The following is a 142,351-nucleotide window of genomic DNA, read 5'->3' as shown; positions in this document are numbered from 1 at the left end:
TCCAGACAGAGGAACAAACACAAGGATCAGGCACTGATGGGGGAGAGAGAGTTCAGTGGCACAGCAGCAAGGGACAGCCATGCCCATGAGACAGCCATCTCCACACTGGTGAAAACAGAGCTTGGGTGAGACAGAGCAGGGCTGTAGTCTGCCACCACCAGAATAAGCACAGCAGGATGCCTGTAACTCCTGGGGAAAACAGAGCTGAGCTGTTCTCCTTACTCACCACAGAGTGCCTCTCACCCACCGTTATTGATCCCAGGCAGTGAGGATGTCCATAGGCTGCTGCTGTTGTCATTAAAGGTATAGCAGTTCCCGTACAATGGATGGTGGAAGTGGGTATAGTTCCTGAGAAGCAAACAGAAACATTTACACGGGGTGAGAAGCGCTGCAAGACCAAGGGGTAGGGCTTTCCCAAAGGAACAACTCTGTTTAACACCTGCAGGAAGAGGGGCTTACAGCAGATGGGCAGTATTTGTTATGTAAACTAGCCCCAACAGGGAAAAGCAAATAAAATGTGCTGTAAAAAATGTCCTGGAGCCGGAGAGGTTTTTATACCAGGTTTTTCATACTGCTAACTCTAGAAGTACCAAACGGGTTTTAGCAGTACTAGCAATTACTGTATTATCTTCCTAATATTGACAAAACTCTTAGCTCTTCCTAACCCCTTTTCCTCCCTTGTTGATGGGTTTAATTCCACTACCTCTTTGTGGCTTTTTGACCAATAATGGTAGGAGAGAAATACGGTATTTTTTTACTGCACTTTTGTAATAACTCTTCTCCTCCTCCTGTGTGGGCTGAAACTTACCACTTTACCACTGTAGAGAGTAGAATAAAGAGACTTTTACACTGTACATCTGTACCCACTCTGGGCTTTGTACCAGTATAACTATTTAATTTGTGTGACACCCAGGGAAAGGAAAAACCATCCTCTGAAGTCCATAGTTTCAGGTCACAGAAACTGTGACCTGAGTGAGCACAACCCATAGGAAAGACTCAAGAAACATAATTTGAGACAATGGGAACTGAACAAGGAACGATCCCACCTTGGAAAAGAGGTTCTCTAATGTGGGTTTCTTGATTCCCCTTGGACCCAGGCACAAAACAGGGGTGTTTTCAGGAAGACTTGGTGGGGTTTCCACCACTTACGCCTTGTCACATGTTGCTTCATTGAAGCGGCAAGCATAGATGAAATTCTCAAAGTCAGACTCATCCAGGGCTTTTGCATCAGGCATCTGCGCCAGGATATTGATATAGTGAAAGCTGTACCATTCCCGCACGGCATCCACCCCTGAGGAGTATGCCTGATGGAAACAGTCCTTGTTGTTTTCACTGCACTGTTAAGAGAAGGAGAAAACCAGCCACGTCAGGAAGTCTCGTCCAGGAGGTGAGGCTATGTCTCTGGATTAGTTGTGCTCATTCAGCACAAGCAAAAGATGCAGCCAAGGGAGTGGAAGAGCTTTGCAGGGCTCCCGCACTCTACCAAAAGGCGATCAGCAGGACGGGAAAAAGCAAACCCAGGGCAGCTCCTTGGTGGAAGGGAAACACCAGGTGAATGCGCAAGACTGAGTAAAATCCAGGAGGCAGCAAGTGGCAGTGAGGCATGCAGGGTGATCTACAGTGCAAAAATTCTACATGGTATAAAACCAGAAGCTTTAAATTCTTGCGTGGGGAGCCCTTCCTTCAAGGTGTGTCCAGAAAAACTTTTGTGATCCTGTGGGAACTTCAGTTAACTGGCAAGGGATTAGCTTCTGTCCTTCAGAGTTCAGTGGCTTTTTAAATGCAAATAGATACCCTCGGGTGAAGAAGCTGCTACCTAGGAGCAAACATGACCATGACCACATTTCGTGTGGCCCACAGCCATCCAATACTTTCCCCTTTGCTATTCTTGGGCAACATGGCGGTTGATGTTAATAAATGGCTCTCCAAAGGCAACCGTGAGGCTGATGTGGCCTTCAGGAAGGACAAGGTTTCCCTGCCCTACCTAGGAAAAGGGCGTTGACGTGGCCAAGTCTCCTGTGGCCTGCATGGACAGGGACAGGACTTGAGGAGCAGGATTGCACTGGGCAAAGGATTCAGCTTTACCTTCATCTGTCATTAGCAAAAGCCAGTGCAGCTTAATCAGATTTATGAGTAGGGAAGGGTGTGGCCAAGGGTCTAACAAGACAGAAGTAGCTAGGCAGAGACCACAGTGGGTAGGACACAGGATATCTAGGGATCTCACCAGAACAAAGCCAATTTTCCAGTCATTCTTGTCCACTGAGGGACTGTTCTCTGGCAAGTTGACTAAGTTATCCCGCTTCTGCCTTCGCAGGGGATGGCGCTGGACATGATGGAGCAGGCTCCTTGAGCTACGCTTTCGCGTGGACAGTGTGGACCAGTCACTTCGTGCCAGAGACATGTTGTAGTCATAAAGGTCCAGCAGTGTCTGATGCGTGATTTGGTCCAGCTCATCCAGCTTCTTCCGAATGGCGCTGTACCTATTGGGGGGGGGGAAGAGAAGCCTGCAGGTTTAGGGCTGGATGCACATAAATACCCTGAACAAGACATGAGGCAAAGTCTGCTGGGCCGATTCAGGACATTCCTGCTACTAGCTGCAAATCCAACCCCTTGCTGGAGGCTACCATCCTTGTAGGAGAGAAGTAAATGCATCTGCTTTTGCCCTGTGGCAGTTTACAGTGCAGCCTGCTAACATGCACCGCCAAGTAGAGTTGCCTAAAGTAATGCCTTACTGCGAATGCCCTGCAGCAGCAAAGGCCTGTGAAAAGTGTCCTTTCCACCGGCACTGCTACTGAAGGGGATGGCCAGGGACCATAAGGAGAACAAGAGTACATGCTTTTATCCTATGCCTGCAAAAGTCAAGGCAGTCGACAGCTCTGGAAGTCTATTTCTTACCTGTATGGATTGAGGGTGCACAGCGTCACAGCTGGGAAAGTCAGCCTGTCAGAGTTAAGGTTGAGGTTGAGGTTGACAGGGTAGCTGAAGTACTCCCTGTAGAGGATACCAAACTGCCAGTACATTAAGCCGAAGGTGAGAAAGAAGAGAACAGACCAGAAGGCTGTCTTCATCTTATTCTTTTTTGAGCACACCAGGCGGATAGCCCCATGGATGGTCGTGTTGCTGCAGAAGAACTGGAAGAGTTCCTGGTAGGAGCCGTAGAATTCGATGAGACCCTCCTGCTTCTCTTCCTTCTGCTGCTGCTCCTCTTGCTTACATTGCCTCGTTTTCTCCCCTTCTGGCATGTTCCCTGACTTCACAGACCCACCCTAGAGCACAAACTCAGAATTAGGGGGTAGCCCTGCAAGACTCTGGCTCCGGGAAGCCATGCCTGGTGCAAAAACTAGCTCTGGACCACTGTCTTCCCAAAACATCGGTGCTTTCACCCCCTGCTCCCTGAGTCCCATCCCAAGCTGCAGCTCCGCAGCCGTCCATGCACACGCTCACCCCCACCCCAGCCCTCCCCTCCCAGAGGTGACAAGGCGGCAGATCCTCCCCCACCCGACAGCCCCGGCCTCCCACCCGCTGTCCTCCCACACCTGCGTCCCCGTCCCGGCCCCCCCCCCCGCCCTCCCGCCCGCCCCGCCAGTGCCGCGAGACTGACCCGAGGCACCGTCCCCATGGCGGGCAGTGGCTGCTCGGGCCGGGGCCGGGACCGGGGCCGGTGTGCTCTTCCCGAGCGCTGCCGGGTCTCCCGCAGCCTCCCCGGCTGGGCTGGGACCGGTTCCTTTCCAGTTCGAGCCAGCACCCCGCCCGACTCCTGCCCTGCCAGCCTCTCCCTGACCGCCCCTCCTTCCTTCTCCTGCCTCTGCCCTTTCCCTTCCCCTTCCCCCGGGCGCCGCTCCCGGGGAAGAAAAGCCTCTTTAAACTCTCAGGTATCCGCGGCCGGGCAGAGGCGGCCGAGGGACCGGAGACGCGCCGTGGCGGTGACCTTGGCGGCGACTTTGGCGGCGGCGGGGGTCGAGGCGCGGCCGTCCCGCTCCCGGCGGGCAGCAGGACCCCTCCCGGACCTCCCCGAGGGGAGCCCTGCCCCGGCCAGGTACGGCTGCGGAACGGCCTGTCCCTCCGCCTCCTCCTCCCCCCCCCGCCCTCCGCGGCGGGGACGCGGCGTCCCAGCGAGCCGAGGTGAATGCAGAAAGAAAGTTGGCAGCGCTTGTCCCGAGGGCAGCGGGCAGCTGGAGGCAGCGCCGGCCGGCCAGGACATCGCCCCCACCCCCCCCCCACCCCACCCCGCCCGCCCACCTTCCGGGGGCAGCAGGACCCTGCCCTTGCCCACGGTTGGGATGCACAGACACCGCCGGTGGGAGCTTGTCTGTGGCTTTGATGGCCAAGCTGTGCTTTTTTCAAAGGCAAAGCCGAGGAAGTTGGAGAGTTTGGGGTGAGTTTTGCAAGAGGGATGGGGCTGGGGCAGGGAAGGCTGGTAGCAACTCGGTGATACGCATGAGGTAGCATCGCCTTTGCCGGTTCATTAACTAAAGAAATCTTTCGTATCCAGAACTACCTGGCCCAGCCATGAGTGGGAACGTGTTTCATTGATCTGTGCCTGGGAAATCAAGGCCTCCTCGCATTACCCAAAGCCTTGCAGCGTTTCCTCAGACCCTGGAGATGAACACACATGGCCAGAGTCCCTGGCACCCCCCTGCCACTATAAGAGTGGAACCTCTTTCCCAATCCTTTCTCCAAATGATTTTCTCTAAAACTAGCTGTCTCTGAGGTTTTAACTTCTTTCTTGCCTTTATCAATATCTCCTTCAGATCAGTCCTTGTTCAGAATCATCTGTCGCCAAATTTCAATCCTTCCTGGAGTTAGCAGTGGTTTGGTTAGTGACTCAAAATACACAGCCACTTTTACCTCTTCATATTGCAAAATACCATGCTTGAAAATGGCAAGCAGTACACTTTTGGGGCTGGCAGTTAAGTGACAGCATGCCAGGAACAGCTTTGTGACATCTGCTTGTTACAAACCTACAGCCGCAACTTAGAGCTTTCCTTCTAGCTCCGTCTGGTGATAAAAGGCAATGCAAAGCAAAAGCGTTTCTTCTGCAGTTCTAAACTTAACTGTGTCTCAAGTAGTTTATTTTGAACTTTCTTCAAAGATGAGTTGCAAAAAGTGGGAGGGATGGGGTAATGAACTGTATTAACTGTATTAAATGCCTATTACAAAGCAGCTTCCTCAGAACATTAGAAATGCCCTTCTGTGTCAGACTGACAGTCTGTGCGGCTCCGTATCCCGTCTGGGGCAGTGCTGGTAGGAGATGCCATTTAGCAGAGGGATGTGAGGGCTTCTGGCTTGTGCCATTTGTGTGTTTTATGTAGTTGGACAGACCTGGAGAATCCCTGAAGATGTACATTAGCCTTTTCAACCAGCCTTGTAGCCTATGCCTTAACCTCTGTGATCATACTAACAATTACGCGGCATTGGCGCTTACAATTACCTGTGTAACCTATGGAGCTATAATCCAGTCACTCGTAGACAGCATGTTTATAACTTGTTTGACTTACATTATTGTAATTTCCTGAAATTACTCAGTTACACTAAGGGACCATCCTCCAAAAACACCTCTCTCTCTTACTGGAATTGTGCCTCTGCCTTACAGGAATTACAAAAACGATTTTGCCCCCGAAAATGCTGGGTTTATACTCATTTAAGTTAACATCACCCACAAAGCACCTACAGCCAAATTTGGTAGCAGCCTTCTCTGATTTCCACAGTGTTTAAAAGCATTTTAAACTGCCTTCAACTGATCCTTGCGAAACAGTCCTTTTTGCTGGGTGTGAGACAGAAGTGACTTACATTTTTTGATTTCTTTTGATTTGAGGCGTGGTTAAAAACTCAAACATCTGGACTGATTTGCTGTATCTGAATGACAGTCTAAAGCAATTTTCTCAGCATTTTGTCATGGCTGACAATTTCCGTCACCATGTTGTTTGGGAGAACTTTTGTCCTTTGCTGGTTTGGAGAAGAATGGCAGATAATTAGAGTGCGGGTGTGTGTATTGTATGTTTTATTTTTACATGTGCATAAATGATGTACATCATAAAGCTGTATATCACTATATGCACATCTAGGTGCATATTTCTTTAATTTTTCAGAAGACTTTTTCCATATGCTGTATTTTTTTTCTAAGGAATTAAAAAATCACTTGCTGTCTCTTTTACCATTTCCAGCTGCTGTGTCAGCCGTAATCTAAGCAATTCTCCTTTCTCTCTTTCTGATGCTGGTGAGTTGCTCAGGCTGCTGTACATTATCTGCTGTTCTGGTACACCTCAGAGCACATATCAGTCCTGAGGTGACTTCCAGTCACTTCAGTCATGTGAATATCATGCTTTGGCCATGGCTTTGTGAAAGTCCTTGTGTTCCCATGGTCATACAGATGTGCTGCAGGTTGATTGCCAACTCACAAAGGAACCAAGAATTTATTTGTAACATTTCTACTACCACAATTACCGCTTGATTCCCCAAATACTTTAGAAACAATGCAAACAAGAAATCTCCTGTTGCCTTCTCAGCTGCCAGTCTCAATCTCCATTTGCGGAACATCAGAAATTGCTGACTTGCCAGTATTTTTGATTTCTTACAGCTTCCCAGCTTTTTTTTTTATTTTTTTATCCGATGTGTAGGTGAACTAGATCACTTGAGTGACCATCTTCTGACGAAGATTGTCAGTCATAAATGGTACCAATTTCCTCAGGCATGTTTCACTCTAACAGAAGGTGGTGACATGGAATTGTTACTGTCATTTGCAAAAGCAACTTCTGTTGATAATTTAGGTGATTAGATACATTCCTGTGTTGAACTTCTCTCACCACAAGAGTCTTTTGAGCATTTTGCCAATCCACAAGTTTCTGGATATTTATTTGATGTATCGAACTACCAAGACGAGTCACACCTGATGGAACTGGTTTTGGCACTGATGGTTATTTCCCTCATCCCCATTCCGGCTCAGAAATTATGGGATAAATGGTCTGAAATGAGGATGAAAGATCTTCCATCAGGTGTCACAAATCCTTTTCAGACTTTTTGATTCATGACATTTAATTCACTGTATTTACTTCACCTCTAATGACATTTTGAATCCAAGGAACTTTATACTGAAAAGATCCTTTTCTTTCTGGTACTTGTCACTAGGCTTTTCTCTTTTGAAATGGGAAGCACCTTGTTGTTCTGGGCAGTGCTTCTGTATGTTATATCTTCACAAGCTGAATGCATGATTGCTTTTTATTGCTACTGAGCAACCTTTGAGTAAACATGAATCATTTTTTATGGCATCAAATTTGAAATATTTCCTTACCAGCTATGTCTATTATCTGCCCAGGTAGGAATGTGATAGTGATCTGTAGTGCATATAACATTTTAAAATAGAACAAACTTTTTTCAACATACTGCTGCTGTGGTGGGGAAAAAAGAAAAGTCCCTCCCCATCTGGTTTGGATTCCAAGTGTAACAAATCATACGTGGTTTTGAACTGCTTGTAAGATGTTCGATGAGTTTAGTTCTTTTTGTATATCCATATATGCAATTGTGTTTTCCTTCTGCTGCAAAGTGGAAGCCAATTATTTCTGGATTATTTCTGGATTAGCTAGAGGTGATCATATTTTTCTGCATTAAAACTAGCAACTTTAACAGTCAGGGAACAGCAGCGTGGATGGTGCTGCAAGTTTAACTGAAGTGTTTGACCAAAAGAAGCACCAGCCTAGTAGCTGATAAAGATGGGTAGATGTGAGGCTACACTTTGCACTGCTGTTGTTCTTCAGCAGGACATTATTTACCCAGGATTCATGGACTCCCTTGAGGCAAAGGTAGTGATCTCTAAAGAGGATTGTTATTAAAAAGCCATCAGGAATTTGCGAACTGATCTCATGGGCTATTGAATGCCTTCTTCCTTGCTACTGATGTAACTTACCAGGAAGCAGCAGTGTCTGTCCCAAATAACCAGTGATACTACAGCAGCAAGAGCATGTCCATGTACACGCTCCCGCTCCTTTGTGCCCCGAGGAGACTGCTTTTTGATGTATTTATTCATTTTTACCTTGTAGGAGCAGAGTAGCTGCAGAGAGCTGTTCTGATGATACAAAAGGGAGCCCTGGCAGAAAACTGAAGCAGTGTGTGTTACCCCTGTCTTTCAGCATGGAAGGTTGGAGACTACAGGGTAGAGCTCATGAAAATAATATTGTAGGACTTCGCAAATCCTGCTGGAAACTGTGTGGAGAGAACCCAGTCTCTCTTCCTAGGAGAACGAAGTTAACCTGAGTAGACCTTAAAAGACCTGGATGGATCCTCTTTCATTGCTGTTTGCATGCTGCAATGCTGTACGAAGCCTGGAGGACAGCCTGGATAGTGGCTACTCGTGCTCTGCCTCAGCTGGCAAATCTGAATTAGGTCCTGAAAAATGTAGCTGACTCCCATCTGTTGTCTGTATTGTGGGACAGGGATATTTCCTGCAAATGTTGAAGCAGCCCCGTGACCTAGACCCTGTGGTACGTTAGCTGTGCTACTTTGTGTACGACCCAGCTGCCACCTTAGCTACTAGTGACCTGTCCTCCATAAGAAAATCACTGAGTGCTGAAAATGGGCCTTAAAGCTCTACAAACATGCCACGTATTCCCTAAACACGTAAGATCACTCAGCCAGATTGACAGCTCCTCAGATACCAATCTCAATCCGGTCCTATTGCAGTAGGATCAACTGTGGAAATGGCCAGATGAAAATTCCTGCCCTCTGGCATAGATAAGCTAAAACTAATGCCTGTCTGGAAGCTGGGTGTGCAGTCCAGGCTGAAACACTAACGAGCTACAGTACTGGATGTCAAACCCAGTGATTTCTCTATCTGCTTTGTCCTCAGGGGAAATTAATAAGTGTGGTATCAAGATGGAGCCTTCTTGAGGTTCCCCCCTGTTCTCCCCAGCTGAAATCTTTAATTTCCTCATTCCAGCTCTAACAATATAACTATTATCACAACCACCTGACTCCCCAGGCCTGTGTTCCCACCCCTTTTGTGATCTCTCCTGCTTGTTCCTGGAAATTTGAGGCAGATGCAGCCACCTCAGACCAGTTTTTCTTCTGACACCTGCTGCACCCTGGCCAACACATATCACAGGGCTGGGCCTGATCACCCTGTGAGCCCAACGCTGCACCCAGCACGGCAGGCATTTACTTGGTAGACACAGATGCTTACTGCTGCCCACCTGGAGCTTTACTAGAGCCGACGTTAGGGCAACCTATGTTTACCTCCATTTTTGGCACAGACTCATGTAATTCTCCAGGTGCCCACCTCAGTCACTCCCACTTCAGTGGTTTCATGTTGATTCTGCTTTTTGGCTCTGCTCTGGTGATGGTGATCTCTCCTCCTCTGCAATATAACATATAACATGAGCCAGCAGTGTGCCCAGGTGGCCAAGAAGGCCAACAGTATACTGGCCTGTATCAGAAATAGTGTGGCCAGCAGGAGCAGGGAAGTGATCGTGCCCCTGTACTCAGCACTGGTGAGGCTGCACCTTGAATACTGTGTGCAGTTTTGGGCCTCTCATTACAAGAAGGACATTGAGGTGCTGGAGCGTGTCCAGAGAAGGGCAACGAAGATGGTGGAGGGTCTAGAGCACAAGTCTGATGAGAAACGGCCGAGGGAACTGGGCTTGTTTGGCCTGGAGAAGAGGAGGCTGAGGGGAGACCTTATTGCTCTCTACAAGCACCTGAAAGCAGGTTGTAATGAGGTGGATGCTGGTCTCTTCTCCCAAGTAAAAAATGATAGGATGAGAGGAAACAGCCTCAAGTTGAGCCAGAGGAGGTTTAGATTGGACATTAGGAAAACTTTCTTTACTGAAAGAGTGGTCAAACATTGGAACAGGCTGCCCAGGGAAGTGGTGGAGTCACCATCCCTGGAGGTCTTCAAAAAATGTGTAGATATGGCACTTCAGGACAAGGTTTAGTGGGTATGATGGTGTTAGGCTGACGGTTGGACTTGATGGTCTTACAGGTCTTTTCCAACCTTAATGATTCTATGATTCTATAAGCCAAAAGTTAAGCCCCCAAAAAGGGAATCCACAGGGAATTTCTGCTTGAACATGAGGAGGAACTTCTTTACTCTGAGGGTGTCAGAGCACCAGAACAGGCTGCCCAAGGAGGTTGTGGAGTCTCCTTCTCTGGAGACATTCAAAACCTGCCTGGACATGTTCCTGTGTGATCTGCTCTAGGCAGTCCTGCTTTGGCAGGGGAGTTGGACCAGATGATCTCCAGAGGTCCCTTCCAACTCCTACCATTCTGTGATTCTGTGTAATTAAGCCCTTAAGAGGAGAAGTTAATCTATAAATCCCATTTCTTTTATGGGTAAGACCAGATTTCATAGCCAAATGGCTTGGGGAAACACTTCCAACCACACCCTTCTCAAAAGGCAGAGCAGAAGGCATTGCCCCACTTTCCCATGTCCTTTTTAGTTGTTCAGATGCATTCGATTCATTCCTTCGATAGCAGTGATGTGAAGTGCTGGAATGGTCCATTAGGCGAAGAACCTACATTTTTTTCAAGATGAATTTGATAAATTCAAGTTAAGGATTAGGTGATAGGATACTCTTTGGCATTGTCTTGGTTTTTATAATGAAGTAATCTGAGGTTTATCCTCTGTAGGGCCTGGAGTGTCTGGATTCATACCTTATTTTTTTTCTTTTTTTCTTTTAAGCAGGAGAGGTTGACCAACAGAACGTGACTTATAGTCAAGCCATGTGACCATTTCTAATGATGCTGAGAAGAGCGATATTTCTTCATTACAGTCACTGTCCCATTCTGTCACTTCTTCTTTTAACTCTGTATCAAGACTGAAACTGTTTCAGATACATCTCACATATCAGGAAGGTTATATTTCTGGGCAAATTTTGGGGTCAGGAAGGGATTTTCTTTAAGTAAGACACATGAGGTCGGGGTGGAGTGGGGTGTGGATTTTGCTGGTTTTTTTTTTTTTTTGAGAGAAAGAATCTTCCCCTGTAAGTTGAAAGATGCTCCACTTCACGGAGTCTAGGGCGTTATGCCTTCCAAATCCCCTGCCAGTAAAGGATCTCAAAAGTATTTGCAGCATACCTCCTGGTATGAGGCTGCACATATTTATCAGCTGAGGCAATTGATCTTTCATGCTAAGGACTTAATAAGATGTTGGTGATATTTCATGGGAGGGCAGGTGGGTGATTATGATTTGGATATATACAGAAGTATAAAAGGAGAGAAAAATAGTAATTCATGAAGATACTAAGCAAACCCATGACTTCAGAAGTGTTTGAAAAAGGGGAGAAGAAAATGGTAAAAAATACTGTTGAAAACAGAGGAAGGAGGAGTTAAATGGAAAGAACAGCAGTGAATGAACTTAGAAGAAGAAGGAACCCATGCCCTCCTTCCCCATGAACTGCACCCAATTCTGGTGGGAAGGCCCACATTGCCTACTGACACTGAAGTACATGCTGGCAAGTTACTTTTCTCCCAGAGGATGACTCATGCCTGACAGTTTGCAGCACAGGGGGCTGAACTTAGTCCATGAACTCTTGAAACAATGACATAGATCCTTTCCTGCCTTTGCAGTCATTTCCCCTTTCTTTACTGCACCTTATCATCATTGGGCTAACCTATCTGGACCTCTCCTCAGCATTGCCCAGTGCTGCCCTGCTTCACTTACAGTCATTGTTTTTACCCATCGCATGTCAATGCTATCATCCCATACAATCCTGTGCCAGTACTCTTCACTGTCACCGCTAACGTCTTCTGCCACCTCTTGTAACACTACCTCACCCCATCAACCGTATGTGTTGGGTCAATGTTGCTGTTCCCTCTTACTTCTCACTCTCCCTCTCAGTCTGACATCCTAAGGCTCAGGGTTATAATCCTGTTTTCCCATCTGATGTCCTCACTGCTGCTAAGATCCTGCCCTCTAGCTCTTCTTGTTTTGCAGCCACTTCTCTTCTTCCTGTTCTGCTTTGCGGCCTTTGTTGTTTTGACCTGTTGCCTGGCATTGATGGCCTGTACCAACATCTACCACAACTGTTTTCTTCTGTCTGTCTAAATGTGCCACCCCTATACATTTTCATCTTCATTGCCTGAATTCCCTCTCTGTCACCCTTTGCCATCCTTATTAACCAGGCATCCTCATGAAAAATGGGATGAAGACCTTTCATGTAGGATACAGAAACCATTGTTCAGTAGGGTAAGAGGAGTCACAAAAAGCATGTATTAGAAGAAGCTGAAGTTGTCTACAATGGGAAAAGTAGAGAAGGATATAAACTTTGGCATATTGCATGTAGAAAGACAGTGAGTCAGGTCAATCAAAGCTTCAAGGAACAGCTAGCAAAGCAAATCAAAACTTACATTGGATCTTTCTTGAAATGTATCAGGAACCTGCCGTATATTCTGAAGGGCAAATTGGTGATCAGACAGTAAGAGGCGTGCACGGGGGAGTTAAGGCCATTGCAGAAATCTCTGCATCTGTGTTAAGTGTTGAGTGACGAGATCATTGTGGCAGAACCAAAACCTTCAGCAGGTTGAGATTCGCCAATGAACGTGTCTGAAATTGAAGTGTCTGTGGAAAAGACTGTTAACACACTGACAAAGAGAACAGTAAGAACTTGCTGGAAGCAATGGCATTTATCCAAGAGTCTTAAAGTAACTCAAGAATAAAATAGCTGAACTGCTCTGAGCAGTGTGTAACCCATGCTTATTGCCACCGTGGTACCTGGGGAGGGGAAAGTGGTGAATGTGATGCCAATTTTTAGAGACTTTGCATGGGTTCAAGGGAAGAGTAAACAGCTTCATGGAAAAGAAATCTACAGAGGGTGACTAAATCACAGAAACCACATCCAGACAGAAAGTGCCTGACCTGAAAGTGTTTGAAGACTGGAAGAGTATTAATGAGAAGTATGATATGTTTGCCATGTTCATCTTGAGCTTTCCTTGAGAAGGAGGGAAGAGGGAGGATAGAGGAAGAGAATCAGGGAGAAATCAAATGCTTATGGTGAGGAACGAGTGAAGAGGGGGAGAGGATAAGGTGAAAACATAAACTAGAAACTTAAGAATGGTCACAGAGCACAGCATCTGCAACAGTACCCACTGCTTCCTGAAGGCATCTGAGGGTGCCAGGTGGTGGATGATGCCCTGTGATCCTCTGCATAGGGTTGTAACAGCACAAGGGAATAGAAATAGGCTGTGCAATCACCAGGAACACCTCTGCAATCAAACATCCTCCCCCTGGAGCTGCAGGTGGCCAGTTTTGCCGGAGGCGGGTGGTGGAAGAGGTTCTAGGGCTTCAGATGAAGATAGCATGAATAAAAAGATGAGAGGTAAGTACAGCTAGAGTCTGAGAGGGTCTGGAGGAATTAGAGCCTGGCACACCACTCCACGATGCCTGTGTCCCCAGTGAGCTGTGAAATCCATACTGTCATCTGCCAGGCTAAGGGAGGTGTGTGCTGTGGTCCACCTCCTGAGGATTTGGATGCGTGCTTTGATGAATGCTGCCTGGTAGCATTGGAGCCAGCTGGGACCTGCAGAGTAGTTGGCTTTCGCTGTAGGACATAATGGGTATTGTGGTCCAGGCACTTTGACCCAGCTGCTGGTGAAGGGGACAGCAGCAGTGACAGTGGGACGTGTTTGTGTCAGCACCAGAAATGAAGTTGCTGGTAGTGGCACTCTGTCGTCTCCTGCTTCAGGGGTTGTAGGAACAGAAGGAGCTCCCAATGCTGCAGCCATTGCATTTACCTGGGGATGTGGGTGGGCGTGATCCTCATTTCTCTGCTGTCTCTCCTCACCAGGAACTGCTGGCAACTAATGCTGGTCCTGGGGGCTGAAATCTGCTGTCTCCACTCCAGATGGGCTTTTTGAGCTTCTCAGTTATTTTTTTCATCCAGAAGGGGCATCTGCCAGTTTTCAGCATCTGCTCATCACTCGTTGAAGGAGATGCATGGAAACCCACCATTCTGTAAACTGGGAGAAGCTGAATTTTCAGCTGACCTGGGAGAAGGAGCATGTTTTGTCAGTGGATAGGAACTGGACTGACTTGGTGTGACCCATCATGCTCTGGAGGGAAGCATGTGTGCTATGCTTTTGTCTGGGACACAAGTTAGGGAGTGGCTGTAATAGAGCTTCAGGCTTTGGGAAAAGAAAAGCCCAATACTTTTCCCTTTTCTCTTTCCCCAATTCTTTTTTTTTTTTTTTTTTTTTTGAGAGGGAGAGAGTGTGGAATGTTACAGGAGCTTCATTACCCATTGTAGCTTATCATCACACATGTCAGTGAAGTCCAGATGAAGGACAGGTCAGAGAAAGTGATCAATGCAGAAGATAGCTGTTACTAAGTGTCTTGGTTTGAAAGACAGGTGTCTGGGGAGGAAGGCAGGAGCCTCCCTTGAAATGGAAAGTGCAACCCCCTTCCCTCCAAATTATTATAATTTTGAAATTAACGGGCCTTCAGGCAAAGATATGGGGAATAGGAATAACAGTTCTTTACTAATATATATATAACACAAGGCAGGGAAAACCAAACAACCCACTGGTTTACACTGACAGAGTCAGAAATACAACCTGACACCCTGTTAGGGTGGCAGTAGCAGTCCGATAAGATGCTGGCTGCAGTCCTCCTGAAGCGATGGATGTAGTTCTGTGGAAGCAGCGATCAGGTAAAAGAGTCTGGTCTTCCTCCGAAGGTCCAGTGGTAGGTAGGTAGCTCTTGTCCTCTGGAACTCCAGTGGGGGGAAAAGCTCCTCTGGGAATCCAGTGGAAGAAGGCTGCTAGGGTGTTCGAGCTCTCAGTTTTTATTTAGCATGGACTGCTTGGCTCCTTCCCCCCGGGCGGAGCGTCTCACAATGGGATGGGGAGTCGTGAGGCAGTTCCTTGATGGGCCATTAACAGGAGATAGTCCAGGAGCGAGTTATCGATGGGTCAGGCGATAAGGCATTGTTGTGCCCATTAACAGAAGATAGTCCAGAGGGGGGAGGCAGGGAGCACCGCCCCACCTGGTCTCAACAGCTCCTGAAGATGGTAATAGAATACTTTTTTTTTTTTTTTTTTTTCCTTTTGACACATTTTACACTGTAACCTAGGACACTAAGAAAAGCAAACGAAAAGCAAACCAGCAGTGCTAGTGAAGACGTGTCTTTGGTCAGCATTTCATGCACTTCACAGAGAGGAGTGCAGGGGCAGTGTTCCTGCAGGCAGTGCCAGGGAGGAGAAGCAGCCACTATACAGCTGATGTGACTTTCTCTATGAAAAGAGGTATCCAGCTATTGAGAACTACCTGGTGACCATGGGCTTCCAAGAAGATGCAGCCATGTGGGAGTCATCTTACTGTGTATATATGTGAACCACCTGCTGCTCCCTGTGCCGATCCAACTGAGGAGTGTGACACCAAGCTCTTGCAATGGACCTTGCTGCTTCAAGCTTCTGATCTGGAAGAAATGTACAATCGGAGAGTATGAATGCTGTCCCTGGTGCTTTGTCCTGGCCCAGCCCTACCAAGTGGTTTGCAGTGATTCCTTGCAGTTCATTGACCAAGATGGGGGAGATGTGGGAAAATTTGGTATTATGTCTACAGTCTATGTGGAAATCTGTTTCTTGTTGCGTGCTAGGCTTGAGTGAGTTACTGTCTGTCATTGCCTGGTGGACTATGGGAAAGAGGTTTTAGCTTTGAATGATTCCTGTGCGTTAGTCACTTCACTATGAGTCTGCAAAAGGCTGAAGGTGACAAGTGGAATTTGAAGCTTCTCAGCCTGAGCATATGGCCAAGGTGGGAACAAGCTTTGTAAAGGACAGCTTTCCCTGCTCTAGGGAGCTATATCATTGTAACCCTTCAGGCACAAAAGAAGGACTCTTCCTAGTCTGGTCTGTGATGAACTCTGCACCTATGTGTAAGGGCGAGTGCAGTTTTCAGGACTTCTGACCTTTTCAGAGATATCATTCTCAAATGTTTCAAGAGTGACATCTCTCTGGTTTAAGAAGCAATCCTTGCTAAGCCTGTCCTTACTGTGGTGCCTTGCAATGTGGCCACTTACATTGAATTCCAATGGCGTGTATGTAGCAGCTGCACAACAGGAGAGGTCCTGCACACTAACCTTCAGGGTTGAGAGTGGCCTCTCATGTACTGCGTCTGTTGTGTTCCAGAAAAGGTCCTTGACTGAACAAGGCATCTGCACTGTGGTACCTGCACTAGAGAAGCAATGTCTGCAGTTGCTTTGGAAGCACTGCAGAACGTGTGATTATTATACAATCTGAGGTTGAAACAAATAGTTTATTTAAATACTTTACTTCTAGTTAATGCGTGTTTTCTGTGAGGCATACATACCAGTTGAGCTTCAGCTATGTTCATAAAGTGCATCTAAACCAATGTAGTTAAACCGCTGGTTCTATTTTGCTATCTTAAATTGAATGAGCAGAGGCATAAATATTCTAGGGGAACCTATGTAGAAAAGATAATCTTGAGCTTGGCTTTATTATTTGCAAAATGACTGCTCTTTCAATACCACATTAGTAGTTTTGGCTTGTCCGTATTCACAGCACAATGCAACCGCAGCCCCTAAGTAATCTTGCATTGACTGAAGTGCAAAGTACTTAATCTTATGTTTTGCAGGTGGACAAAATCCATATAAAATTTCATGTCATATAAAAAAATTCTCCTAAAGAACTAGTTTATAAGACCTACATTTAATATTTATTTGTATTGATATCGTATACCTTATAATGGGTTGGTCTGCCTAGCAGCTAATCAGATGATGACCAGATTCCTCCTTCTCTATTCATGTGGCCAGGTGGTGATGCTGTGTGGCCACAGCACATTCAACTTTGGAAGGCAGCATGGCTGTCTCCCAGAGACACAGAACATAGAATATTATTTATCTATGTCTTTCTAATGTAATCAAGTTTATCTTTGATGAATTTTTAGTCTCTTAGTGGCATTTTGTGTAATAAGTATTTTATATTTAAAATATTTTTTTATAAATAAGTATTAGTTTTTCTGCTTTAGGATATATGCTTTACTTGTTTATGTGGTTAAAATTCAGCTTTAGACCTTCAGGGACACAGTAATTATGGACTCTGTAACAACTCTGGTGGGGAGCATCAGAGAGGAGGTAGTCAAATACAATCAAGTATCTTTCTCCCTATGAGGAATACGTCCATTCCTAATGCATTTCTTCCATCTCTCCATTATTTTTCTTTCCCTGATGTCAGTTTATGGGCCAAAAAGGCAGACAAACCACCATCTGTCACTTCATGTGTAACACAGGCCTTGGAATTTTACCCAGTCTCTCTTTTAACTGTTGCCATTAACTTTTTTAAAAAATTATTATTAAATGACAGCTTGAAAAATGTAACCTGGCCTTTATTTGAAGACCTTCAGAGATAGTCTAGCATTTTTATTGACAGATGGCTAGGACAATCATCCTCACTGTTGAGTATATTCTGTCTTATTTTACTCTGAACATGCCTAAATATAATACGCAGCTGTTGATTCTTACTGTGCCTTTCTCTGCAGGTTAGGGTGCCACCAGCAGTCTGTGTTTTCTGTGAAGCAGTTGAGAGATACTGGTTTAGTAAGACCAGAGTAATGCCTCAAAGTGCTCCCTGTCAGCTGTTTTCTGACCTTCCTAATTCATCCCGTCGTTTTGCTCTGGACCACCTCCAAGCTTTCAACATGATAAAAGCTGTTGACAGGTGTTGCAGCTTCAGGCTTTGCTGGGCTTCCAACTCGACATTGTCAGTCACAGGTGACAGTGGCTTCTCCAGTGGTCAACAATGAGGTTCCCGCTCTTGCCAGCTTGTCCTTCCTCCCTGGCTGCACAGGAGCCAGCTGTCACATACTCACCCATTTTCTGAGGGTTTCTTTGAATCCAGCAGGTGGTACAAAAAGCTTCTGTGAGTCCTGCTCCAGAGTAGCAGTCTGTGGGAGTGAGGAGACCAGTATTGACACCAAGGGTCCCTTGGAGCTGCCCTTCCAGACTCCCAGGTGGTTTCCACCTCTGCGCAGGGCTCAGCCTGCCTGTTCACAGCACATGGCGCCACGCAGTAAGCTTGACTCCACAGAGCAGTGTGGGAGGTGCACAAACAGGAGACATCTATTGGAACTAAAAATACTTATTTATTGGTAATGCATCAAAAATGAAGAGGAACTGCTTCCACTAGCAGTTACATTTTGCCCATGGTCACTCTTACATGTTCCCACTGGTCAGCCAAGACAGGGATTTGTGGATCAGCAGCATTGAGACAGCGTGGTGGTCCTCTACATGAGGAGTCTCCACTGGCATTACTGAGCATCTTATGTTGTTTGAGTATGTTTGGCTGGCCAGGTGACCTGTATTGATCTGAAGGACTCCCTCTGCTTTAGCTACTGATCTTGCCATTTGCAAATTTTATCAATAATATCTTTTACAATTGTATTTCCTGATGCAAATGTTAAACAGCACAGTTCTTGCATAGAGGAACACACTTCCGGCAGTGATTGCTGCATCTTTTTGGACAATCACTTTTTGCCATTTGTCTGTTAGCTAGTAATTAATCCATGTAATGCAAATATACAATTATTTTCTCTTCAGAATTTACAAATTTCGTTGTTTGTTAAATCTGCACCAGTACTTTTATCAATCAAATGTATTCTTTCGTCAAAGGATGAAGTCAGGTTTGTTTCTCACAACTTTTGTTTTTAAACATACTAAATTATTAGTGTTATTTTCATTGTTGAAGCCTTTGTTAGCTAACTTGTATTAACTTCACACTCTTTCACCTATCATTATTACTATGGAACCATTTAATGGTTGTTGGTGTCATCTTGCTTTTTCTTTATGAACACTGGCACAAACACACTTTTCCAAGATCTTGGGATTTCTCTGGTATGCCAGGATTTTTAAATACCTAACTCCATAGAATCATAGAATCATTTTGGTTGGAAAAGACCTTTGAGATCATCAGGTCCAACCATTAACCTAACACTGCCAAGGCAACCGCTAAACCATGTCCCTAAGCACCACATCTATGCCTCTTTTGAACACCTCCAGGGATGGTGACTCCGCCACCATCCTGGGCAGCCTGTTCCAATTCAGCCAGGTGTCTCCTCAGCCAAACCTTTTGTGATTCTGAGATGCAAGTTTTCTTGGCTACTGATCTGAAAATGCCTATACGTAACAGATGCTGTTAAAACCTTCCTTAGTTTGCAAGTAGACTAGGAAGTTGTTTCCCATCCTTGTGCAGTATTAATACACAATTCTGTTTCTTTTGTATACGAACAGCTTTCTTCTCTATATCAAAAAGCCTCCATCAAGTATCTTCACTATCAAGAGTTTTACCTCTATCCATCCAGTAAGAGGACCATTGCTAGAATTTCTTGGTTTTCAACGTATTTTGAAAAAACTCCTTCCAAGTGCTGTTAGTGCTGCCATGACAGAGTAACTGAAATTTATTGTCTAAGGAAATAAGACTATGTGAAATATATTTAAGTTAGGTAACCATAGAAATCTTGTTAGGTAGTCATAGTAATCTTATGTATTAGTTTCTGTGTTTTAGGTTTAACCATAGCAGTATTATGTATTAACTGTTAACTATTGTGTTTTAAGTTTGTTTGGAGAAACCGAGGAAACTTGTTATAGAAACCATTTATGCTGCTTGGAAACCTCCTTACCTGTCCCACCTTGATTTGAATATCAAGGATGCAAATCAGTAGAAATAAGTAGATATAACCAATGATTACCTTAAAATAGGAATATTGATGAGGTTATAACACTAAGAGAACCAGTAATTATAAAGGTTAAATTTAATAGCAATAGTATGTATTTTTATGTAAAACATGCTATGTAACCATGGATGGATGGCTAGGCAACAAAAAAAGCACATAAAAGGTGACCAATGTAATGTGAAAGTGAACACGTTTGGGTGGAGTAATCCCCCATGTTCCCAGTGCTGATTAGAGGAGTGTCTGCTTATCTACATCAAATTAGTGTTGATAAGTTTTGGGTTTGTCCTGTTTGGTGACATTAGCACTTGCAGCAATCCATTTTTTCCAGATTATTTTGAACACTCCTTATCACCTTATATGCTTCATGAATTCTCACTTTTATTGTGTGCCATATACCTCCTTTCCATCCAGACATTCCTTCTGCTTTTTTTCCCTTCTTGGTTATACACAAGATTTCTAAGTGTTGCCTTCAAATTCCCTGTTAGGCAGGAAAAGCATTTAATTGCTTTAATCGTCTGTCTTTTTCACAACTGCAGAACCACAGATCTTCTCTGTCTTGTTAACGTCTAGCAGTGAAATTTCTACTGAAAATTTTATTGTAGTTTCTTCCTGGAGAGTCATGTTTTTCTGATTGCTTGATTCGTGATCAGTTTAACCCATAACTTCCTCTGTTTGAGGATTTACCATATTGAAGTACCAATTTTGGCTACATATTTGTGCAATTTTACAGTTAAAACACATACCTACATAAATATCTTAAACACCTGCCTCATAGGCATTAACCAAATGTACCTACATACATCTGCAGATACATACCTACATAAATGTGTAAATGTTGTGTAGCTACTTACAATATGTACATATACATATATGTATGTCTATACACACATACATATATACAGTCATACAAACACATTCATCTATATACAAATTAATTTTCCCTGAAACTGGAGAAGAGGCATTTTTAAAAATGTGTGCATGTTGCCTGTAATGCAGCACCCCAGCGAAAAGCTGAGGCTATCAATGTTGCCCTCCCAAGATGAAGAGAGGTTTTTCTGTGAGTCCACCTCTGAACAGTCACTCAGCTCCTCCACCAAGAACAGCCCTCCTCCTCCCATACCAGCAAATGGCTCTATTAATATTTGGACAGGGCTGGCTCTCCTGAGCAGGTTGTATCAAGGGATGGGAGACAAAGGTGTGTAGGTGGGTGACACAAGGGTTTCCTCTATTCTGAAGCCCTTAGAAGTTGCTCAGACTTTGGTTTAGCTGTAAAGGAGGGAGGAAAAAAAAGAAAAAAAAAAGAAGTAAAATGCAGGAAGACCAAAGCGGTGCAAAACATCATCTCATGCATCCTTCCACCAGAAATGAGTTGCCAGCTATCTACTCCTCACCTCTCCCTCCAGGATGCTGGGATATCCTGACCTCCATCTCTCGTGAGCAGGGATGGAGGGGAGCAGAAGATGCTCCTTGCTGCATCTCATCCATGAGGGAAGTGGATCAGCATTTTAAACTCCTACCTGCCCTTCTCCTGAGCACAATGAAGAGGACAGTGATGAAAATGACAGTAGCAATGAAACCCCCCACCAGTCCTCCTGATCCTGTTTGCTCTGCAGAGGAAGAGGAAGATCAGTGATGTTAGGCTGGCTGGAGCAGCTGAACAGCCAGCAAGTTGTCACAGTTAAATGAGCTCCCCAAGCAACTGACTGTATGCATGCTCTTATAAGATACACAGATGTGACACAACACACGTGAGCTAAAGCCGCTGTCTTGGTTTGAAAAGACAGGTGTCTGTGGAGGAAGGCAGGAGCCTCCCTTGAAATGGAAAGTGCAACCCCCTTCCCTCCAAATTATTATAATTTTGAAATTAACGGGCCTTCAGGCAAAGATATGGGGAATAGGAATAACAGTTCTTTACTAATATATATATATATAAAACACAAGGCAGGGAAAAACAAACAACCCACTGGTTTACACTGACAGTCAGAAATACAACCTGACACCCTGTTAGGGTGGCAGTAGCAGTCCAATAAGATGCTGGCTGCAGTCCTCCTGAAGCGATGGATGTAGTTCTGTGGAAGCAGCAGTCAGGTAAAAGGGTCTGGTCTTCCTCCGAAGGTCCAGTGGTAGGTAGGTAGCTCTTGTCCTCTGGAACTCCAGTGGGGGGAAAAGCTCCTCTGGGAATCCAGTGGAAGAAAGGCTGCTAGGGTGTTCAAAATCTCCTTGGCTCCTTTCCCCCCCTCCCCGGGCGGAGCATCTCACCATGGGATGGGGAGTCGTGAGGCAGTTCCTTGATGGGCCATTAACAGGAGGTAGCCCAGGAGCGAGTTATCGATGGGTCAGGCGATAAGGCATTGTTGTGCCCAGTAACAGGAGATAGTCCAGAGGGGGGAGGCAGGGAGCACCGCCCCACCTGGTCTCAACAGCTCCTGAAGATGGTAATAGAATATTTTTTTTTTTCCTTTTGGCACATTTTACACTGTAACCCAGGACAGCCGCATAGACCCAGGGCCAGTTATACTGGCTGGACTGATGTGTTGTAACTTGTTAAACTGCAGTATTGCTTTTCACTGCTGGGTCAGGAGACACAAGAGAATCTCACATTAGCAAGTAGAGTGAGCACTCCAACAGCTCCAACGGGGGGAAGGATTTTTTGCTGTAGCTCTCAAGCAGCATCAGTCTCCAGCTGAACATCAAGCCCAGCTGATCGTCTGACTCCTTGGGGCATGGCTGTTTTCTTGTGCCTGTTCAGCAGGGTCCAGCCCACGTTCTACAAACTTTTGCTCTGTTGATCCACTTTCAGTCATAAAATCTCTTTTCCCCTGAAGGAAATGAGATACTTGCTCCCCAAAAGCTTCAGGGAGTGAAATAAAAACTGAGGAAGTGAAAGGGAAAGGGAAGAGGAAGATAGACAGGAGGGGTATGATAGAACACCAGAAGGAAAGCATGGAGAAACAGGCAGATGTAGCATGACTCAAGAGGTATTGATACCTGTGGTGGGTAGATGAGGTGGGAGGATGTGTGAGAAGGATGGAGACCTCATCCCTCTGCCCCTGACACCTACCTGGTGATTTAAGATGGATGCTTACAGAGATGGGCTCTGACAGGGCCACGTGTGAAACGTGGCAGCTGTAGGTGGCTGGTGCCCATGCTGTGGCTGAGATGATGCTTAGGTAGGAGGTGATGCTGTAGGCACCATATTGGCTTTACTGGTGGCTGGAGAAACATGCATTTGATAGAGTGATTTCCACATCATCTTCAGGAATCTTCTGTGTCCAGCACACTGAGACATCCAGGGGGTGATAGCCAGCAATATTGCAGGTCAGAGTAGTCAACACATCTCTCTTGAATGATACTACTGATGGAATGACATGAACACTTGGAGGCTCTGGAGGAGATAAACAGGGAATGAACTTACTGTTATCAGAGTACAGAAGTGCCCATCCCTGTGGACTTTTGGCTGTGCTGCTAGGCTTTTGCTCCCCACCTGGTACCGGAAAAGGCTATGGCCACTGCCTTGGTGTTGTCTCCGCCACTCCAGGGAGGACAGTGAGGAGCTGGGAGCCAAGGCAAAGTGGCAGTCGAGGGTGACTGAGCCACCAAGATGCATATGCAGAGAAGTGCTGAGTGATGATGATTGAAATTCAGCTAGAAACAGAAACAGATGTGGTTTAAGAAGGCACCCTTGGGTGGGAAGGGCTGCCAGTGAACTCCTCACCAGGAGAAGGAGGAGGCACAATCACCCCATTCAATGTCCTGGGGGCCATGTGGACTGAAAAGGTGGAGGAAGCCAGCCCGGTGGGGTTAGTGGGGCAGGGAGGCAGATGGACGCCAAGTGCCTGTCATGGTCTTAAAGGTGCCTGTCATCCTCAGGGGCTGGGGCATGGGAAACCCTGAGAGGAGGCAGCGTGGGGAGCAATCTGCATGACTCCTTTTTCCCTAAGCACCAAGTTCTGGCAGCCCTCAGGTCCTGGTGCGAGGTGGGGCACAGGACTCTTGGGGAGGCAGGCTTTGCTTATGTACCTCAGTGCTGTGGGGACACCCTGGGCCACCTGGTCACTGTCATCAACAGCATCCTCTCCTTGCTTATAGTCATCCTCAGCTTTGGGTGCAGTGTTGCATCATGTTCCTTCTCCTCCTCCCAGCTGCCACAGTGGGGTCCTCTGAGTGCCTGGGTAATACTGATCCTGCTGGAGAGCCTCAGGGTGGCCATGAACCATGAGGTATGGCAGGGCCCCTTGCCAGCCCGCTGGAAGCTGTATGGGGAGATCTAGCAGTTCACCTCCTCCCCATCACAATCCACATGCAGCAGGGACTCTGCGCGTGGGATGGATACTGAATGGGCTGTAGGGAGAGAGGAAAATATTTAACTGTTTGAATCCAAAAGAGGAAAGAAAGTTCAAGATGATGAGACATGTTTTGGAGAAGCATCATGCAACATGGGTGTCAGTCAGAGCCCAGAAATGCCAGTCTAGGCTTAATAGATGAAGGCCTCCAAAGAATACGAGAAGTTACTCATGACTGCCTTATATCCTTCAGTCTGTTGGAATGTATTTTCTCCTTCCAGATTACACAGAGATCATGCTGGGCAAAGGAAGCTGTTTGGAAAGGACAATAAACAGAACAGATTCCTTCAGCTAGCTCAAGAAAGCAAGCCGTGTATGTGAAATGCCCAGTAAAGACCTGCAATGTTCATTCTTTTTAGGCCTGAATCCAGAAACAAAGGGATCACTGAAGCATCCCAGCTAAGGAAAGAAAGGCTGGCAGGAAGGCAGGAGTGGCTGGATGGAAAGACACACTGTATCTGTGCCACTGATCATAGCATGGGCTTAAGCATAGGTGTAAGCATACTTGTGACTAAGTCTTCCCTTGGAGAAACCAAGGTACATGACAACAGTCAAGGGACAAGTAAGCATAGCTCAGGGGCTTGCAGGAGGTTGCTTTTCTTTCCAAAACTCATCTGCGAGTGGCAAAGTCCCCCTCCATTGCATGATGGGGCCGGCGGAGGCCCTTGCTTGGCATCAGCCTGCGAGAAACAGGCTGTGCTTAGAGAGCAGCCCCGCAGCAGAAAGGGCCACCGGGGAGCTGCCAGCCGGCACCAGCAGCCTGAGCGTGGCAGAGTTGGGACCCTCTGCCCTGCCAGGCTCCCTGCCCCGCGTGGCAGGTTTCCTCTCAGCGCCGCCAGCGAGGCCGTGCAGGCATTCCTGGTGGTTCCCCAACCCTCTCCGCTCCCGGAGTGGCACCCCGGGACCCTGCCTCCTGCACAATCTCCCCTCACTTGCCGCACATCCCTGGCACAGCCAGAGGCGGCTGAAAGGCAGCTGTTTTCACCTTTGCCTGGCCTTCCAGCGGCCTCTCTAGGCTACTGGCGCTCAATGTCCTCCACTGGGCAAGAGAGAAGAAGTGGAAGAAGGTGAGCAGCGGTGCCTGTGCTGCTCGGCTGGAGGACCGGTGTTTGGGGACAGAGCCCAGTGCAGGGCAACACTCACGGCATGGTGGCGGCTCAGCTCCTTCTGCAGGAGTCTGATGGGAGGTGGGTCACACGGGCTCTTTTGTCTCCTGCTGGTGTCCTGTGCACTGGGAAGGGACAGGGAGAGAGCTGGCTGAGCCCTGAGCTGCCTCTGCTCTCTTGTCAGGCAGCTCTGCCCAAGAGCTGCCCGCAGGTGCGAGGGCAGCTCTCACCATCTGGGGAGCTGTGCTACCCCGTTGAGCTGCGCCTGGAGCATCCCCCTGGCTTACCCCAGCAGTGTGCCCAGCCACAGCTCCTTCAGTGCCCGGGAGCTGCAGAAAGAGAGGAGAAAGAGCATCAGGCCCCACTGCCCTGCTGCCCGTAGGCAGAGGTGGGCGGCTGCACAGCCCTGCCCCATGGGGAAGGAGGCAGGGGCAGGACAGAGCCCCGTGGGGCAGGACAGAGGCGAGGCACTGCCCAAGGCCTGGCTTGCTCTGTCCTGCCAGAGCAGCTGCTTTGGCCCTTCCCTTGCGGGGACCAAAAGAGGCCCAGGGGCTGCAGGGCGTAGAAATGTCCCCATCCCTCCCTGCTGGCGTGCTGCCTGCTCCCCACCCAGGCCCTGCATGGAGGGCAGAGGCCATTGCCGCGGTGGCATGGGCATAGCTGGGAACATCTCCTGCCCAGTCGTGGGACGCGGCAGTGCAACTCGCCAAAAAGTGGCCATGCAGGAGCCTGTGGGCCAGCTGAAGAGGAGGTCGGTCCCGTCTTCATTGCTGCCTTCCTTGTCGTTTTCTTCCTTCCCCACTGCCTCCTTGCCGCCGCTCAGCTCCCACAGCTGCTCTAGGGCCAGGTGGAGCTGTGGGCACAGGGTGGTGCCCCGCCTGCAGAGAGGAGAGGCAGGCGGTGAACTGGAGTTGGGCTCCGTGGGGTCCCCCTGGGCAGAACCCTGTCCCTCAGCTGCCCTTGGGCCGGCCATTGGTGCGCCCAGCAGCAAGGTCGCTGGTGCCAGGGTGTCCCTGCCCTGGTGCCAGGGCCAGGGATAGGGAAGAGGCAGCTGGGTTCTGAGGGTCTTACTGCAACTTGGCGACCACCAGTTCCTCTGGGAGGAGGAGAAGGCGCCTCTGGCTCCTCTTGCGGCCCCGGCTCAGCTGCACATCCGCGCTCAGCACTGCCTCGGCTTCACTGAGAGCTTCCCTGCAGAGCAGAGAGCGGCGGGCACGAGAAAGGCCGCTGCTGCAGGGCCCAGCGCGTCCCTGAGCCATGAGGGGAGCCCACCTGGAGCCGCAGCAGCAGCTGGCCTGGCCCATCCCGCCGGGGCCAGGAGGGCCCTCGCCGTGCACCAAGGGCGCGGGGCAGCCGGCGATAGTGAGGGCGGAAAGCGGGGTGCCGGTGCCCATGAGAGCTGCTCGGGCAGAGCCTGCGTCCTGGCAGTGCCGCTCCGTGCCAGCCCGGCTCGGTGCTGCTGCCTCTGGTGGCTCTTGGCTCCCACTGACCAACGGACAGAGCCCAACGGAAAGGGGGCGGGGCGCGGGGGGGCCGGGGGCGGGGCTTCTCTCCAGGACAGCCAGGTCTACCTGGCCCTCGGGAGCCCCGAGCAGGACAGGGCAGGGGGCAAGGAGCACCTCCCTCCACCTGCGGGCAGCGCCCCTTGCCTTGGCCTTCCCCGCTGCTTCCTGGCCTCCAGCTGGGCTTGGTGCCACTGCTCAGCACCCGCCAGGCCTGCCCGCTCAGCCGCTTTTCCCTCCCCTGCACCGTGGCGGCTTTGCTTTCTTCCGGTCCGCAGGCACATCTCCCTTTCGGAGTGGTCTCGCAAGGCCATCTGCCAGCTCCCTCAGCGCTTGAGGGTGCAGCCCAGCACGGCCCATCAGGGACTTGTGCATCTCCACTTTGCTTAGGTGTTGCCTAACGTCCCCCTCGGCCACCTGAAGATCTAACCGCATCTTCTTGTGCTAAGGGGACCTCTTCTTTGCCCCAGCCTTTCCCCCAGGGCTCCAGGGCCCAGCCTGTCTGAAGGCTGGGCTTGCTAGGACCGGCATGCCCCAGGAGGACTGGCAGAACCTAGACCAGCCTCAAGTGCTGCCCTGCGTAGTGAAGGTCGGGAGGGTTTGAGGACCTAAGCGCCCCGAGTTGCCGAATAGGACGGTGTGACGAGCTTGGTCATGACCTTTCTTAAGAGGAGCTGCTCTGGGACTTTGTTTTGCACCGCTGCTGAAAACAGCCTGGCTAAGCCAGGGACGCGCTAGCTCTTGCAGAGCAGTACTCGCACAGTGCCGAGGGCTTTTCTGCTCCTCAGCCAACGCCCCTGCCAGCGAGCGGGCTCAGGGTGCACAGGAAGCTGGGAGGGGACACAGCAGGGACGTCTGACCCGCACTGACCAAAGGGACATCCCACATCCTAGCATGCCATGCTGCGCAATAAACCTGGGGGGGTGGGGTTGGCAGGTGCGGCCCTTGCTCGGAGACTGGCTGGGCATCGGTCGCTTGGTGGTTAGCAATTGCTTTCTTTTGCATCCCTTGTTTTTTGGGGGCTTTATTTTCCTCTCTCCTTCTTGTTTGTTGGGTTTTATTCTTACAATTCTTTACAAATTTTTTTTCTTTGCCGTCATGCCTTCTGTCTACACAACTGTCCTTACTGTTCCTTGCTAGCAAGTTTGACTGACTTTGAGCAGTGGGGAAGATGAGGAGCAGAATCTGGTACACACCTGTGCTTCCTGACATTCTACACCTTCCTGCATCTTTTCCAGGAGAGAGCTAGGTGAGTCCCAAGCTTTCTCTTCTTTCTTTTCGGGCAATTTTGCCCGAGAGCTGCCCACAGTGGCAGTGGCAGCTCTTCCCAGCTCTGGAGCTGTGTTTCCCCATTCATCTGTGCAGGAAACCATGATTACCCTCAGACACAGCTCTTCCTGTACAACTTTCTGATACCCAGCCAAGAAGCACCTTGTGCTGGCCAGACACTGGTTCTTGATACAGACTTAGGCCTTTTATCACAACCCCTTCCTCACTCACCACTTCCATCCTTATTGGAAAAGCCTCACAAGGAATACAAGGAATATCAGTTCTTCCTGCTGAAGTTATTCTTACGAGTCCTGAGCTGTCAGATGGGGTCATCCTCTTTGACTAGCTCTCCCAGTGCTTCACCAGGGTAGTACCACACACCTATCAGCACACCCTCTTCAGTCCCTACATCCCCGTTCAATCTGAGATGCACTCATCTCTGCTCCTCTGGCCCTACATGCCATTATCCAGATTATCTGTGCTCTCAGAGGGCACCCACATCTTCCCATCAGGCAACGAAGCAGAGGACAAGTACCCCAGGTAAATGCAGCAGCAGTGTCTGCCAAGGCAAGGCTCCTTTCTCTGAGTTGTTTTTCTGCCTGCTCCAGTGCAGCCAAAACTGCATTTCAGCAGATTTGCCTGTTAGCTTTTTATGCAGAGGAGCTGGGGGATATCTGTAGCCTGGATGTAGCTGTGAAATAAGTTGCGGGTTACCGCCTGCAGGGAGGCTCCAACACAGCAGTTGGTATAGACTTTGTTTTGCAGAGCAGGAAGCCACTGTTGACTGTTCTCTGTAGTCAAATCCCTCCAGCTGTCTGCTAAAGCTGGGACTGTCTTCCATTCTCCAGAGCTGCAGTCCATTGCACCCTGGATCAGCCTGGCTAAAATGAACAGCTCCGGTAAAAAGCTGTGCAACTTACCAAGCCATCTAGTAAATATAACTTCACTGTGTAGGTAAGAGAGCCATTCAGTGATGCTGCAACTGCTGGGAGAGGGTTGTATATCTGTTTTCCTCTGCAGGGAGAAGAAAACCAGTTAAATAACTATGTGATGACAGATAAGGAGGTATCGATGGGCAGAGGCCTAGACAACAAAGGGAAAGAATATACTAATTATGATGATGACAGAAGCGCAGCAGACAATACCAGGAGCCAATGGACTATCTAGTTCAGCTAAGGGAAGCAGGTGAGGCCAGGGAGGCAGATACCTGTGTACTACAGGGAATCTCAAGTGATGGTTAGGAGCAGACCTCCAAAGCTCTCTGATCTAGCCTCTGGTCAGGTCACCCTGATTTTGTCCAGCTAAGTCTGGAAATCCTCCAAGGGTGGAGATACTGCCACCTTTCTGGGTACCTGTTCCAGTGCTGCATTACCCTTCTGTCAAAAAAGCCTTTCCTGAAGTTCAGCCTGAACCTGCCAAGCTTCAATTTGTGCCATTGCCTCTTGTTATATAACCTGCTACTATTGAGAAGTCTTTGACACCATTATCTTTGTATCTACCTTCCAGATATTGGTAGGAAAGAAATATGAGCAACTAATACAGGGTGTAAACTAGCTATCATACAAGTAACAGAAATACGGTAGAATAACAGTCATACCTGGTATTAAAATATTCTGCTGTTCAGGATTGGATTGATAGAAAGGAAGATAAAAATAGTGCACTAGCATCACATGAATGATGTTATAGGTTGTTTAGATGAAACTCAGGAAGTTAAAAGAGGCTTTTCTCTGGTGCAGCTCAGAGTCAGCTATGAACCGCTCAAGCTCATAACTGAGTATGTTGGAAGAGGGCTAGTATTAAAAGAGAGAAATCCCAGTAAGAACTATACTGCCACAGGGAAACTAACTTCAGAGTTACGGAACAGAGAATAACCTCTCATGATCATCACAGGCCTTAGGCCTGTAAATCTGAAGATGACAGATGACAAATTCTTTCACAAAACCATCATTGAACCTACAAAAGATTCGTTAGTTGTAAATAGCAATTAAGTCATAGAGCAGGTGGTCATAAAAAATAATTTTGGAGCATGTGATCATAATTTCCTCACATATAAATTAAATGGGAAGTTAAGTAAGAACAGGTCTGTACTGTACATGCAGACTTTGTTTTAAAAGAAATAAAACCCCAAGGAAATAAGAAGACTCTTTTAACGTGAACTGTAATCAGATGTTAAAGATGCCCAGAATTTCTGAGAGAGAGGTTGTGGAACTCGCACCCCAAACAAAGAAGAAAAAACCCTATGTAGCTACCTGGATGAACAGTCACAAGGTGAAGAGTAAGGAGAGAGATCAGCAAAGAAAACTCTTCTTCAAATGTTTGTAGATTCAATGTAAAAAAATCTGGAAAATGGATTTTTAAAAGAAGAGAAATTTTTTCATATAAGTGAATGACTGAGCCAGGAAGGAGAAAGTGGCTATGCAAAGAGGATGGGGTCAATAATAAAAATATTTGTTAAAATTAAATAAGTATAAAATAAATATAAATTATAAATACAAATAATAGTCTTCAACCAGGAAAATTATAGTGAAGAGTAGAGCAGAGGAAAGGAGCATAATAAATATGAGAGTACAGGAACTACCACATCTGATTTGAAAGTAAAGTAAACATTACTGTGATGAAACTAAGAAAACAAGCCAAGACTTGGATTTTGCTGGATTTTTTTAAACCATAATTTTTATTCTTAAGAAAGCAACAAGCGGTTACAGAATTTTGCAAAATAGCAAACACTGTTCGGATAAACTTCGCCGTATCTGTGCTCACTCAGTTTTGGGAGTTGGAGACCCGGCAAGTAATTTCTTCCTCCAACCCAGTCTTACAGTACCTGTCAGTAGGTGACCTACCATTTCACCCCTCAAGAATTATCATCTGCCCCATGTTACTGTATAACACTGATGGGAAATTTCCAGCCCCTTCCTCAAGGAGAAGCATTTACCCAGAAAGTCTGTTGTTGGCAGCAGATGATGAGCTTACAGGAACATTGACATTTGTGACTCTTGGTGGTTTTACCATGGCCTCTCATTCAACAATCCACTGTCTGAATACTCTAACCCAGAACAGAGACTGTGCCACAGAGTGAGGTCCATTGTCTAAATTACAATTCAAAACAGAGTCTGCATTTCACTGAGTTCACCAGGCTCATCCAAATATCTTATTTTGTTAGTAGAAATCAAATCAAATAAAATAAACTTTCCATTCCCCTTATGTCTCTGAGCTCCTAAACATCACTTCTATCCTCCTAGTGTCTGTTGAATTGACCCATTTCCTCATAAACCATTTGCAGCTGCATCACCTCTTCCACATCCCACTTCCCTTCATTCCTGTACCCTTTTACCTTTCTCCACTTGCCTCTCCTCACGACACCTACAATCAGTCCCCTCTATCCAAACCCATTACCTTTCCTGTTTCCCATCTTTCTGCTCTCATATCCCAAGCCTTTTTGTCCTGCTCTGACCTCTCTGATTTCCATGATGCCATCATTCCAGTTCCCATTCTTCCCACAAGAGGAAACACCATGAAACACGTCAGCCTGTAGCGTGCAGAGTATTGTTCTTGCCCTTCACAAGACTAGTGGGCAGCACAAACGGGATCAAAGCCATGAAGGTCCAGAGTGTGGGATCTGGACTGAGGGCAACCTCAATGCTTTGCCTGACCTGGATTCCCTTTTCCAGTTCAGATACCACCACCACAAAAGACCTGTTTTGAAAAACACCAATGCCTGGTTTCTTCTAATCAAATCACTCAAACTGGAATTTAGGAAGAGTTTTAACTTCCCATCAGTCAAGTTACGAGCTTAAACTAGGAGCCTAAGAACTTGCTGAACCCAAACCAAACCCTCTCACCTTTTAAATAAGCCAGCATTGTTCTCACCGAGATAAACAAGACAGGCAAATTTGGTTCATTGGATCTCTGCAAAGCTAGCTTCTGATGACTCTGCTAATGAGCAGGACCATCAACATTGAGCTACCTTCTCACGCATGCTTAAATTTCATCAGCCCACAGCTCTCCACTAGCATTAAATGCAAGATAAAGTAAGAAGTTGCTGCTGGCTGACATTTGCCAGGTGGGTGTGCACTGGTATAAGGGTGATCTCCACTTCCCTGTATAGCTTTCCCCCTTCCAGGGTCAGGTTAATCAGACTAACCTGAAGATGACTGGATTTTCAGCTTCCACGTATATGCTGAAGGTCACTTAACCAAATTTACAGTTTACAGAAGCAAACCTATATACTCACAGGGGTGAATTTGTCTCTTTCTCTCTCTGTGAATTAACAGCCTGTGTCTCTCCAGTGTAGCCTATAGCAGTACCAGAAGGAAAATGATCCAGTCTCCTAGACATTGTATGCGCACCCCAGTTGATCCCAAAAGGTAGAGGTTGTGACATTTCTATATCCGACCCACACCCTGAACCACCACTTTTGCAAAGGTTGCATCCTCCCTGTAGTCTGACTCTGGCACCTCCTGCACAGGGAAGAAGCAGGATCAGTGCTAATAAGGCTGGAACAGAAGTCATATATCTCTGCAGGGAGATATTAAAAAAAAAAAAATAAATAAATCCTCTGTCATCAACAGGAGGCCAGAAGCAGAATAGCAGCGCTGCCGGTGACGCTGGCACTAAAGGTAAAATGAGTCCAATTCATACCTAACAGAAGCCACAATTTCATGGCAGCTACACTAGTTTACAGCAGCTAAGTGGCTGATCAGGGGAGAGATGGTTCACAGGCTGAACTTTCTCATGATCTCATACCAGCCTTGAACACTGACTTACTCTGAGACCCTATTATTTAAGCATTTTTTTTCCCTCTCCCCAAATTAGCCATAATTTTGAGTGGCTCCCTTTTTAAATGCCCAGTATAGATACTTGCACCAAATTTTTGGACACACGTCTGCAGCTACCGTGGTCTGCAGCTAGAGTTGAGTGCTCAGCATCTTTCAAAATCAGGTACATGATATGTGAATGATGAGGCTCTGACGTAGAGAGCAGTCTAGGAAGCTTGGCTCTATGTTCTCACCTCTGCCAACTTCCCTGTGTAAAACAGTGTGATAATATTGGGCAACTTATGTTATATGGGATTTTTTGGGGACAGGTGAGATTTTGTAAGCAACTTTAAAGGATGGCCAGTTTGTTTTTGTGCAGTGGCTTACGCCACAGGATGAAGGATCAGAGCACATGGCTTTAACTGCTCCTGGCCCAGCTTAGGTTCCCTGTTTTCATTTGCTTCAGTTCCCTCTGCATAAAACTGGGATGCTACTTCTTGTGTTTTCTGCAGGATACCTGCGCAGACAAGTTTATTCACATGTGTAAAGCATTATGAAACTTCCCAGAAAGGATCTCTAGGGACAGAAAACAGAACAGCATTAAAAAAAAAAAAAAAAAAAAGTAACTGCTGCTACTCCTGCTTCTGCTCCTGGGAACAATCCACTCTTGCCACAATGATATGCTCCTGAGGGTGTGTGTCTGGAGAAGAAAAACATCCTCATATGATTAAAAATCTCACAGGGACCACTTAAGCTGCAACTGTAGACAAGGATGCGCTGCACTCGGCATGGTTTCAGTCACGTTGTAATTCATGCCTTCGATTACCAAGCTCTCAGCTCTTGTTTATCAGCAACCTTTATCGGTAGGAGAGGGCTCCTTCTTGCATAGCCTGCCTCATCCCAGAGACAGGGGATGGCAAGTGCGGCATGTGTCCATCCGCCTGGGCCAGTTTTCACCTGGCCAGCCCAGTGAGTAGAGCAGTTGGTCCAGGCCAGCAGACATCCCGGCTCCTGGTGAGGTTCTCCTGCCCGAGACAGTGACATGAAAGCCAGACCTCATGTCCTGAGATCACACTTCTGAGTAAAAGCTTAAAAAAGAAAGAGGTGTGAGTCGGCACTGCTGTGGTTGTGCAGTGGCCATAAGCTGTTGAATTGGTTTACGGCCTTTTCAGAGGAATCCCACCCACTACCACAACTATGGCATTTATAACTAGCACCTCTGGAATGGGTTTAAATAGTGTAATAAGGCAGATGCTGTTGGTAACATGCCCACTTTCTCTCATCTGTTGCCTCAACAAGAACATTCTGTTTCTAAATTAGTGTATTTGTTAAAAATAAACCAAATCCTAATTGCTCTTCTGCTCTGCAAAAAAAATAAAAAGTTCTTATACTCCAGCCCATTTAACTGAAGCAAACATTATCCATCCAGTCACTGAATGGGTTCCTGAATGCCTTTTCTTTTACAGAAAACAATAATATTTCTTTGACATATTGTTTACAGTTGCTTACAATTACAATTGCAACTTACAATTGCAAAGCTGAGTAGGCAAGGCATTCTAAAAATAACTTCAAATATTCTTTGATGGCTTTAATGTATTTTTAAATACAACAGAGAAAGTTATTAACTGAAAAATATACGAAGTCAATTGAGCCCCTAAAACTGTATGCTACTTGGTTATTTCTAACAAAGAGCGAGTTTGTGTGCTTTAGTTTGGTTTGAATGCTCCCATGAGTTCAGCTTTAGGCTTGCGCTCTACTAGGTATGCTTGCCTGAATCAGGGTCCTAAATGATGGTCTGTGGCTGCACAGTGAATTCCTGGGTCCTCACTGGAGTTCTAATCAATTAAGTGGGGGGAGAGGCCTTTTATTTTGCCCACATCTCAGAACAGATTAGCAGTTCTTAGGACTGCCAGGCAGGAAGGTATCTGCCTGTGCTCCTAGAACTTGGCTTTCCAGCCAAAACAAAGGTGTTTCTGATCTAGTTGACCTAGGTACATTAACTGCTCTTGCTTCTCTCAGAGACATGATACAGGAGTGGCAGCCTACCTTCAAGGTTGCAAAGATGCTGTTTTCAAAGAAGATCCTTATTGCTTTCTTCGGGATGCTATATTAAGCAAGGAACATAAACATAAACAGAAAGCACATGATATCAGTGAGCAGCGGATGAAGTTTCAACAATTAAATTAATGCAGGAAAAAAAAAAAAACGATGCAGGATGTTTCAAATGCAGCTGGGGAGAAGCCAGTTTCGTACATCCAAAGGAGAGTTGGAAGCAACAATGTTTACACCCGAATTCTCAAATCTTCTTTCAAAGGGTCCTGAAAGGAACGTGTTTGGAGGGAAAGCAGGCTGTTCAGACTCTGTGCTTGAAAGTAGAAACCAAAGTCTTTCGAGTCTGCTCTCGAGATTCACACATGCCTGTCAGCAGCACAGGGTCCGTCTTGTGCTCCACTTGGTAGAAAGGACAATTCTTCAGGTGCTCTGACATGCATGCGACGTCATTGCGCTGCCATTTGCTAACTCTGGAGAACAGGCTGCTGAACTGCCAGATCTGATACGGGAGAGGGAAGAGAGAAATTGGGGAGAGAAAATGGGAATGCTGGTAAAAATGGTAGAGGATTTTTAAAATCTTATATGCTTACAGCAGGTGTGCATTACCTGCACAGGACAGGCTAGTGAACATCTGGTTGTGCAAGACTGGTATAACAAGTAAAAATGGGGTCTGTATTGTTATGTACCTTGTGCTTGCTGGTTTTGCTGCTTTAGTCATCACCTGCCATTTTTAATGGGAAGGTACCCTTCTACAGCTTTTGGTGTCAGTCCAGTGCAGGCCATGAGGAAATCCAGGACACCTGACCACCGCACCTCCAAAGAAAACTCCATCGTATATACAGTGTGATCCAAGATGCTTATAAAGCAAAGTGACTACAGTATGCTTGCACGATACGCTTCTCAAAGAAACCTGACTTCATAAAGACCTTCCAAAGCATCTATCAGCAACTTGAAAGTAATTAACATTACAACACTGTTGTTATTCACCCCACTCCAGAACAAGCCTGGGAAATCTAAGGTTAAAGTTCTTCCCAAAGCACACAGAAGCTTGTAAAAACCAGAAATGCACAGTTAAATTTTCCAGTTCTGTTTGCTGTGTTACTATGTACTTTTAGTGATATTACTAGCATATAGTGATAAGACTGTGATTAAGTCCCTTTAATATTTGCTGTATACCAATAAATCAAAGGAATTTTTAAAGTCATAGTAGATTTCTTCTCCCTAAAAGTGTTTCTTCCTGTGGAAGAAGGACAGTAGGTGGGTGTGCTACACTTAAGATTACCTGGCCCTGTCCCAGTCCTAAGTAATCATAGCTATTATACACAGTAGTCAGGAAATTCAGACTAATTAGAAACAGAATGTTTTCAGGCAGAGCTTGAACAAGATTTCTGTGTGGTCAATACAGACAGCTAACAAAGGGTTAGACAGTCCTTAAATTCAATACTGCTGGTTTGAAACTGTGCTACAATGACTAAAGTTAATTGTTATATGATTGCTCAGCTGGAACTTCTTCCTTTTACTGAAGGAAGCCACATTCTCCAGTAAATGATTTCAGTGGCTAATTCCTGTTTCATATTGGGCTAATTCAACTTGCAGCCACCAAACTTTATTACACAGATTTTGAATTCACCATGCTTCATGTTTTCTCTTAATAAAGAGTACTAATAAAGAGTCATAAACTTCTAAGCTTCATAAACTGCTAAGCTTCCATTCGATAAGAATCAATAGGTGGAGATCTTCAGGGGCCTGCTTGAAAGCCAGGTGCTTAGATGATTTCTGGGAGTCTTCCCTGGATCTCTAAACTATTTGTTCCTAGATCTCTGTCTTGTCTGCTTGGTCATGCTGGAGTCTCTCATGTTTTTCCTTCAAACAGTTTTATGTTAAAGCAGCTGCAAGATGATCAGCTACTCAAAAACCTTTAATAACTATTGTTCAACTAGGACTTAGACTGATCTGTGTTTACGTATTTCTTTCAGACTACCTAAACAGCCAGTGAGGGTGGTAATTTTACAGCACAAACAGTGGGAGGTCAGCTTTGCAGAAGAAGGTTTTCTATCCCCGGGCTGTTCCCTCAGGTGCTCAGAACCCAAGGAGTCAGACCCTCATGGCAATCCTGTGAACCACTAATCATGAAAGCCCTCAGGGGTTGACGCTAACACCTGAGGTCCTTTCATAGCCAGGTCTCCTTGTTCTTTATCTTTTTGGCGTTCCAAAGCATGTTTTAGATTTGACATATCCTAGATTGGCTTGAAAAGAAAAAAAAAAGTATGAATATCAAGTTCTTAAAAAATCCATGTGTAACCCTTAAATATCAGGAATTTTCAGTTCCCAGTGCCTAAAAATGGTGCACATGCGAATGGGTTACTCAAGACAAGTTTGGGTGGGGACTTTCAGCTAGTCAGAAGATGTCCATTTACACCTTCCTATCTTTGCTAGATGTACCACATTTTACAGCCCTGACCCCCGACAATTGCGGTGTAAATTCACGTCAGGAACCTTCCCCACATCCGCATGCTTATACGGAGCATCACCTGCTATGCTTCTGTTTTATCTGGAGAGAACCCGTGGCTGTCTTTTTCCCAGTGTCACAGTTACTTGCCTTTTTGCGAGCTTTCCATGAAGTACCGCCATGGGAATATCTTTTTTTCTCCCAGACCAGCAGAACCATTCCCCTCTCTTGAAGAAGAGTGGCACAGATGTCCCTCATCAGCACTGACACTTGTGATAGCTGAGATAAACTGAAGCTGTCCAGGAATCCCGCAATGTACTTGAGCACTTCCACTGGGAGGCTGCTCAGCAAGTCCTTATTTCTTCCTGGATTAGTCACTGTGGAATTGCCCTTCCCTGAGTCAGCAAGGAGGGTGTCCACCTCCGGCTTAATAGCAAATGTCTTGAGAGGCTTGCTGTATATAACCTTGGCCTTAAGTCCATCAGGGCGGAAGTGATTTTGAACAAAAGTACATCCCAAGTAGGCCAGTGGGCAGCGATGCTGGAACCATCCATCCAGACATGACTGGATATCAGCGTGCACATTCTTGAAGTGGGATGAGAACTCATCCCTCCTGAAGAAATGACTGCAAGTGAATGTGAAAGCTGAACTGCTTTTGTTGTGTCTTCTGGTTACACATTCAGTGTAGAGCTCCACGTGGAGTTCTGGTGGGCTTTCTTCATCCAGAACATCTGCTAGAACAGCATTGGAGGAAAAGTGCTCCAAAGGAAAGCTGTATGTCTGTGTTGCAAAATCCATAAAGAGTCCATCAATACCCCTCGCTTCGGAGATCTCATGGCCTTTCAGCTCTTTTTCCAGTGCACACAGCAGTGTGGCTTTAACTATATTTGCCTTAGGTAGTTCTTCTAGGTTTATTCCCAATTCTGAGGTATCCACTGACTTGTCTGAAGTTGGCATCTTGTGGCCCAGTGCATCTCCTAGTCGTGCTCTTTTGCCACAGTAACTAACTGGCACTTTGAACGTGTAGACAGTCTTCACTTCCTGAGCTTCCAAGTTTCCATAGACAAAGTCTTTTTCTTTGGGTGTGCAAGCAGCTAGCTGGCCAAAGCGGATGAGCATTCCCCCATGATGTACCAGATACATGTTGTAATCACCTACACCAACTTCCTTCTTCAGCCTCTCCAGGACCCCTTCTTGCCAGGGAGCCAGTCCTGTCATTTCTGTATTCGGTGCTACTTGTTCAGGCTTTTGGTTCTTTGTCTCTTCTGCACCATTAGGTACTTCCTTTGCCTTCTCTGTGGAGCCGGCAGCATGAGGGGTTGACACTGTTTTCTTGGAAGCCTCCTCCATCTTTTGCCCTGTGCTGGCCGGTGAGCCTGTTACCTTGCAAGCCAGGAGCTCTTTGCTGAAAATGTTCTCCCAGGTTTTGTAACTGCCCAGATCCATTCCCTCTTTGTCCTTTGCCAAATCTTCACGCTCACGTTGGCTGAGCTCGGACAACTGGTCATTGCCCTCTTGGGAACTACAGGCTACTCCTCCCACAGCACCTTCTTCCCCACCCATGGCTTCAGCCATTAGCTCTTCCACTTCATCCTTTTTCCTCCATTCTGGAAACAATTCAGCTATTTTCAAAGTCCTGAAAAGTATTTTCTGGTCTCTGAGTGCCAAAGCTGTGTCCAGACACTCTTCATTCAAGGTCTCCTTCATAATGTTCTGGTGGAGGGTTGTGTCTGAATCCACGTTTGGCCAACGATTCCACTCCATCGAGCAGCAGACAACACTGGCTGGACAGACCTGGAGGTGCTTCGCCAGCTTAAAGCGGGCCATGGAAAAAGGGCAGCCATAGGCTGAGTTGAGGCAGGAGACCTGCTCTAAGGGACAAAGCAATTGGTGCTCCTCCTCCTTGCACATGTGGAAGATGGCCCCGCAGTGAAAGCGGCAGCTGATCACCATGCAGGAGATGGAGGGCTCAATTGGTGCACGGCAGTGCTGGTTGAAACATCTCTCACAGTGCCTGTGCTGCCCAGGGGGAGCTTTCTGAGCCCGGTGCTGTGTGTAACAAAGAAAAGAAGACAGGAGTTATTGCCCAAAGGAGCAAGGATGGCCATAGACCCTCCGTACCCGTGTTTGGTTTCTATGCATTAGGTGCTCACATGTACTTCTAGCAGGAATAAGGCTGTGGGCAAATGACTGCCAGCTCCATACAGTCACATATCAGCACTGATCCTCGCAGTACAGCATGCCCTGATAGCAGCACGTATAGAGATAAGGTCCTTACTTGTTAGCCCAGCAGAAGCAGTCAGTGTTTGGGAGCAAGCTGCTTTCTGTCCCAATATTTACACTGGGTCTATCTATACAAAGCTGCTGAAATCAAGACTATTAGAGGCACAGTGAAGCAGCTTTCCACTTCCTAAATGCTGCTTCAGTAGGAAAGATAACGTTTCTTTTTTCTCTCTGGAAAAATTAGCTGGTCATTTGGCCTATGTGTCTTGTCATCCTGCCATAAAGATGTGAATGTTGTGCAAATGAATCTCCCTTTGCTTTACACCAGCAAGGCTGACAGTGAGGATTATCTTCCTGATCCCAGTTCCCAGTGTGGAAAACAGCCTGGGTAAAGGCTAATTTGCCTGGCCTTCTTTGCTTTCCTGATTGACCCTTACACTCCTAGATGATGCTTGCACATCATGGAACAGAGACTGCAGGGGACTTTCCTTCAGGCAGGTTATTTGCTACATCTATGCTCAGGTGTCAAAACCTGCAATAAGGCAATGCCTCAATCTGCGTTTTGGAGAGAGACTCCAGAGAGCAGTGAGGCTTGTTGCAGGGTTATAGTCAACCAGTTAAATCCATTTTCTTTCAATTTTTTTTTACAAACTGCCTTTCACCTTTCTTCCTCTTGCTGTCACCAGTGAACGCGAAGTAGGTAGGAAGGAGGAGAAGAGGGCAGGCATGCTTTATCTCATGCTCTGCTCAGCACCACGGTGTGCAATGAGGGCAGAAAGGGAGTGACAAAGGTCTAACCTCAACAGAGCTTTTCCCTTCCTGTGACGCTGCAGGGGAGGAGTCAGCCTGAGCATACCTTTTACAGGGTATCTCTTTGAGAAAAAGTCAATTTTTCTTCAGGATTTGTTTTAGAGCATGATCCTACAAAACCCGATCACTGCTGCTCTACTTTTTCAGTTCATCCTACACACTTCTCACCAGTCGTTGTCAAACACTACCTGGAATGGAGTAGGTGATCCTAAGCTGATCATATTTTAGATTCAGCTTATGAAGGTGTTACTGACACTACAAGGGGAAAGAGGTCCCAGGCAACAGGCAATAAACAATACCAGTCTCTGTTTCATAAATTCAGCTGCCATCAAGCAGCTCCATGGATTTAACAACTTGCAACTGACAGACTGGATTAAAAGAAGAAGCTGAGGTTGCCAAACCAAATGTTTCAGAAATGTCAACCAACTTTATTTAATAAACAGGTTGAATGTTTTCTTAAGGAAGACTGCATTTCCATTCTCACACTTAGATACTATTGTAGTTTCAAAATATATATAATTTTTTCCTCTCCTTGCCTTAAAAACCTTTGATATAAAAAGGACATTCAATTTTCCTGGCATCCAACAACAAAAAGCAGAAGTAAAAGAACACGATGTATGAAGATCCTTATATAAAAAGTTATTACTATCAGATTACTAGCTTTGTGTTACAATGAACAACTGGCTTTGGTGTCATTATTGTGTTTTTCATTCTTTCCCAATAAGTCAATTAAATGAGTTTAATGTAAAAATAATGCACTCACGAGGCCTGCTTCCAAAAGTTCTCAGTTCTCCTTGCTCATAATACCTTTACTGTTGCAATAATTCCTGGCAACAGCTGTTAAACCTTCCTAAAAATGGGAAAACAGAAGCACAGTGTCCAACAGCAAGTAAATGGAGATGGTGATTAGCATAAGGCATGCCTTCTGTTGTAAAAATCCTAAGAACATAAGAAATGATAGCAGTCTTCTTCCACAAGGTCCATAAGAGGTGCAGTTTACGGGGAACATGTAGGATCTCCCGTGATCCTTTCCCTCATACACGGTTGCTGGATCAGAGAACTAGAGGCTGCTCAGTCACTACTTGGAGCTACTTCCCTGGATACTTTCAACTGGTATCTTGGACCAAAGAAGAGCTGCTGCAAGTGGGATACTCCTGACTTCTGACTTTCTCCTCCTTGCTGGAGGGGGGGGTTCATTCAGCCCATTGGGAATCTCTGTGGAAGGGAAAAAGCTAATGATAAGAAGGAACTGAAGTTCTGTTTCCAAACATGACCCAGGGAGGGTTTTTTTTTGTGTGAAAATGAGAAAAAGATTTATGACAAGTTTCTTTTGAAACCCACCATACTTTCAAAAGCAGTAGGAACTACCATAGGCCCAGCTGACTCTCATTTGGCTCTGGGAAAAAAACAGACATTGTTAGTAAAATAATTTAGACTCTGTTTTTTTCTGAGATTAGAGAAAATACAGTACTGTCATTCACCCGTACACGAGTGCTTTTGCAACCCCCGGCTTCGGTGACCTAGCCCTGAGAAGGGCTGTGCGGCAAAGGAAGTAGGCTCAGGCTCAATGGGAAGAGCTGCTACGTGAAGCTGCTTCCCCCTCTCCTTCTTGAAAGTCCTGTGTTAACTTCTCATCTTTCCCACTTTCACACCCTGGCAATGGAAGTCACGAACAATGCTGGAGAAGGAAGGATGACCGGGAAAGGCAATGCTTGTGTGTTTCTGCAGTCACTGAAGACCACGCACTCATCTTTGAGTTTGACATGCATTAATTGCTTGTTGATTGTTCTTAACTGCATGTTTGTTCCATTCTTTGCAACTTCCAATGCTGACCAGTACCTCTTTACACCTCCTAATGAATCATCCCCATTCCCCTCAGTCCTGCAGAGTAGAGGAACATGTCCTTGGCAGTCCCTTTACCCAGGGACAAACTTACACTCTGAAGTATAAGGCTCAGGTACATTCACCTTTGTTTGCACGGGAAGAGCTTGAGAAAGCAATGCAGAAAACCAGTACTTCGTGACTACCCATTATAACATTCCCTGCCTTGTCTTGGGAAGCACTGGCTTCTGCACAGGGGTGACATCAGTGTGCTGGCCAGGGTGGCTCCAGCCTCATCCAGCCCTTAAATACATGTGGTGTAGGGTGGAATCTGTCCTGCTTTAAGCTGTTTAGTTAAATCTACTTTTATGCGGCTCAGAGAAGCAGGATATACAGATGGACTTATTTCACGTTGGCAGCATCCTTACTGCTTTCATTCTTGCAACGTTTTGCTGCAAATATAATCTCTAAAAATAGTCCCAGCTATGACTTGCATAAGGTCAGAGGAAGGCTGGGTACATTACACCACAATAAAAACATGAATGTGTGAACAATACTTTCCACTGCAAAAGTAACTCTTGGAGAGAAATAATTGATAAATAAACATACATCAGAGGCACAGGCCTTATGGTTCTCCAAAACACAGGAAGAACTGATTGTAAAGGTTCTGGAGAGGACCTTGCTTTTACACTGCTGTATGCTGACATGAATCCCATCCAAATCACGTGTAGAGAAAGAAAATACACGCTTTGTTTATGAAAAGTGACCATATGAGGGCACTCAGATCCAGAATCAGCCTTCATTGTTATTCAGGTATTTTTTAGTTGTGTTTACCTCATCTCTAACCTATACCTAACAGCATATACCTAACTTGTATATGCTGTTCTTTTCAGACAAATGATTTCTATGCCTCTCTTCTCATTGTCAAATCTATGAAGCTAGAGGACAGGAAGAAGGGCTAGAGATTTTTTCTGATATTTATCACGGTTTGAATGCTTCTCCTATACCAGTAATCAGGAGCTCTGTGTTTTAACTGATGATCTAGTTAGCTCTGTGGTTTAGTTGATGGTACTATTGTCAGTACACAAACTACAGCTTTGAACACCCTGAGCAGAAAGTTTATAAATCATTGCCTCAGTAAATGTGATACATAACATCCCGAGGCAGGTGACATACAGGTATATCAGGTGATGAAACATTTCTCTAAACGTGTACAATTCTTGTTTCCCTGTAGCTTGCAAAATTTCCTACGAGCTGGGTGAGAAAAAAAGTCAAAACAGAAATGGTTACTTGAATCACATTCAAGCTACTGTGGAAAGAAAGGATGCAAATTACAGTCCACAGTTTGTCCACTTTGGTAAATCTTTATTTTTAGACCATCATGACAGCAAATCAAGTACGGTTTAAAAATATACAACTGCTATTTTAACTGCAGATATGTCTGTGTCTGGAGCAGATCTGTTCAGTGACAATAACTTACAGTTTATAAACAAATTACAATTTATTTTCAGTAAACACATATTTAATTCAGTTGCAGTCAATGAGCCAAAACCGTACAAGTGTTTTCTTATTTGGTATTTGCTATATGTGACTGATCACATGACACACAAAGGTTATATATCATATCTGAGGTATTCATACGGAATCAAGGGATGCCTCCTGTTTTAAAGAACCATTGAAAAGGGCCACTAGAAACCCCAGATAATTCCCTTAAAGGGTGCCTCTAAGAGGAGATTGCAATTGAACGTAAAACAATCTTTTGAAGATTTACAACATGATAAGGAGCTCTTAAAAAAGTCTCAGGAAAGTTTGCATTCAAATGCTGGAGCCAAGAATGTTAAAGTTATATGTAATGTTACAACAGAAAAATATTTTCCAGAAATGTAAATACTTTCTGTGAAGTGTACAGGAGATACATAGATAGGAGATACTATCTATTTCTCTTAATCCTTGTTACCCAGTGTTCGGTGTTTATCTCAACGTTATCGTAATACTTAAATCTTGAGGTGAATACAGAGTTATTAATTTCCTTGCAGGGTTTTTCAATATATTCACTACCTTAGTATCTGAGGGGGTTCACAACCAATAACGAATTTATCTTTGCAGTACTAGAGATGCACTTCAAGTTAAAAGACACTATTACTTCTATTTGGGAGATGCAGAATTAAAGAATAGAAAGATGAAAATAAACAGAACTACATATAATACTTTATATACATATCTACACTAAGCATGGAGATGCTCAGGTTCTGACGTTTCACTTGCAGTTGTGTGCCTCCTGCACAAAAACCCTGGCAGAACCAGGTGTAGAATCAGATTTTCTAGGAGAGCATCTAAGTCTCCTTAGACTAGAGATTTTCTTCTCTTTCTGTGCAGTGCTCTTCCTCAATCACTATGTACTTAACAACCTCAGCAAGAAATCAGGCTTGGGTCTCCTTTTGCTAAACAGATATATTTATTTCTTGGAGCTGAGGAAGAAAGCACTGTGCCATTGGAAACCACACAGTACTGCACTTGTACATGATTCTCGGTAGCCTAAGTTTTCTAAAACACTGTCCTTTGATACAAAATAAAAAGCAAATCCAAGAATGCCACCACCTGGAATCACCGTGATCCCTAAGTGAGTCAAGCCCAACATCTTGACACTCACAGCAGGGACAGCTACAGCTTGAGTGACCGTCTTGGCATTAGGCACGGGTCACTGTCCTTCATGGCACAGCGGCTCTGCAGTTGCCATTCAGACTGACCTTGCATATACATGTTGCCAGCCAAGCTTTAAATGAGTCAGGCAGTGAATATGGTACAGGTCAGGGTAGGTGGAAAGGGAGAATAAAAGGTATAGATGAAATCTTCATCAGTGACACTAATGACCTTTTAGTGAGCATGTGCAAGCCCTAGTTTCTTTGAGGCTCAGACCTTGAACAAGTTCACATGGATTTTATAGGGGCACTTCGATTCCAGGGCAATCCTTCTGGTGAACTTCAAATCCTCAGTGTAAGACATGGAGAGTGAAAAGATTTTCTGTGAGACAACTGACCTGTTAGATAAACCCAAAGACAGAAGGATGAAGCTGTGACAATTATGGAGCTACTCCCTGTATTTTCTAGCTGGGCATTAGCTGGCTGAGGCTGTGGTGTTTCATGGCAACAACCACTAGTTCAGAGTTACTGAATGGGTTGGAATTGCTTTTGAAATCGAAAAAAATATGCTCTAAAATGACAGAGATGGAGTAGGCCCACAGTATAGTGCATCAGCCTGGAAAAATTTCAATTCAGGTTCCTTGCTTTTCTTCCAGAGCACACCTGATGCTCAGCTTCTTACAGCAGCACATCAGCTTGTCTTCAGCTCCCTAAACCTGGCATGCAGGACCGTGGAGCTCATGAGAAGCTGTTGCATCATCAGGCCTCCCTACCTGCTAAATCTGTGCTGCACACCTGGATCAGCAATATTTCTTGCTCCTCTCTACCTGGCACAATGTAGCCGTAGCTCACCTGAGAAAAACAAACCCCAAAATTCCAGGTGTTGAAGTGGTCCCCTGGGTTGGCGGTATGGTGCAGGGCAGCCCAGCAGCAGGGTCTTGTGCTGGACACATGGGGGAGTTGTGGGGGAGACAGGCAGGACAGAGAGAAGGAGGCTGTGGCATGGAGCTGCTCTGCTGCTCCTCCTGCATGGGAGGGGTCCCTGTGCTGTCCTTGGTAGAGACACAGGCAAACTCTCACTTTGCATTGATAACTGGGAATCAGGTTTGGTTTTGGTTTTAGTTCAGCAACTGCTTTAAAATAACAGGTTCCAGTTTAGTTGCAGTCTTAGGGAAAAAAAAAAAAAAAAAAAAAAAAAAAAGAATGGTCCAAACTGTTTTTTTCTTTGGGCTCAGGTTCTATTTTTTGCCCTGGCAAGAATCTCATTAACATACTTCTCTGAAAACTTCTTGAGATAATGCAGTGAATAGTTTTAAGCCAAACAAAACAAACCCAGCTGAAGGCAGGTGTCCAGTATAATTTCAGAACAATTGTTTAAGGTCTAAGTCATCAAAAACAAAAGTGAAAAGATTCCTGAATAAAAATTGCTAAGCAGCAACAACTGTAGTACCTGTAACCCTTGTATTTCTTACTTCATCATCATTCATTCAGTCTGGATTACCAACATAAAGTTTGCAGTCTGAATCTACAAAACTCAGCAGATTTTAAGTCTTAACATTTTTGCAACAAGATTGCTATTGCCTTTCGTCTGACCCTTACTGTACCTCCTTGTCTTCTCTCAGAGTTTCTTGAAAACTACAGAAATTGAATTTTTTATTTATCATCTGTCTTGCTGTGGAAGCTCCCATCTTAGAATCAGCATCTTAGTTTTTTAAAATGCCAGATATAGTGCTGCAAACTGGCTAATCCACTGAATATATTATGGAGGAGGGCTTTTTTTAGAGTAGCATGTCACAGAAGCATTCAGTTACCAGTTGCCTCTGGTTTAGGGTGTCATTTAAGACACTTTGTGTCTTATTCTACTTCATCTTAATTACTAAGGATGGTTTGAAGATGTCTTGATTTTAACAGCTTGATACAGTAACCATTGCATTGCATAAGGTTTGACCAATAAAGACCCCAAAGCCTATTTACAAAGCCTTACCTTAATCATAGAGTCCCTGTGCACGCACCAAACACTTGCTCTCCTGGTTGTGTTCAGCTGGGTTGAAGCGAGGTGGGTAAGGCAGAACTGCAAGAGAAGAAAGAGGAAAGAATGGGAGGATACAGAGCAAGTCCAGGCAGAAACACCAAGTAGTTTTGGGATGTTAAAAATAAAACCCGTGCATGTGACTGTGTAGCTCAGCTTACAGAGCAGTCTCTTCCACTGTGTTTGTTAACACTGTTGCTTCTGGCGTGGTACTTCACAGAGAAGATATGAGAGGCAGAACCAATGTACTCCACGCCCCTGCACTAGAGGAAAAGATCAAAACCCTTTCTAGAGCCCTGTATCAACTCTCTGCTGCTCTTTGATGGAGGTTTCTCTTTTACACCTCAACTCCTTTGGGTGCCCACACCAGTTTGTGGTTTCTGCTGCCGTGCCCCCGGCTCCCATCATCACCAACTCTAGCAGCTGGTGCAGACAGCAATGGCGGGTTTCTGATCTGTCTGGGCAGGGGTGAGCAGAAAGAGAGTGGGAATGGCCCAGAGCTGAGCAGATCTGCCTGCCTGCCTGCCTGCCTCCCAGGAGACTCACCAGCTCCAGCCCCTCCACTGCACAGTGAAAGGGTTCCACCAGCCACCAGGAGGAAGTCTGAAGGGTGCAGCTCCCAGCGTCACCTTTCCTTGATCAAACCTGAGGAAGCAAAGGAGCGCAGTCACATTTTATCGTCAGGGTGGACCCATGAAAGCATTTCATGGCAAGTTTCACGGTGAGCATTTTATACACATAGTGAGCACAGACATACAGGTACTACTACATGTCAGTGAGGTTCAAGGATGCAGAAGGGGCACGCACTGCTTCTCCCTGGTGGGTGCTCATCCCATCTGGCTGCAAAGACACCTCTTGTGGCCCTGCTGCTGCACACGACCACTTTTCACCACCTCAGAAACACAGAACAATGTCTTTTGGCTGTGGCAGCTCTGAGATCCTAAGTCACAATGAACTTGTGGCTCTGCCTCATCTTTCTCTTTCCTTATCTGTGAGTTCCCAGTGACTCTCATCGTTTGAAACACTGCAGGCAACTGTTTTCATTTTTAGGGCTGAACAAAATGTCAGTAGGTGACAACCAAGGCTTGCTGGTGCCAATCATAATTTAGTAGTGCTAAATATGGTTAGCAGTCTGGCTCCATGGCCTTTTTTAGAAAGGGCTGTATTATCGTGATACCATTTTCTGTCATCCCATTATACTGGGGAAAACAGGGGCCAGTGGTAATACGCCTAAACCTGAACTTCACCCAATCACAACATGATCACTAATCTGTTTAGCTTGCCCATTTCCACCCCTTACCCCCCCAGTTTAGGGTAATTCTTCAGCCTTCAATGTTGTCATTGTCTCTTTAAGCTGTGTTTAAAAACATGCTGCTTGCATGCCCCACTTTTACAGGAAGTAAAATATTCTTCTTAAAATTCTGTATTATTGGTTTAGGATTAAACTCACTCCAGATGAATTAACCCAGATTACCAAAATACTTTGGGCTTCAGAAGTAGCTGTTGTCAGAAATGAAGCTACCTTGTGGCTTAATTTTACTGGCACCTGATGTCAGCCTGGTTTTAAATCTCTGTGTTTCCAGATAGTTTGAACTCTGGTGGCATTTTTACTGCTTCCTTGTGTTGCTTGGTGATCACGCAGATCCAAACAGCCTGCCCTGGGCCTGCCTCACTCTGTTCAGTACTCTGCCTCGCAGCCTCACGTAACACAAGCCCCCAAATTTTGCAAATCCTTGCCTGCAGGTGATGGCTGTGCTACAAAAGGGTATCATCTGTGGTGGCTTTTTAAGGCAGGCTATCACAAGACATGCAGAACAAACATAGTTCACCATGCCTGAAAATGTGTACATGGTGGAGAGAAGGGAGCAGAAGAGCGAATGCGATGGGGAACAGGAATTCATCCTTATACCTGCAGCACACCATTGTATTAGCTCAGCTGCACTGGAAACCAGACTCTCAGCAATGTACTCTGTGCCCCTGCATGAGAGGAAAAGATCAAAACCCTTTCCAGAGCCCTGTATCAACTCCCTGCCGCTCTCTGATGGAGGTTTGCCCTTTACGACTTAACTTCCTTTGGTGCCCACATGAGAACTTCCAAGATCTCTGGTGCTGCCCTTACCTGTGCTAATTTGATTCAACGTATCTCAGGAATGCCAACCAGTACTGTAACCAGACCTCCTGCTACAGTACAGATGTGCTTACTGGTAGGATGTGAGAAACGTGAAATCTCTGAAATTTCTGGTAGGGCATGGCCAGACAAACCATCACAAACCATTTACACGCAACTGGCCCTTTTTGTTCCCATACCCCTCTATTCTCCCACATTTGATCCTCCACAATCACCTCGATCTCTCCCTTTCCTGCCTTTGGTTCCTCCCCGAAACAGCCTCTAATGAGTCCTGTGCAATCCCCAAACGTTCTTCCCCTGCATCCCATCATGTGTCCCACATCCCTGAATGCAGTGATGCCTCCAGCCCTAAAGATGCTCCGTGGCTGAGGCTCCTCTGCGACAGCCCTGGGAGGGGCCTAGACAGGGGGTTCCTTCCTCTGACTCCTTAATTGGGGTTCCCACCTGCCATCATGACCCTGCATTCCTCGAGCTGGATCTTTGGTGGGCTGATGGCTCCTGGGATGGGACTGGGAGGTGTCTGGCAGGTGCTGTTTGGGCTCCCCCTCCTGCCATTGACTCCTCGTGCTCCTTTGTGGGTGTGCAAACGAGATTTTGCCACACAACCTAAGACTTATACCTATCTCAACACAGACCATGGCTGACTAGCAGTTGTTGTGGCTTTCCGTGCTAACTATGGGACCAGCTACCACCGCTGATACCTGTTACTGCCACTCTGCCGCGTTCAGCCTTACTGCCTTACGATCGCCCGTGAAACTGCGAAATGGCTTCGCTTTTCGCCCGCGCCCCTCGGCGTGTGCGGGAGACGGCAGAGCTTCGCTCGCAGTGACGTGGTTTGCGGCGACACCGAGGCCGCCGCTCGGTAACCTGCATCGCAGGAAGCACTAATTAAAGTGGAAACATCAACTCGTTGGTTATCCCGGGCCGTAAAAGTCCCCCGGGGGGGTCCTCTTCCCTTTTACCGCCGCCTGTCGCGAAGCTCCGCGGCGGCAGCGCTGACAGGCGGCAGGTTACGGGCCGCCGGCGGCCTAGCACCGCCCTGCCACTCCCGGCTGCTGCGCCATCGCCACCACGCTCCGCAAGGCAGCGCCCGGCCGCCGTCGCCGACATCGCCTCCGTCTCCGCGCCCGCGACCCGCCCGGCCGCGTCCGCGGCCACCGCCCCTCCGGCGGGGAGGCGGCGCCTCCTCGCCCTCCCCGGGCCCTCCCGGCTGCGGCGGCGCCGTCCGCCGCACTACAGCTCCCGGCATGCCCCGCGGCGCACTGCGGCCGGCTGGGCGGGAGCGGCGCACCCCGCCTGCGGCTGCGCCAGGCGCGCGCGCTGCATGCCGGGAGCCGTAGTCTTCCCCGGGGCCGCTCCCCGCCGGTGTCGCCGGCCTGAGGAGGGCGCCGCTGCCGCGCGAGGGGCGGCTGCCGCCGCCGCCGGCCGGGCTCGCCCTGCCAGGCCCGCGGGGCCGCCGGAAAGGCTCTCTCTCCCAGAGGGCGCTGCGGCGAGGCCGGAAGCCACGCATCTGTCTGAGCGCGTGCGCACTGCCGTCGTCAGCCAGCATTAGGCAGGCAGGTAGGGAGGGAGCGGCGCTCGCGCGCCTCGGGCCCGAGAGGAGACAGCGCGGGGCCGGGCCGGGCCGCGCCGCGCCGGCAGCAGGTACTGGGGGATCGGGGGGCAGCAGCAGGTACCTCCGCCGCCGGGAGGGGGGAGCCCCGGTCTCAGGCCCGCGCCGCGCCGAGCCGGCGGCGGGGAGGGTCACGGCAGCCGGGCGGTGAGCGGGGCCGGGTCGGGTGCGGGAGGAGGGACGGGTCCCCGCGGGGTGTCGGCTGGAGGCGCCTCGACCCGGGCTGCGGGAGGCCCGGGCTGGGGGTGCCGCCGGCTGCGGGAGCCCCCGGCCTACGCGCGTGCAACAGGCGGGGGCCGCGCGGGTGGGGCGGGGCCGGCCGGCGCGGCGGGATCCGCGCGCGTGGGCCGGGGCCGGTCGCCTCCCGCCGGCCGCCCGGGGAGCGGGCGGGCGGCGGGCCAGGCCGGGCCGGTCCTGCTCCGGGAGCCCCCGCGGAGCTGGCGGGGCGGCGGGGCTCGTGTCGGTGGCGGGCCGCGCTCCGCTGGAGCGCCGCGCTCTGGGCTGAGAAACCGGCAGGGTGGCTGCGGGGCGTCGGACAGCGCCAGGGCGGGCTTCCCCGGCGCTGCTGCCTGCTGGCGGGAACGGCCGTGTGGTCGGTCCTCTGGCGGGACGGGGTGCGAGGAGAGGCAGGGCCGCAGCGGGAGAGGAGAAAAACTTTCTCCTGAGTCTTCCAAGCTTGTACTTTTTTCCCTCCTAGTGATCTTAGTTGACCTTAGGAAAACTGTCCCTTCTCCCTGCAAACCTCGCCTTGTAGGCTGGTGTTATCCCAGCCACAACATTATCTCTTTGACCTCCTATATGTGATGAAGGGTTTGCGCTTTCTCTGTGGCTGTGGTGGCCGTTTCCAGTTGTCATGTCTTCGGAGACCTTATAACCAGCAGAAACCCCTCCCATTCATAATCTTTAAATCTGTATTGCTCACGCAAGAATACATGTAATGGTGATTTTAAGCTTTGCCTCTTGAGGGCGTTTCATGAAAACTGAAACTCCAGGCTGAAAAGATATGTCATGAGCTGTGAAAATACTGGGCTGCTGTTTCTGCAGAATTCCCAAATGGTGCTGAATGGTTGTGTTTAATAGTCTCTTTATCCGTTATTCAAGCTGCCATTTCTCTGGATTTTTTTTGTTTGCTGGTGTATTTTCTGCTCTGACTGCTTAATGTTAATGAAAGACTTAACAAAGTTGGGATATGAGCTATCTGGAAACGGAATTTCAACTTTTATCTCTAGAAACTAGTTATTTTAAAGTTATTTTGTATATACCTGTCGTAATTAATAATTAGAACAGAACAGTTAATAGAACACTGTGTAGTTTAATAGTTTGAATCAAGCTAATCTTTGGTGTATCTGTCCTTGTTTTTGTGGTAACTTCATTATGTTGTCTCTACAACATTACCGTGTGCATTGACACATGAACTGGTTCATTCAAAACAAGTTTGTTTCTAGTTGAACTATGGTTGCACCTTTTAATTACCCTTTAGATGTACCCATAGGCACAGAGAAAATGAAGAGCTGCTTGAGGCATGGTAATGTAAGATGACACGCGAGGTGGAGGTTTTTCTCAGAATGAGTTCAGGTGCAGTGATGCTTCCCTTCCAAGAAATAGGGCTTTCTGGGGGTTTGGGATTCCATGCCTGCCCCTGCCCCACCCTGAAACTTCTAAACAGGGGCTTTGTCCTGTCTGTCATTCTAACACTGTACCTGGACATTTACCTTTTGCTGTCAGTGTGCTATCCGTGGATGTTTTTCTGATGTTACGTTCTCTGTGTTGATGTCTTCAGAGCTGGCTTGCTTATGTGGTCCTGTATGTTCAGCTCAGTGCTGGTTCCTGGAGAAGTCACAGTGTATTCCATTTAGAAAGGGAAGGCAGCAACAGCCCATGTCAGCAGCACTGACAAAAGACACTGTGAGGACTAAAAGTGCTACAGTCAGACGTTGTAGCAGCTTCTGAAAGATTCTTTATAGAGACTTTTAAGTGTAAGTGTTTATTTAACCAGATTGTTTGATAGTCTTATTTCACCTTCAGTGTTTCAGTACAGTGCTCTTTTCTTCTTCTTTTTTTTTTTTTTTTTTTTTTTTACCCCTTCGGTCAAGTAAGTGAAAGTGAACAGAATGGTACATTTTATTTTAGAGTGTCCTGTATGTGGCAGACTTGCTTTGATATCTTTCTGTTTGCGTCTCCACAAGATTGTAGAACTTTTCTTCTGAAGTGTTTTACAAGTCCTAGAGGGGGCAAACGGGGACTTAACTCATATCCTTAAGAACACAAAAGGAAACTATGCCTTTAAAGGCAACAGTAAAGGAGTTGCGAGGTTGGAAAACATAACTTTGTGGCAAGAGGTGAGAGGTTAATGGATGTAAAACAGCCCTCCAGAAAAATGGAAATCAAATCTGTGTGAAAAAGTGTAAAATATAGCCGATAAAAAAGAAGAAAAAAGTTATATGAATCAGGGTTAGGGGGTTTAATGTAAATTGGAAACATAAAGGGAAATAGAAGAGCAGCAGTAAATAACTGGATTTAATGGATTCTTTTACATACTTTTGAAGGCTGAAGGGAATAGGGGTCTGAGGGAGCCTAGCAGGCTATGAGCAAGTCGAGAAAAATAAAAGACATTAAAGGAATTATTCACTTGATGAAATGTTGTGAGTGGCAGAAATATCTGAACAGGAGGTTCTGGAATGATGCAATGGACAAACAACAAGTTAGAAAGACCAGACCACCTCTTTTTTTCAGAGAACAAGGATGGAAGCTGAACTGATATAGAAATAGGAAAAACTGATATAGAACCTTCATCCTAAGGGGCTAAAGCCTAACGGAAGTCCTCGTTTAAATAATATAATAATACTAATGAATAAAATACTGATGTAAATTGCAGAGATAAGGGGCAGCAATGTGATAGCAAGTCAGGTTTTTTCTGCTCTGAAGAAAAAAATCCATCCATACTCTGCTACAGTTTTTGAAGTCTGTCAAGCAAGTAATGGATTAAACTGCTCTATGTTATTTCCAAGCGTGAATGTGGGGTTTTCAAGATACAAAATGCCAGCAGTAGGATGCAAGGCCTGTAGAAATATCAGTGCTTCTAAATTATTTTGAAGAAGGTAGAAGAAGTCTGGAAAAACAGCAAAGGTAAGTTTAAATGAAATATTCAGTGAAAACCTCTGCTAAATATAGAATCTGTAGAACAGTAGAATTGGAAATTATATTATGCCACCTCGTGAATATCTTGAACTGCATTAAACATTGTGCAGGCTTAGTAACTCATTTTGTGGATAAAAAGTAGAGGTGGTCTAAGGCAGGTGGCAGTAAATTTCACCAGAATTGGTTTAAAAAGTACATTAGTAGTAGGAGGGTATGAAAAAGTGGTAGGAAGTAGTTGTAGGCTGGACATCACATTGTCACTTCTTTTGATCCGTTCATCTAAGACAGGAGTAAATGGAGTTTAGTTATATAGAAGAAATTATAAATTGGGATAAAATGAATACCTTATTGAAACATAATTAATGCTTAGTGTCATGAGGAGGCAGAAGCTGCAAACATTAGAACTGAAAGAAACACAACTGTGTTCCTGGATGTATAAAGGGAATAATAGACTCTAAGTTTTGAGAGTGTGCCATAAGACTTAGAATTTAGCTAGTCACCAGCTGCTGAAAGAGTAATTATTTTATCATTTTCTATTTTTATTTGGTAGTTCAGACTGCTGCCAGGCTCAGCAGGTGTATACATATGTTCTGTGAGAAAGTAACCAGTTTGACACATGCAGATCTATCTTTTATTTTAGTTTTTTACAGTCTAAGCATAATGTTGAGATTATACATAAGTGATATACTGATTTTAGAAATAAACATCCTGAATGTGTTTATCTCCAAACAAGGCATTGTAAACCTATCAAATCTAGTGCTAAAGTTATACTTGAAAGGAAATTCACCTGTTGTCATATGAAAATGTCGTTTTGGCAAACAAGTCACCTTTTGGTGGCACACAAACCACAACTTGCCTTTAACTAAAGGCAGATAACAGTGTTGTGATTAGTATTAGATTGCTGTGGTGTGTGTTCTGTCTGAAGCAGGATAAGATTGCATCTTAAAAGATGCAGGACTCTTTTGTATAGCTTCCACACGATCACCTCTTCAACTGCCTGTCCTTGTTTTACCTTTTTTTTTTTTTTTTTTTTTTGTATTCAGAAATGATCAGAAAGAAAAAGAGGTGTGTTTGTGAGTGTGCTGTGTGTTGGGATTTGAGAGCTTTTGGTAAGAGGGCTACTAGGTGTGAATGGGATTAGGGAGGCAGAAGGGGCATCATCAAGCTTTAGAATTCCTGTGGGTTTTGGCTTGATGGATCTGACAGATCAGTAGTAAGTGACTCTCTTGGTTGCTGATGTCCAAAGCTAGTATGAAATCAGTAGAACTTTGACTTGCTATTATTTTGTGCTTTTGCACACATATCTTCCATAATGCTGAATCACAGCAACCAGTAAGTTTGTTGAAGCCAAATTTGTCATCAGAGGAAGCATGAGGTAGGTTTGGTTTCAGCACCTTCTGATATTCAGAACTCCAAACAAAAGTTGCTTAAAACTACAAAGTCAACTTTAATAATTTTATTTATTTTTAACCTGATTTGCTTTAACATATCTTGGATTTCTTACTTTCGTGCTATGAAATGCTGAAAGGTGCACTCTTGTTCTCTTATAAAGAATGTTTAGGGTGTCTTAGGATGTTAGAAATATTAGGATGATTTTTTTTTTCTGACAGATGATGACTGTCAAATGATAGAGATAAGTGTTGTTTTTCCAGTGGTCTGTTTTTTAGGTATGACCTTACAGAAGATACATTGTGGGTCAGCTTGTTCTGTAAGTGCCAAGGAGGATGTTCTGTAACCTTAATCAAAATACAAATGAATTTTAAAAGAAAAACAGATTACATTTTAGTTTGGCGCACAGGAATAATCACTTCTGTTATTTTGTGTAGATGAGCATGTTAATGTGAGGTTATTTTTTTTTTTTTTTAATGCTAGTATAATCCTGTGTGGCTGAAAAGTTTAATTCCCCATCACTAGCTGCTTTGTTTTATGACTTGTGGGAACTTTTTGGTTCAGGTTGATTATGGACTGTTATAGAGATCAGGGTGAGATTTTTTTCATTTAAACAGATTTATTGCGCTGCAATGACTTTGAATGCAGTATAGGAATTTTGTGTTTGCAACTCAAATCAGAAAGGCTCAGTTAACAAATTTGAAGATGTTTTCCTTTTAAGTTGACCTGGCTTTGAGAGCCAGGTTTTTTGCCCTCTTGCTCCAGTTAAAAGCTTTCAGAAACTTTGCAAGCTGTATCTGCTGCCTCATTAAGTCAAAATGGACCTTTAAAAAAACTGAACTCAAAATGTCTTGGAAATATCTTCATGATAGTAAATGTCTAGTGAAGTGCTAGATATGCTGTGTATAATCTTTTATTGATTCCCCCACATGCCCCCCACCCCATCTTTCCCCCTGTTGGGAGAACTGTTTTCCAATAAACCTTGTAAATGCATTACTATTTAATCTCTTCAGTGGTGTTTCTTAAAAACAAACCAAAACAAAACAAAAAACCACAAACAAACAAACAAAAAACAACCAAAAAAAAAAAGGCATGATCCATAAACTTTTAAAAATTGACTTAAGTGCCTGCTTGTGTTGCTGTCAGTGCGCTTAACTAGTTATGCAGGCTGGTGTGTCAGATCAGTTTCTGAGACAGCACCAAGTGTCAAGTTATTGATATTTCTGTTAGTGGTTGGTTGTTTTGTTTTGTTTTCCTGCAACTAGAAATATGCTTCTCTGATTTTTTTTTTTGTTTTGTTTTGTTTCTTTCTGTGTGTTTTTTAGTGTAAAAAAGGAAAATCAGGGACCTGGCAAGCTGGTGTTGGCCTGATTTTAGGCGTGTCTCTTAAACCTATTTTTCGTAAGCACAAAGGATCTTTCTAAACGTTGCCTGGGGGTGTATTCAATTGACACTTTAAGATTAGTCATTTTGCAGAAATATCTTTGATGTGGTGGCTGTTTCTTTTTGTTTTAACTGCCTTTTCAGCCCTTTCTTCTTTTGTGGAAGATGGAGGAGGTCATGTTAAAATGTGACATCCCTACAAACTTGACCCCTAAAACTTGACATCAGGTGTCCTCAACATTGTTCAAATCATGCAGTCTGTTTTCTGCTGGTTTTTTTTTGTTGTTGTTGTTGTTTGTTTTTAAGCAACAGTCAATATTGAGGTTTTTAATTTGTCTGTAACGTCATATTCCATATTGTGCAAAATTGTGTATCTTTTCAGGCCTTGCATTAATTGCCTTCAGATTGTTCTCGTTTTTAAGCAAGTACTGGTCCAGCTTGACAAGTAGCTAGAAATAGAACATGCCAAATTTGCTACAGATTAGGTGGATTAGTTCTTGGTTTGCTATTTCACAGGTTTATAAAGGTGCTAGAACAGAAACAGTTGTGAATTAAGGCCTACTACTGGGCATGGAAAAAACCTAATAGGACTAGGAAGCCTGAAAAATAAAGCAGATTTGAAAGGTACAGAGCTGGGCAACGATTCCATGAAGAAGTCCCCTTCTTACTCCATTTTTGACTGAAAGTTCCTAAAAGTCTGAACCCTGTTTCAAGGCTATATATTCTATGCATGTTTAGCTACAACTTGTATGTTATATTTGAAGCTCCTTTAATCTTCTGGCCTTTTGGATAGCAGAAGGTGGTTGTTCTTCTCCATTGTTCTTGTGTGATGGTTGCCTTAGAAGTGTGGGTCCCTTCTGTTCTGTATAAACTGGAGTCTGTCGTTCCCACTAGTGAATAGCACCCATGCCTGCTGCTGCAGCTTTCCCAAGCCGCGGAAAATGAAATTCACATGATCGTTTTGATGCATCCTCATCAAAACTTACTTTGCAGGTCTTAAACACTGTAACTGTTAATTTTATCGTGCTTGAGAGAAGTATTTCCCACTCCCATTTTACAGCTTTAGAAAGTTAAGCAAAGATTTTAGAAATCAGCTGTGTTGTACTTGAACAGTAGCTTTTTGTAGTTGCGATGGTTAAATATCCTTTCCTCTAGATGTCCTGAGCTCCGGAGCTTTACAAGAGTCCCAAGACGTTTGAAATTAGAAAGTAACACCCATGTCCCTCAGATGATACAGGTGTTTCTACTGATGGGTATTCCCTTAGACCCCTCTAATCCTGTATGCTTTGTCAAATAATTTTGCAAAAGAAGCTGATACAGCCTCACCAAAATGTTTATCTGGTTGAGTTGGTTTTTCAAACAACAGGAGGTGGCAGTGAAGGGAGAAGTCAGTCTGCAGATTTTTTTTTTTTTTCCCCCTCCCCTCAGATAACACTTTCAACAGTATAGAGACTTGGTGGATGTGTTTTTGTCTCTCTAGGAAGATGGCAAATGTAGGATGTTGCTCTAGATTTTTTTTTTTTCCAGGGAAACAGCATTAGTCCCAGGTGATTTATTTTATCATTCTACACTCCATATTATTCATGGTTTTATTATGAAGACCTTTCATTGTATATCACCTCCAGGAAAGCTGACAGTTTACTTCCACAAGATTTAAATACTTTTCTCAGCATCCTGACCTGTGGCCTTCGAATTACCAAAAAGCAAATTAGAAGGACTTTCCAAAATCTATACTTCATGGGGAAAAAACCCGAACACATCTGTGGCTAGAAATTTGGATTTGTAGGGAGTGTGTTGATGAGAGTAGTGAATGACCAAATGCTGCTTTCAGGGTTGTTTTTTAGATTGGTTAGGTTTTTGAGTCTCTCACGAAGAGTGTCAGAAGATGATGCATCCTGTAATCAGAGCTCAGTGAATTGCTCAAACATCTGTCCCGGCTGTGCTGTAGGTATTTGGCGTGATGTCAAGAAGCATGATTGTGAGGAAACTTTAGTTCTTTGGGAGGTCTAGAGTCTTATCGCAGAGACGGTAAACAAACATCTCCTTGGAAGTTAAGGGTTTGTAGCGTAGCTGAACCATTTCTTACCTTGAATAATTCCAGCTTCTCTCACTGACTACTTGGAGTTCTGTCTTGACAGTGCTGTTTCTGACATGGATTGTCCTGTCAGGGCTGACAGTGCCTCTTGTATCTTTTCGCTGTCTTTCTGGCAGCAATCTAAAGGAGAGACAACAGTTTGGTAGTACAGAAGAGCTCACAAGTATGCCTCCAGTGAGTCCTTTCCTTCCGACAACTGCCTTTGTTAAGAAACGTGTAAACTGGTAGTATGTCGGATCATGGATCTTCAAGATAACTTATTTTATCACTTACACCATTTCTCTTCAACCTCCTTGTCCACCTTCGTTTGCCGGTCTTCATATTTCCACTGGAAGGCAGAATTTCTTGTACAGGTCTACACTTCTGAAATACATTCTTTTTTTTCTTATTCCCACCCCTAATTCCAAAGGAGGAAAATTTGTCTCTGACACTCATTATTAGCAGTGTATTTGGTAATCTTAGTTTCAGTCATCTGGGTTATATATATCATTACGCAGGTCTAGATTTGTCAGGCCCTCATTTTTGCATGTGGATACCCTTGTGTGGAATATTCAAGAGTATCAGTCACGTGGCATTCCTTCTGGCAAAGCCCTTAAGCCTAGTGACAGTGATATCTGATTTAAGAAGGCAGGGAGTTCATTTTTATTCCTATCTAGATGATTGCTTGGGACAAGGTAGGTCATCGCAGTAAGTGACTCTGTGTTTCCCAGTGCCTCTGAATTTCTTTGACTTGATGAGCAAGGAGAAATGCAGTACTTTTCCTTTCTCCTAGAAATGTGTTCTTAGAGCACATCCACGTTTGGTAGGGTACTTGTCTTTGTCAGTAAAAAATTTGGGGATCATGATTTCCTTAGAGAAATGCAGACATTCAGGAATAGATGGCATTTTTAATTTTACTAAAAATCATTTTTTCATGTCAGCCAAACTGACTGAAGGTCCGTATGGGGTTTTGAGTGGTACTGCACAAAACCTCAAAGAATACACTATGAAAGCTCCTCACTAGGTCGCCAGAGGTTTTTTGTCTGTAGAAGGGAGTATCCAGAAAATGTGGAGAATACTATGTTATCTTTAGGAAATGAAAGATGGGTAGAACATTTCCATGACAACCGCAACAGATTTTCACCAGAAGTAGCATTAATTTTGATTGTGCAGAGAAGACCCAGGGTTTGCTCTTTGCTATGAAGAAATTACCATGGCTGAATTAAAAGTGACCATTACGAGACTTTCAGTTAAGCCACAACAAAGCTGCTGAAGACAAGTGGGCAATTTGAAGTTGTTTTGCCTCTGTGGTTTAGCCTGGGAGAAAGGCTACGTCCTGAAAGATGGAAGAGAAAACTTATAGCAAACAGTTCTTGGATAACTGTAACAACTGACATAGGATTGTTATATTTTCGGTCCTTAAAAAATAGTTTGTGTGCTGACACTGAATAGGTCTAAAGATGCTAGCAGTAGATGCAGGCTAGATGAAATCCTGGATGTGGTCATTGAATTTTTTTTCCCCAGTAATTGGGGAACCAGTAAAAGAATGATGAAGAAAGAATTGATTTTAGGAAATACTGAGGATATTACAAAACCTGCTTTTAGAGAATAACTTTGGATTTAATAGTTACAAGGTTAGATAGACAGGTATATAAGATGGACATGTCTTTATGTGTTGGGATTTTGTTTATTTACTACCAGTGAGGGAGTACTATGAAATAAATTATTGAACTTATTACTAGTTGAATTGATAATGGTGAACAGAGCTTAATTTTCACCTTTGATAGAAGAAACTCTTCCCAGTCATTTGGTCGTAGGAATTTCTAGGAAGGCTTTACTCCCAGGTAAAACACAACACACTATTTTGAACGGATTTTAAGTGTACAGATTACTCAGAAGAAGGTGTTAGTCAGCGAAGTGAGCTGTCTTGAAAGTGAGAAGTGAGCACAGCCAAAAGTTGCAGCTAAAGCTTGTAAAGGATGTAATAAATAGATGATAGTTCTTGTGGAGTCGTTAGGTAGAGGGGTCGAGGTAAAGTCAGAGGATTCAAGTAAATTACTGCATCTGGAATATTGTGTCCAGTTCTGGGCCCCTCAGTTCAAGAAGGACAGGGAGCTGCTTGAAGGAGTCCAGTGCAGAGTGACAAAACGATTAAGAGGATGGAACATCTCCCTTATGATGAAAGTCTGAGGGAGCTGGGTGTCTTTAGCTTGGGGAAGGGGAGACTTGAGGGGTGTGACCTCATCAATGTTATAAATACATAAAGGGCGAGTGTCAGGAGGATGGAGCTGGGCTCTTCTTGGTGATGGCCAATGACAGGACAAGGGTCAATGGGTGCAAACTGGAGCACAGGAGGTTCCACATTAACGTAAGGAAAAACTTTTTCATTGTGAGGGTGACAGAGCACTGGAACAGGCTGCCCAGAGAGGTTGTGGAGTCGCCTTCTCTGGAGACATTCAAAACCCGCCTGGACGTGTTCCTGTGTGACCTACTCTAGGTGGTCCTGCTCTGGCAGGGGGCTAGATGCTCTCTCAAGGTCCCTTCCAACCCCTGACATTCTGTGATTCTGTGATCTTGTGCCTGTGTTTTCAATAAATGAAACTATGATGTAGGGTACAATGGAAGAGGCTAACAGAGTTCTGAGAGGAAAATTAAAATTACTACCTTCAAGTCAGATTCAAAATTATTGGAAGAAATTAATACGTAAGTGGGGAGATGGGGGGAAACTAGGTAAATAAGTACACTAAGGAAGGATACACTAAGGAAACTTGCTGATGATAATGTTGGGCGGTGTCATTGATGTTTAGAAACACTGGAACATTATATGGAGGGGGTACGTAATAGAAATGAGGTGAAATTTATTATTGAGAAATGGTGTTCCCTGTCAAGGATTTCTTTAAGAACTTCTAGGGATTGAAAGTGAAGGTATTAAATGACCACAGGAGCTATCAATCCCAAATGAAGGCAAATATGATTGTGTGAATTTAAGAAGACATGTTTCAGACAAAAATGGAGAATTATTAATAATGTCACTGAGCCTGAGCTCTTATCTGGGCTGTTGTGTATGCCCATGTTTGTTCATGTTTAAGGGCAGATTGCCTAGAGTGGCTGCAAAGCAGTTTTCCTGTTAGGCATGTACTTTTAGCTCATGGTTGTCCATCTGGTGTTTGAGCTCATTTTGCTAATTCTAAAATAACATCAACTATTTCTTTAAAAATGTTTTAGAAACAAAAGAAATTTTGTACTCTGAATATTTGTTAGCTTGAACTTTTTACAGTTAAAATCCGTGGCTTGTTATTGCAGAGTACATTGCAAGAAACATGAACGCTCAGACAGCTAAACGCAGGAAGAAAGGCGTCTCTAAGCTGTTAAGAATGATGTAGGGAACTTCTGGCATTCGGAGATTTAACTTTCTGTAGGACCTTTATTTAAAAAAAGCCATTTCAGGAAGAGCCTTTTCAGCAGAATTAGGCTGCTTGAATTAGTTAGTTACATGCTCAGGTTTTTTTTTTGTTGCATTCAGTGCAATCTGTGACTGGCTGATCTTGAATATAGTAGTTTCATGTCCCTTAGCAGTTTTTAAATCTCAGTTGGCAGAATACAGTAACGCTTGAAGTGATGCCTGAAATGTCTTCTGTGAAAGTCAGTTCTGATGATCAGAATTCTTATAAATGGTTCTCAGGAAGCAGCAACTTAAAAAGAGGCTCTAATAAGAAGCACATTTGGGTATTTTTTTTTTTTTTAATCTCTTAAAACTGTGCTAACTGAAACAAGAGGAGGTTAGAGTAGACTCGATTATATGTTTGATGTATTTTAAATAGGAAACCTAAGCTGCTGAGAGTCTGTATACGCTTGTGTTGCTCCATTTTAAAGTAAAAAGTGAACAGGAGATCATTTATCACCTGGTGATTTTGTGCTTTGTAGACTGAAAAAAAGCCCCTCTGCATAAACAGTGGCAGGATTAGAGTCTGGGGGTGGGGAGGAGGAGAAAGACTTCTTCACAGTCTTTGCAGGACTGACCATTTTCAGTGGTTAAACCATCCTCACCTAAAACTTCTCTCCATTTCATTTTTTTTGTTGGCATTATCTGGCTAGAACCACACGGTTGTATTGAATTAACTTAGAATGTGGATTTTGAGGGGGGGAAAAAAGCCCCTGTTCTGACTTGCAAAGTGAATTAAGCTAAGAAGCAGCTAAGACACCTTCACTTTTGAGTGAAGAGAGGGGAATATAATTAATTTGGCTAATTCCCTGTGTGAAGAAATGTTAACAATTATTAGTGCATTTTCTTTTTAGCCTGCACTGTATACTCTGCTTTGTAGATCTCAGTTCTTTCTTAATAAAATACTTGATTTATTGATGCCTTGCAATCTCGGAGAGTAAAATAGAAGTTTGTTGGTGTGATGTGAAGAACTGGTACACTGAAGTGACAATTCTGTGAAATTTTCCTTTCTAGCTTCTATTGGAAGTTAGGTGATGGAATATAGGGGGGCAGTAGCTGGAAGTACATGGATACAGAGATTGAGATGAAGACAGAAAATAAAATGATGTGTTGTTGAAAAGTAATTATTTGCTGACTTCTCTTTTTAATTGCATTGTACAGGAATCATGACGACCTCAGGAAAAGAGAATTTCCGACTGAAGAGCTACAAGAACAAATCTCTCAACCCTGACGAGATGCGTCGCAGGCGGGAGGAAGAAGGTCTTCAGCTACGGAAGCAAAAGAGAGAGGAACAGGTATTGTACTACAGTTACGATAACTGTAACCAGTCCTTAAACAGTCTTGTCTTGCTCTATGTCTGTCTCTTTGCATCTCCCAAGCCCCTACTTAGCAGTTCCTGCCCTGCCAAATTCATACTTAGTCAGTCTGCAATCAGACTTGCTTGCAGACTTTACTGCCTCTTCTGCAGGCTCTACAAAACTTAGAGTGCTCCTCATTCTCTGAAGTGTAAGATTGACCGGAGCAGCTTAAAGATGATCTGAAAAAAGCTGGCCAACCTTGCACTGAAGGTGTTTGAGGAGCTCCTGTTTTGTTTTTTGGTTGGGGGGGGACACGACAATGGACACAGGCCGGTGGGGGAAGTTGTTTGGGTTTTTTTGGTTGTGTTGTTGGGTTTTTTTGGCTACCTGAGCTGTGGTGGCTCTAATCTCTGTTCAAAGAGTGGCAAGCTGGTGTGAAATGGAAGGAAATATTGCAGCTGGAATAGGAGGAGGTCTGACCAAGTCTTTGTAAGTTGCAGTAATTATTTTCTTGAGGGAAGAAGTAATTTGTTGACCTGATTCTTCTGAGTTTTCTGTCTTTAACTTAATTTATGCATTTACAAAAGTTCATGCTATGTCTATGCCCATAAGTCTGAGTAGTGGATTTAGTATATGTTGTAAGCAAAATGAGAAGAATGCTTGGAAATTTAAGCTTCTCTACCTGTTCATGTCTTGCTACTTCTTACTACTTCATTCACATTGCAAAGTGGCAGGTGTGCTGCAGGTTCAATTGGGAAACAGCAGCAGTGACAAGACATGATGAAAACCACCTTCTGATAAAAACAGGTAGCACTGAACAGTTCTTCCTTTTGTTCTTAGTTGTGTTCATTAGAAGCTTTAAGGGATTGGTTCAATTTCAAACAAAGTTACAACAGAGCCATTTTCATCAATGTTGAGGTTTTTGGAGTTAGAATGAAGATAGTGATATGCTTGTGTTTAGAATGGTAGGTCAAGTCTGTAATCTGTTCTGTTTAATACCTTTTTCACAGTGTCATTACCAGATGCCTTCAAGGAAAGGCAGGGGAGAGTTCTGAGAAGGAATTGCATTATTTTTGTTGATTTTGCTCAGTATCTGCAGGTAGTGTTTCCAGACTCTTGGTAGCACAGAATGTCATCAGTCCTATTTGTAAACCTGTTACTAAATTAGGAAAATGGTGAGAGATTTTCTGTCTTACCTCTGCCTTTGACCTCCCTTGGACCTGATTACCACAGGCTGGCTAAATAAAGTGTGCGGCAGTATTTCCTTCTGTTAAGGAAATTTGTTAGTCCTAGACTAACAGTGGAGCAGAAGTGGAGTTGCAAGCAGAGTGCAGCTCTGCGGTTTCAAACCTTGTGCAGGTACTTCTCTTTTAGGTATTTGGTGCATAGCTCGTTGAAGTTTAAGTTCCTTGGGTTTTGGTGGGTTGTGGGTTTTTGTTTTGTTTGTTTTCTTTTAAGCGGAACAACCCCACAAAAACGACCTCAGGCCTCTGAATTTTAACGTAACTTAGCAATTTAAATTTTGGTTTAAGATTGCATTTGAGCATGTTTCTTGAGCTTGAGTGGGCACATCATACAGTAGCTTAGAAGGCATAGCATTCCATAAGGGTGCCTATCACTGCCCTAGGGTTGCTATAGACTTAGCGGTTTTGCATACTGTTTCCTCCTGATCTTCTCTGGAGAGAAGAGTAACAGCAGGTCTATGTCAGGGCTTGTGGTGGGTTGACCCTGGCCAAAATGCCAGGTGTCCACCAAAGCCACTCTATCACTCCACCTCCTTAACTGGACAGGAGAGAGGAGAGAACAAAAAAATAAGAACAGGCTTGTGGGGTTGAGATAAGGACAGGGAGATCACTCAGCATTTACCGTCACGGGCAAAACAGACTCCATTAAAGGAAAAATGTAATTTATTGCCAATTAACTCAGAGAGGAGTAGTGAGAAATAAAAACAAATCTTAAAACACCTTCCCCCCACCCCTCCCTCCTTTTCCAGGGCTTAACTTTGATCCCGATTTTCCTCCCTCCTCCCCCCTAGTGGCACAGGGGGAAAACAGGGAATGGGGGTTGGGGTCAGTTCATCACACTGTTGTTTTCTGCTGCTTCTTCCTCCTCAGGGGGAGGACTCCTCACACGTTTCCCCTGCTCCAATGTGGGGTCCCCCTCACGGGAGAAAGTCCTCCATGACTTCTCCAGCATGAGTCTTCCCACGGGTTCAGTCCTTCATGAACTGCTCCAGCGTGGGTCTCCTTCATGGGGTGCAGTCCTTCAGGAACCGACTGCTCTGGCGTGAGCCCCCCCTCATGGGGTCACCAGCAGCAAACCTGCTCCAGCGTGGGCTTCTCTCTCTCCACGGGCCACAGGTCCTGCCAGGAGCCTGCTCCGGTGCAGGCTTCCCATGGGTTCACAGCTTCCTTCGGGTATCCACCTACTCCGGCGTGGGGGCCCTCCATGGGGTGTAGGCAGTCATCTGCTCCACCGCCCATGGGCTGCAGGGGGACAGCCTGCCTCACCATGGTCTTCATCACAGGCCGCAGGGGAATCTCCTCCCCCTCCTTCTTCGCTGACCTTGGTGTCTGCAGAAATGTTCCTCTCACATATTCTCACTCCTCTCACTCTCTGCAATTACTGCTGCACAACAACTTTTTCACTCTCTTAAATACGTTATCACAGAGGTGAAAAACGCTGTCGCTGATTGGCTCGGCCTTGGTCATCGGCGGGTCCATCTTAAAGCCGGCTGGCATTGGCTATATCTGACATAGGAGAAACTTCTAGCATCTTCATACAGAAGCCACCCCCGTACCCCTCCCCGCTACCAAAACCTTGCCACGCAGACCCGTTACAGGGCTCTATATTTCCTGTCTGCAGTGGTGCAACTCTGATGTGGCTCAATTCTGGAGTCTTGCTTCCTGAACTCAAGAGGCCAGCAGCACCCCAAAAGCCATCTTGTTATTGCTAATGTTTTTTCCAATGAGACAGCTGGATTAAGGGGAGAAGCTGTAGCCTCTCTACCTTTCCTCATGGCATTTCGAACTGTGTGCCTTCTCCAAGTGGTAGCAACCAAATTCTGTTCATCTCAGTATAATAATTTAAATCCCATGTGATCATCCTCCAAAGCCCTCTCTTTGCCACTGTAACTCAATTATCCCGGCCTCTGCAGGTGTTCTACAAAGATCTGTTACACACAGCATTTTTCAGTTCTTTGAGCCCCAGCACCCTCTGCCAGAAAGCAATTTTCTGCAAGCTAGAGATAGCTCATGAATGAAGGGGGACGGTGAAGAAGAGAAAGTAATATCAGTAAGAATTTTTCAGAAATGTTGGGATCCAATATTCTAACACATTGCTGTTTTCATTTACTCCATGACTAAACCTTTTCCATTTACTGTTGGGAGGAGTCCTGTAGCCAGTATACTAGCTTCTTTCAGTGATGGTGTATGTCATTTTTATTGCAGGCTAACATGACATGCTGTGTATATATTTGCTATATAATATATATTAAATGTTTTATGTCTTTAGTTGTTTAAGCGCCGAAATGTTGCAACAGCTGAGGAAGAAGCGGAGGAGGAAGTGATGTCAGATGGTGGCTTCCATGAGGCTCAGATGAACAACATGGAGATGACTTCTGTAAGTGATGAGAGAGGAATACAGCGTTTGTTGAAACTGGACAGGTCTCTTGTGCAGTGACTTGAGGGGAATGGAATTCCAGAAGAATGTGAAAAATGGCATTCAAAGAGCTTATGGACAGCTCTTAAACACCTGTCTCAGTGAATTGCCCTGAAACTGATTACATGAGAGGAAAATGTTATGGATAGAGTGAGTGGTTGCTCAGTGGATATGCTTTCGAGAAAATTAAATAAAATGTCATTGTTCCAGGCAGGCTGACTACTTCCTGGTTTCGATGCTCACCATTATGAGTGATTTTATCAACTGTTGCCCAGAGTTGTTGAGGTTTTTTTTTAGTCTGAAATTTGTAACACTTGAAACATGAAAATACAAATCAGGCTATGTGCTGTTGCAATCTACAAAGTAAGAAGCGGCTCAGGAAATCTGTCAGCAGACTTTCAAGTAGCATCATTTTTAGCCAAGGTCTTGGAAACACAGCTAGACCTAGCTTGTCTGTCTGCATGCATGTGTCCTTAAACTCCTTTCCGTGCTGGAAATTCATCCTACAGAAAAAACTTTCAGTGGAAATCAGACTTTCCTGCTTTCGCACTATTTCTTTACCACAGTCCTCTCCCTGGAAAGAAAAATGGTAAGAGTTTTGGGCTGTAACAGAGGTTTAAGGAAAGTGCAGTCCTCACTTAAAAGTCTGACCACTGTTCTTCACACATGTGTCTGTATACAGAGTATGAAAATGATGTTTTCAAAGAAATTGGAATGGGCTTGATTTCTATTGGTGGTTATACCAGCCTTGAAAATTGCTGAGAAACAGAGAAATGCCTATAAACAATGTGGTAGATCACTCGTAGGATATATTGTTTTACTCTTCAAGATAGTCTTTAAACGTAAGGCCAGTCCTAAATACCATTTAATCATTTCTGTGGAAGCTTATACGAAATAAATAGGTAGTAAAAAGTAAGTAAAGAAGCCTATCTAATTGAGATCAATACTACCATTGTACAGTTTACTGTTTTAAATATTAATTTCAGGGTCTTAACAGTTGGAGCTGTTTGCTGTTAGAGACAAAGCTTAAGTATTTTCAGCATTGTCATCTGTATCCCTGTCTGCCTGAGGGTTTGGATCAAATCTAAGGATTTAATTCGGAAGTGGAATAAAAATCTGACTTTCCTTATATGGGTTATTTATGTGGGTTTACGTGTGTGATGAACAGAATGCTAGATTTTACCTAGCATAAGAAAGGTTGCTGATTTAATTTAGCAGTATTAAGTGGAAACTATCAGTATTATGGAAAATTTAATACCCTTACTTGTTTATGATGACAAGCCTTAGGTTTGTCAACTCTTCTAAAATTGACAGGTCCTGTACATTTTGGTGTAAGAGAATGAGTCAAAATGTAGATGTTACAGAAATCTAAACAATAGCATAAAGTGGTGTTCTTGCAATTTTTTAGTGTTTACTCTTCCAATTTAAACTACATTTTGTTGAAGCTGACAATTTTTCATTTATATTTTAGAGGAGGAGAGAATACTGGTGAGAGATTCTGAATAGTAATTTTCTTGCCATATCTTAAGTAAAATTTGAATTTTGGCTTCCAGAAAAGAAAGACTACACTTAAGAATGGTGCTGCTTATCTAGATGTACATGTATGATGTCTCATTTATTGTCCATAATGGTCTTATCTAGGTTTTTTACTCAATAAGAGATAAACTTGGTAGCGGTTTAGCAAATGTTGTACCCTTTTTTACCACTAATCCCAGATTTTGTTTTTTTCCTCTTGCTCTCTATACCTCTCATTCTATCTCCCTCACCTGAATACTAGAGTGCAGTCATCACCTCTGATATGATTGAGATGATTTTCTCCAATAGTCCAGAACAGCAGCTTTCAGCCACCCAGAAGTTCCGAAAGCTTCTTTCTAAAGGTGAGGGCTGAAATTACTTGGAGAAAAATGTAGATGTGTACTTGGCATATGTTTTTACTTTGACAGCCATAGAGATAGTTTCATACAGAAATTTCTGGATGAAGTTCTGTTTTGCGAAATGTCAGCTAAAAGTATGTGACAGTCACTTCTTTTCTTGAAATCAGTATAACTACTAAGTGATGCAGATGTGATGTCTACTCTTGAATGTAAGCTTAAATATTGTAGGAAGTGTCTCTATGGCTCAAATATGCTGATGTACTGAAGTTTATCTGCGTGTGTGCATGCCAGAGTGCTTTTGCAGAACTGCTGCTGTGAAGTCTGCCTAAATTACTGTGTACATTAGTGTTCTGAATCATGTTACCTCATTACCTCAAAATTCAGGCTGGAGTCATCTTATGGTGACAGATAAGAATCCGTTGCCTTTTCGTAAAGGTAAAGCAGTATTGTGGTAAAAGAACACTCAGAAAAAAAGGAGTCAGTATGTCATTGGATATTATTTTGATGCAGTAATTTGAGAATTTCCCTACAAAGAAATGAACGTATCTAACTTTTTATTTTAAATAGAACCAAATCCTCCAATAGATGAAGTCATAAGCACGCCAGGAGTGGTGGCCAGGTTTGTGGAGTTCCTCAAACGAAAAGAAAACTGTACATTACAGGTATACAAATATAAATATATCTGTCTTGCTGTACTACGAAGGCATTTGGTGATGAAAAAAAAATCAGTGATTTCATCAGTGATGAAAAAAAAATCAGTGATTCGTTTAATTAGCTGTATTTCCTCTCTTTTTCTTCGCTATGTTAAAAAAGCTATTTTATCTTCAGGGTTTCTATCAAGACCTCGGGGGCGGGAGAGAGACAGAAGTCCGACTTGCATTGTGTGATTACTAGGATGGGGTCTTTACACTTTGTTCTGTAACAAAAACAATGGTATGGAACTTGGACCTCAGCAGATGAAAAGCTACTAAACTTTAGTATTTGTCTTTTCTATACTAATTGAAGACAGTTTTAAATAATTAGAATTATGACTTAAATTTTTGATTAAATTAAAAAAAGTTTAGAATTAGAATTACAATCCATTTACACTGAGCAAGTTTGCAAATGACACAAAGGTGAGTGGGGCAGTTGATATACTTGAGGGAAAGGATGCCATCCAGAGGGACCTTGACAGGCTTGAGAAGTGGACCACTGTGAATCTCATGAAGTTCAACAACGTCAAGTGCAAGGTCCTTCACTTGAATCAGAGCAATCCCCAATGTCAGTACCAACTGACTGGTTGAGAGCAGCCCTGCAGAGCGGGACTTGGGGTTACTGATGGATGGAAAATTGGATAAGTAAGAAATTTTTTACAATGACGATGATGAGACACTGGAGCAGGTTGCCCAGAGAAGTTGGGGATGCCCCGTTATCGGATGTGTTCAAGTTCAGGTTGGACAGGCCTTTAAGCAACCTGATCTAGTGGAAGATGTGCTTGCCCATGGTGGGAGGGGTTGAACTCGATGATCCTCGAAGGTCCCCTTCCAACCCAAACCATTCTATGATTCTATGAACGTAGAAACGTTGAAACTTACTTGCTTTGGTTTGAAAAACTGACTTGTGTCTGCTGCAGTGGTGGTTAATTTGTCTTGGACTTGCTTCTTGGAGCTTTGTCTTATTTCCAGCTGTCCTTTTTTTCTGGTAAGAGTTCGTTCTTCTGGGCCCGTAGACAATTAGAGAAAATCAATCGTCTAGTAAAAAAAAAAACTGAACAGGTAACCATTAAATATAATATATTAGGTCACAATAAGCGTTCTTTCAAAATGCATAAGGCAACAAGTTTGTTAATGCCACATGAAATCCAAATTTTAGTGAGTGGAGATACAGGAAAAAAAATGTAGTTTTTTTTCTTACACATTAGAGAAAAGGTACCACTTACAGGAATTACTTTCCAAATTGATACCCACAGAATTCCACAGGTCTGTTAGCTACATTTGAGGAGTCTGTGGACAGTAACTAAGAGTATATATCAGATTTAAGCCAGTTGGTTTGCAACTCCAGTGGAAAGTTTGTAAGTGATCTGATATAAAAAGAGTGGAATGCCTTTTATTACTTACAGGGCTCTAGCATGGAAGTCTAAGACAGGCAGATAAAGGGAAACAAGCTTGGGGGACATAGTTGAGTAGGAAGGGAAAATAAAGACAGAGGATACTTTGTCAAATGCAGATACATCTCTAGTTTAAAAAACTTCAAAACCAATCATAGGCTGACTCAAATTCTCATGGCCTTACTGGTCTGGTGTGACATGTATTGCATTGATTTTTTACATGGAAAGAGCAAAAGCCAGTCAAAATTGAAACTTCCAAGCTTGTCCTAAAGAGTTCTTTAACAAAGCATTGAAAATATAGACCTGAGCGCATATCTCTTAATATTCCATTCCAACTGGTTAATTTTCCTTCATCTTGCCAATTCTGTCTGCCTGCTTGGCAGTGCAGGGTTTGCAGGTAGAACTTTTTGCTATGACCAGTCAGGAAGTTCCCGTTGACCTCACTTCTTTATATTTGTTTTACTCTGCCAGTATTTCCAAAGGTGTTCCTTGGCACAGGCGTAGATTTTGGGCTTGCCATTCTAGGCATTCCTGACTCTAGCCGATCTCTAAAGGGAAAGGATTTTCAACTCATTCTGTAAATACTGGAATATTTTTTTTTTGCTCGGATATTATAGGTACTTGTATGATGGACTGAATACGGAAACTCTTCCGTGTTGATGGACTTGGAACTTTATGTGACTTCAAGCTCTATTTTTCTTCTGTGTTGTCAATGGAATGAATATCCAGTGAAAACTGGGCTTCTGGTGTCAGTGGTAGGAAGGCCTAGTTTTTCTGGAATTCCTCTGTCCAGTTTTCACTCAAGTGGGTTTTTTTCTCTGTGATAATTTAAACCATATGTGAACAAGTAAATTTGTCTCATGTGCAAAATCTTTTTGTGATGGAGGCAGAAATCTTAAAAAAGAACAATACCATACAGATACCAAGATCATCCCTTGGATGAGGTTTTCTTCCTGTTAATTAACTTTAATTATCAAAAAGCATTTTGTTTTTCTAACCTTTGCCATTTGCATGTGGTTGTTCCTTAGTTTGTGTATCCTGGAGCATCAGGTGTCCATAGTGGAGAGGGAGGAGACAAACTCTCTCTCAGCCTTTCTGTGACTTAGATATCTGAAATGTTAAGTGGTGCTCACACAAGGGTATCATCTAATTCACCCTTGAGTCTAGTTAGATATTGGGAAGAGCTCAGTTTAACAGAACTTTGTTCCACAAAAGATGGGGAAATCTTATGATTAGTTCATAATCAAAATTTGTTTTATAAATATTTTGAAGTACAGACTTGAGCAAGAAGTAACTGCTATTTGGTCTTAAGTTTGATTAAACTGTTTATACCTAGTGTTTCTTTTCTGTTATGGCTATATGACTGGAGAGAGTGTGAGTCTTTTGAGCTGTGAATAGTTCAACCTGGTGGCATCCATTAGGGAGCCAAAGGACAAGCTCTAAAATATGAGTAAGAAACCTCTGTCATTGAAAGATGACTAATAATCCTGTTATACTGTTACACAAAACACTGTGTGCTCGCTTCAGAGAAAGCAAAATTACAGGAAAGCAAGTACACTTTATGTCAGCCTTAAGCTCTGGCCTGCATGTTTTGCTTCTAGTTCATTAATGATGAGTCTTGCAGTTTTGCCATTTGTGTTTCTGCTTTATTGCAGCCCATACTTTGTGTATTATGACAATGTATTTTGGAATCATTTATTCTGATCAGATCTTGCCAGAAGGTAATTTCTGCTTTAGTTGGTCAGGAGGGAAGGATTAATTGTATTTTTAAAACTGAAGTCTTAATTATTAATAACACTTAAAGTTTAAAAGCCTTAGAAGCCTAGGCTTAATTGTTGAGTTCTTATTTCAGGCCCATTTCAGGATTCTATGCGTTTCCTTAGCAGGAGTTGCTTCTATGATTAAATCCTAAATATAGTCCTTGCTGCTCTTGAGACATAGCTAGTCTTGGAAAGTGTATTGGGATTTTCACTGGAATACTGCTGGACCAACATCAGTTTAATAAAATTCATTAGTAATGTCAAAATTTGTCATAGCATACAACTTTCCATTTTTATTTTTCATTGTTTTTTGCCTTTTCATTCAACTTCTGGCAGTCTTCATTCTCTAGATTCTGAACGTATCTGATCGGATTTAAATTTGTTAGTATAGTCTAATAATTTGTGGACTGAAAAGCATGCAGAAATCTAGCAAAATCTAGTTTTCTAGAATCTATATTTTCTGAGGTCTGTATCAGGTAGTGTTAAAATTTGCATTTCAGCTTAAAAAGTTAATGCTTTCACAAGTTAAGATTAAAATCAAAAATAAATTACAAACCCGAGTTAAATCAAAATATGCAAAGTGTTAATTCGGGATCTCAATTTTGCTTCAGGTTTTGAAAAAACATCATGTGCTAATAACTCTTGACAACAATACTGATCACCAAGTTGGAGAGGACTAGTTTGCTCTAGTTGCCGAGTTCTACCAGATGGTGATCACAAAAGTGGTTTTGGTGGGTTTTTTAATCTCCTTTTCATTTTATTCTGGGTTTTGTTTTTTTTTTTTAATGACTTCTATTTGCTTTATACCCATCAAGTTTTGTCAAACAATGTCTCTCTGTGCATCTTCAGGGATATCATCGCTGATTCAGTGGATGCAGGTATCTGATGTCTTGTGGCAGGGCTCATTTTTTGTGTATAGGTTCTTAGCCCCTAAGGAAAGGCAGTAGAACAGACCAAAAGTAGTATCATTGCATAGCAAAAAATAATATTTGAAAAGCCACAGAAAACCTGATCTTGTTCTCATAAGGCATTTCTGCATATTTTTAGCTGAAGTGATATCAATAACTCTCTGATTCTGATGCTTGCTTTGCAAATCATCTGTGTTAATTAGTAATATCTCATGCTTTCCCTGTGCCAATTTCTTCTGTCTTTAAAAGACATGTAGTCTTCATTTTTTGGTGTGGCACAGAAGGCTCCTAGTAAACTCTTTTGTATTTTGTTTTCCAGTTTGAAGCTGCGTGGGTGCTGACAAATATTGCCTCTGGAAATTCCCTTCAGACTCGAATAGTGATCCAAGCAGGAGCTGTCCCCATCTTCATAGAGCTGCTTAGTTCAGAGTTTGAAGATGTACAGGAACAGGTAAAGATTAAGAATGGTGTTAAGGTTTTTGTGAGTGTGGTGGTTTGTGGGGTTGGGTTTTTTCTCATTTGTTTGTCTTTGTTTTTTGTTTGTTTGGCTTGGTTTGGTTTGTTTTTTTCCCTTCCCCAGAAAGGAATAAGCCTATCCTGTAAGGAAGCCTTTAGAGGAAGTGTAGACTTTGGCAGTTTTGCACAATGATTCCTTTCTACCTAGTATGTGTTAAGATATTTAAGCGAGTATTGTATTTTTCTTTTTCTGGAAATTATATATTTAATGACAGCCAATGAGGTAATGCCTTTTGTTCTTTAAGGGGTTAATATTTTTTCTGTGTATCGAGGAATTCAAGAAGCCTTGATTAAAAATTTACCTTAGAGATAGAAAGTTCATGCTTGTTTCTCCTGAAGATAAAGCATGAGTGGAAATCAGTTTGTTCTCTATGTTCCTTACAGAGTAGATTAATATTCTTTAAGGCCCAAAAGGATCAGTGTGAAGCACAGACCAAACATTTGACTTGGTAATTTCCACATGAGGTCCTTAACTTGTGTTTGAACAAGGATGTATTTCAGACATATAATCTTGCTTCGAAGACTTAGGCTTATGAAATATTAATTATGTTAAAAAATAGTTTCAGTTAATCATAATCCTAACTTGAAAGTACGTACCTTTACTGTACAAATTTGACTAGCTTTGGGTCCGGATACTTGCTTTTATTTCATTGTCTACTCAATTAGTAAGCTCTCTTTTTTTTCCTATAGCTACTTACAGACCATAAGCTTTTCTTGAGCAAATGAAATTAAGCTCTGAATTCTCATTATGAGGGTATTTCTGTGGTGGTTGGTTTGTTTTTTTGGTGACCCTTTTCTGAACGTTTCTTTGTTTCAATATCTTTTTGTGGTGGTGAAATTATAAGCACTGGATATTCCAGTAGCACTCTTCCAGCAATGCTGTTTGCAGAGATCGTACCTCATTTTCATTTCTACTTGATACTTTAGTGTGTAAATATCCAAGATGTCTTTGCGGACTCTGCCATAGAAGCTGGCTGTGAGCTCAGGTTAAGCTGATTATCCAATATGATCCATTGTTCTTTTCAGAGTCACTGACTTCCAGGGTTCAGTTCTCCATCCTGTAAGTGTGACCTCTATTCTCTGTTCCTAGATGTCTGACCTTGCATTTGGCTGTATTGAGATGCATGATTGGAGGAGTCCTGACTCATAAGCATTGGATCGCTTTGTGTAACTTGCCTTTCTTTCTTATAGCTGGCTCAGAATGTACCACCTGTACTTAAGGTTGCCTAACATTTTCCACAAGACACAGATTATTTTTTTTATCTCAGTTGCTTATACCTTTCTAGTTCTTCCACTTGCAACTTTCCATTTTCAATGTTATGTCTTAGGCTGAATTATTTTTTAAAAGGTTTTTTATGAGAAATTGGATTCAGGTGCTTGAGAAAATAGTGTTAAAGGAAATAAGGGTTTTTTTGGTCCATTTTTTAGTGTGTTTTTTTTTTTTTCAGGAAGTAAGCCTGTCTGTTGTTGTAGACACTGTAAATGTGATAGGGAGCTGGCCAAAATGGCAGATAAATGCTATGTTCTGTCCCTGTGAGAAACTGTCCAGATTTGGCTATTTAGATGCTTTTTCGCGTTTGTGTTTTTGGGGGGTTGAAATTGGTGGCATTACTTTTCGAACTCAGCCATCACTTGCACAGTGCTGTCCTGCAGAATGATTGGTGCTTTGAGTGTGGTAAGGGCTACTCCATTTTTTTGCTCCTAATGATCTTCTGTACAAGAGCTAACTTGTTTTTTTTATTAGGTTGTTGTTATCATCCCTGCTGATGTTCAGAGAGCAGGTGGGAAGAGCGAACCTGTTTAGAATGAGTTGTGCAGCCTTCAGCCTTAAGATGTGTGAATTAACAGAAGAGCTTAGGGGCCACAGTTAAGTAGTTTATATGTCTCCTTCCGCCTCTGCCTCCTAATAAACTGCTGACATGTTAAAGTTCAGATTGCAGGCAGGCAGAGTGGGTTGTAATTATCAGAAAATATTTTTCTGTGCAATTCAGGTGCTGAATCCATGATCTCTCTGTTACCAGTAAGTCTCTACATACCAGTAAGAAATTGCTCTGTAGTAAGCTGTGCTGAAGAAGAAAAATGTACCACTGCAAAGTGTTACCTACAACTTTTCGTAGTGGGATTCTGAGCTGCAGGTCTAGAGATTGCAGCCCTGCTCACAGCTGACTTTGGGTTTAGTGCAGGCCAACATGAAAGAAATTTTGTTGTTTTTTGACAGCTTTAAAAAACCCAAACACTTCACCATAATATCTACTAAAACAGAAATTAAAAGCATTAAGCACTTAAAAGTTAGCTCTTGTACTTCTGCATTACAGGATAGTGTTAGTACACAATTACAGAGTATTTTTCCAGATGACTCTCAACTCTGTCAGTATATTTACAGACTGTTGCCCTGGTAACAAATAAGTAGTAAAGGAGGCTTTTATTTGTCACATTGCGGCCCTGTTTGTTAAGGTTGGAACATGATATAGTGAATGGAGAGAAGAGACTTTTACAATTAAGGCAGTTGCAGGTTTCCGAGATAAATGTATCTACGGTTTAGTGTCTGATGGTGGACAATTTGCTTGTATCAGTTTTCAGTAAGTAGGTACTAGTTCTATGTTTTTTGAATGCTCAGTCTGAAATATTTCCATTTCATTTTGTAGTTGAGGACAACTCAGCGCTTTTTTTTGCAAGTGACTTTTGTACAGGTTAGGTCTGTGTTTTGAGCAGATCTGGTCCTGGACTTCTCAAGCTGGATTTCTGAAGCTGGAAGATATTTGGCTATAATTTTCTCCCCTGTAAAATGATGATATTTATCTTCTCTCACAGTAGTGCTGTGAAGATTATTATTTGCAAGCAAACCTTGTTGCATTTGCAATGAATTACAAAAATACAGGAAAATACAGAAAACTTAACTACATATTCAGGCCAGATGGGCCAGAAGCTAGTGCTACAACCATATAGTAAAAGATGAAGAGAAAAAGAAATATTAGAGACTGTGTTTAGTAAACCATTCTTTGTGCTAAGGGGGATAGTAATTCTGTAGAAGGAAATGTTATGTGTTACCATAATTGTGAATATATAGCATAAAATTTTTTAAAAAATCATATTTAGTATTTTAATTTGGATATATTCATTAATAATCATTATCCACTGTTTTTGTCTGAAAATAAGTCAGTCTTTCAGACTTACAGCATTGAATTTGTCTTTTATTTCAAACTTCCCTTAGCAGTGGCACAGGAACAGATATGATTCTCCCAACAGTTACTTTTCATATTTATAAGCCAGTTTTAATCTAATGTATTGCACTGTTTCTTTTGCATATGCTAGTTTCTGAGTCTAGTGTGATTCTAAATCAGCAGTTTTATTGACGTCTGTGTGAGGGAATCTGTTTATTAAACAACATGTATTTTAATGAAATTATGTCTTTTTGCAGGATCTGTTTCCCATTAAGCTGTGCAGGTTGACATTTAATTACCCTACCATCCATTAACTCTTTCGTTGTTTGCATTGTGTATCAGCCTTCCTCTGTGATCAGTGGTCAAACCATTTGGCATCCATTTTTCCCATCAAAGAAACTGAGTTTGTTACAGAAGCTACTTCTCCATTACTTATGAAAACCACTTTGGCTACATCTCCCCTCCTCTCCCTGTTTCTGGTGTACTGATTTTTAGGTTTAGTCAGTGACGTATGTCCTAGCCTTCTTCCACTTAACACAATTTTTTTTACAAAAGACATATAGAAATTTAGATACACCAGCCTGAAATTATTTGTATTGAAGCACTCTGTCCTTTAGACGTGCTTAAGGTTGATCTATCTTCAGTGCTGTCTTAGCTGCAGTTCTTCCCTGAGTTCCTTTGCTGAGGTATTTACAACCCAGATGGCAACTTGGTTTTCCTTGATGAACGTTGAATTTCCTTTAAAAACCATGCAAAGCATTACACTCCCTGTCTGAGGTGACTGAGATTGCCTCACAGTGACAGATATGTGTCATTGTGCTCTGACTGACAGCTGGTGGCAGGAGCATCCCCAGCTGCCCCATTCTTCTTTGGGAACGTTTGTGTTTTCAAAAAGCTAAAGCAACCAATTTGTTTTTTCCCTCAGTATTTTTCCATTTCTACTTATGTTGCTGTTCCTTTAGGTAACCGTTGTTTGTTTGGCAGAGGTGACCTGTGAGTCTGGTGTCCAAGTTCTGTTTGGCTTTTACATCAGCAGTCTTACTAACTAGGTCTTAGTAATCAAAATCAGGAAAAACAGTTGAGGCATGAGTATGAGCTACTTTCTCTGTTTGGGTGGATAAGTGAGAAATAAGGAACTATGACCACTCCAGCTGCTGAAAGAAATGCATTTTCTGTGTTGGAGCATAGAAGAAGTAATTTCCTAGGAATCTGGCCTTCTGGTGTCCTTTCTTATGTCCACTTATCCACTCACACTTGATGCAAGCTAATCTTCACAGTCTTCGTCCCAGCATTAGATCCATTTCCCAAGTCAATGGCCAAAAGTAGAGAAAGTGTTGATTCTTACTTCATAATATTTCTTCTTCACCAAGAGGCACTGTTGGTGGTTGGTTTAGCAATTGGTTTAAATATCCAAAGTCCTAATGAAGTAATGGGTGAGAGCCTTCAGAATCCAGGTGAAAGTGGAGGGTTGTCAGAAAGCACATGGATTGATCACAGCAGGCACCGTATGGCTCAACAGTACTCTACAAGACTTGCATTTTGCTGCTATTGACTACTGAAGTTATTGAGCACTGCAGGAAAAAACCACAGGAGTTTAATAATAAGTAAAATAAACTTGGAGACCTCCAGTAATCCCTACTCCACTGTTAGCAATAAATGGAAATTTATACAGATGTATAGAAATAGATGCTGTCAATTGACAAGACAGCATTTGCATTTTCAGTTTACATACAGCTTTGCTACCTAAGATGTTGGTTAAAAAGTCAGATGACAAATCTTAAAATTACAGGTTCTTTTTGTCTTCAAGTATGGATGTAGATATTGGAAAGTACTGAAATGGAATTTTTTTCGAGTCAACTATTTTTTTTATTTAATGAACTCTGAAATTTGGTGGAATTAAATATCCTTTTACCTCTGCAACTATCCAGAAAAGAAGATGATAACATTTGGGATGGGTAGAAAAACCAAAATGTTGTGGCAAATGAGTCATTTGCATCTTGAGGAGTGCACAAAAGCAGCCATGGAAATCATTGAACATTATTCAGACCAACAAACCGTGAAGAGACTTGTCATTGTTCATATGTCATCTGTGGGAACCATGACAGAACTTTGTATTTATAGCAGCGTCTGTTACATGAAGAGCTGAAGTAGTTCCTTAAGGAAAGACATCTTTCTCGTTGAGTGAAACCTTGTGTATTTTTCTAAAGATGTTTCAGTTTCTTTGCATCTTATGTTCTACCAGTCATTAGCGTTACAAGGAATTCATGCAACATCCTTTCTTACTAGGTCCTGTGATATTAGGCTACTTGGTCAGGCTTATCTTGCCATAAAAAAAAATCAAGAGTGGGAAAGCAGTAGAGATGCTATTTGACTTCTCTGTTCAGACTTTTTGATGGATTTGCTGTTGCAAAACCAGTCTGTCATTCAGGGTCAGCATGGATTCTTGGATTAAGTGATTATTGCTGTTGTCAATCCTAAAAATAGATAATGCTATAATGGCAGAAACAAAGTCCACAGACAAAATAAATACGGCTTCCAGGGGTGTTTTAATGTCTGTAAGGGTGTCCAGGCAAGGATATTGCTTCTTCATACAGAGTTACCCACATGTTCCGTAAAAGAAAATTATTGGAGATTCTAGCTTTCTTCACCCCTAAACGCTTTTAGAAGATCCACAAGTTTATTTAGAACCAGCTAAAATCATTGATTTATTCCTTGGGCTTCTTACTGCTGCAGAAATTCCAGCATTGCAATGAGCATGACTTCTTACAGTTCTAATATGAATGACGTTTTGCAGGAGGTGGCGTATGTTCTGTCACTTAAGTTAAATTTTTCCAGTAGCTGCCTTCTCCATCTTGAGTCCATGAGGCTGCCAGACCCAAAGTTACATTTTTATTTCAGACAAACTGTTGTCACAGCAGTTGTAAAATGATAAGAATTGGAATGAAAAGTAAGTTTTCATGGTGAAGATCAGTTTTGAGGGGACACTGCATAGTAATGGTGGTGCTGTTTCACAGCAAAGGTCGGTATAGCCTGGTGCCCTGTCTCTGACTGTGGCTGACAGCAGAAGCCTTGAAAACAAAACAAACTAATCCTTCCCCAGAATAGTCTCCTAGTCTCTTAGCATCTTGCAGTTTAGGGACTTCCAATCAATCTGTCTAGGGTGTTACTGGTAATGCTGGTACAGAGGAGTCACTTTTTATTTTTTTTATCTAGCAAGCTGACACCTATGTCTACATTTTGTACGTACATCTGGTTTTAGTTGTATTAATTTGCAGGATTTGCAAGTGGGTTTGGGCCGCTAGAGTGGTTGAAGTCTGTTTTTTAAAAACATCTTTTTGCCGCCGTTTGAAAAGTTTGCCACCGTTTGTTACAGTAGAAATCTAATGCAAGAGATCAATTGATGTCGTATCAATAATGAATTAACAAGTTTATTTCAGGCTATCAGAGAATTTCCTTTGGGTAACAAATTTGTCTTATTCTGTCAGTGTTTGTTAGAGGAGTAATTTATTTCGAGCAGAGAAACGGAGAGAAAAACATGTTTATTTTGTGTGGAGAACTTAAATACATTCAGCTGGAGAAATAGTACTGCACAGTAACACATCTTGCTGCAAATAAATGTGTAGTCTTCAACTGAAGAGAACTTTGGGGGGGATATTCAGCTGCTGTCCATGATAAACAGCATTGCGGTTGTCCTCTGTGTGCCATATTGGAAGTATTTCCAGTGGTTGTGTAGACGTTGTATGCGTCTTAGATACGCATATCTGCTTATTTGGTAGTTGATATGACACTTGGCCCTCTGCTAACTTGAAATAAATAGCAAATGTGAGTTTCATGCACTTTCTTCTGTGACAAAATATTGTCTCTAAATCACATGGAATTCATAAAATGACTTATACTTCATATAGACAACTTTATTTTTTTTTTTTCAGTTACGGCTGTCATACTAGTGGACAGTGATACCAAAAACACCACTTGACCCCAATGTATAAATCAAAAACAATTAAATCTTTTATACTCATCATATTACAGAAGATAGATTTCATGCTTCTTTAATTATCTTCTGGTGTTCAAGATCTTTTCTTCTCAAAATGAAAGGGTTGCAGTAGTATCAATGTCCAAGGGAGAAAATACCTGTCCTTGCATTTTGCTGTGCATATGTCTTAACAGGCAACACTGATTCTGTCGTGTACAGTTTTTTTTCTTAGAGAATATTATGCCAATGCCCATCTGAACTCTTTGATTCTGAATATTCGTTTATCTTGCATATAGATTCTCATTTTCATCTTCGTTGGTGTCAGCATATTCTTAATATGAGTGTGTAAACAACGCATGCTTTTATGGCTTCTTAGGAAATACTAATATGGGCTGTTCCACACAAATATTTTTGTGTAGATACAAACTTGCTTGACCTGTGCTATGAACATCTGAACTGGAACCAGCTCTGAACCAGGAGGAGTGTAGAATTAGTATGTTACTAAGCCTGAGGAGATAAGCTCATCTCTTATATTGTAGACAGAGCGAGGTTATGTCTGCCTGCAGAGTCTTTGGAGACATACATGTTGGCTGTTTTGGTATTTCTCTTAGATCTGTGTAAATATTCCTGAATCGTATAATAAGCTTTGGTGTACGTATGTAATACTCAAACAGAATGCATTCCCCTTCTGTACATTGTCCAGGATCTAACAGAACAGAGTATTTCCCACTCTAATAAACACACTAAACTGGTTGAATTGTGAGAATAAAAGCAATTACTGTTCTGTTTTTCATTGCAGGCGGTATGGGCTCTTGGCAACATTGCTGGAGACAGCACTATGTGCAGAGACTATGTATTGGACTGTAATATCCTGCCCCCTTTATTGCAGTAAGTTTGTTTCAATAAGTTTTCTAGAATTTTGCTTGAGTGTCTGATAAGACTGAAGTTTGTTTTTTGCCTGTGAGAATAATAATGATTTTTTTTTTTTGTGGACTAACAGACTTTTTATGGGGGCTCCTGAACTACTTTTGGGGTGGAGCTAAAATGGAAACATGTTTTAGGAACAGCTAAGCTGTAACTATTTTATTCTACAGAGTGGGTGGATGCCTGGGCTTATTAAAGACTCATAGAATAGTTTTAAGTTGAAAGGCACCTCTGGAGGTCATCTAATCAAAGCCTTTCAACATAGCAGGTAAGATAAGATTAGATTGCTCAACTACTTAACCAGTCAAATTTTAGATTCTGTAACCACCTGGGGCAACCTGTTGCAGTATTTGACCATTCTGATACCTAATCATAATTTTCTGTGTTTCACCTTGTGACAGCTGTCTCTTGCCTGTCACTACACACCTTTGAGAAGGATCTGGGTTCCTCTTTCTGTAGCCACCTGTTAAACTGTTGTAGACAGCAGTTATGTCTCCCCTTACACAGTCTCCTTCTAAGGCTGAATAAATCCAGATCTCTAACCCTCCTGTTGTGTGTCAGTGTAAGAATGTGAGAACAGAGTATATCCCACTCTAATACATACACTAAACTGGTTGAATTGTGAGAATAAATTGATGGTCCTCTGCTGAAGGGCAATGTTACTGCCGAAACAGTGATACAGTCTTGTGTTGTCGTGTCCAAATTAGGATTACTCAGTTTCTGTCCTTTGCAAACTTTGTTTGCGGCAATGGTTTTCTCCGGTGCTCTCATGAAGACATTGGTACAGTGTGGGATGGCTGTGAGAAAAAGAAACTGAGTTGGTACGGTGTGGAAAAACTAGAACTTGGATTACTGCATTCCTCCTAGGCCAAAGAGCACTATGGCGAGTCATTTCTGTTGGCAGGAAAGTGCCTTGTTTAGAGGCTTCACACCGTGTTTGACTTAATTAACCAGCTCCACAGACATCTTTGTCAGTGCTGGGGTTGATCTCTCATAAGGGGACTCGTAGTATAACAGTGGCTGATGCAGCTTTGCTCACTGTGAGAGGGTGGCTTTGGTACGGAGATCTCATGAAGATGTCAGTATTACAGTTAATCACATTGCTGGTCTTCCTGTGTCTTAACGGAGCAGAAGTTGAACCCTGCAGCTGGTGTGTGGATGCCACCCCTTAACAGCTGTAGGAAGAGACGGGTTTGGGGTGGTCTGTAGAATCATGTTCTAACACAAACCCAGTGAGCAAGGCTCTTGTATGCCGGGACTGGTGCCAGGGTGCACAGAAAGTACGTAAACAGTACTTGCTGTGAGATATGTGACTGTCTTGAATGTCTGGGAAACCCTAAACCTGATTGTATGTGTTTTCTAAGGGTAAATTTGTTCTCCTTTGCTAGCTAACATACAAAAGTGTAAAAGTGGGGCTGATAGTATGAGACTGACGTAAAAATGCAATTCAGTGAAGAGAGTACACCCCAAAACTGCCTGCATGTCCTTGTACTTAGAGTAGTTTTTTCACTGTTCTTGCATGATTTGACTATTAATCTGCCACATCAGTATCTAAGCAATTAAATGAACGCACTTTTAGTGTAATAGTTACTGTTCTTGTCGGGATACCAGGATTCACATGTCTAGCATGTATGTTAGTATCCAGCCATCAAGCATGATTTTCCTCAGGATGTATTTTTATGGAAAAAAAAAATGTAGCGTGTTTTGCCCTGGTGTATGTTAAAATGTAGGCCTGAGTGTGTTTTAATGATGCATGCAATTGACTGTACGGGGTTGCCTGGTTTTGATTTTTAGAAAGGAAAGGTTGGAATCTTTTGTTGGTTTGTTTTAGATTGCTTTCAAAGCAGAACCGTCTCACTATGACCCGAAATGCTGTGTGGGCTCTATCCAACCTTTGCAGAGGGAAAAATCCTCCTCCGGATTTTGCCAAGGTAAGAGATGTTTGAAAGGAAATGTGTTGTGAGGTAGTTGTAGCCAAATAAGGAACAGGGGGTGGTGAAACTTAAACTAAATAGCGGAAAGATTTCAGAATTTCTCTGAAACAATGTATCAGCTTCTTACAGATGAATTTTTTGAATGTATTTAGTCCTATGGGCAGACATTTGCAAATGTTTCTGCCTCCTAGTTTTTTGTTACTGTTCCTGTACTGAAGATGACCATCCCACAGCAGAACAAAACTCTGTGTGTCTTGGCTGCTATGGTGCGAAGTATGGCGCATCTTGGCAGACTAGTATGAGTTTAAGTTGTTAGACATTGTACTGTAGAGGCTGAAGAATTCTCATAGTGCTCTCCTACTGACATGACTTGTGTGGTACAGCCCTGCATGGAAGTGCTACCTAGGTCTGAAATTTTCTGAGTATTGAACCTTGAGATGCCATTGCCTAGTCCTATAATGTCACATACAAAATTAACTGACAAGTTTGATAGATTGTCTGGCCCTTTTAATTGCACAATGTGTATATCTCCTCTTAATGTCTTACAGGTTTCACCTTGTCTTAGTGTGCTTTCCTGGCTGCTGTTTGTCAATGATACAGATGTATTAGCTGATGCCTGCTGGGCATTGTCCTATTTGTCTGATGGCCCCAATGATAAAATCCAGGCTGTGATTGATGCAGGAGTCTGCAGAAGACTTGTGGAATTGCTGATGTAAGAAATTTGTTCTGAGCAAATGCACTATCCATTCTTTTCCCTAAAATCAAGGTTCCAGCAATAGGAAGTTTAATTGAAATATAGTTTCCAGAAAGCAAGATTTGAGTTTTAATTTTACCTGTCTATGTTCAGTCTTTTCTATTTCTCATGAGTAACGGCAACAATGGAACTGTTCTTGTACTGTTTTGCTACTTCTTAAGAGATTTTTTTCCCTGCACCTAACAGCTGCATTTTTGTGAAATCCATAATATATACTGGAATTTTGTCTTTGCCATTGAAGTCCATGTTGTAATGAAATTGCTGAAGGATATCAAAGATAGAAATGTAATAAATAGTAAAATTTACTAGAATTGACAGTACCAGGGACTTGAAAAGTAAATAGTTTCCTAAACCCTTACTGTAGAAGAGTATATGCACACTTTGGTCAGTAAAGTGTAGCTGTGGGAGTTGGGGTCAGGGACACTCACCTTTTTCAGGGCCACTTCTTCAGGTCTAAGGGAAGGTCATGGAGCATTCAGTTACCCAAGAACAAGAAATAATGGTTTCCAGTGACGTATATAGAAAAGACTGTTAAGGCTTTTAAGATTAAAGCAAATCTGATGCTGGATTTAAGAATAGAATGTGTTACCTAAGGTACTCTTTATAAAAGAAGTATTTTCATTTGAGAAAAAAATTCCTTACTTCACCCTTTCTGTTCCAATCCTGATTTAACAATGATGGGGGGTTGCATATGATGGTGGAAGATGATCAAACAGCTGTATGTGTTAAACACACAGCTTCTGTCAGTGTTCCTGTCTTATTCTCTGCCTTTGTGCATGCTACATTAGTGTGTTTCATAGTTAAAGCGGTTACTTTTTCCCTTCTCAAGGATGCCTATGCTCTCAAGTACTTGTATTTTTTAATCTTTTTTTTTGTGCTGTTGAATGATATATAAAGGCCTAAATATTTAGAAACCCTAGAAAGACTTACCGTTAGTTTAAAATCAAAGAGCGTTTTGATTCAGGTAGTGAGAGTTAAGTGAGGTTTAGCAGGGAAGTTTTGCCATGGCTGATGGATGTTCCCTCTTTGAGGATGTGAAGATGGATATGTGTCAGGGTGGCTAACACTTAAATCTTTCCTTGGTAATTTTAGGCACAATGACTACAAAGTTGTATCTCCTGCCTTACGAGCTGTGGGGAACATCGTCACAGGAGATGATATCCAGACCCAGGTATGGATTCACTTTCTCTTGTGTTGTACTGCAGTTTGTCTTTCTGTTAGTTGTGGTAACCTATTCACAAGCACCTCCTCTTGTTCCTTTTGAAGCTTGAAAGTGAAGGATTGATGACACTAGTTGCCTGAAAACATAGGCTTTCCTGTTCAGTCCTGAACTGGTGATGATTCTTATATAACTGTGTCTGGGATTTGTAAATAGCTGTGCAGTAGCCTTCAAGGTTTGGTTTGCTTAAAGCAAGTCTGCCTTTTGGGCTGAATTTTACGCTGAATGATGTGCCGTGGTAGGGCTATCAAAGGCCTGTCACATTTGATGCTGTTGACAGTCTGTGATGAATATACCAAAACCAAATGTCTGATCAGATTTTGGATGGTATGTAGCTGTGTCTGGACACGTGTTTGCAGAAGCATCAGTAGGAGACAGTGACTCTGGCCACAGTATTGGAATTAAATTGGGAGCCAGAAAACCTGATGCTTCAGAGGCACTAGGTTGTCATCCTGCTGCTTGGTAAGTTTTGCTAGAGACAGCAGCTCCCACCAGTTTTTAAAATCTGTGGGAGCAGAGAGTCCGTGCCTCGTGTATGTGTTACCTATGATCCACTGGCTTGTGGCAATCTCTTTTTACATGTAGAGCAGAAGCTCCAGTTATGGGCTTCTGCTGTTGTACCTTATGTTAAAGATTTTTCCCACTTCTTTGTGCATTCTGACACCCTTTTGTGAGGTTTAATTGGTAATATGAGGAAGAAGAGTAAAGAGTACGGTACTGCTTTTGAAACTTTACTGACTCTCGGCCTCCATCTCTAGTTCTAAACTAAACTAAAAAGCATGCCTGTGTGGTGCAGAGCTGACTGACAAATGCACAACCAAAGTGAACTGAAGTGAGAGGCTCAGAGAAACTTACTGTAGTGGGCTGTTGACTCTACTAAAACTGATGGCAGAAATGGGATCAAGAAGTTGTAATAGCTGCGAATGGGGAGGTGCGTGCACTGGAAGCAGTGAAATGGACATCTGGGAGGCAATGGTAGCAGTCAGAGGTGTGAGATGACATGAAGAGTATGGAGGAAGATGCTTTCAGTGAGGTGCAGATGCATAGTTTATGATTCCCCATTCAGAGTGTTAAATTACTGCATGTATATTATGCCAAAGTTAAAATCCAGTTTCCTAATCTTGAGGCTTCTTTCAATCCTTATTTTTTGGTTTGTGTAAAAATATCCTTTGGAATTCTGTAGTTCTGTGACAGTGAGATCAGAGATAAAGATGAGTTAGTAGCAGCAGGACACTGTTGGAATATCTTGTCACTAAGAGGAGGTTAACACAATTTTTTGATTGTTACAGTATTTTTTGTATAGGCATTCTTCTATTTTTTTCAATGGCATTTGTTTTGCAGATCAGTTGTAAGAGTGGTTGAGGTGTGTTTTGAGAGTTCATAGTTTCATTAAAAATAAAATGACAAGGGATCACTAACCACATGTAATGCAGGTTATTAAATACTGCATAAATCCTAGTTTTTAATTCAATAAGATGTTTAAATTTTTTTTTGTTGCACACAGTTTTTCAGAGGAGCATACCATAAGCTTTCCTAAAATACTGGAGAACTGTTTAAGTAGGATAGCTTGATAGTCCGGCCTGCAGATTGGGCTGTATGCTAAAGAAGGGTAGGGAATGCCTATATAAAAGTCCTTGTTCAGAAGGAAGAGACCAGCTTTGACAGTGGATATATTTTTTTAGTATGAACGCAACATAGAAGACAGTTGCTTGAGAACTTCTCTATACAACCTCAGAGCACAAACCTGTTTTTACTTTATATCCAATTTCCAATTATTGACAAATGGCAGTGCTTGGAGATGGACAAAAGCATAGATAGTGTGCGTGAAGAAAAAATAAATTTCTCCTAGCAGACAGTTGATGCAATCCTGAACTGTAATCTTTGTCTTTTTTTAATCTTAATGTGGAGTAGAAAGGTTTTAGGAATAAGGGGGGGGGGGGCGGAGAAGAATATGAGCAAAGGAATTCAGTCCACAGGTTCCATGGTCAGAAATCATCACCATGATTCAGGTCTCATGCTTTTGACCTCCACAAACAGACTGAAGAAGTTCTCATAAAATTCTGTACCATACTGTTCTTTCTAAGCTGCATGCTTTTGCCATACAAAGCAAAACTACCATGCTTCTTGGTAGGTTCTTCCAATTTTTTACTTACTTGTAAGAAGTTGGAATTTAATTAAAAAAAAAAAATTCATTTTTCAGTCATTGACTCTTGTTATTCCCTTTCAGAGGGTCAAAAAGCCCTTCACTGTCACACATGACATAATCAAGTGTGCTGTCTTGTAACATCCCTGTTCTGTGGCATTTTCTTTTGTACTTTGGGCACTTAAAATTTTGATTTTGAAAATTCAGATTTTTCCTGTAACTTTTCTGCTCTGTAAAATTGGAATTTTCTACTTTTTTTTTTTTAAATTTTTTGGTAAGAATTGCCCATTCACAGTATCACCGGACACAACACTGGCAACAGTCTGCCCTGCTGTGCCAGCTGACGTGATAAATGGAAGTAGTTGGAGCTTCCAAGTGTACAAAAATAGAGAAAACAAGACAACAGGAAAATGCTATCATCGTACTTTTTTGTCATAATGGTCTGCAGTATTTTCTTGTGTTCAGGTCACAGTGAAATCATAATGAAGGCCTGATCTCTTACCTGAATTACTCGGTTGTTTTGCTTATTGGCTTCCCTGGAAACATTTATTTCTTAATGCTTGCTGGGATTTTGTTTTATTTATGTTCAGGTTGGTGGGGGTTTTTTCAACTTTTTGGGATAATCTGATGGGATATGCTTTTTAGATTTTGGAGATGCTGTGTTCCTTGTTTGTGATCCTTTATCCTAAATTTCCTCTAAGGTGTCGTTTGTTTTGTGGTGTGATTTTGTGTTTTTTATTCAGGTAATTCTGAATTGTTCAGCCCTGCAGAGCTTACTGCACTTGCTGAGCAGCCCAAAAGAATCTATCAAAAAGGAAGCATGCTGGACAATATCCAATATAACAGCTGGAAACAGAGCCCAGATCCAGGTAACTTTTTCAGCTATGATCAGTAGTCTTTGTCTTGCAGGCTAGAAGAAATGCACATCAGGCGGCACACTTTTTTGTGTATGAAGTGCATATTTGTATGTATACAGAGTCACAGATATATAATTACATATACACAGAAGTATTGTATAGATTCTGTGTGTAATTAGAATATTTCAATGGCCCAGACCACTCAAATTTAAATTACTTAATTTTATAAAAATCTACAGATTATTGGGGGGAGGGGGAAGACGGTCATGCTAAAGAATGGCAAAATGAGGCTAAGCTCAAGAAAACCTTGGCTTAAATAACTTGCTTCATACCTTTGACAGTCACTAAGATACAGACATTCTCAGGTACGAAAAGAGTAAGCTACAAACTTTAAGAATCAAATAACTTTACATGTTTCTTGGTTTTTTTAAATTTTTTTAAATTTTTTTTTTTAACCACCAGATGTGGACACATACACTGTAAAATGCTTTCTTTATTCCTGTTCGTATTTTCTTACAATTCCTGATACAGGCAGTTGTGCTTATCTAAAAATCTAAAATTGCTGTTTAATAAACTGAACAATAACTGAGGATATCCAACATGTTGCATTGGGATTCACTCTTTCTGATTATACCAGGTTTTGTGACCCCCTCCATGTTAAGTGATAGCACTCAGAAGCAAATGAAAGTCTCACTCCCTTAGGTCAGTCTCTACAATTAGGCCTCTAAAAGACCACATCTTTGTTCTGAGTCTGGACGTAGTGTCAGCCATCAGGAAGAATTCTCAGGACTTGCTTTCAGATGGTATGAGACATTGACAGTCTTTTCCCCAGATAAAAGTTTTTTTTCATTGACTAGATAAAGAAGAAGCTGCGAAATATATTTTGTTTTCCCTGTATATGGAGTTTTTTCAGAACAGCTGTACTAGGGGAATTTTTTTGCTTGGCTCTCAAGGATGATGCCTCATTCCTCCTCATGTAAATCAAATCTAATTCTTCTGAAGTTACATTTCTCAGTGCTCTTCTCCTTCACTGGCTGCAGAGAGTACCTGCAGAGATTGCAGAGGTTGCGTGGAAGTCCAGTGGGAGATACCTGTTCTTTGAAAAATAGAAATAAATAGCAGGAATATTAGACATTGGAAATCTTTGTCTTACTCATTAGTAACCAGGCAGAAACAATGCCTGTTTGCACAGAAAGTAAACCAGGTCCCATAATACAATGGCAAAAGTGGCCAAGGAGTACTTCTTTCCTCCATATCCTTTTCCTTGGAAGTCAGCCTCATACTTGCTAGTCTTACATCTGATGGCTCTGGATTATTCGTTCTGTATGCTCAGAATTAGCATGAAGCAGTGAACCCTCTTCACCCAGGTGATGGAATTACTTCTCTTTTTGCAGAAAACTTGCAGGAGATTGTAAAAAGGCTGCGTGTTTTGCCTGAGGAAAAAGTGTATTATATCTTTTGCAGGTGGCACTTGCAATCTTTTTGTTATATGTTCTCTCTTACAAAGAACATTCAGCTGGTGAAGGGGCAGTGTAAAGCCTTAATACCTTGAATGAGGTCTTCATCTTAATCTCAGAAATCATAGGAAATAAAATTAATACTTTTGTGGAAGATGACTCAGTCTCTGCTAAGCTTCCTGGAATTAAGAGCAAATGCTCATCTAACTTCAGAGATGCTTATGTTAGGTAATGGGCAGGCAAGAAAACAAAACTTACAAAGGTGGAGAGCTGTGTGGGTCCTTCTCGTCTGATGTAAAGATGAGACTAAAACGGAAGTGGTACTGCAGTCAAAGAAACCTCCTACAGTTGTATTGGCTCTGTTTTTTTCAGTCAAGATTGTACTTTTACCACCAATGATCATGGTTTTTGTCAGATATAGACAACTATATGGTTACTTAATCTAACTTTGGTAGAGCTCCAAGAATTTAGATTCTGCCTTTATTGTAGCTTGTGCGTTAATCTGTGGATTAGCTGAATTTAGAACAAAAAGTGCTGTGTGAAATCAGCAACTGTACCACTTTTTTTTCTGCATCAGCGATTGTAATTGCTGTGCAATTAGCAGTGCAGAGAAGGTGGTTACTACTACTTGTACCAAGGTAAAAATGTTTGCCTTTGCTTTTCTTGCAGTGAAAAATCTTTTGGCTGCTTTGTCCATGCTGCTTACCACCTTAGAAACAGGCAAGAGCAGTGTTTTCTCTCTAGAAGGCCATTTCTGCTTTTCCTAGGAAGTCTAAGTGTTTTTTAGGGAACAATCCATCCCAATACATTTTCTTAACTTTGTGGTTTTTTCCCCAAGTCTATCAAATAGTTGCTTCAGGATGCACAATCATATAGGAATGTTGCAGACTTGAGAAAAAGAAGAGCTTGAGAAAATTAGGTAGTGTACAAGTCATTTCATAAAGAAAAAAGTATTGCAAGTGGCAATGGAATGTAACGTTGGTTATTAGAGCGTTTTTTTCAAAACTTCAAGATCTCTCTCTTCATATTCTTGATGTACTGAAGATACATTTGTGAAGAGTCCTAGAGGTAACTTAAATTTTAGTGCACCAGAAGCTGTTTCAATAGTGTATTCACTTCTATGATTTCTATGTAAGTATTCACTGTACCATGTCGTTCTGTTCAAGTGAAGGAGTAAGTGCCTGTCCTTGTTTGCACAATGTTCTTACACCTGGTATCCACTGCTCAGACAGTGGAGAGTCTTAACTATACCCCTTGGTAATTCTCTGTCTTCTAAACTGTTGTCGCATCTTTATTTGAAAACAAGTAAGGATAAAATACTCTTCTTTGTTAAAACAGAATTTGCCTAATCTAGCTAAAGAAAATAGTTAGGTACATCTAACTATAACTAGATGCGTGTTTAGTAGTTTTTAAAGCTTTTGGGGTGTCTTATCACCAGTTTAGATCAGCCCGTTTTCTATTGAGAACAGATTAGAATTGCTTTATAACTTGGAAAGGTGAGGTGGGAGGCAGAGAGAGGGATATTAATGCTGCGAGCCATTAATATTGCACCTTCGTTTCTAGCAGGTGATTAGAAGTTCAGAAAAATGCTTAACTCTGCATAGATAAATAATTATTGTGGTTAGGTAGAATCTCTCTTTCTCAGGATTCCTGCATCAGGAAGAAAACACAGTGTCAACTAAATCACCAAAATACATGTAGATTTAAAAGAATCCACCTTAAAGCAGCTGCCTCAGTCAGCTCATGTCACAGTCAAGGCTGGAAGCCTGTTGCTGCATTGCTCACGTCCAGGAAAAGAATGTGAGAAGCAGCTTCTTGAAGGTGAAAGCTATAGTTCATTTCAGAATCCCTTGGGTCCCATTCAGAGTAGTTGAACTGCCTTCGAACTCTGAGCATATGCTATATAGTGAAACACTGACTGCCCTAAGTGCATACCCAATTTAATCTATACTGGCAGTTACAAAAATGAGATTAAAAAAAGTGTTTCTGATTCTGAGCAGGAGATAACTTTCCTGGTAATTATGACATGTTGCAAATCATGTCCATCATGAGACTTAGATTTTTGGAACTGCCGAAGGTGGCCCATTAGAGGAAAGTTGTGAAGTAAAGGACATTGGAGAATGTTTACATCATGCTTGATCTGAGATTTCGAGGCCACTGTTGCTTGGAAGTTTCTTGGCAATTGCAGGTGTAATTGCAATAATTATCTTGTGTTGAAAGGGAAGTCTCATCACAGATGTGTAACAAATTGCAGAAAGGCTCTAATTCTTTAGTTTCTAGTCTCAACGTAAAGAATGTCATGTGAGATACAAGGTGTGATGAAACCTCCTTTCAGCTCCAGAGCTCATGCATCTGCTATTCTCAGAAAACTTCTTGCCTGAGGTATTACTTCAGACAACTCCTACTCAATGTCAAAATCATTGTAAACATTTGTGCTGAAAAACACTTCAAAATAATTTCTGAAGTTGGAAAATGCTGTGTGATCAAGTGTTTCTTGAAGATGGTCATATGCTAAAACAGAGAATAAAAGCCTAATCTGGTTTTAGTAGCTGTGAGGACAAAGGATAATTCCCATCTGGGAAGAAGATTTGATTTAACTAAGTTTATGGGTGAACCTATTTCATCTTTGAGTTAAGGTATTTTTTCTTTCACTAAATTAATTTCATATTGTGATGAATTAAAACATTACTTCTTGAGAATTGGCCATCCTTACAGAAGGTGTGCTAAAATATTAGATGCAGCTCTAAACTAAATAATTTCTCTTCCTTTCTGCCCAGTCCCTCCAAATAGCTTGATAGTTCCTACTAGAAGTCATAGACTGTAGCCAGATCTGTTCCAGTCTCTGTGATACTAAGTGGATTTTGAACATGCTCAAACTTTAGCCAGAAATCAGACAAGAATAATTTCAGTATTTTTTTTACTGAAAGTTAAATGTGTGCCTAGCATAGTAAACTGCATTATTGCAAGTTACCAGCTGGTCTAACTAGTGGGTTGTTGCTCCAGAGCAGCTGGGATGTTAGACGACTATGGAAACTGAGTAGTGCTCAAGCCATAATCTAGCAATCTTTTCTGCACACCAAGAAGAAAATGAAGTATTTTGGTAAATGTAGTAGGTATTTTACGTAACCAATATTAACAGACAGAGCTATATTTAGTGTTGCTTAAGATTGCATTGGGTTACACTCCCTCCATCCACCCACTCTAAAGTATAGAAATGTAAAGTTAGAGGGAAGGACTTCTATATTCATTTCCACTTTCATACTGCCTACAATGCTGTTTGGTAGCACACTCCAAAGGCTTTCACTGCCATTTCTGAAAGGTAAGGCAGCAGCCTGTCCCCATTAGATTTGCACTCAAAACACAATCAAGTAAACCTCTTGTAGCGTTAAGGCAGTATAAGTTAACATGCATGAAATGTGTGAAAGTAAGTGCTGAACTTTCTTTTGTAGCTGATATTAAAGCACGGGCGGCTTGGGGGTTTTTTCCCCCACTAAAGGTGGAAGCAAAAGCCTTTCAGAGTGTGTTATCAACAGTGTCTAGGCAACAGAAAAGTGTGGTGGAATACAGCAGTCTTTCCCCTCTTTATTTCTGTGCTTTTAAGGTGTGGGTTGGATGTGTATATCCTGATGCAGTCATGATTGTCACTAAGTATAGTTTTTGTTTGTTAATTTCCTAGTTTGTATACAGCTTTGCTGTACTTCAGTGGATAGCTTCCCCAGTCAGGGAGAAGGGGAACTACATCTTCCTGGGAGTCAGAAGGAGAGCTGCACAACTGAAGCTAAATCCTGACTGTGGACCCTTCTGAAGGGTATGAAAGGCTATCACATACCTCAGAAAATGTTCTAACTTCGCAACCTGTTGAAAAGCTATGAAAGGCAGTACATCAGACACAATCTTCCATATCTGACAGTGAAGACATCATAGGAGTTCTCTCCTGTTGACAGGTTAAGAAACTTATCACTTCTTTTCTAATATACCTTAAATTCTCACAAGAACATCTGGAAACCTGAGTATGGCTCGGCATGGTAGCAACAGGATCTGTGCCATATTTTCCCTCCTTTATGGTTTCCTGTCCTTGCTGAAATGCAACATGGGCAAGTGTAGCAAATGATACATTGCCTGTCAGTTTTAAAAACTCTGGAATGAAATACATTTTTACACACTGGGGTAAAGATACAGCTAAGAATTTTGAGAGGCTGTTCTCCAAAAAGACCATGGTAACGCTGGGGGCATGGAAAGGGGATGACGTGATTCACACTGGGTTGTGGTTTACACAGGCAAACTGTGTAGCAAATTACTTAAACATAAAGTGTGTTTGGTTTATGCTGTAGTTTACATGAGTGGTCTAAAATCTTGACGTGTTGTTTGTGGTGGCAGGAGTTCAAAAAGTGTCTCAATTAGGAGCAAAATATGGCATTGCTGACAAGGTCATATTTGTTTGAGGACCAGCGAAAGTCAAAGATGAATCTCTTTCAGGTTTAAGTTTGTGTTTAAGTACAAAATCTATTTTCAGGCTTCTACATGTAGTGAATCCCATGCGTGACACCACATTGAGGGCAGCAGAGCTAGAATACCTTTAATTCCTTTATTCTGCCTGAAAACCTCAGCAGTCAACCGTGCATATTGCTGTGTTTTTTTGTAGGACAGAGTCTAAGAGCTGGAAACAGCTCAACAAGGTGCCGTTCATTATAGTCCAGGTTCTTCCTGACCACAGTAACAGCCTTGTGTAAACTGGCTAGACTTTTGCTTTATACACAGTTTGGAGTGTCAAGGCTTGAGTGTCTGTGTCAACAACATAAAAGTCTATTAGAACTGAGATCTGAAGTGCTTTGTTCCTGGCTGTCAGATGGCAGTGGTTTTGTACTCATGCCATCATGTTAAGTAGCTTTGGTTTACAAATATTTGCTATGTAATTTGATGTAAATTAAACCAATAAACAAAGTAACTGGAACACAAGTAACTGAGAAGCCTCTATGAACTGCAATTTCCAGCCAGGAAGAGGAGATCATAGCAGTAGGGCTATATTCGTGGTTGCTAGTAGGACAGTGACTGTAATCTTGATTTGTTAAAGGTAATGAGAGAGCTTGCAGGAGCAGGAAGACAGTCATGCTGTAAGACATGGTTGCTTTCACATTAACATGATGAATCATACGTAGACACATGATGCCAACACTTGCATACTAAGTGTATACAGGTGTATTTTTGCATACTGTAAGTGATTTGTGGGAACCAAGTGCCAGGTACCCACCAAAAGGAGAAACAAACTCACTTGGTGTTGACCAGCCTGAAATACTAATTTAATACAGTGGTGCTGAAGACCTGCTCCCTAACAGTGACTACAGTGTATTTAAATTCAACTTCCATGCAGATGTAATAAAACTCTGAAAATCCACTTTTATCTAGCTTCACTCTTTAAAAATAAAATACTCTTAAGTGAAGAGGCTTGATTAAAATCATTAAGAAGGACAGAATGTTTCCAAGAGACAGAGAAACCCTCTTGGAGGGCCACAGTGCACGGATACCATCTATTTAAACAAACAAACAAAAACCCCACACAAGTTGACACTTCAAAAGTGAGAGCCGGATTTGCTGAAGAACTGAGTGTTACAATTCAGTTTGATTTCAAATTAAACTTGAAAATTCAGATTTCAATTAAAATTCAGTTTCCGTTTTCTGAAAGACTCGTAGCTACAAGTCAAGATGGAGTTTAGTTCCAAGAAATACAAATGGATGCAGTTGGGCAAAAATGTCAGTGTTAATTTAATGTATTGAAGGATGGGCTCTGGATTACCTGTTATGCAGAAGAGAGATTTCTAATATATTTTAAAGATACCACCTTAGTGCCTAGTAGTAGCAGCCTAAAACCAATGCGAATATTGGAAATTGTCAGGAAAGGGGTAAAAAAACCCAAAAGGGGAATTCTTATTCTTGTTCTAGTATAAATTTTAACTGTACGTAGATTCATCTTCAGAGGATATGGTAGGAGTGGGTGGTAAGATGGGACTATGAAGTGTCAACTGGATTCCATATGAAGAACAACTTTGTAGACTGTGAGACAAGCAAAGGGAGATGTGGCAGAATGCTGTAGAAACATGAGTGGCATCTGAGTAGGTGAATGAGGAATGATTTGGTTTGGGTTGATTTTTTTTTTTTTGAGCAACACCCTTGAAGGAGGAGGTGTCAGAGAAATTACTGTGTGTAGGACAAATGAGCACATGGCTTCTCATACGGGTGTAGTCTAACTGGAACTCATTGCTGCAACTGTGAATACTTAAAAAGGAGAAAAAGAAAAGTAAACATGACTAGAGTTTACACTTCTGTGCATCTGCTGTTGGTTGCTGTTGGAAGCAGGATGTTAGTATGTTTTGTTCTAATGTGCAAGCAGAAGAGGAATTTGGATTGGAAAAATCCATATAAAACTGCCAAAATGATGCAACTTTTGGAGTTTCTTTAAGTTTTGTTTACCCTGTTGGGCCGCTGTTACACTCCTTGAAAAATTCTGGTCACATTTAGAGGGCATAAATGCAAGCATTACAAGATACCAGCTGCTTAAAAAGAATGATTGAGCATCTTTTACTTTATGGTATGTATGAGGCAGTTGCCCATTATTTTCATGAATGGCCAAGGCACTGTTCATCTTTGGAGGAATAGTGGAATATTTAAACAGGACAGAGTGAGATCCGCAGTAGTTTGTACATCAGTCCTTGGTTTACAACTTGATTTTTTCCATTTCTTTATTTCTTTCACGTGTTTTTAAAGTTCTTGCCTATCTTGAGCATTTTATATGCACTATGTTAGTCTTCAACACACTTCCACATGTCAGGGCCACACAGGATAGTAATGCTAAAGTAATTTGAATTAACACATTCTAAATCCTCATCCTGCCACAGTCCTTTAGGGGTTTGGTCTGCTTGAGGTTTGATTTTTCTTCAAGAAGTAACCCAAAAATTTATTTTATTAGTTTACTATTTTATAACTTAGAAGGAATTTAACTGAAAGGGAAATGTGCTGTTTCCACAATAACTGTTGTTCCCACATAAAATATCCTAGAGCTAGGAATCCTTAGGCATTCTAGTTTGCTTTCAAGAGTAACTGATGTGGGCAAGACATCAAGACATAGAGTGTAAATAATAGATGCTGCTAGCACTTTCTCTGTATTAATGCTTTATTTTTTGCACCTTTGTTGAGCTTAACTGGACTTTTGAATCAAATCTAGTGAAGATACTAAGGTTAAAGCAAGCTATTTTTTTACCTAGTTAATGTATCTTTTTCCTTTTAAATCCAAGCTCTGAGAGTTTTAGCTGTCAACAGACTGCTAGTTGAAAATCTTTGCTGTACTACAGAGGGGCAGTTAAGTACCTTTAACTGGGACTCATGCTAGGGTGAGATGGTGACAACACTTACATTGCATGTCAGGCAGTAGGAAACATGAAAATATAGTGACTGATAATCTGCTTCTCTCTTGAGCCAGTCTCTTTCAGTGAAGTGCCTTATGAGAGGCTGCAATTCGTCGTGGTGCTTTAACCTGTTCCGTTTGGGTAAAGATAGCCAACTTCACTGTGGAGCAGAACGTAAACAAGGTGGTCGTAGCCTCTTATACAGTAAGAAATAGAAATACGTAAAGTAGAAATAAGAGCGCTCACCCAAGAGATGCGAGATCTGGATTCAATTCCTTCTGAAAAGGTTCAAATGCACATTTCTCCACTCTGAGAAGTGTAACTTTACCCACCAGTCTTTGCATTGAAGCAGAAAGTTAAAAATTGATCGAGCCAAAAGGAAAATAGCAATCTTTTGTGGTTCTCCTATTTGCTGCCCTCCCATTGCTAGTTCCCTTTGTTCTGTAATTCTATTGCTGTTTTACAAGTTGAAATTGAAACATTTTAAGGTAAATTATTCTTTTGGCATTAAGAAGGCTCAAAGTATGTTACTGCCTGTCAGCTAAGATGTACTGAGTTAGTTCCATGCTATAATGTAACATACTTTGATTTTAGTACTTACTAAAGAAGTTGGTTTTAAGAAGATTCTTTCTAAGGAAATAAATCCCATGAAAAGGTTTTCTTTTGAGGAGAGGGTTTAAGAAGCAATAATGAGATTTTTGACTTGTTCTTAGCTAGAATAGTAAAATACTAATGCCCTCATATATCCTACCTTAGATCAAGCTCTTTCTGTAGAGAATACTTAACATCCCTTAACACACTGATCTTATAAGGGCTTCCACTTCAACAACACCCTTGTATAGCACTACCTGGACTCACATAAAATGTAATTGTAGACTGCCAAGTCCCCTTTCTTCTCTCCAGATGATGAGGACTGAAATTCACTAGTGAAAACATGCATGCCTTCACTCTCTAGGTCTACAAGCACATGCACATTCACAGATCTCTTGACTATCAAGGTGGAGACTCTGCCCATCTTCTGTCCATGGCTGGATTATGGGTTCTCTTAACTCGCTGTACTTTGCTCCTAATCACTGTCTAGTTAAGCTTGATTTTCACTAGCAAATCCATGCATTTGTCTTGAGCATCCCTGCACTTGCAGACCCCTTGATACTGGCACAGGCCTTCTGTCCCTGCCTGGATCCTGGGCTTGCTACTCGCCACCTGGTCCAGGTTGCCAGCAAATTATGTGCACTGTGATCCTCTGTTCCCACCACTGTGTTTTGGGATAATGTTGATCCCCCCATTGCATGGAGCTGGTACCCAGGCACGTGAGTCCTGTGACCTGCAGTCCCATTTCAGCTGAGGTGCCGAGACCCTCACTCAACTTCACATCGGTTCCCCCTAGTAGCTGGCATCCAGGCGCACAGGCCCTATGGACTATGATCCTGCCCCAGTGGCTAATGCTGAGACCCTTACCTGCTCCAGTTGGAGGGGCCCCTTCCCCCAAGGTCTGACACCAGTTGCTGGCCCTGAATTGACCTTTTCTGGGCAACCCAGAAACATGCTTCCGAGTCCATGGCTCCTCCAGCTACTGATGCTGAGACGCCCACCCACTCCAGTTGCTAGCCTGAGGCAGGGGTTTCTCCTGAGGTCTGATGCAGTTCCTGGCCCAAATTCAGTCATGTCAATTTCAGTTGCTAGCACCTAATCCTTACAGCACTCAGCACAGGCTAGAGAGGGAGGTTATGTGGTATGATGGTTAAGAAAAGATCTGTTATTAAGTTTTGTACAGCCCCGCTTGTCCCCGTCTTATAAGTTACAAAGTCCAGGCTGGCTCTCTGCAAAGCCATGCCTGTAGTTTCTTAATGGCCCATTAATTAGTGACTGGAGCCTTTCCTTCTTTGTGATTGTCTCTCTCAACTCCTGTCTATCAGGTTTGTGACACTGTGCATTTTATTTATTACTTTCTAGTTATTTATATGTCCCTTTGAGCTGAAAAGGTCCTTGATCTGATAACCTTAAGGTGAGCAGGTGCTCTCACTTTCCACGTATCCTTACAGTGTGTTGCTTTTGTATTTTTTAAAAATTTAAGTGTTTTATTTCCCAGTAAAGTATGTCAGGTGAAAAGACATTCTGTTTTTTCAAGATACTTTCTTGTATCTTTTGTAGTTTCTTTAAAATAGTTGGCTCGTGTTTATGACCTGCCACTTCCAGCATTCATGTTCAAAAATTTCAGTTAAGGACTCTTTGCCAAATATTCTTTGCAAAGTACAAATTTAATATAACATGGCATGATGGAAGCGTAAGTGGTTTTCCTTGAGGCCCCCAGACTGCTGTACTAGAAGTGCAGATTCTGTGGTAAAGGAGACAGTGTTCATGGGACTGTTGATACAACTGATAATGGGGTACGGATTTACAAAGTAGATGCAGTGTGGATGCCCAGACAAACAGAAAAGGTAAATGTCAAACGGTTGGGTTTTTTTTTTTCACTGGGTAATCATCCACACTGTGAATTGACTATAGCTTTTTGCTATATGTAATTATCAGTTTTCTTTTGCGGGGCTCCTTGAAAAAGATCTCTTCGGCTTTCTTTGAATTTGCCTTTATCCGTTCTGTGGTGACTTATATTTGTGAAATGGTTTAAAAATGTAATCCTAAGCTCTTACTTCTTTGAATGATCCTTATGAAAGTGTTTCAGATCCTTGCCATACCTGTGTAACTAAACTGGTTTCATTTGTGTCTTATTGCAAAAGGCTCTTTCCAGGAGAGGTTACTAGAAACTTTGAGTTGCTAACTAAATACTCATTTGACTTGTATCAGTTTGGTGAGCTGAGCAGTTAACCATACTACCGAACCATCCGTTGCTTTGTCTTTTCACCAGGAAAGAATATATTGGTGCTTGCTTGTTTTGAGGAGTTCTTAGAATACATTCTCCCTTTGCTCTGTTGTCTCATGTAGTGGAAATACAGTGTGACACACAGGCTTATGAAGTTTTTTTTCTCTATTTAGGGGATCTTAATGACTTAGTGGTTTACTGACTTAATAGCTGAGTGGTTCACTACCTGGAAAAATAAGGGAAGTATGACATTCTTTTGCTGTCACAGTATGATTAAGTAACACATTAGATACAGCAGTCACTTCAGTCTGAATGTGTTTTGAATTCTTTTGGGATAAGCACAGACCCCGGCGATAACTAGGGTTTTGAACGTAAAGCTGAAAAGTGATTTTTGCCCCTCGATAAGTAACATTTCATTGTTTAATGTATGGTACTTAGCGTAGACATTAACTAGCTTGGACAAGGAAGTTACTTCTAATTTTTATGATAAACATGACATGTCATTTCTTTTTGCAGACAGTCATAGATGCCCATATCTTTCCAGCTCTTATAAATATTTTGCAAACAGCTGAGTTTCGGACAAGGAAGGAAGCTGCTTGGGCAATCACAAATGCAACGTCTGGAGGCTCTGCTGAACAGATCAAGTACGAAAGAGTTCAAATCTTTCAATGCAATTGAGTGAATTGGTGTTTGTGCAAGAAATCAAACTAATAACCTAGAAACTGGAAAAAACTTTCTGTATGCTTCCAGTGTTGTATCCAGAGAGACCATGTCTTTGTATTGAGTTGTGAATGAGCCATTCATTCCTTTAGAGAGAAATCACATAAGTATTTCAGATGTAATACTTATTTAACTAATTGAACCATTTTTCCTATGTGAAAAAACTAAATGCAACTTTTAAACTAATTTCTAGTTGTCATTGTAGAGTGTAACAAAGCGCATCAGCAGTCTGGAGAGGAATAGCTCAGCCACTCAGACAAGGGCATCACGTGTATTGTGTTTCCTCTTCAACTTATACCCGTACATTATGCTTATGTGTAATTTTGTATAAAATCATAAAATAATAAATATAGTAAATTAGTACAGTTGATATTGATAAAGAATATTTATAAATTAGTTATATAATCTAAGTTACAAAATTAAATTATTATTTCATATCAAGAAAGACAGAGAAAGTATTTTAAAGTTATTTTTATTGTTTGAGCAGAATTGACTAGATACAAATAGATGTCTATAATTTCTCCAGTTTCTCCAATCATTGATACTTTTTCTGATTGTTTTGGTTTTTAGACCTTCATGCTGAGTGCTTAAATGGCTACGCTAATTATAATTTTGCAGACAATTTACTGGGTCCTGTGTGGTGTTTTTCAGGTATTTAGTAGAACTGGGATGCATCAAACCACTCTGCGACCTTCTTACAGTAATGGACTCAAAGATTGTGCAAGTAGCACTGAATGGGCTGGAGAACATCCTGAGGCTTGGAGAGCAGGAATCCAAACGCAGTGGCACTGGCATAAATCCTTACTGCGCTCTTATTGAAGAAGCATACGGTACGAGCAAAGCATCTGTGGAAGTCAGGGGTTAAAGCAATGATCACAAACCCGTTAGAGTTTCAGTAGACTGAATTCTGTTACTTTCCTCATTGCTATTACCTGAAATCTAACTGTTCTTTGACAAGTCTCCCTTGATCAATGTACTCTACCTTTTACATTATCTTTGTATGTAGATTGGAGATGGTGTGTGCGTCTGCTCTTTTCTTAATTTCTTTTGACCCTGAGGGGGCCTTCTGGGTGTTATTCAGCCTTAGTATCTTCCCTCTGCAGCAGATAAAAGTTAAGGTGCAGTGCTCTGCTGCTCAAGTTTCAAACCTTTCCCTTCCCTCTCTGCTGCCCTGTAGAATTATGGCAACAGCAACAACTTCCTTGTTTTCCTTTGCTGTGCTGAGGTTCTGGCATGTACCGACATGATTTCATCCCAGTTCTGAGGCATTGCTGCTCTTAGTTTCCTTGTCAGTCGGCAAGTACTTGTTAAGAAAAATAAAAATGGGTTATCAAGATCCGTATAAAGAGCATAGTATCACTGAACGTGGTTTCTTGAACTGTGGTTCCCTTCATAGTTACCTTGACTTCCAGGGAAGAGTTATATCAGAATAGGATTCTTCTATGCCTGCTTCTAGGTTTTAACTTTCCTTTTCATGTCAGCGTTGCAGAAATGTGTATAAAGTATCAGAGAATTGTTTCCTCTAGTCTTCATACAGAGTAAAAGGAGCACACAAGAAACCCACTACAATTCTCCCAACATTAGATATTTACTAGAGCGGCTAAGACTTGGATTTCATTATAGCATCGTTCCTAGGTATCAAAGATAGTTTAGCTTGCTGTATTGTTTTTATTTGTTTCTGATTACAAGGCCTGAGTTTGTCTATCTTTGTAATGTCTACCCAAAAACTGGTTGCATGAGTTTAACTGCATTGTACATACACGTGATACAGATTAGGTAATGGCGTCTCCATCTTTGGAAGTTTTGAAGGCTTGGCTAGACACAGCTGACCTAATCTGGTGTTGGAAGTAGTGCTGGGCTAGGCTGCAGGTAGGACTGGATGATTACTAGAAGGCTCTTCCAACTTGCAGTTACACGATTCTGTAGTCAAGGTACTTGTAAACAAAGCACTGTGAACATGCTTTCAGGAAACATGGTCCTAAAAGACTCTTTGGAAAAAGTCTTTGAAGCCTTGTTCTTTACACATTCAAGCTTGTTGGTTTCATTTTTTGAGTGAAAGGGTAGAAGCAGACAGAAAGTATGAAACGCGTCACACAGTTACAGGGAACTTGGTAGTTCAATCTGTTTTTCCTTGGTTGTGGAGAGTACAAGTTGGGTAATGGTCTCCATAGAGGCATCTGTTCTTTCTGAAGGTGGGAGAGGATTGTCATGGAACTTTTTTCACAACAGACTGAAAATGATCATGGTTGTATGCTTTGAGCAAGCTGTAACTTTTACGTACTTCATTTCTCTGCAGGCCTGGACAAGATTGAATTCCTGCAGAGCCATGAGAATCAAGAGATTTATCAGAAGGCCTTTGATCTGATTGAGCACTACTTTGGAACAGAGGATGAAGACAGCAGCATTGCCCCACAGGTGGATATCAACCAGCAACAGTACATCTTCCAGCAGTGTGAGGCTCCCATGGAAGGCTTCCAGCTCTGAGGTGCCCCTGTGCTGTGTGCTCCTCTACCTAGCCGATCCTGTTGTCGAGCCACAAGCCACCCGTGGAGTGATTCTGTCAATGTTTTCCATAACCCTGTTTGCGCTCATTCGCTTGCCTTGTGCACATGCTCTTACATACGTCTGGAAAACTTTTGGCTCTCCATGGCACGATGCCCCCTCCTTGGCAAGGGGTCGCCAGAATCACCCTTCTCCTCTAGATTCTGAACCTCTCCACTGTCATCTTTGTGGAGTTGAGGCACCTTTCTATACTTTGAGATATTCCCTGCTCCTATTACAGGAAAATAATCCCTCCTCCACTAGCCCCCACACTCCCGGCATCCAAGATAAGGCTGCCTTTCTCTTGTATTTGCTGCAGCGTGTGCCTGCAGTCCAGGGAGACATTCAGACTTTCTGAGAACGTAGCTGAATTCATTCCCCGTATTCTTCCCTGGATGCCTCTTTGGAAGGCTGTGTGAGATGCATTATATCTTCACATGCAATGTATCTACTTTGCTGTATGTGCCAGCTGGGGTTATTGGCATATAGAACATGTTACAAATAATGGAGTAAGTTCTCTATCCCCTGCAACAACAGGCTGCAATGGACATGTTTTCTGGTTCTTGAGAATACTGAACACATCTGGCCCCATCCCTTCTCAACACTGAGCTCCCAAGCTGGATTGCAGACCACTGTGGTGATTTGTATACCTTTCCAGTCTTTCTTCTCCACCCAGAAAAAAAGAGCCTGAATAGGTCACTCTTACCACCTCCCCAGAAATGCCTTTCTAAAACAGCTTCTGGAATGGAGAAACTACCCCCACTTTTGCTTGCCAGCACAGTATGATCCAGCCGGGCCTTACTTAAAAAATCAAGCCCTTTCTGACTTCATGCTCCAGACTTTGGTCCTTGGTATTATAGTTATGGCTGAAAAATTCCTGTCTGCCTCTTCACATTTTTACACAGCGTGACTTGAACAGATTTATCTTCTGAAAAATTACCTTCTGAACACAGAAATCTTAATTTGTAAAACATAGCACAAGGAACGTTAGATCTCCTTTTCATTTTCACAAGACAAGAGCTTCCTCTTCAGCTCACCTGATAAAATAGAGTCCTCCTGGTGAACCCCCTTATTTAACAACTAAAATGACACTACATTCAAAGGCTAGTAATATTACACCTGGATCCACCTGGCCCTTTCATTTCATTTTTCCCTTTTGCTGTTTATGGGACTTGAGGTGAATTAGCATGGAACGCATGGTTCCTACAGGTGACTTCTGTAAGGCATCGCTGACTGCATGACAGCTGCCATGCGCAGCTGTAGACTGCCCTTCTGCTAGCAGCATGTTCTTGGCTCCGCAACCTGCTTGGATCACAGACATCTGATGCAAAGGCCAGCCACTCCTCACTGAGTTCAGCTGACATTGACACCAAACTCTTCACACAACTGGGGAGATGCCACGTCATTGAAAGTGGCAGTTCCATTTCTGTAAATGCGATGGATTCTCCAGGCCGTCCACTTCCCCCTGCATCGGGCTATGTTCTTTCAGGCCATTTTGGATGCTTGGAACACACATTTGTCCAGTGTAAACATTTCAAAATTGCCACCAACAACTGCAGCGTCATGTACCTGTGGTAAATGTTAGTGGCAGAACTGTCTGCAAGATCCTCCGTATGACTCCTCTCAGTGATAAGCCACTGCAAAAGCAAAACCAGACCATTGGATACAGAATAATAAAAATATATAAATCACTTGTCAAACTGCTGAAAGAAGCTAGGCAAAGGCCTGAACATCAGCTCTGTGTGACCATTATTTAAATACAGTCTTCAGTTCTGTCTGTGCTTCAGGATGGAGACTCTGACCTGTGTGGCCACTGTAGAAGCCACCTGCTGCCTCCCTAGCTAAGCCAGTTGGCCTCCACCTTCCCTTTCCCAGTTATTTTCTCTAGTGCTGCTTTGTGCTGAAGGAACATTTAGTTTACTGCACTTGATCTGTAAATGGACTTTTTGTAATTTTAGGGGGTTAAATTTGGTGGTTAATTTAAAAAAAAAAAAAGCAAAAAACCCCTCAATGTTGCCTTTACATCACATATAAATAACTGTGTTTCTCTTTTCTTGAAGGGTGATAGAAGCACTGATTAGTAGCAAAATCTTGTTTTAGCTTTTGGATTTTTTTGTGCTGGATTTTTTTACGTGTAAATTTCCAATAACATGTCATTTCTATAAGATTTGTTTAAAATCATGTACCTCTTATTGGATGGTATAAAAATGCTACATATTTTGTAAACAAATCTGAGCAAAGTGTGTGTGCATATATTCTGTATATTCATATATGTATATTCTGTGTATATATACACTAGTGTGTATATATATACATATATACACACACACGTATATATACACACACATGCATATGTGTGTGTATATATACATATCTATATATCTATATATCTATATATATAAGTGTTTTCTCTTCCAGGCTAGTGAAAACAATGTGGTGCATTGGCGTTTCCCTCCCCTGCCCCCCAAGAAAGTAATGACAATTGCCTCTAAATGAGTGAATTAAAAAAAAAAAAAGAGTCCATTTAAGCTGAATGGTGTGCCTTCCTGTGTAAGGAGCCTGGCCAGTGTTTGTTACTTTTGCTGTGGATATGTGAATTCAGAGCAGATAAGTATAAATCTTTAAACTTGGTATGTTTGTTTGAAGTGACAGGCCTGGTTGACACAGGTAATATTGTTGTCGTATATACTTAGACTGTGTAAGGCATTTGACTGGTACTGCATAATATTTTGACTGAAAACTAAAACAATACATAAAATCAACATGGCACACATTAAATGGATTAAAATGTGGCTAACTCATAGGTCTCAATTTAATTTTCAATGGTGCTTAATTGAGTGTATTTCCATCAGGATCTTCCAGCCACCAGTTCTTGGCCTTGCTTTACTTAGCCTTATTAATAGGTTGAAAAGAAATAGAATCTACTTTTAACAAAGGCAAATTATGTGAGTCAGAAGGGAGATCCAGGCTTTTGAATTATGAAAGGAACAGCTCACTGATACAGACTGATCTGGGCAGGGCAAGTAAATATTTGCATTTTAATAGAGCCAGATGTGTAGTGTAACATTACCCATCTAATAAATAACATTCAGGCCACAGGTGAAGGACTCTGTTTTGGAGGAAAAGTGCCACTGAAAGAGTATGAGGATTGTTATATGTTACTGCTTAAACACTGCTTCCTAACACGATTCTGTGTTGCTACTGCAACACTCACAGGTACAAAAAGAAATCTTTAGTAGAAATGGCAAATTTATATTCACTTTATATTTGGCATTGGTGAAACTCTTTTTTTACAGGAACACTCTGTGTGCTATGAGCAGTTAAAAAGGGATGCTAAAAAATTGGGAACAGCAACAACTGTAAAAAAAGCTGTAAGCTCCATTCAGATGAGAAACAAGGCACTTTTTCAGACTGACATGAGAGTAACAAGGGTTATGTCACTTGCTAGAAACATTGAAAGCAGTATTCCTGCTTTCCTGAAGGATGTGCTGCTGCTCAAACAGGAGCTCTCTCGGAGAATGCCTCTAGCTTCCCCTCTGTGAAAGTCATACTGTGTTTTGAATGATCTGTTCTTGTTTTAAGTAGGAGACAGTGTGGACTGATGTGTAGAGGATGGGCCAAGGAACTGTTGGAGTTCTTGGGTTCTTCTCTTAGCTCTGCCATGCAGTGTGTAGTGCCAGAAAAGTGATCTCTTGTATTTTCTTCTTACCTCATCCTGAAAATGGAAGTGAATGCATTTGTTTCTGTCTGCTTGTGGAGATCCAATCTAAGCACCTTCCAAAAACCCCACAGGCTGTTAAGGTGAAATGATTTATGAGAACCAGGAATCTCTTGAGTTCTTCTTGCAGCATCAGTAATGAGGTGGAACTATTATGCTCCAGTTTTAACAATGTCTCATTTTAAACTGGGCATTAGAGAAAGGAAGATGCAGGACTGCCTAGAATTGCTATCTAGCAGTCCTGTCCACAGACCTGTAATGCCTTTTAAGTTGCATGTTTATTGGGGCAGCAAACAGGAGCTATCATTCTTTCTGTGGGTAAAGTTACCAGTGGAATGTGGCAGGCAGGGTGACTCTTGGGTTCAGGAGGATACAAGAGATGATGGGGCAGAAGGTTATTGAAAGCTCAATAACTAAGACGGGACCAGTGCTTGGGGCTCCTGGGAAGACATCACACACACAATCATTTGAGGCAAGTGCTGCTTAGAGACCAGCCTGTTCTTAAATTCCTGTGTTGGTTCCTTGATGCCAGCCAAATACAGGTGAAATCCCTTCACTTAATCTTAACAGAAGGCCGGCAATGACATCGGAAAACCTACGTGTTCCTGAACATGCATTTTAACTGTCAGTGCTGACACTGTTGAAGAACCAAATGGCAGCACCCGGTCCTATGTGTGACAGTGCTTCTGGTGATAGACCTCAGTGCTGCTCTGAGGATTTCCAGAACAGCTATCTCATGTCTGTGCAATTTGCATATCTGTGCCAGCTTGAAGTAATTCTCCCCGTCTTCCAGTGTGATTTCTTTGCTTCTGGAATTGGTACAACACATCATTAGTACTTTCCCATGCAAATTTCGGCCAGTAGACATGAAGGTCTCTGCCCAAGTCCTAGAAAGATAAAGAAGACTTCTTTGTGTACTGCTATGGCCATGTCCATAGGGCTCCTGCATGCTCTTTTGAGGCAGTGTTCAAGTTGTCAGATTGATCATTGTATTAGGAATTTCCAGGCACGTGGTATAGGATGGATAATTTGACTTTGAATAAACGTGAGTGGTGTTGCAGATGAAGCCAAAGGGGAGAAAGAAAATGAGCCATCGCACTAGGAAAGAGGTGGTTTCTTTCATTGCCTTTGTGAGAAAGATTGTCATTTTTTTCTAGTACCCAACTACTTGCAGAGAAAATACTGCAGTGGTTGGGAGTGAGCTGGAAACAGCACAAAGCCCAGTGGCTCAGGCTTTTATTTGAGACTCTGGAGCCTACGTGGAAGCTAAAAGAAAACACAAAGGTGTGCAGTGATGCATTTTTTTTATGGTAGATACTGAAATGGTGGAGTTATCGAAGTGATAGAAGGAAAGGATATATGACTTTTACATGGAGCTTTTGTCAAACCACTGGATGAGTGTTCAAATTTTGAGTAAACAGGATAAAGCTTAGAGAAATTTAAGTAAAAGGAAAAACTGGTGACCATTGCTGTTTTGAGGTGTTGCTTTCTAAGTCGTGTTTTACGTATTTTCATTTGAAATACTTTACTAGCTGGATGAGTCTAAATAGTTTTATTTCCAAAACTAGATGAGGTACCTGCTGGTTTGTTCAGAGAGTGCACTCAGAGGTGCTTACTGAAGGGGGCATACTTTTGAGATGCATGGTTTTAAGCTCTGTCATCACCAAGCATAAATCAAGTCACAAGCTTCTCTTCAAGTTTCTCTGCTTTTTTGTTCTTATTTAATACATACATGAGCACAGGCAAACAATCTGGGAAGATTTTTTTTTTTTTTGGTTCCCACCTGTGTGCCTACTGGTGTGGCAAAGAACCAGAGCTGTCATGGTAGATCTGTTCACATACCTGCAGTGGAATTAAGCATGACTTGAATTCAGTGCTAAATGAGTGGATAAATCTGTGGAAGCCTGCTCTGCATGACTGACAGCATACTTGTGAGATTTGCCTTACAGAGAATCTGATGACAGGTCATGGCATTGCCTGAATGTTATTACTTCTGTGGTGGAAAGATTGCACAGCTTGTTTGATTGGTTACATCTCAGTATGAGTGGTACCAGAAATGCAATTGATAGAAAGATGGACTGCAGCAGCTATTTTTCTAGCTCTAGTGTAAAGGACAAAGTACTTGAGAGGACTCAACTAGATATCTTATTGCTTCTCTTTTCCAGATATAAAGATGATTTACCCTGCATTTTTGTAGGGCTTTTAATTTATTCAGCAATAGTGCTAATTTTTAGTAGCGCAACAAAAATAATCAGGAAAAAGTTTCAGGAAAAATAATCTGCCTCCCATTATCAGAAAGTTCACAAACTAAATCTGTCGAATGCATATGCCTCTTCTGTTTCTGGAGTGCCCAGGGCCAGTTAGCAGGCAGTCCAGGGAAATAACACAGTTTTGAGCAGTCCTGACAGTTCCAATCTACATTTCCTTCCAAATGAACTGAAAGGAGGAGGAAAAATACTGTTTCTAGTTCAGCATGAACAGTATGCGGCTCTTTTAGAATGAATGCCAGAAATACGACTGTTGAGAGTTGCTCTTTGCAGATATTACTGGGTCTGCTGCTTGTAAAACTTGAGGCAGATGATCTTTTAAGTGGACTAGTATCATGAAAGCACAGATGATGATTTAAAGGCGGGAAAACGCAAATAAATCTAAATGATGTTTGGAAAAAAGAGCTCATCAGCAGAGAGCAGGAATGCCTGATTGACTTTCTTATACTCATGTGCCTCTAAGTAGTAAGTGTGGTAGCATGGGTTGAAGCTGTTGCTTAGTATTCGTCAAAACAGTCATCTCTTCCCTTAGCTCAGACATTTCTTACCCCACTACCAGCTCTGGTGTGAAAACTGTTAGGTTGTCATCTGCAACACATTGGTTCTCTGGACTGGCATTTCATTACTGATCTCCCTCCTCTTTTTATCAAAGGAAGGCAGTTCTTCACAAAAAGTAATCCTTCACTTAAACAATTGCAGCCAGAATATATTGGACCTAGAACAGGTAAGCAGACTTTCTACCAACTGATGATCATTTTGATTACGTTAATGCAGGTCATACAATTATTCTTGACTCAAGGCTCCCCAAACAATTGTTCTCTCTTGCACAAAGAGGAACATACGGAATATTTGAAGCAGCTGGTAACAATATAAATTACATATAGCACCATTCTTCCTGAAGGGACTGTGAAAAGACCTGAAATAGCCCATGACAGCAGATGACTGCCCAGAGAAGGTATTTTGTTTGCATGGGTATGAATGTACAAGTGGAAACCAAATGGGCCATCCTTTTGTGTCCGTTATCTTCGTGTAAGTGGTAAGTAAGAGCATAAGACTTCCTAAAGGAGACTGGTACCCAGAATGCAGGTACAGCTCCAGCAGTCTTTTTAAAAGATGCCTAGTCTAATGCCTAGCGCATGTGGGAAACAGCTGTTCCGTTTATACAGTACGCTTGTCCTGTTCTGCTAACCATGAAGTAGTAAGTTTGGAGGAAAAGGAAGGCTGTTAGGAAAAGAGACTAGTTATTTCTGATTTTAATGATTACAGGATAATGTATTCATTCTTTCTTGAACATGAGAGTACAGAACATACAGGAAAGATGTGACTGACTATATGCTCCTAGTGCTAAAAAGGACTCAGCTTTTCTTCCCCAGTCCTTGGTCTCTTCAATTCCTCCTCTAAGGTTTAGCAGCTGTCCTCTGAGTAGCTTCGTCTCTCCATTGAGCTTTCTTCTCCAAGTTCAGGCTTGTAAGGGTTTCATGCCTTTTTACAGCCTACAACATAATGACAAAGCAAGAGCAGAAAGCATCACCTAAAGGACCACAGAGATTAAACGTGAATCAATAGCTTAAAAGCTATCTGGCCTGTCCTTACCAAGGCACAGTTCTGTCAGCTTTAATGCCAGGAAGAGAGAAGGTTAAAATAAAACATCCAGAGACTATTTTGGTTTAAACTTATTATTTCTCTGGGAATAAATTAAACCCTGTTAAGGCAGTAGAAGATACATTCTGTGCATCTGGTCAGTAATACTAATCTCTGGTCTTCAGAAGTTGGAGGTACTGGAAACAAATAAAAAGTTGACATAATTGATTCCAGCTGCTGTGAAAACAAGGGTCCCAAAGCAGCTGTCCTCCTCCCTTTCCAGTGTTTGCAGTCATACTACTCCAATGTAAGAGGAAAATGTTCTGGGAATTGTCAGTGTTGATCTCTTCTGCTAACGCCAGGGAAAAACCTTTCCACTGTTTTATTCCAGAGTGCTGCATCCTTTTCATTTTGATAGGTGAATGCTGACAGAAATGTCACTTGACACAATAGTTCACAGTGCTGGGGTTGAGACTCTGTTACTAGTTTTAAGGTTTCTCTAGAACACTTCGTAGTCTATAGAAACAAAATCTGAATGTTGTCATCAGAACTGCTTCAGAGAAAGGCCGCATACAAATAAGGCGCTGCCCACGTAGATGCTCTAAGCACAGGGTTTTCTGATTCCAGTCATCCTTAAAAGAATGTAGTGGACTGTGTTTGTTACCACCGTGCTTTTTATCCAAAAGTAACATGACAGTAAGCTCCACGGATGATATTCAAGTTCCTTGACTTTAAGACTGTTTCTGCTGAGAGGCTTTAGCTTGGCTTTGTTACACAAAACATGCTCCTTGCTTCTTTACAGAAATACCTCAAAGTTAATAGTTCACCAACTATGTTAAAAAACACATAAAGTGTGACCAATCTTTGCTGCACTTGGAATCTTAAACTTTACACTTACTCTCTTCATGTGATGCAAATTAAGTCATAGATCTAATTCTGCCACATGCTGAACTACTTTGATATCTTGGCAAATTCTACGCAAGTGAGGGATGCTCAGCATCTACAGGACGTGGGAGCTCTTCTATGAAATATATTTGATTCAACAAACAATAATAATTGAGAAAACTTGTTCCATCCACACTAAAGGAAGTCTATTTTCTAATGCAATTAAAAAGGGCACAGAATTGCTACTGACCATCTCCTCACTGTTTAAAAAGACTTGAGAATTCTCAAGTCTGATTGTTGAGAAACATACTCATTTGGTATTTCCATTACATTGATTCTACAAGTGTTGCAGCATGTAGAAAGGCATTTGTAACAGGTCCAGGCAGTCACTGCATGGACCCCATTGGCCCAAGGAGCATTTACCTACCTACCAGATCCTTGCAACAGAAAGTGCTCTTTCCTTTCAAACTCTTGCAGCCCGTCAGCAAAATTAAGGAGTTAAAACAGTGCAAGCTAAATATTAAGTATTGCACCAAGGAAAAAAAATACTTTTTTTTTTCTTTTAAAGGAAGCATATGCAGTCTAACAGTGACATCACCCTTTTCTGCCTTGGGTATTAATCAGTGATGGTCACTTCTGCAGAACTAGGAGGAGTTATTTTTAATTTTTGCTCAGTGATGAAACGAAAAAAACACCACCAAAACCCAAAGCAAAACAGTACTAACAATCCACACGAGGAACTAAGGAGTTTATGTGAAGACTGACTTGTAGTCACCTGCCAAAAATCTCTGCTTACCTGCTTCCCTTTAATCACCATTGCTATGCATCCCAGTATTGTCAAGGCAATCATTACATAGCTGAACTTCACACGCAGTGTGGTCTTTGCTGCTCTGATTGTTTCAATCCTCAAGAAATAATAAAAGAACAGACTTATCAGAAACCCAAATAAATCATTTGGCTAACTGTTTAATTTCGCCTAGCATGCTATGTAATTTTGTACAATGCTAGCAGTACCTGGTTCTTATCACAAAAAGGTTTTACAAGAATGGGAAAGGCTGATCCTCAGCTACCTTGGTCACAAAGGTATTCCTCTCAAAGTTGGAAACAAACCAAATATTTTTAACTTCACTTATTTAATTGTTAAGAGACAATATGGCCTTTCCAGACCACTTGACTGCAACGCAAAAGAGGAAGGCTGCAGTATTTAAGTATGCGTGTTCACTATGGAGAAGACAGGAAAAAGAAGAGAATCGTTTTACTAATTCAGTGTTTTTCTTAATGTTAGCTCCCTCTGTGCTGACTACCACCTTCCAATATCTGCAAAGCCAGGGAGCACTCCATCCATATTAGAACTGTGGTGTATTTAACATTATAAAACCTGCATTTTCCCTCAATAGCAGAAGCACCATAAAACCCATTTGTCAGCAGAAATAAAATACATAGTGTTTAATACTATGCATTTGGTGTTTCTTGGGCAGAGGGAAGCATTATCACAGCTTAGCAATTCTTTCTTCCTGAACTTCAAAATAGTTTCATTTATGACACAGTCTATTTTCAAGCAAGAAGGCTTCCTCTGCTACAGGATTTGATAGTGCTATAGATTACACACTGGCTGCTGAACGTAATACTCCTCAGAATTTCTGAATAGGACTTGGTAAGAGACCAGTGGTTACCACTTCCCTCCTGCTAGAGTAAATACTCTTAAGGTACTCTATTTTCCTAAGAAACTTATGAGGCATGGAGGGATTGTAAGCTTTCCAACATCAGCTTTGGACAGAGGACTCTCTTAAATTTTTTTTGTTGTTGTGATTTTTTTATTTCAGGGGACTTACATAGCCACACCAGTATACTACTCCTTTGGAAAACCTGTTGCCTAGTCTACTGTTACCTTTTAAAAGCCAGAAGTCTTCCACAAGAAAAGTATCAGTTATTAAAGCCTTCCAGCTGTACATGTGATGAGTTAAAACAAAACAAAAAAATTATTAAACTATGAAGATCATTCTACCCCAATGACATCTCAGTTACAGCAAATTTAAAGTTTGTATTAGAAATACCAATCCAAGAAGGGCCAACGTAGCATAATGCTTTTAGATGTTCCTTCCACCATACCCAGAGACCTATACCCTATATATTTAACTCTCCTTGCAGAATTTAGAGCAGTTGACTCCCCAAGGAGGTCTGATATTCTCGCTGATTAAATTTGGCACATTATAAAATTACAGATGACTAGAAAAGCATCAACATCATGTGATGAAAGAATAAATGCATCAAAATAGGTCATTATAACCCCAAACTAACATGGATAGTTGATTTAATGGAACAGGGGAATTATCATTGTACACAAACATGAGCGACTACGGAATCTTTTATCACATTTTGACCCTTATACTTGGAGGGAAAAGAAGATACAGAAGGATCCATGATAGTTCAACACGGTAAATCACATAGGACCTAAGAACTAGAGATTTTTAAAGAGGAAAGCGAGTGATTTGACTGCTGTTCCAGAGTATTGATCAGAGTACAACATTTCTGATCATAGGGAACCCGTCCATCTACTATCAAGCTAATAGTTAAATTTAGCTTCCAGGGTATCTGTTTTTGCTAATATCTGCGACGAACAAGTTAGGCACAGGCTGCAATTAAGCTGAAATTAAAGCCTACAGAAGCGGGATTTAAAAACTTTATTAGTTGACGTTTGAAGTACCTTAGATGTGCTAGAAGAGGAAAAGTTAGTTATCTGAACAGTTTGCTTTTTAATTCAGTGGCTAAGATTAATATTTAATGAATGAGTTACTTCTGATCACCACATCTTGCAAGATTACAGAGTTGTATCACAAGCTATCACAATTCTTACAACTCTTAATTCAGCTCAGAACAGGAAAACGAGCTTTTGTGCTTTTATGTCGTTTTCAATTGACTTCTCAGTTTTGGCTAAACTATTTGCCTAAACAAACAAGAATTCCCTATGCACTTGCAAAACTGCAAGGTCAGCTTTTATCGGTTTGTCCTTTCAATAAACCACTGAAATAACTTCAGTCACTCTGGCAATTGAATTTTTCTTAAAAACACTCGTAACAAGTGTTTGGTATGCAAAAATACATGCACTAACAATAAGTTTTAACAATTTATGCCTTTATGTATTTCAAATGTAATTTTAAGAAAAACGATGCAATACAAAATGGAAGAATTCATTGTTAATGTTGTGATATGCTTAGAAAAAACTTAAGATACATGGGTGCACTTTGAACTCCCATATGGTGCATCCAAACAAATAGAGTATATTTAGGGGGCAGCTACATAGTTTGCTTACTCAAGTAGTACAAGATTTACTGTATATTTTTAATTTAAATAAATGCATACATTTAAAAGCATTACAAGCATGTTTTAAAAGATAACTATACTACCACCAGGAATGTTCTTTAAACTAATAATTGCCTGTTGTTGTTAAGTTTTATCTTCATTTTAGATAGGCAAACTAGAACACACAGTTTTAATTTCTACTTTTCATGCAGGGCAAAACATTGACATTGGGCTCCACCAGCAACAAGGATGTTTTGACTATACATATATATATATATATATATATGTTTGTTAGTTTAAATTCCAAGAGTAAAGAAAGTTGGCCCATGCCCTCTAGATATTAAGTAATAAATATTTTAAATGAGTTTCAGTTATTTTATAGCTATATCATGAAAGGTTTGCACAATGGGAGACTGACATATAAAGAAAAACACTAGAAAAAGCTCATGCTTAACATTTGCAAAAAGTTTTTTTGACTAGGAGAGAAGAGTAAAAATTAACTGATTTGTGATGTTTTTCTAATGAAACAACAACTGATAGATGGTGGTCATCCCTTCAGAAAAAAAATAATCAAAAAGGATATATTATGTCAGCAATATAGAATTGCTCAGGTCATCTCATCTACAAGACAATACACCAAACGCAGCAGTGTAAGATTTTTCAGCTGTGAAAACCCATTCTATTTAAGAAAAGTTACTGTGGAGTTGCATTCAAGTAACTTATTCCTGCATAGATAATGTCTCTTTTACAGCTTCAAAACTGGCACTTACGAGACAGTCTCTGGTATATCCTCTGGTTTTTTGAAATGGCCTGCCCACAACAAAAATCTTTTCTCCCAGTCTGTAGGCTTGTGTCCAGGCACCCTCAAAGTAGACCGACCTAAAAAAAAAAAAACAACACAAACAAACAAAAATAAACACCAAGAACAACAGTCAGAGAAGCTGAATTGCCCCAGCTGTAATGGAACCAGTTAGGGTGAGCAACGCAGACTTTTAAGTACATCTGCTAGAGCCAGTTAGGGGACAAAAAGCACAGTCAGATTAACAAACCTGTAAATGTGGATTAAATTGAGCCATGGAAGGAAAGCCAAATCTTGCTCAAGACCTCTGTATTTTTAGCTCTGAATTTGCAGAACCTGCTCCAGCATCTAAGCTTCCTAAGGTGCTGTGATACTATAGTCTTCCTATTACATTTAAATTAATTAAAAAAAAAAAAATCAAATGGAACTGCTACAGAAAAGCCAGTATCCTGCACCATTACATCACAGAATGCTAACTTTTCCAGGCAGTGTAAGATTTTATCTTATCTGGAGGTATAAACAAACAGATGACCACAGGCAAAGATTAAACCCTTAATTTTCAACTTAGTCTTTCAAACTCAATATACAAAATATTCAGAATGTAATACAGGAAGGTTTCCATGCATAATATACCATTAAAATGTGGTAAACAATGTGCAAAGATAGAAACCTTTTTTTTTTTTAAAAAAACAATAGGAGTTATCCTGTAGGGATCTGTGCTGCTTCGTGGATTCAGGAATTATCTAGGAACCAGGGTGGACGCACAGTTTGCTGACAACACTAAGTAATTCAAAAACATAAAGAAGAGGGCTAAGCGTGAAGAGCCGCAGGGCTTCAGAATCCTCAGTCAATGAGCTGGCCAGTGAAACCCCATGTATATAAACAAGAAGCAATTCCAGTTCATGTATAAATGACAGACTCTAACCTAACCATTACTGCTGAGGAGCAAGTCCTCAGGGTTTCATAGAGTTTTTGGCAAAACAGTAATAGTCAGAAAGGGATACACTATTACTAGCAACGATTAGGAACACAGACCAACACAAAAGCACTGTGCCATTGTATAAAACCGTGACTCCAGCATTTTGAAAAGCATGTGAAATACTGATCCCTCATCTCAGAAACAGCTGAAATAGAATGGGCACACAGAAAAAAAAAGGACAACCACAGGTATGGGAAGGCCACCTTGTCAGAAACAGTATCATAGACTGAAACCCTTTGGCCTGGGAAAGCAGTAATCGAAGCTCCCTTCAGCACAACTCAGGGCACCAGAATCATAAGTGACATTGGGAGTGTGGGTTATAATGAACGGGTCCTGTTTTGGAAGGGGTAGTCAATAAAGGAATATCTGATTGAAAAAAAAAGCACTTACCAGGTTCAAAAACAAATACAAGACTATATTTGTTTGCGCACAGCATGGTTCAGCTGAAGAATTCCTTCTCAGATAATGTGGATGCTAAAAATACACCCAGCATCAAGATACTGGGCAAAATTATGAAAGAAAATCCAGTGAGAACCATTAAACACAAAGATGCCACCTCTGGGACAGCAGTCTAGGGGAAAACCACTGTGTTTGCCCTCATTCTACACTCTTCCTTAGATCCTTGCTATTGGTCACCATTCCTATTAGTCTTCACAAAAATGTAAGGGACCTCCTTTACTGGCCACTACTGGAGACATCATACTGTTAAGGAGACCTTTGGTCTTACCCAGTACAGCTGCATTATGTTTTTAACACAGAAGTATGCAAAATGCTTCACATCTGTATGCTTCTTTTATCTAGCATCAGTAGACCATGAAGGGAACATGTTATACAGGAAGTCTGATTAAAGCATCATAAATGTCCCATATATAGTGAAAAAATGTTTCATGGCCTGAGCTTTACCTGACCAGCTCCACCCTCAAACATGAATCAAGCCAGTGATTCAGACTGACTCTTTCCTGCAGGGCACGTTCAGTTTTGTGAACAGCTGGAGCTGGTTGCACTATGAAAAACTCCAAAAGTTTGTACAACATTCCTAAACATTGATAGTTTACATTGGGGTTAAACAGTCAGTGCTGAAGCACAGCTGAAGAACCTCAATGTAGGACTGTACATCAGATCAGATACTCGTGACCTACTACAAAGCAAAAGCTGTGTTGTCACAAGAAGAAATACTAACCCCTGGCTTTGTTAAAAACCAAGATTTTTATTGCTAAATTTAATGCTCAGTTTTCAGTCTAAAGACCAGAATTCCCTCTCACTGAATAAAGCATATTAGCATCTATGTCTGCCAAATCCCTGTTCAGATGGTAGCAGCTGGGATATCTAAGTATTTCATGGCATGAAACATAGTATGATCTTTATCAAAAACTCTTACTTTTTGGCTGAAGTTGACTTCCTTCCTGGGGTTTAATGCAAAGACTTCTGCTTATCTTCGGATCCACTCCTTTAGCCATCCTCAGAATTGAGGGAACATTTCTTCCCAGGAGTTTAACAGCTCTATCTGGAAGAGAAAGCAGAGAAAGCAAAGGGGCCAAATCTAACTCAGGACAGTAGAAAGTGAGAATACTGGCTTTTAAATAGAAGTGTTTGTTTGTTTTTTTTTTTTTTAAATGCAAGAGAAAAAACCCCACAATAGTTACAAATCTACTATTATGCAAGAAACGCCAGATTTAGTTGTAACAGAGCCTACCAAAGAAATTAAAGCCGGTCTATAAGCAATGACTTGAGCTTGCCCTTCAACCTTACTTAGAAAACTGGGAATGCAAGATTACAGCCTACAAGCAATTTCTAAAACACAACACACATCACAATTTGAAGGAACTTAATCTATTCATATGCTTCAGATGTACTTGGAACAGTGCTATTTCAAGGACCACACATGAGCATTCTACCAGTCTTGTCACATCCCAAAAGCAAGTCACAAAATTGACAGACAAGAAAAGGCAAAAAAAGCATCATCTGGCCACACTGAGATACCTACTTTGCAGCATGTTACAAAAAGGCAGGGCAGCTTGTATATGAAAACATATTCCTGAGAAAAAGCTTCTAATTCATTAATTAATATAATGAAAAAATTCTGAGGGGAAAAAACCCCAACACTTTGAAAGACAAAAGGGCACTTTAAAAAATATAAATTGAGTTCTTTCTTCTTTATGCTGGCTGAAAATGTCTCTCCTATGGGAAACAGTTGCCCTTTATTTTTGAATTTACATTTAAAGGCGACCCCCCACACCTCCCCCCAAAAAACTTTTCAAGGTCTTCAGAGGAGGGGAAAAAAGGCAAAACCCACGCCTTTCATGTCCGTTAAGGGCAGCTTGGAGGCCGCGAAGCCTCAAGCGGTAATGTCCATCAGACACGTTTCACTTCATCCCTGCCGCGCCGCCAGGCCGGGGACGCCCGAGGGTCCCCGCCCCGCACCTCCCGCTGTCCGGGGCCCGGCACCTCCGGGGGGCCGCGGGCCGCCTCGGGGCTGGCAACGCCACTTCGCCCACCGCCGTACGGGGGAGAGAGCCAACGGGCGGGCAGCCCCGGCACAGGCCGGTGAGCTCCCCCCCGCCCCGGCGGCACTCACCAGCGTAGCCCCACATGGCGCGGCCTCCCGACCCGGCGGCGCCGTCTCGGCCCTGCCCGACGCCCCCCAAAGTCACCGCTGGGCCGGCGCTGCGCTCCGCCCCGGCCCGGCCTGGCCCGAGGATTGGAGAGGCGCGGCAGAGCCGCCGGAGCGCCCCCTCCCCCGCCCCGGCGAAGGCTCCCCAGTCCGCCGAGGCCGCCGCCGCAGGTGCCCGGCCGGGAGCGGCTCCGCCAAGTCCCGCCCCCGCAGCAGCGCCCGCCCACCGCCCCGCGCGTCATCCCGCCTCCCCGCTGGATTGGCCGCCGCCGCGGCCCTCGGCCTTTCCAGTATGGCGGCGCCCAGCGGAGCGGCGAGCTGTGAGGACTTCGCCGAGTTCCAGGTAACCCGCGTGGAACGGCGGGGGCCCGGGGGGAGCGGCGCACTCCCGCCGCCACCCCGCGCCGGTGCCCGGCGCGCTCCCGCCGTCTCCTGCAACGCCGCGGGGCCCCGAAGGAGTGCGCCCCGTAGGGGGGGCGGCGAGGTCACCCCTCCCCGCAGCGGTCGGGATGCGGCGACGGGGAGGGGGCCGGCGGGCAGGGTCCGGCCTTCTCCTCACCCCCAGCGGCGGGAACGCGGTGCCCTCTGGCAGGGAGTGGGGCGGGGTTCCCCTTCCCGGGAGGGGAAGCCCGCGGCGTGGGGCGGGAGGGAGCTCCACGAGTGCCTTCACGTTGGCTAATGGAACGTGGAAGGACCGGGGGTGCGTTCGGCGGTGTGAGCGGGGGCCGGGCCGGCGGAGGTGGTGGCACCTGGCCTGTTCCTTGAACGTCTTGCCCCAGAAAAGGCGGTGGGTATTTTTGTTTTGTTTTGTTTTGATTGGAAGTTCGCCGTTTAGGTGCGGGTTGTGCCCCGTTTCGCGCCCTTCCGTCCCTGGGCGGGGATGGGGCCTTGGGCAGCGGCTCTCCGGCCTGCTGGTGGCGCTGGGGGGGGTCTCCTGGGGGAGCCGGTGGGATCAGGGCCCGGCTGCTGAGGCGGGGGGGGCGCCGGGGCCAGGTCAGTGACTCGATGCTGCCTGGTTCTGCCCCCCCACCCCCGGCCTTCGCTGCGAGGCAAGCTGCTTGCTTTGCAGCACGTACCCCATGCGTGCAGAAACTGGTCGCCTGGTGCAGGTTCTTTTGCTGTTTGTAAGCCATCTGCTTGGTTTTCTGTTAAAAGAATCATGCTCAATTTTTTTGCAGTAGGCTTTTCTGAGGGATATAAACAATTTTTTTTTTTTCTTTTTTGTTTTTTTAATACAGGAGTTGCTCAGGGTGATGAGGACAATCGATGATAGAATTGTCCACGAATTAAACACTACGATTCCGACAGCTTCCTTTGCGGGGAAAATTGATGCCGGCCAGACGTGTAAAGAGCTGTACCAGTCTGTGAGTGTGTACTCCTTTGGCTTTCGGCTCGCTTCCTGATGCTTTACTGCATGCAGCGGCCAGTAAAGCACCCCCAGTTTCTGAGGGAACCACTGCCATGATATATTGTGCTTTATTGTGCTTTTACCTGTAACTGTCACGCTCGGCTTCTCTGCGCAGCTAAGCCTCATGTGTGTAACGGCTACTTCGATTTAAAACCACGTGGGGAACTGAGTTGTTCTGCAGTACCCACTCTTCGAGGTGCACTTAAAGCTTTGGGGGATGGCGTTAGCCTGGCCCGCTGCTTTCTTTCAACAGGGGGTGCTGGCATGCTTTTTGTGGTACAGCGCATGACTCGTGCTCAAAGCCATGTTGCTTCCAATGTGTGGATTATAGATTCAAAGATTTTCTATAAGCACAGCCATACCTTGACTGTAGAAAGTCTCTCTTTTAACTTGTAACTCTGAGGGTTTTGTTCTCTGCTGAGTTGTTGTGATTTTTCTTTCTCTTCCCGCTCAGCTGATGGATGCTCACACCAGCAGAGAGAGAATCATCAAAAGCTGCATTGCTCAGACTTCCAGTGTAGTGAAAACTCTCAGAGAAGAGAGGGAAAAGGCCCAGGATGACGTAGCGTTATTAAAGCAGCTCAGGAAAGAGCAGACAAAGGTGAGTGGTGGGGCTTTGTAGATATCACTTAGAGAGGAAGACTAGGATATCTTTCCCAAATGGAAAGACCACTGTGATGGAGAGAACCTGAGGTGGATCCTGACTCAGGCAGTCTTTTCTGAGGTTCTTGTTGGCTGTGTTTGTGAGAACCATTTCCCCCAGCCCTCAAGACAGAGCTGCTTTTATCCTGCAAGCAGGGCGTTTTCTGAGATCCTGTTACACAAATGCCGTCGAAAAACATGTGTGCCTCCCCATGGTGGACCCTAACCTTCACTGACTAATACCACTTTGTGTACAACTTCCCTGGGCTGCTTGGTCCTTTCAAAATGTCTGAAGGTTCGTTTTGCCTTTTTGAGATCTTGAAGATCTGACAGATCTGCAAACAGCAATTGTGGGTGCCGAGATGCAAACGCCAGGAGCTAATGAAATATGGCTGTTGTATATGGTCCCTTGCACCACCCAGTTACGCAGCCTTAAAGCTGTCACCTTTCATCATCCCCATGAGAAGTACCGTTCTTACTTGGTATGTTAACTGGAGATCCTGTCCTCTATGACAAGCTGCCAGGCAACCTTGAATTCCATTTAACCACCTTTATTGTTGTTTAGTATTTCTTGGATTGATTTTTGTACCTTGTGATGATGCAAGAGAGGCATCTGGGTTTGCATAAGGAATTTTAATGTGCAAACATCCTCTCAACCTTCTGGCCTCTGGATGGAAACTGTACTTTGCCAGAGGTGAACAGAGGTGATCTGGATGGAGTATTGGAAGTGGAGAAGGGAACCCCACTGAAGTTCTTGATGCCATTCCAGGGCCCCCTTTGTAGGGGAGAGGATACTGCATGTGCAGCTCTAGGAGAGGAGATTAGCAGGGGTGTGAACTGTTCCATTGATTTCTTTTCCAGACCTGCTCTGTAGGGCTTATGTTCATAGAATCATTTTAGTTGGAAAAGACCTTTAAGATCATCAGGTCCAACCATTATCCTAATGATCCTAACACTGCCAAGCCCACCGCTAAACCATGTCCTTAGGCACCACATCTCTACCTCTTTTAAACACCTCCAGGGATGGTGACTCCACCACCTCCCTGGGCAGGCTGTTCCAATGTCTAACCACTCTTTCAGTAAAGAAATTTTTCCTAATATCCAATCTAAATCTCCCCTGGCACAACTTGAGGCCATTATCCCTTGTCTTGTCATTAGTTACTTGGGAGAAGAGACCAACACTGGCCTCACAACATCTTCCTTTTAGGTAGTTGTAGAGAGCAATTACGGTCTCCTCTCAGCCTCCTCTTCATTAGGCTAAACAACCCCAGTTCCCTCAGGCGCTCCTCCTAAGACATGTTTTCCAGACCCCTCACCAGCTTTGTTGCCCTTCTCTGGACACGCTGCAGGACCTCAATGTCTTTCCTATGCTGTGGTGCCCAAAACTGGACACAGTACTCAAGGTGTGGTCTCACCAGTGCTGAGTACAGGGGCATGATCACTTCCCTACTCCTGCTGGCTGCACTATTGCTGATACAGGCCAGGATGCTGTTGGCCTTCTTGGCCATCTGGACACACTGCCGGCTCATGTTCAGACGGCTGTCAACCAGCACCCCCAGGTCCTTTTCTGCCAGGCAGCTCTCCAGCCACTCCTCCCCAAGCCTGTAGCGCTACGTGGGGTTGTTGTGACTGAAGTGAAGGACCCAGCACTTGGCCTTGTTAAACCTCATACAATTGACCTCAGCCCATCGATCCAGCCTGTCCCTCTACAGAGCCTCTACCCTCAAGCAGATCGGCACTCCCGCTTAATTTGGTGTCATCTGCACACTCGCTGAGGGTGCACTTGATCCCCTCATCCGAGTCATTGACTAAGATATTAAATAAGACCAGCCCCAATACTGAGCCCTGGGGAACACCGGTTGTGACCAGTCGCCAACTGGATTTCACTCCATTTACCACGACTTTCTGGGCTCGGCCATCTAGCCAGTTTCTGACCCAGCAGAGAGCACACCGGTCTAAGCCATGAGCCACCAGCTTGTCCAATAGCGTGCTGTGGGAGACTGTGTCAAATGCCTTGCTGAAGTCCAGGTAGATAACAACCACAGCTTTTCCCTCATCCACTAGGCGGGTCACCTGATCATAGAAGGAGATCAGGCTGGTCAAACAGGACCTGCCTTTCATGAACCCATGCTGGCTGGGCCTGATTCCCTGGATGTCATCCTGCACTTGCTGTGTGAGTGCACCAAAGATGAACCGCTCCATAATCTTGCCCGGTACCGAGGTCAGGCTGACAGGCCTGTAGTTCCTCAGATCCTCTTTCCGGCCCTTCTTGTAGATGGGTGTCACATTGGCAAGCCTCCAGTCTTCCGGGACTTCTCCCATTAACCAGGACTGCTGGTAAATGATGGACAGTGGCTTGGCAAGTTCTTCCGACAGCTCCTTCAGTATTCTCGGGTGGATTTCATCTGGCCCCATAGACTTGTGAGTATCCCATTGGCATAGCAGGTCACTAACTACTACTTCCTGGATTATCAGGGAATCCTTCTGGTCTCCATCCCTGTCCTCCGGCTCAGGGGGCTGATTGCCTTGAGGGTAACTAGTCTGATTATTAAAGAGTGAGGCAAAGAAGGCATTAAGTACCTCAGGCTTTTCCTTATCGTCGGTGACAATGTTCCCCTTCGCATCCAATAAAGGATGGAGATTCTCCCTGGCTCTTCTTTTATTGTTAATGTATTTGTAAAAACACTCCTTATTATCTCATGCAACAGTGGCCAGACTGAGTTCTAACTGAGCTCTTGCCTTCCTAATGTTCATTCCACATGACCTGACTAAATCCCTGTACTCTTCTGGAGTAGCCTGCCCCTTCTTCCAAAGGTGGTTGACTCCTCTCTTTCTCCTAAGTCCCAGCAAAAGCTCCCTGTTTAGCCAGGCTGCTTGTTTCCCCTGCCAGTTCGTCTTACGGCACGTGGGGACAGGCTGCTCCTGTGCTTTTAAGACTTCCTTCTTGAAAACTGTCCAGCCTTCCTGGACCCTTTTGCCCTTTAGGACTGACTCCCAAGGGACTTTCTCAACCTGTGTCCTAAACAGGTCAAAATCTGCCCTTTGGAAGTCCATGGTAGTGGTTGTGCTGCCCTTCCTGCTTGCTTTGCCAAAAATTGAAAACTCTATCATTTCATGGTTGCTAAGCCCAAGACTGCCTCCAACCACCACATCACCCACCAGTCCCTCTCTGTTAGTAAACAGGAGGTCCAGCGAGGCATCTCCCCTGGTGGGCTCCCTTACCAGCTGTGTCAGGAAGTTATCCTCCACGCCCTCCAGGAACCTCCCGGACTGCTGCTTCTCTGCTGGGTTGTATTTCCAGCAGATGTCTGGTAAGTTGAAGTCCCCCATGAGAACAGGGGCTGGTGATTTCGAGGTGACTTCACGTTTTGTTCCGCACCATGTGCTTGCAGATATACCAAGTAAGACTGCTTGCTTACTGCTTTTTTTGCAGATGCTGGCTGGGTGTGTCTGTTGTGTCCAGCAGTTTAGCGAGCCTTCCTCTGTTGAGGACTGTCTTGACCAGGGTTCCATCATATATGTGTGTATATATATATATATAAAATGTGTATATGGTCCGATATCCTGGGTGCATCTTTCCCTGCTACAATACTATAAGACTTGAAGAGATGGGTGTTGAAATTCTGCTTCTGTGGTGCTGAACTAGCTCAGCATCCGCTTACACCTTCCAAGAGGAGCCTGTTGTAGCCCGTGTTCCAGAGAGTGGTTAGGTGCTGATGCAGTTGAAGTAAAAGAGCTTCCTGAGGGAATGATTTGAACTCAAGCTTCTGATTTTTCCCAGGCGTCGAGGGAATGAACTGTGCTCTGCAGAGAAGTGCTCTTCTGTTGTGAGCTCAGAGGTAGCAGGAGAGTGGTTTTATTCTGAAAGCCTCGCTTACAGAACTGCTAACAAGCATCCATGTTAGTTTGGAAAACTGGAATGGTAGTGTAGTATTTTCTACAAATTGTGTTTGCAGAGCCTAAATTGTTCAGTTACTGAGCCCAAAACTTATCACCAAACCCACCAGGAGGATCACAATGATAATGTTTAATAATTGGAGGTGATTTCAAATGTTAAATGCAATCCATAGTTTGGAAACATCCTAGAGATCTTTTGATGAGATGACCTCAAATTTGTACCTGGACTTTATGAAGTGTAGTCTCCTCGCTATTTATTTTTTTTTTTTTGGTTCTCTGTGAGAGTTGTCGTTTTTTCTACAACTCAAGCAATCTTGACAGAACACATCCTACGTTTAAGATCATGTGTTTCAAATGTATATTCACTTGGTTGCAATACAGATCTGTTTTCTCTTGTTATTGATGTTTCTGTCACCCTGCTAATGGTATAAATCGAAGGACTTTATCCAAAGTTATTACTTCTGGGTCATTGAATAAAAAGCCTTGGAGTAGTGTCAGTCTAGCAGCCCATTCTTTTAATCTGCTTGCGTTAAAACATCATTTGATTGTGTTAATTTATTATCATCTTAGTTTACTTGAATGAAGTGTCATAAAATATCCAACGAAATACATTCTGGAAATCCAAAACATAGAGCACAATGATTATTAGCTTTATCAAGCAAATTAGTAAGGTTTTTTAAAATGTCAGAGTATGTTTTAAGAACAACAGCAACAGCAAACACACCCTCACCACCACCTTTGTGGCCATGTGGATTGACACGGTGTTGCTGTTGAGGTCTGCAGCTCTGAGGAAAAGGCTAAAATAGTAGTTTTGCTTAGGCTTGGTGTCAAAGGCAATTAACGTGACAGTCCAGGTGATTGTAAACCTGTTCACATCCTCCAGCCGGAAAAACCTTTCATTGAACTGCTAAAGAACTTCTGAGCACTTATTTTATAGGGACTAATCGCGGTCATCTACTCACTCTGTGGATGCTGGATTATTTCAAACAGTCAGAAGTCCTGTTGAGTAGGTAAAAGTCCATCCAACAACTGCAGTAGCTGTGTGTGTCTGGACACCTTACTTAGAAGGTTTTTGATGGGATCGCTGTCTTGGCTTGCACCTATTCACCAGCTCTCTAATTGAAACCATGTGTTTAAAATGGATAAACTCTGATCCTTACTCTGTTATGTTAAAGACTCCAACAAAAACACATCCTAAATGTAGGCAAAAATGGCAGATGGTTCTTATATCTCCTACTATTGCTTCAGGGCCTCACGGGAGGGACAAATTATTCCAGGTCACCTGAACACAACTGTCACTCCTGCCCCTTGGAGTTTCTAATAGGTGCAAAACAAAGAGCTGCTTGCCTTTCTCGTGCGTTGAGTGAGTGCTCGAGAACTGTGTACTCTGGTAGTTCTTGCCGGAGCTTTTGCATTTGTGTAAACCTGATTTGTCCTGCTGCGATCACATAATGTATTAACTGGTTCAGATAGTGTGAACATACGTGATCTGTTCTCGTAGACCCTTCTTTTGGTCAGTGCACAGAGTAGACGGCAAAGGAGGTGGAGAGGATCTCTTTATGATTTAATTCTAAATCCAGAGTCTGACATCTGTGTTCAGTCCTAGCTTTGCTGCCAGCTCCCTCTATGACTTTTAATAATGCATGTGTGAAACAATGACAACTCAAGGCTGCAGAGCTAACCCCAGCACTGGCATTCCCTGTGACGCGTGCCTGAATTACGTGGAGATATTTTTGTGTGTGAAGCCATTAACATTAATCGGTTAATTGCTAGCAAATCTTAATGGACAGTATTTAAGAACAGAGCATTAGTAATCGGGAGCTACTTCTGCCAGGCTTGTGTTGCGAGTCTGCCTTCACCGTGCCCCTGCAGGCTTCAGTCTGTGTTGGCTGCATGGAAGGGCCAGGCTTTCAGGATGTTTGCACGTCGTGCCCTTCAGTTTGCACCATCCGAGGGGATGCGCACTGGGTACTGGGGTTGTGATCTAGAAAGTTGCAATGGTAGTAAATGCTGAAGGCTGCAGGGAGGCCTGTTTGACAATAACCTCTTTGTCTGTTACTTTCTGCAGTTGAAATTGATGCAGTCGGAGCTGAATGTTGAAGAAGTGGTAAACGACAGAAGCTGGAAGGTACTCAGTCATTTAAAATAGTGATGATACTCTGTCCCAACAGACAGTCCTGCACTGGAGGTGTGGGACCTGTGCATTATGAGGCAGGTGAATTAGAAATAGGTGAGGGCAGTGCTGGGGGAAATGTTTCAGGTCAGTCGTTTTCCCAGTTCTGTATGTGGAGATCAAAGCTTCTCAGTTGCACTGCAAAGGAAAGAAAAGTATCTGATTTAGGGGGGAGGAAGGACTGTGGAGTACTCCCTGTGCAGATCCCTTTCTCCACTTTGCCCAGTAGCTAAGGACTTTGTAGACTTTTCCATGGTGGCCTGTCTGAAAAGCTTTGCTGGGCCTCTAACAATGTCAGAAAGATAAGTCCTTCCAATTTGACTGTGTTTGATACTGATCACGCTTCTGAGCAGAGGCCAGAGGAGGATGGGGCTGTAGAAGTTGAACCTTTTGCTGATGGAGCTTCTGCAGGCCTGGACTGATGCTCCGTGGTGCAAAGGGCAGGGTTGCCCTTGCTCTCCTGTGTTAACAGAGGGGGCGGATCTCCCTCGGGATTGTCGGCTCCAGACACTGTCTTGTTATAAAGTGATTTTAACACTGAGCTTCAATTCTGAGGTGGCTGTGTTCTGTCACTGCATTTTACATCTAGCATGCTTTTCTCATTTGTTGTAGCTTTCAATGGTGTGTAGAGACCCTCTTTCCCTCTCAAAATGCAAAAAGGATTTTTGCAAATAGCTAGTACTAGCTGCAGCTCCCTTTTTAATCTCTGCTTCAGGATTTTAGTCCTCTAGATTGCATCAGCATAAATGCAATCCGGCTGGTTTATTCTTGAAGGTCTAGTCACCACAACACAGCTCAATGCAGGCTAATTAGATGAGCATCCACACATTTTTCCAGGTGTGCTTTGCTGTCAATAATGTCTCTGTACTGTCTGAAAAAGCTATTCATGCTCTTAAGCTTAATTAAAGCCAGCTCAGATATAACTAGGCAACATCACAGCCTTAACAACCTGCTGCAGGCCACCAGTGGCAAAAGTTTTATGGCAACTCTGCTGTCAGCTTTATTTAAAAGGGAAGAAGATCCACCCCATACTATCTGCATTCTGAAGCCTAGAGTTGGCACCAAAGTTAGCTCTGATGCCAGTGATTTCCTGAAGCTGCATTAAGCTTTTCTTAGTGACACAAATGTCCATTTTTTCCTGAAGATGGAGAACACTGTGTTTATAAATAGTGAATATGCATGGTGCAGGGATATCTTGGCCTGCTAGCATTTAAAGTAGGGCTTGAAGAGAAAAGTATTTCTGGGTTTTATCTCCAGCTCTGCTATTGTCTCCATTTGAACATAGGCAGAAATGTCTCATTTAGCTGCCTGTAAAAATACGTCACTGAAGGAATTAGACCCAGTCATGGTTGTGGACCAAATGCGATTTGTTACATGGAAGTGGTTATTGGTTTGCCAGCGAGGACCTCTGCTCTTTTTTACTGTAGCAGACTTGTAGTTGGAGTACGCTTATGTATTTACATTAACCCTAACCTGCTGAAAACTGATTGGAAAAACCTGATTAGGAAACAGAAAGTTATTTTCAAACACTTACTCTGGGTAGCTGTAGCATAGTGGAATATGCTGCTTTATAAAAATGCATTTGGCTGATACCAAACAAGGAACTGACTTCCAAAACAAGACGCTTGCGTTAGTCTCTGTGCAGCACCTCCACACTGGAGCTTGTTGTTGGAGTCTTTTGTATCAAAAAGACAGCAAGATCAGACTTCTGCATAGTAACATGAATGTTAAGGTTTCTCAGGCACTGTTTTTCCTGTCTGAAAAATGAGAATAGCACTTCATAGGTAGATCAATGGAGTTAGCTGGCCTCAGTAATACACCGTGATCTGTGTCAATGATCCTAAAAGTAGGAGGCAGTGTTAGTAAGATTGCAGTACTGATCTTCCTTCCATAGGCTGCAGAGCTACTGTTAAAGATGCTTTAAAAGTTTGCATGATAGCAAGCTGGAAGCTGCAATTTTTTTGATGCGTTGTTTGATGCAAGAGACCCTCACAGTGTTTTAGAGTGTATTTCCAGTACCCTTTAAGACATATATGCCCTTAAAATGTCTTTGAGAGACAATGGACAAAAATGGTGCAATTTGCTTAGTATAAAATGCTTCGGAATAGGAACCCTTTGTGGTTCTTAATTTCTACGGTTTCCTTCTCTTACTTATCTGATTTCAGACCTTTATATACTCAGCTCTTCCAGAGGTGTCCATTGCATGTGGTAACATAATGGGACAGGCTGTCTGTGTGTGTGTGTGTGAAAGAAACTGTATCATAACTTTTGTCTTTTGCAATAAGAAGCAGTTTGTAATACATGCCTGTTTCTTAAAGTAAATTAAATTTGAAAATAAGTTGAAAATTACTCAAAAATTGTTAAGAATCAATGCCAAAACGAATGCGTGCTCCAGACTTCCCTTTTGCTGAAGTTGCCGTAGGTTCTGAACTCTGAATAAGGAGATGAGCTGTAGAAGATTCTAGGAAGATACGGTTTAAGTAATGTATTTATATAAAGTGATGCATAACTTCCTCAAAATTACAAGACCACTCACTTTGCATGGGAAGCCAGTGGGCAAGTTCATGAAACTTGACGTACTGAAGATCACAGGCATTTCGATCTGAAAAGTCTCTGGACAGCTTGGCAAAACGTGCTCTTGCAGGAGTGCTGGTGGGGGAACTAATAACTGCTAGTGCCTCAGCTTGGTGCTAGGTGGTGCTCGTGTCACTTTTCAGGACGCGCACTGGACGAAGTTTGGAGCCAAAACAATAAATAACTAAATTGCTTGTAAAGAGCATCTGTAACTTCGGTGTCAGCGTATGTGTTGTGCTTTTGGTTCAGACTGCCTTACTGTAAGCAGTCAGTTTATTTGCCCTCCTTAGGGTAAGTGGTCTGCTTGACAGGGCCTGCAGTTCAGGCTAAATAAACATGATCTTCAGTCTCTAGTCTGTGTGCTAAATTTTACCCAGAGAAGGTGCCAGAGGTGAGCGAGGAGAGAGCATTGTGCCCTTTGCCATAGGAGGGCTGGCAGCATCAGCACCTGTGGTCAGGTAACTACAAGTGTGAACAACCTCTTTTTAGCTGTCACAACAATGTAAAATGTGTTTGCTCAGGAAAGAGAAGAATACAGTGTCCAAATTTGAATGCCAGATTGAACACAGATGGTCAGGAGCCTTCCACTGATAATTTCCCTCCTTCTTAAAAAAAAAAAAAAAAAAAAAAGGCATCAGCATCTTTGAGGAGAACAGACTACCAGGATTATAAGCCTGCCTTATCTGAGGGGGAACACTTTTAGTGCTGTGCAGTCCCCCAGCATCAGGCGGCAAACTTTGGATTCACTAAAGCCAGGAGAGAAGGTGAATGGAGACCAATGCCTTGGTAAGTACCATTTATTGGTACAGCAGGGCTGGGCAGCTCGAGATGGGTGCTATGTGAAGAGATAGTTGCCTGAACTAGCTCTGAAGTTCTGATCATCTCCTGAATGAAGCCTGATTCTCTTTTGCTCTTCTGTTTTGGTGTCTCAGGTATTTAACGAGCGTTGCCGAATTCACTACAAGCCTCCGAAGAGTCAATGATGTGGGATATTTTCCATCAAGGTGGTCCATAACCGTGAGAGCCAAACTGGAAAGAGACCTTGGGTGAGCTGTATTGGGACCCTCCAGAACCAGTAGAACCCAGTCTTTTGTTTTGGACCTACTTAGCTGAAATCTCAAGGTTGAAATGATTCTCCTGTAATTAAGAGAAAACTCATCATCTTTTGTACAAAATATGTGAACAAATGAGTTTTATAGTATTAAAATAATTTTCAAATGGAACGCGAAACCGGCATCTTTCTTGAACTTCTACAGCTTCAGCAGTCCTAGAGGGGAAGAAACAGTAAAGGACAGGGCTCTCCCTGAACTGGTGCTTGCGAAACTATCAGGCAACATGGTGTATTTGTGCAAAAAATCTACTAAAATCTGAAAGGAAATAAAAATTGCAGAATGACCAGCAAGCATAGGTTCAGCAGCCCTGCAAGTAAGAAGCTACCAGCATTGTACCAGACTACTGAACACTAACAGCATTGCTTCAGTGTTGCATGTGGATACAGGTTTGGCATTGTTCCCACAATGCTGACAGGCAGCATCTGTAGCATGCTGTCCTTTGGTCTGGGTTACCAAGTTCTGGAGTTTTTCTTTAAATAGGGAACATGGTGTTGATTAAAACCACTCTGGGTTGGAGATGAAGATAGGTCTTATTCGAGAATGATAGTTAACTATCCAGTGACCCTATTTTATCCGTCCTTCTGAACCTTAACGTTAACTCTATAGGTGAATTGCATTTGAACTGAGAAAATAACTGTACGTACCTGATTCTGTTGGTTCTGGCCATAGTGTTGTATTTAGAAAGCTTTAATGCAACAGGCCCTGCAGTAACACAGCATTTAAAAGCAGATGAGTATGAGGAAAGCAGAATTGCTGTAATTATATCTTTATTTTTTTAGTAACTCTGGATGACAGTCAAATGACAAGGTCTGCTTGGTTGCCTGCTGGTTTTATTACTTGTTGATAAGTTTTTAAGAACCATTGAACTTGAACAGAGCCTTTAAAATATAGGCTCTGTCTTGCAAACACTTTGGAATTCAGTAATAGCACTGAAAGAACTGTATACTTTCACATCCCTAAAATCTGTGCATATACCGGGGGAATGTACCTTGGGCTTCTGAAAGCTGGCAAAAACCTGTGCAGCATTGTCTGTTTTATAGTTGTTTGTCCAGTAGAGACTTGAACAACTTGGTGGCCTTTATTTTTAGGCAGCAGAGTCATTTAGTCTCACTTTTATTTGAGAATGAGGCAGAAATATATTTTTAAGTCTTCGAGGATTAAATCTTAATGTTCAAACTTCTTTTTTTTTTTTTTCTTCCCTTTTTTCCCCAAGGGTACTGCAACTGTTCTAAGCAGAACTTTATTCCAATTGGAGCGCTTGTCTCACTCTTAAAGGATTCTCATTGCTTTTCTGCAACTCTGAAAGCAGAAGACGCGTTTGTTCTTCAACTGTTAAATTCTTATAATTGTTTATCCTCAAAGTGGAAATCAATTACTGCTCAGAACTGTGGGCTGAATTGTCAGTAATCTAATTTTCATAGAAGATGGTCCACTAATGAGGTGCTGAGAACAGTTAGTTTTGATTTCAAAGTTGGTACTCTGATACTGACCTCTAATATAGGTGTCTAAAATATTTGTTCTCTCCAGGGATTGGATCTACAACTGTGGAGATAAATTCTCCTTTTAAGTCAGTTGTATGACTTAAAGTTTGCATCAATACACCTGAAATTTAAGCTTGTATTGTGTTTCTGTAGAAACTAGAGATTGTAATGAGAATTAATCACTGTCCTCCTCTATCCATCCAGATGATTGCTCAGCTGTTGTGGGAAAACTTCTTCACTTAAGCAGATGCTGTGAAAAATGACCTGTGAAATGGATGTGATACATATGCAGATTTTTTTTGCAGTATCTCAGCTTAGCATTTGTTATGAGAAAACTACGTAAAAAAAAACCCACCCCAACATAGCACTGTTTTTCATTTGAATATAGGACCAAACAGGTAGATCTATACAAACCCGTATCCGAAAAACTTCTGACACTATAAGAAGACTTCTGAGTGCCAAACATCCCTTCTTCAGGTGTTTGCAGCTTGTATACAGAGGGTTGCACTAAGAAGTTGAATTACTCTATTTAGTTTGGTCTGAGCACAGAGGGATATCTCTTACAGTACAGGGCAAATCACGTGGATCAGAGGCTGTTGAATCTTGCTGTTGAACTTAGTGGAATGTGAAGGTGAGTAATTGGAATTGCATGCCATGCTTTGGGGCACAGGGAAGGAGAAAATGGCTTTGCTATTTTTTGAGTATTTAAGATCCATCTGTGAAGTGGTGTGTTTTGTGATGGTATACAAATGGCATTGGTGTGAGCTGTGGTCCATACTAAATAAAGGCAGGTAAAATCTCTGTGTCAAGTGACCCCCGTCCATTCTAGGACCATGCTTAGTCTGTGATTGAATCCTGCTTCAAGTTTACCATCAAGGTAGTCACAAAATTACTGGGCTGCTTGATGTCATGTGTGAATCAAATAATAATAGACTCCACAAATACCTGGATTTCATCCTTTTCCTGGTTCTAACTTTTATGTCTGCAAGTAAAGGCGCTTGAACGAAAAGCACAACTGGTGCCCTTGCCCAGAGTCTAGATCTCCTGCAGGTGGCTTGCCTCTCTACTGGGGCTTTCGCAATGCTTGGAAATGGTGAATATAGGTGGACAGATCCCACTTGCTTGGAAAGTCATCTCAAGCGTCTGCTTGTTTCCTTCTGGGAAATACAAAGAGGTGTGTTTTTTCTGGCACTCAGTGTTGTTGTCTTCTGCGGCCTGTAGCTACTCAAGACCAATGAAATGGGTAATCTCTTTACAGATATTTATTAAGGACAGAATTTGGTAGTCATGAAGCAAACTAAGGGGAAGAGGCTTTTTACTGGTACCATAGGCTCAGCATAGGTGGGGATATGGTAACTTTGTGCTGCTGAAGTTCAGGTTTCTATTAATCCTAGTTGATGTACAATGTCAGAAATCTTTTGAAATCAGTGGGTAGCAGGAGGGGAAACCTTTTCTGCAGACCAGCATGTTGAAAGTCAAGGCTGCTCTTACTGTGATGATGATAAGTAGATCTGCAATTGGTAGATGGGAGAGCTGTGTTCCTTTAGGAGCTCTTGAAATGGTGCAGACCGTGTGTCATTTCATCCAGTCACAACTACGTGTCCTGTCACTGCGAATCCAGCAGACTGACCTACTGACTTAGCTTTCACAATCATTTCTACAGAGGTGGCTTAATTTCTGGTTTAAAAATTACTCATAAATATATAACCCTAGGGTTTGGGTTTTTTGTTTATTTACTTTGTTTTTTACTGTACTGGTGTTTTTATTGACTATAGCTTCTACTTCTTAAAATTGCTTATACAGGACCAGAGAGTAGTGGCCTGCAAGCTGTAAAGATTTGGTTCTTCGTTGTTGGAATAGTACATAGTGCAAGATGTTACTCAGCTTTAAATCTATAAAGAATACTAGGGCTCTTCTCCCAGCACAGATTCTCCAAGGTAACAGCAATACAATTACGTGAAGAGAAATTGCCATCTGTGCGAATGGTGAGCGTAGGCTGGAATGGTATGTAATGCCAAAGATGTCTCAGATATTAAAGTGGAGACACTCACTAGCTTGTCGATGTTGTGCAAGAGATGGAATGGCGATGGCTGTTCTTTTCAAGGCAATGTTCCAAATGCTGTTTCATTACATGCAAAGCTTAATGGAGAGAGGTGTAGGTGAGGGTTGCCTAGGATAGTCTGTTGCCACTGGTCATCTTTGATAGCAGATCTGTGAAACGTCAGCATTTCAAAGTGACTTAATGAACTATGTGTGCAGGATGCAGCACTGCATCCCAGTCTTAGAAACATCACTGGATTTTAGGACAGCCCTTAGCACTCCCACAGAAAGAAAACAGACTGATTGACCTGTGTAAACTTTAGCGTCAGCTTGCTGACCATTAGTGTTGATTTCAGTTCCCTTCTGTGCAACTCTGTGCATTCTGGGGGAAAAAAAAAACCCTGTTCTTATGTTTTGAAATCAAAAACCAGAAAACCCAGAAGTACAGGGTCCAATGAATGATTGCCACTCAACATTAACGTCTAGTTTCACACCTAGAGTTTTTCCAAGATTGTAAATTAACCCTGCTAGCCTTTTGTGCTCAGTGTATTTCTTACTAATCAGAATCAAGAGTTCTTCAGGGAGGTAGTTAATGCTGCCTTGGGGATCTTGTCAACACCCCTTCCCAGGGTAGTTAATGCATCCTGGTGAGTGGAGAAGTTTATAAAATATGCTGGTTTAGCACTGGTGCTGCATGGTTGTTGGACGCATTCTGTGGCTTCTGGCCTCGGTAGGGTGAGCAGGTTCTTCCAGTTATGTAGCTTATCTGTCCTGCCCTGTGAATAAGATGCATGGTAGGAACATGGTGGAAGATAATCGATGTTTGAGTGAATCAGCAGTGTCTTATGCAAAAGATGGAGTTTGAGCTCATCAGCTTGAATTGTCATTAACTCCACAAATTTGGTTGTGAGGAATTCCTCATCTGGAGTGGTGAATTTGGAGAAAGTGGCAGACTTCCAGTTTTAACACCTCCCATTCCCTTTATTCCCAAGAACTGGGAACGTTTTGTTCAGAAAGATGTTGTCTCAGGACAACTGTGTTTCTTCAAAAGCCTTTCATCCGCTCCCATAACAGTGCTGCTCAAGTTTGGGAAATTCTGCAACATCTTTATCAGTGACGTGCCCTTACCTTGATCTATATACTGTTGAGTTTAGGGCCCCTACAGTCCTAGTTTCTCAATCTCAGGTCCTTTGTTCCAAGAACAGGCCTTGAAGTTAGATATGAAGTACTTGTTTACAGTCTGTTGCATCACTTGGCATCTGTGAGGAGGGTCCATAGCCTGGTTAGTACACGGGTAAGTCTGTGCTCCACAGCCACCATTGCTGTGGCCGTGAAGACGCTTGTTTCCAGCAAAATCTCGAAGGCTGATTACATCAGAAATACCCATTGCCTGTGTGCAGCACATATTCTCGTTTTGCCCACTCCCATGTACCCACCTCTAGGGACTAAAGTTGTCTGGTCTGTTGCTGCTTCTCTTGTCCTAGCTCTGTGGCAACACTCCTCCCATTTGCTGGAGAGGGGAATGGCAGGAATAACGAAGAGGAGTAGTTTTTCTGTGGTCTTGAAGTGTTAGTTCTCCCTTACCAGGTAGGGCTGCTAGCAGTTGCTAGCCTTCTCTCAGCAGGTTGCATGTGTTTTGAGCTTTCTACTTCATATATGGTCATGAATATGACTATGTCATGTGTCTGTAACTGCAGAAGTAATATTTCTGACTATATATTCTGCATGTACTTCAGCAGCGTGTGAAATATAAGTACCTTGAAATTAGAACAGCTATTGTGCACACACAACTATTGTAGTGAAAGACATCGTACTTTGCCTTCCAGGAAATTGGCAGTAGAGTTTCAATAAAAATGTAAATAGTACTGCATGTTCAATTGTTATTATGATTGCCTGAATGCAACTATAGATTTTATAGGAGAGAAGCAGAAATAACTTATTTGCAGTACTTACCTGAACCTAGGAGTTAATTTTTTCCCCTTCTGGTTCTGGTGTTCACCTTGGCACCTTTCTGGTCAGGCAGAGGGAAGTAAAGTCACTCAAAGTAAATTGCAATCTGCTCCTGTTTCCCACTTGGACAGGCAGTGAGACAATGCAATTCCAAGTTGAACGGGACCTGTGCTAAGGAAATTATGGCATGCTTTCTTCTGGTCTTGAGTGGTGTTGGGAAATACTGGGTGTGACACTGATCCATTTCCTTCATGCACAGACTAGTCATCTGCACATGGGTGGAGAGGCAAAAGGTTCTAGTTTCAGCCCAAACCAACTATCTTAAGATGTGATTGGCTGGGGGCTGTTTGCTTTTCTTGTTGACACAGAGACTATATACACTTAAGATTTTAAAGTGCTTTTTACAGTTAGTATTAATATTATCAGTGCTTTGCATTGCTTTCCCCCCCTGTTTTCCCTATTTCTCTCCTTCTCCAGTTCAGTAATGGTAGGCTCCATGTGTTACAGGTCATATGATTCCGTGACACATGTTTATGTATATATACGAGATGCCTGGTGGCTCTGCTCAGACTGTGCTGAACTTCCCTCTTCAGAACCACTCATCATTTCAGAGAAGTTACCTGCCACTATGATGCCTGGGGGCTTATCTGAGACCAAGCCTGCTACTCCCGAAGTCCAGCATATTGTTAACCAGGTGAGTTGTGATCTCTGTAAAGGTGAAGTCTCTGTGTGCAAAGGCTGAGTCCTGAAGCTTGTGTAAAGGCTGGGAGACCAGGTGGTGATACTGAAACAGTGTTTAAACTGAAGAAGCTAGTGCTGAAAATGGGAGTCCCCTTAATTGCCAGTATTTTCTCGGTGTTCTGTATAGGCAGTGTACTGGTAAGACCAAGACAAACCACTTCTCTGTCTAGCCCTTGTCCATAGCCAGGCATAGTAGTGGCTACTTTCAGTTGGTGTTCGTATGTAGTTCAAAGACCATCTCTACTACGCAAGCACTGAGGTCGCTTGTTTGAAACTAAAGGTATTGTATTTGAAGGGAGAAGATTGTATCTGGTAGAATTAGTTTCTCACTGAGGGACGTGGATAGGACAAACTATATGTTAGTATGCACTAAAGAAAAGGGATATACAGCACAAAGCTATGGATAAACAGTGTGTACTCTGCTGGCATCTAGTGTTTTCTAGAGTCACAGCTGTGATGCAGGGGCTGCTGGTGAGCCAGTGGGGCAAGGTGAGCTTGGCACAAGGCAGGCAGGGTGAATCCAGTTGCCATGATGGTTGGTTACAGGTGGCAGTCTTGTCCTGGAAGTAGCTGTGTGAACACCTTTAGATCCTCTAATGCTCTGCAGTGCAGCAGGTCTTAAAAGAGTATAAAATGCATCGTGAAGAGTGGGAGGGGAACAACATGGCATGAGAAAGCTCGTTTTGTGTCTCCCCTCTTGTGTTCCAAACCAACCAATCCCCTTCACACTCCCAGCTCTGAAAGATGAGCTTTTCCCCCTTTGTCAACTTCACAAAGCATAACTTAGACCCTCCTTGAGGAAACAAAAATAGGAAGTAGTGGGGCTGAACAAGTTGGCTGATACCGCTGCATGCTCCTGTGCATGCAGGGCTCCCAGCCCCATCCTTTGCTGTGCCATAGAGGACAGAATTTGTACTGGCACCATTCCACATCTCCTGCAAGCTTGCAGTCTAAGGTCAAATAATGATGACACCAGACTTAGGTGAGCTGGACTATATGTGCGGAGGGGCAGAGCCACCAGGAGTTATCTGTAAAGAGGCTGTGTAGCCTGGTGCCAGTGTCCAGTACTCTGACCAGGTTCTTTTAGACATTCCACATGTGGAGGGTATAATGTTTAATATCCAGTTTACTTACTTGAAGATATTTGATGTTGCATGAGGTTTCTGATTTAGCAGTGATACAAATATACTGGTAACACAATACAGATGTAAGTTACTCTTCGCAAAATATAGCAATTGCAGTAACACAGTTCAGTGACAACACCAATGGGATCTCTGCTGCTGGTCTCTAATATGCTGACTGTCACAGTACTGGGCATCCTCAGTCACCAGGAGGAAGTATGTGGGTTGAAGCCAGTTCAAGCCTGCTGTTCTCTTCGAAATTCTTTTGTTCATTGTTTAGTTTTTATACTCTGTGTTGGGCAGAGCCACATACTCACTCCCCCTGTGCTGGTCTGGCTAACTCAAGGGGGCGTTCACATTCTTCTAACGAATTCCAGTTGATCCACTCAACAGACATAGCCGTTTATCACAAACAAACATCCACTTGTCCCCTTTGTGTTGAAATAAAGTCAGCTTCTTTCCAAAAGCTGTGGTCAGTCACACCCTCCATTATTTGCTGAGTTTCGTAGGCACATCGCCCTTGCCCAACTTTTCTGAGCCTTCTTCCATTGTAGGCCTTCATTGGTCAGTCACAGCTGGGGTTGCCAGAGTTGGGCACGTGTACACAGGGGAGGGCTGGAGTATGTGTTGGGGGCCGGTGATAACAGGTTTTCAGAGGGAAGATAATTTACTTCAGAACAGAAAGTGAAAAGGATTACCTAAAATTTTGGGGGGGACACCGATTGAATCACTCGGGAGCAGCATCACTGTTCATCCTATGCTGACACAAGTAGTTGAAGCAGCAGCACTTGCAGAGATCAGAAAATCCCTCTCGCCTACAGAGGGCAGACCCTAGGCAAGGACTTGTGGCACCTGTGTGTCACATGTTGTGACATAATGTGGAATTCTTACTTCCTCGAGTGTAAGACGGGGGGCAATGTCTCTTGTCAGATGGGGGCTGTGAAATTTGACTAATGAGTCTGTGAAATACCTTAAGGGCCTCCTTTGCACAATGCTAGGGCAGTGTAGCGTGGCACATACTGAGCTATGTTTTTAATGCTAGGCTGTGTTATGGGTGATCAAAAGATCCTGCCCTGTTGCAGTGTGTATCAGAGATGAAATCACAGTGCTTAACTGTCAGTGAGCAAACTTGCACTTAAAAATGGGGAAGTTCATTTCAGGCTGTGCTGATGCTCACAAAGTACAGGGCAAATACGGAATCTGAAGTGTGGATGTACAGATATCCTGTTTGATTCCCAAAGGGGACAGATCTTAATTTTGGTATTCTTCCATTCTCAGTAATTCAGGAAAATACAAACAAATTATTCTTTGTTCTTTATTTTCTGTAAGGTGAAATTTTTGCCTTCTGCTGAGCGTGGGAGAGAGAACTCTCCCTGGTCCTTTTCCTTTGAAAAAGCTCACACTCCACCACAGAGGCTTTGTTATAGTTCTCTAAAGAAAATATTCTTGTGGAGACAAACCTTGCGTTGGGGCAATCCTGCTCTGCTTCCAGCAGGATAACAGTGTCACCCTTTAATGATGCAATGCTGTGAGATTTTATGCTCTTCTAAGCCGAGAAGCAATTCATAGGATTTGAGTGAAGTTGTAAAGAGCATCTGCAGACCGTGGGTTGCCCAAGGTCTATCTGCTCTTGGGATCACCTAATTATTTACGCCTGTGCCTTGTCTGTAGTCATCCTTAGTGAGCTGGTGAATATTATTTGTTCAGTCTCCTTGTTTTACAGCTCTGGCCTACAACTGAGGAATGTTTTGGGTTTAAGGACTGTAACTATTACGGTTGTTTGTATTTCACATGCTTCTAGACGTTTAAGGACATACTAGTTTAAATTACACCTTTAGCTGCAGGGCTTCCACCAGCACTGGAATAACTTTCAGGAACTACTTGATCAGCTAGTTGTCTTGATACTCTCAAATAACCCTGTTTATTGCAAGTCCTTAAAGAAAAACATTAAACAGATCAAGTGCAGCTCTGAGGCTGTGAAACACAACAGGGGTCTGCAGCCTCCCAGGCTTACTGGCATGGGTGCAGGTGTTCCAGGTGAGGGGGGGCTGTCTTGCACCGCTGTGTAACAGTGTGGTTGACATAGGTGTACCCTCCTAGGGAGCGTGGCTTGGTACCTAGCTCCTTTGACAAAGAATTAAGAGGGCAGCAGGTAGCAGTTGCCCTATACTGAGCAGGAGACAGTTGTGCTGGACAGTTTTTGGGGTGGAGGGAAGTCAACTAGGAAGTCTAATTCTAAAAGGATTTTAAAGAATGCTGGAGGCAATGCTAGGAAACAGGGCTGGAGGTCTTGGTGTAAATAGAATTATTTTGAGGGTTCTGGGTTTATTTTATTAAGGGTCTGTGTTCGAAAGGGTGAAAATTGGAGTGGTAAATGTGAAAGAAAAGCCTAAATATGAACCTGCTAACCATTTTTCCCTTTCTTTTTACAGGTGAAGCCACAATTTGAAAGAAGGGAAAACAGGTCATGTGGTATCTTTGAAGCCATAGTATATAGGACTCAGGTGGTTGCTGGGATAAACTACTTTATTAAGGTTTGTATATATTGTAGGATGGAGTGCTTTGTTAGTTAAACAGTACAGGTGACTTGCATAGTGGCTTACAGCAAGAAAGAGAAGCAAATGTAGCAGAAAACCATCTGATGTGACTAATAGAGTTAGGGACTATCTTCAGATGCTTATAGAATTCCTCTGTTTGGAACTACTGTAGAACAGGAATATAAAAACTTCCAAAGCATGCACTGTGTTGCTTCAGATGTGAATGATAACTTTCTTAGGATCATCTCACTCAAAGACTATAGATCGCCTGATCAGCTCAAATTATTCAAGCTAGTCATAAATCTTCTCTCCTGTTTCCTCTCAAGGCAAAGTAGTTTTCCTGTTGCCTCTCTGTCCTCCAGTTGTGTTTATTGTGATGAATTTGAAGTCAGCCTGCCGGTCTGATGGAGAGTTAGTGAATTTAATTTAATTTAAAAAAAGTCTGATGCAAGCACCTCATACTTGGCTGACTAGTTTTGCACACAAGCATGTGTGTTGATGTTTTGGTTCCGTGTCATGTGCTGCAGAGGTACAGCCTACCTGCTAGTTCTTTCTTTATTTTCAAAACTCCCTTTCTGTTGTGGAGGAAGAATGGGTAATGCTTAATTTGGAGCCCTCTGATAGCACCATTCATCCTGTTACTAGAAAACCTTACTCCATGTATTTGAACAACTTTCTGTGAAGTAACATCTAAGAAATT

At 42.9% G+C, this 142,351-nt stretch overlaps 6 protein-coding genes across 7 annotated transcripts in view; 3 read left to right on the top strand and 3 right to left on the bottom strand.

Annotated features, from left to right (window-relative positions):
• SCNN1A (sodium channel epithelial 1 subunit alpha) overlaps positions 1 to 3,619 on the bottom strand; it is a 7,800-nt gene extending 4,181 nt beyond the window's left edge. Inside the window, exons 1-5 of the mRNA XM_086478383.1 lie at positions 3,602 to 3,619; positions 2,896 to 3,266; positions 2,225 to 2,480; positions 1,150 to 1,337; positions 248 to 348 (exon numbers count right to left, since the gene is read on the bottom strand). Of these exons, the coding sequence (XP_086334509.1) occupies positions 248 to 348; positions 1,150 to 1,337; positions 2,225 to 2,480; positions 2,896 to 3,266; positions 3,602 to 3,619 (934 nt within the window). The remainder of the gene's footprint in view (positions 1 to 247; positions 349 to 1,149; positions 1,338 to 2,224; positions 2,481 to 2,895; positions 3,267 to 3,601) is intronic.
• A 31,380-nt stretch (positions 3,620 to 34,999) lies between these two features.
• FBXO40 (F-box protein 40) lies at positions 35,000 to 41,979 on the bottom strand. Its single transcript, XM_086460673.1, has 3 exons — positions 41,833 to 41,979; positions 37,298 to 39,196; positions 35,000 to 35,197 (listed from the first exon to the last, which is right to left on the bottom strand). The coding sequence occupies exons 1-3, from the start codon at positions 41,977 to 41,979 to the stop codon at positions 35,000 to 35,002; spliced, it is 2,244 nt and encodes a 747-aa protein (XP_086316799.1).
• An 8,437-nt stretch (positions 41,980 to 50,416) lies between these two features.
• On the top strand, positions 50,417 to 106,636 carry KPNA1 (karyopherin subunit alpha 1). The gene is made up of 14 exons (XM_086478431.1): positions 50,417 to 50,441; positions 62,997 to 63,130; positions 66,647 to 66,754; positions 68,571 to 68,670; positions 69,235 to 69,329; positions 73,741 to 73,872; positions 81,871 to 81,959; positions 83,827 to 83,926; positions 84,478 to 84,641; positions 85,776 to 85,854; positions 88,789 to 88,914; positions 101,091 to 101,218; positions 101,946 to 102,124; positions 103,591 to 106,636. Exons 2-14 carry the CDS (start codon positions 63,002 to 63,004, stop codon positions 103,776 to 103,778), a joined length of 1,617 nt encoding a protein of 538 aa, XP_086334557.1. The 5' UTR covers positions 50,417 to 50,441; positions 62,997 to 63,001; the 3' UTR covers positions 103,779 to 106,636.
• A 4,430-nt stretch (positions 106,637 to 111,066) lies between these two features.
• FAM162A (family with sequence similarity 162 member A) lies at positions 111,067 to 119,965 on the bottom strand. 2 transcript variants are annotated; one of them, XM_086478525.1, is made up of 5 exons: positions 119,940 to 119,965; positions 118,743 to 118,868; positions 116,357 to 116,465; positions 113,083 to 113,191; positions 111,067 to 111,313 (listed from the first exon to the last, which is right to left on the bottom strand). In XM_086478525.1, the coding sequence occupies exons 1-5, from the start codon at positions 119,953 to 119,955 to the stop codon at positions 111,218 to 111,220; spliced, it is 456 nt and encodes a 151-aa protein (XP_086334651.1). In that variant the 5' UTR covers positions 119,956 to 119,965; the 3' UTR covers positions 111,067 to 111,217. The 2 variants fall into 2 exon arrangements, with proteins under 2 accessions (XP_086334651.1, XP_086334641.1); XM_086478515.1 differs by lacking the exon at positions 111,067 to 111,313 and having other exon boundaries at positions 111,783 to 113,191.
• Positions 119,966 to 120,261: 296 nt separating this feature from the next.
• MIX23 (mitochondrial matrix import factor 23) lies at positions 120,262 to 131,892 on the top strand. Its single transcript, XM_086478579.1, has 5 exons — positions 120,262 to 120,318; positions 121,214 to 121,339; positions 121,838 to 121,984; positions 127,991 to 128,050; positions 131,602 to 131,892. The coding sequence occupies exons 1-5, from the start codon at positions 120,268 to 120,270 to the stop codon at positions 131,650 to 131,652; spliced, it is 435 nt and encodes a 144-aa protein (XP_086334705.1). The 5' UTR covers positions 120,262 to 120,267; the 3' UTR covers positions 131,653 to 131,892.
• Positions 131,893 to 136,337: 4,445 nt separating this feature from the next.
• LOC104352186 (cystatin-A) overlaps positions 136,338 to 142,351 on the top strand; it is a 7,870-nt gene continuing 1,856 nt past the window's right edge. The window contains exons 1-2 of the mRNA XM_009958459.2: positions 136,338 to 137,946; positions 141,547 to 141,648. Coding sequence (XP_009956761.2) covers positions 137,737 to 137,946; positions 141,547 to 141,648 — 312 coding nt within the window. The 5' untranslated portion in view covers positions 136,338 to 137,736. The remainder of the gene's footprint in view (positions 137,947 to 141,546; positions 141,649 to 142,351) is intronic.

Source organism: Leptosomus discolor, chromosome 1 (assembly GCF_034619465.1).
Source record: "Leptosomus discolor isolate bLepDis1 chromosome 1, bLepDis1.hap2, whole genome shotgun sequence".
NCBI classification, from domain to species: domain Eukaryota; kingdom Metazoa; phylum Chordata; class Aves; order Leptosomiformes; family Leptosomidae; genus Leptosomus; species Leptosomus discolor.
The sequence above is the reverse complement of the archived record's forward strand: the minus strand, read 5'-3'. Positions and strand labels throughout refer to the sequence as shown.

Coding starts and splice junctions, on each gene's coding strand:
- KPNA1 (XM_086478431.1), top strand. CDS start 63,002: ATGACGACCTCAGGAAAAGAGAATTTCCGACTGAAGAGCTACAAGAAC. Junction 84,642..85,775: donor AGACTTGTGGAATTGCTGAT/GTAAGAAATTTG, acceptor TGGTAATTTTAG/GCACAATGACTACAAAGTTG. Junction 102,125..103,590: donor TCTTATTGAAGAAGCATACG/GTACGAGCAAAG, acceptor ATTTCTCTGCAG/GCCTGGACAAGATTGAATTC.
- MIX23 (XM_086478579.1), top strand. CDS start 120,268: ATGGCGGCGCCCAGCGGAGCGGCGAGCTGTGAGGACTTCGCCGAGTTC. Junction 120,319..121,213: donor AGGACTTCGCCGAGTTCCAG/GTAACCCGCGTG, acceptor TTTTTAATACAG/GAGTTGCTCAGGGTGATGAG. Junction 121,340..121,837: donor GTAAAGAGCTGTACCAGTCT/GTGAGTGTGTAC, acceptor CTTCCCGCTCAG/CTGATGGATGCTCACACCAG.
- FBXO40 (XM_086460673.1), bottom strand. CDS start 41,979: ATGCAGTTAAGAACAATCAACAAGCAATTAATGCATGTCAAACTCAAA. Junction 39,197..41,832: donor TCGTGACTTCCATTGCCAGG/GTGTGAAAGTGG, acceptor TGTTACACACAG/CACCGGGCTCAGAAAGCTCC. Junction 35,198..37,297: donor CATGGAAAGCTCGCAAAAAG/GCAAGTAACTGT, acceptor CTCCCGTATCAG/ATCTGGCAGTTCAGCAGCCT.
- FAM162A (XM_086478515.1), bottom strand. Junction 116,466..118,742: donor AAGTCAACTTCAGCCAAAAA/GTAAGAGTTTTT, acceptor TTTTTTTTTTAG/GTCGGTCTACTTTGAGGGTG. Junction 113,192..116,356: donor GATATACCAGAGACTGTCTC/GTAAGTGCCAGT, acceptor TTATTTCTTGAG/GATTGAAACAATCAGAGCAG.